General features: G+C 49.6%; 2 protein-coding genes across 5 annotated transcripts; both read right to left on the bottom strand.

Moving 5' to 3' along the window:
• Window positions 1-14,659: 14,659 nt before the first annotated feature.
• On the bottom strand, window positions 14,660-75,927 carry SMURF1 (SMAD specific E3 ubiquitin protein ligase 1). 4 transcript variants are annotated; one of them, XM_054180310.1, is made up of 18 exons: window positions 75,643-75,927; window positions 38,231-38,269; window positions 37,386-37,494; window positions 36,103-36,236; window positions 35,903-35,968; window positions 34,683-34,758; window positions 33,940-34,193; window positions 31,143-31,227; window positions 27,630-27,776; window positions 25,524-25,728; window positions 25,173-25,276; window positions 22,303-22,417; window positions 21,157-21,335; window positions 20,233-20,370; window positions 19,730-19,850; window positions 17,491-17,692; window positions 16,600-16,684; window positions 14,660-15,901 (listed from the first exon to the last, which is right to left on the bottom strand). In XM_054180310.1, the coding sequence occupies exons 1-18, from the start codon at window positions 75,695-75,697 to the stop codon at window positions 15,802-15,804; spliced, it is 2,214 nt and encodes a 737-aa protein (XP_054036285.1). In that variant the 5' UTR covers window positions 75,698-75,927; the 3' UTR covers window positions 14,660-15,801. The 4 variants fall into 4 exon arrangements, with proteins under 4 accessions (XP_054036285.1, XP_054036286.1, XP_054036287.1 ...); XM_054180311.1 differs by having other exon boundaries at window positions 16,600-16,675; XM_054180312.1 differs by having other exon boundaries at window positions 33,940-34,178.
• Window positions 75,928-79,519: 3,592 nt separating this feature from the next.
• KPNA7 (karyopherin subunit alpha 7) lies at window positions 79,520-87,369 on the bottom strand. Its single transcript, XM_009896902.2, has 10 exons — window positions 87,304-87,369; window positions 86,540-86,668; window positions 85,983-86,065; window positions 85,290-85,558; window positions 84,727-84,809; window positions 82,983-83,246; window positions 81,994-82,227; window positions 81,479-81,661; window positions 80,673-80,822; window positions 79,520-79,597 (listed from the first exon to the last, which is right to left on the bottom strand). Exons 1-10 carry the CDS (start codon window positions 87,367-87,369, stop codon window positions 79,520-79,522), a joined length of 1,539 nt encoding a protein of 512 aa, XP_009895204.1.
• Window positions 87,370-135,753: the final 48,384 nt, after the last annotated feature.

The following is a 135,753-nucleotide window of genomic DNA, read 5'->3' as shown; positions in this document are numbered from 1 at the left end:
CTGTGGCACTGACCCTCACACAGAGGAGCAACCAGCTCTGCTTACAGCCCCCTTTGCAGGGACCACTGGGAGCAGGAAGAGCAGCCAGGCTGCACTCAACCAGCACACTGCTATTAAAAGCAGCAGCAAGGGACTAACCAGACCAAAGACAGAGGGTTGGAAGCACAAAGACTCCTTTTCAGTTGCAGTAACAGCCAGAAGACTTTAAAACTCACACAGGATTGATAGGTTACAATGGCAGCCAAGATGTTAACACCACTGCCTAGCAGATCAGCTCTGGAAACAACCATCCAAGCTGCACTGGGGAAGTTGTGTTCCAGGGGAAAAGAACAGAAATCATACTACATCACCAGGAGCAAAAGTGGGGAGGGGATTTTAAACACTGTTTTATACAGAATCATTGAATCAATAAGGTTGGAAAAGACCTCAGAGATCATCAAGTCCAGCTGTGACAGTTTTAGGCAAAGGCTCCACACCACATCATCAACCTGTCACCCAACACCTCATGACTAACTAAACCACGGCTTCAAGAGCCACTTCCAATCCCTTTTAGAACACCTCCAGACACGGTGACTCCACCACCTCCCTGGGCAGCACATTCCAATGGCCAATTACTCTCTCTGGAAGAACTTTCTCCTCACCTCCAGCCTAAACTTCCCCTGGCACAGCTTGAGACTGTGTCCTCTTGTTCTGGTGCTGGTTGCCTGGGAGAAGAGACCAACCTCTGCCTGGCTACAACCTCCCTTCAGGGAGTTGGAGAGAGCAATAAGGTGTCCCCAGAGCCTCCTCTTCTCCAGGCTAAGGAACCCCAGCTCCCTCAGCATCTCCTCATAGGGCTTGTGCTTGAGCACACCTCACCACATTTCAGAGCTGCTGACAATACAAAAGTGAGGACTTGACCTTGAGGTGACACAGAAGGGGTGGGGGGAAACCAAACCCACCTTGGCTTGTGGCTGTAGCCCATCTTAGCCAAAAGGAAGCTTTCTGTGTCGATCTGCACTGAGTTAAAAGCTTGCTGCCAACCCCCCTAGGTGTGACACAGCCCAGAATCAGGGACCTCCAGGAAGAATGACTTCCTAGGTCACACACTCTGGCTATTCTGGCTGGACCCTTTGGGGTTTTTTAAGCCATAATTTTAAAGGTCAGAGGCCAGAAGCTGTGGCTTCAGGTTAAGAAGGGTTTCACTGCAACACCTGCTTCAGACAGGCTCCCACACCCCAGCTTGTCATCTCCCCTGCCATGGGGCTCCACCAGCTTTTGTTACAGCTCTGGAAAGAAATGCCCTGGAAAACTTCTGGCAGGCACTTTCCCTCCTCACACCATGGCATTAAGTGGGAGAACAGAAGGAAGATGCTAAAAGAAACTGCAAGAAGGGGAAAGACCTTCAACTGCAGCCTAACAGTTGACACTGTGCAGCCACAGCGGATACCCAACCAGCACTCAGAGTGTCTCTGCTCCTAGGCCAGGATCACACAATCACAGGCTGGGCTGGGTGGGCAAGTCTGTCCCCAGCTTTCTTGGAGGCCCCTTTAAGTACTAAAAGGTCTCCCTGGAGCCTTCTCCAGGCTGAACAACCCCAACTGGTTCAGAGTGTCCTTACAGCAGAGGCGCTTCAGGACTCTGATGAGTTCTGTGGCCTCCTCTGGACCCACTCCAACAGGTCCAGGCCAAAGATCAAGTGCTGCCTTTGCAAGGTGCTTTTACACACTCAACTGAAGGGCTTAAATAAGCTTAAGAGCCAGCTTAGAGGCATCTGGAGCCAACAGGGCAAGTTCACTCTGAGGCAAAATGAGCCTTAAAAGGCCTTATGTGCCAAGAGCAAAATACCGGTAGGCACCACGTAAGGCACATACAGTATCTGAGTACCCTTCCCATGCTCTGCATCCATTCCTGCTGGAAAAAGAACCAAAAGCTGCCCAGTGTACCCAAAGTCTGCTGCATCCACTACTTTCTTTACTAGGAGGGTGGTGAGACACTGGAATGGGTCACCCAGAGCAGCTGTGGAAGCCTCATCCCCGCAAGTTTTTAACACCAGGCTGGATGAGGCCTTGAGCAACCTGGTCCAGTGGGAGGTGTCCCTGTCCATAGCAGGTGGGCTTGGAACTAGATGATCTTTGGTGTCCCTTCCAGCTCAAGCCACCTATGAACTTGTGGTGGGTTGAAATTCCACCCCCCACACCCCTCCAAGCATTAACTTTGCCAGACCAGCCGAGTTGGGAGCAAATGGAAGCTGTATTTACAGGCAAAGGTACACTCCACAATGAAATGCAATGGATACATACAAAATATACAACATTTACAGGTATTTGCAATTAACAGACAGCACAAGAATCCCCCTGGTCAAAGACCAGGGGAAGCTACTACCTTCTCCTTCCCTGCCTCCCCTCTACCCCCCTGTACAAAAGGGAGAAGAGAAAGGAGCAGAGAAGTTCATACCAAAGCAACACAGCCAAGGTCAAGCAGAAGCAGGTTAGTATCCCTCCAGTGAAGAAGTGAGAAGAGAAATTGTTTTGGTACAACCACTCTAAGTTCCTTATCTCTCCCATGAGATTGTTTAGAATGATCTTGATTTTCCTTCTCACACCCAAGAGGGATTTATTTACATTTTACTACTTTCCTGGTCGAGATCTGGGGACAATTTTACAGGCACAGCCTAAAACTCCCACAGAACTCCCCCTGAAGATCAGTGCCATCCCCTCAGTTTAGGAGAGATGTTGAGTTGCTGGAAGGTGTCCTGAGAAGGGCAACAAAGCTGGGGAGGGGTCTGGAGCACAGCCCTGTGAGGAGAGGCTGAGGGAGCTGGGGTTGCTTAGCCTGGAGAAGAGGAGGCTCTGGGGAGACCTCATTGCTGTCTACAGCTACCTGAAGGGAGGTTGTAGCCAGGAGGGGGCTGGTCTCTTCTCCCAGGCAACCAGCACCAGAACAAGAGGACACAGTCTCAAGCTGTGCCAGGGGAGGTTTAGGCTGGATGTTAGGAAGAAGTCCTTCACAGAGAGATTGGCCATTGGAATGTGCTGCCCAGGGAGGTGGTGGAGTCACCATCACTGGAAGTGTGTAAGAGAAGACTGGATGAGGCCCTTGGTGCCATGGTTTAGTTGATCAGATGGTGCTGGGTGATAGGTTGGACTTGATGATCTCGAAGGTCTTTTCCAGCCTGGTTAACTCTATTCTATTCCCACTGCTGAGGGCCTGCAGATCACCAGCTGCTTCCAGATTCTCAAGGCAGCCATCGACTGCTTTTGTAAACCTGGACTTGGTTCCCTCTGCAGCCACGTGTTAGCCTTGTGCCCAACAGATCCCAGCCTGGAACCCAGGGCAGCCTTCCAGGCTCATGTCCAGTCTGACTTCATCCACACCACGTGGCAGGCTTTGAGCACAGTGTGTTAAAATAGCAGGAAAGCAAAGAGGTTGTATTTGAGGTAAGCACATCCCTGCATCAGAACTGAAACCAGTGAGATCACAGCCACCTTTAGAGGCCCTCCATATTCAGCCCTATTCTTTCCTCAGCCACAAATCAGTGAGCTATCAGCTGGCCAGCTAAAAAGCAGGGAAAGCAGAGCTGCATATTCACCCTCCAGGTCCACAGCCCTGTAGATTTAGGAAACCTCAAGGCACCTAACGCTTTCCCCCCCGAGGAACATAAATATTTGGCATCTGCAAGCCTCCAAAACCACTACAGGCCACAGCAAAGAGGTTACCCAGGCTGCAGGCAAGCCCTTTGCTGAGGCCATGGCTGTTTGCAGGCTGCAGAGCTGCATGCCTGCCCCTTCCTCACCGCAGTCCAACGCTGCTGAAGCCTTCCCGTGGCAGCATACAAATTCTTCTCCTGGGGGTTGCAACAGTGCAACATTAAACAGATTATTTAACCACCTGGGATGGAGGGTCAGGAAAAGCAGCCACAAACTGCTAGACCAACACAAACCCAGGAAGCTGAGGAGCACTCCTGGGGCGGTGCTGGAGTCAGAGGTGCGCTCCAGCTAGCCCGTGCTCGTCGTGGCTGATCCAAGGGCACCTCCCAGTTTATACACAATGGAGCCTGCTCCACTACAATAGGATTCCGGTTCCACACTGTGGAGGGAGGACATGAACTCTTTACCCCAGCCAATGGATCTTGCCAGTCATCTTCATCTGCAGCTGGAGAGCCTAGCAGCAGGGGAGGTGTGGAACGCCCTGCGCCGCCGCTTCCTGCGAGGGAGAGAGAGCTTCTTTTCCTGCCTCCCCATTATGCTGCTGCTGTCATCTCCCTTAAATTGCATTACCACGCACCACAGCCAGAGCAGGGAGAGGAGGGAAGCCTTCCAGGCAGCTCTGCTGCAGGCAGCTGTCAACATCACTGCCCCTTTCACTCTGCCATCCCATTGTAACACCTTCAGCCGACCGCGTTTTGTACTTGCCGGGGGTATGTGGCTGTCTCTTTGCTACCAGCCTCCAGCTACCTCCAAGCAAAACTGATCTGCAAGCAGCAGAGGTTGGGAGAGGATGGGAGAGGTTTCCCATCCCCTCCCTCCCTCCAAGACAAAAATGCAGCACGTCTTTGGGATGATATTTGGAAGTCAGAGTGTAAATCTGCTCCCAACTCTGGTTTTCCAAAGGCTGCCAAAAAGCCAACTGCTCTCTGCCCTCCTCCACTTGAGAGCCAGCAACAACAGTGTCCCCAGCTGGGTAAGAGCGTGTCAGTATTGACAAGGCAGTGCAAGAGCCTTGTGCCAGACATGCTTTAGACAAAATGCATTGCTTGTAGCCATTTTCCATCCAAACAAAGCTTGCAGTTAGTACAAACCCTGATCACCTTATACTACAGAGCATGCTATCACATGATGCCTCTACAGATCTTGTCCAAATGTTTATCTAAATAATGCAAACAGTGGCCTGGCCTCTTTACAGAGGTGAGCAGACTCAATGTGAGCAACACAGCACTTGTCCTCAGAAGCCAACCGAACACATTTCAGGTCACCCTGACACCTACATACACTCCTAGATGTATTTCACCTCATCAACTTCGCTGCTTGTTACGAAGACAGCCTCCAAAAGACACCCTGTGGCCAGACCAGCACCACAGGCAGCAGCAAAGGAGGGCAGGCTCCCCCTAAAGCAGCGAGGAACCCACACCTCATGTAAATTTCCCCCAGCCTGGGTCAGACACACTACAGCACAGCACCACCACTCAGGGCAGCAGCTGCCCCACGCTGAAATCCTTCCCCAAAGCCCAATGTGTTTTCTACTTAATCAGGCTCTGACAGCTCTCCCCATGAACACAGGGAGGGAGCCACAGCAGTAGTGGTAATTAGGAGAAAGGTGTCATTCAGCAGGAATATGATCTCCAGCCCTGGGTAATTAAGCTTTCTCAAGGACTGGTACAAATTTAAAGCCCCTGCAAGCTCTGCAGCACTGACCCAGAGGAAAAAAACCATCACTGCTGAGATACTCCAAAATAAACCTGAAATTCTGTAAAAGCAACATGAAGGCTGCTGAGAGAGAGAGGGGCAGAGAGATTAACCCAGCTCAGTAACATTCCTTATCCCACATCTCGGTGCTGGGGCAGGGATAACTTACTGAAGCCACCAGGACAGTGCTCAGTGGCCGCCTTCTCTTTTTCCTGCCTCTCTCTCCCCCCAGTTTTCCTGTCCCAGTAACCTGATTAAAACCACTCTGCCCCTCACCAGGCTAGTGCTGATCAGCACCACTATCCAAGCTCCACTTCAAACACAGGAACTACCACATCAGCACACAGATAACCTTATCTCCTGTGCTGCCACTGGAAGGTAGCTAGCGTCCTGCAGCACCTGCATCCTCACACCTTCCCCTGCAGTAAAAATTAGGCACCTACTCCACCAGGGTTAGCACCTATTGAGAGCACCCAAGTCACACTTGGGAAGCCAACCCATCCACCGAGGCAAGCAACGCACAGCGCCGTTATTTTAGCGCACAGAGAGACTCCTGCACTATCAGCGTTTCTCCTTCGAGTAGCTGAGGAGATGCCTGAATTCCATCATTTAAAGGGAGACTTAAAATATCTCCAGACCCAACCCACATGCAAAAAAAAAGAACACCCCCCCCCACCCCGAGCCCCATCTCCCGACGAGCTGAATTAGCGGCACACTTCTGACTGTCCGCAGAAGAATGCCGGCAGCAGCCGGCGCCGACACCCCTGGCCGCGCCGCGCTGCCGGCGCTGTGACACACTAAACCGCTCACAATGACTTGAAAAAAGAACGAAATTAAACAGAAGACACCCATTCCAAATTAATGAATGGGAGCCTCTGCCAGCAGGCACTAAAATACGCCCGAAGGGCTCCTCCACGTCTCTGGCGCTGGGGTTCGTGTGACTCGCTAACCAGCTCCTGCCCCCCCCCGGGATACGCTTCCTGCCCCTCTCCTTCTCTCCAGCTGCGCTGGAGTTGTTGGAGTTTAGTGCTCGCTCCACCTATTTTTGCCACAGGACTTTAAAAGTGATTTGTGTCCGATTTCAAAGCACAGACCACGCTGCCAGCGCTCGGAGCTGGCCGGCGGCAGTAACGCCCACTGCATTCTCCGGCAGACAAAGCGTGGACTACCCAGGAATTTGGACTTCCGAAGCGGCTCCTGAAACACAAGCCTAGGGACAGGCTGCCAGCACCCTGCTGGAAATCAGAAAGTACCTTCTCGGTAAAGCCTGAGCCAACTACTCTTCCTCCTGCCCCGGCTGCCACAGCTACCTGCAGCCAGGCTGACAGGAAAACACCCTAGGAAGGAAGTAAAAGGAGATGGGAGAAGGCTCGACACCAACAAGCAGCACTACCAAGCAGGCTGATCTTCAGGAAGTGGGGCTGAGTCCTTTCCCAAGTCTTGATATTCCAGGCACAAATTCCTGTCAGGATGATGGTTTATTAACATCTAGTCACACCATGCAGACACCCAGCACATGAAAGCTATTAAGATGTTTACAATACCGAAAGGCCTGGTGGAAGGCAGGGGAGTTTCTGCACGGCATTTGTCCTAGAAATTAAAAGCTCTGATGAAAGCTGCAAATTCCATAGTTCTGTAATCAAAAGCTCTCCCTGCAATTCTACTAGCCCCAAAGAAAATGGGTTCCACACATGGTCTGTGCTGCAGGCTCCTGGGCCCTGCACATGGACGTGCCAGAATCTGCTCAAGATTCGGCCTTGCCAAATGATGGATCTCAAACTTTCTCCCTCACCTTCCAAACAGGTCACTGGAGGGAAAAAATAGCTCTTATGCCATCCCCTCTGAAGGCTGTTAGAGGCCTCCATGTAACTGAGAATGAAAAGTCCAATTAGCCAGCTGATCTCCTCCATTGCTACTCCAAACCTTCAAGAGCTCCAAAGTATGTTGATCAAAACAGTAGAAGTATGAAAGAGGAACCACCAGCAGCACAGAGGCAAAGAAGACAGAGGGCTCTGCTCATAGCTTTTAGCACCAGGGCTGCCTGCTCCTCTCAGCCACCAAGCCAATTAGCAATTGCTTTTAGGATCGCTGCCTGAAATGCAGCGAGGAGAGTCTGCTGTGCCGAGTGGTGCTCAGCAAGCTGGAACAGAGACACAAGGAGGAACGCTGTGAAAAGCACACACAGAGAAGAGTCAGAGTCCCTCAGCATTAGGCCTCAATAATGGAAATAAAAGCACACAGCAGCAGCATCTGCTTCTCTTTTCTAAAGCATCAGAAGCCTCAAACCAGCACCGAGCAACAATACTTCACATAAGAAAGTGAACCTTGCTTGACAAGCAGCAAGGAAGCCGAAAAGAAACACTGACAACAAAACTTCCATATGAAAGCTAAGTGTCTAGTACTCCAAAATGAGTTATTAGAAGACAACTGAAGATACTTCAGGTCATGAAGTAAAAGGCAAGATGAAAAGCAAAACCTCCCAAGGCAGACTGGCAGGAGCGAGCCAGCCGTTATCTGCCCAACAGCCAACGGCCAGTGCCAGCAGATCCTCCAGACAATGGGGACTTCTGAAGCCAACCAAGCTTTCACCTATCCCAAACCAGCGTGCAGGAGCTGCCTGGTGAGCTCACACTTCCCTCTTCACACACACTGGGCTTAGCTACAACTATGCAGCCTCAGAATACTTGGGAGAAAGCCTGACTTTCCCCCAGCCATCTGAAGGAATGAGTGCAGCTCCAGAGGCAGAACCACCCATCAGACACCTCCTCACACAAACACTGTGTACATTACTGCTTCCAGTGTTTGCTCTCTCCCACCAAGCTGAGCTAGCACTCAAATCAATACCGGGAGGGGGGGGAGGGGGGGGAGGAGAAGGAGTATCTCTTACACAGATCCCTCAGCTCCAAGGACAGCTGTGTTTTGGGTTTCTTTTCTCCGGCAGCTCCCACAGCAGATGCCTGAAATGTCAAGATGTCCCAGTGGCACCAAGTGTTTCCACAACAAAACAAGGGTCAGAAGAGCAAGCTTTATATCCGCCTTTCCCCACCAGCTCTGCAGCCAGCGTTATTTTTCTTCCTGAGTTACAAACGCACAGCCCAGGGTATGCCAAACAAGTCCGTGCTGACAGGCCACGGCCAGCAGCGACGGGAAACGCTGCCGGGGTGCTCCCCACCCAACTTCACCTCCCTGCTAGGGTGCCTCGGCAGGACCGGAGGGCCGGGAGGGAGACGAGGGCCTCACCAGCGCCAAGCTACTGACCCCAAGAGGCGAAAACGCAACGGAGCTGACCCCGGGGAGAAGAGACCGGCCCAACGAAAAGGACTCCGGGGCTAGAGGAGGGGGAGGAAGGTCACGGCCCAGCAAAGAGGACTCCGAGCCTGAGGTGGGCAAGGGCCCGGCCCAGAGAAGAGACCTCCGGACCCGAAGAAGGGGGATGGACCTGGTTCAGAGAAGAGGACTCCCTGCATGAGTGGGGGAAAGACCTGGCCCAGAAAGAGAGACCTTGGCCCCGAGAGGAATGGGAGGGAGGAGCTGGGCCTTAGGGAATGGGGAGGGAAGGGCCCGGCTCCGAGGGAATACACATGGGGCAGGACTCCAGTCGAGGACAGCAGCCGTTCCCCTCCCCCGTGGGGGCGGGCGAGGCCCAGGGGCCCCGAGCCCAGAGGCGAGCTCCGTCCTCCTCCCCCTCAACTCCGAGAGGGCCGAACCCGCCGCGGGCCCTCGACCGGCACTCACCGAATCCGTTCGCCTCCCGCCGGCCCCGCTTCATTTAACCGCCGCTGCCCGGCTCCTTCCGGCCGGCCCGCGCCACGTGACCGCTCCGCCCCGCACCATAGAGATGAGCGGCGAGGAGCGGCAAGCGGCGAGGGACAAACGGGCGGCCCGGGCGGTCCCGTCTGGGCAAACCTACCATAGAGGCGGGGGGGGGGGAAGGCCGGTCCGCCAGGCCGCCCCGCCCCCTTCCGGGCGGGAGTGGCTTACGGGGAGGGGGCGGGGTCTGAGGGGAAGGGGCGGGGCGAGGAGCGCACGTGTTTCCTAGCGGGGGGCGGGCAGGGGCTCTGCGAGGTGCCGGTGACCGGCGGTGGGGCTGTGACGTGGAGGGGACACACACACAGATGCCCTCTGGGAGTGCTTTGCCGTGGAGGTGGTCAGCTTCCCTGCGAGGTACAGGTGCCGTAGGGGGGGCTCTGCCATAGAAGGGATGGCAGCTCCCTGTGGGGGCCCTCTGCGTGGCAGGGGAAAGATCCTTATGGGGGTGTTCTGCTAGGGTGGGTCTGGTCCCCTCTGGGCTGAAGATCCCCTGTGAGGTGCAGGGCTGCAATCCCGCCGTGGTGGTTAAACTTCTGGAATGGAAACCCTAGGCACACGGCTCAGCCTGGCCCAGCAGCCCTTGGAGCCAGACCCCAGGGCCATCCTCCAGAAGGGCTCTGCCGTCTTTGGAGGCCTTAAATGATGGCTTTGGGCTGTCAAGCAGCTCTAAGAACAGGGCCGTGGGGCTCTCTGCATGCTCCCTGCCTGCAGACCAGGGTGGACTTGTTTCCTCCATCCCCAGCGTGGCTAATTCAGCCCCAGAGTGTGAGTGACACCAGGAATTTTCTATTTCCCACGTTGTTCTTAAGGACCCAAGCTGTTACCACAAATTCTCCTCACCTTCCTGGGACCCTAGAGCTGCCTTTTTCCCGACTCCAGATCAGTGGGGGCTGGATACCATCCCCAAAACACCTTAAAATATCCAACAACCCTTCCGTCATGCCCCCCCCAGCCTGGGGCCTGAGCAGCTTTGGGGAAATAATAAAAAGCATCACTGGGAAAAAAAAAAAAAACCACCACCAAAATATGTGGATTAAAGAATTAAACTGCTCCAAGGCACATCCTGATACTGAACAGGGGATGATCACTGTCAGCACTGGCCTCAGACTTGTAGCCATCTCTCTCCACTTGCAAAACATGACTAATCAGGGGAAAAAAACCTACCCAAACGGACAGCAGAGATTCATCAGCATTAATGAATCCTCTCTCTAGCTCTCATTAAAGGAAGGATTGTAATTTCACTCCTGAATACTGAGTTTTTGGGAAAGAACAAGGCAAGTAATAGGGTTAGAAGGGGGGGAAAAAAGATAGAGGTAATTAATTAGTTAAACACTGAATGAAGCAAAGTGTTCTACCTGGAAAGGAGGGGTTGCATCTGGGCAGTCCATGAAATGGAGTGGCATGTCTGTACCTTGTCCACTGAGCCAGCTGCCACAGCCCCACCACAGAGCCTCAGAAAGATGGAAGCCTGTTCTGTCAGCACCAGCTGATGCTCAACATTCAGGAGAGACTTTCACCAGGACACCTTCATCACATGGAGCTCTGGGCTGTCACACAAATCACTGTTTCAACCTTAGGCACTGTTTTGTGATGCTGCATCATTTGCAGTAGCAGGAATACAGAATCCCAGCATGGGGAGGGGTGGAAGGGACCTCAGGAGATCATCCAGTCCAACCACCCCTGCTAAAGCAGGGTCACCCACAGCAGCTTGCTCAGGATCACAACGTCCAGCTGGGTTTGGAATCCCTCCAGAGAAGGAGACTCCACAAACTCTGAGCAGCCTGCTCCAGGACTCCAGCACTTTCACAGCAAAATTTCTCCTGTTTAGGTGGAACCTCCTAGGTTCCAGTTTGTGCCTGGTGCCCTTTGTCCTGTCACTGGACACCACTGAGAAGAATCTGTCCCCATCCTCTTGCCCCCCCACCCTTCAGCTCTTGCTGAGCATTGACAATCATAGAATCATCAGGGTTGGAGGGGGCCTCAAGGATCATCTAATTCCAACCCCACTGCCATGGGCAGGGACACCTCACACTACAGCAGATTGCTCAGAGCCACATCCAGCCTGGCCTTAAACACCTCCAGGGATGAGGCTTCCACCACCTCCCTGGGCAACCTGTGCCAGTGTCTCTGCCCTAGTGAGCCTCATGGTAAAGAACTTCTTCCCAACATCCAATCTGAATCTCCCCACTTCTACTTTTGCTCCATTCCCCTTAGTCCCATCACTACCTCTGGGGCTGTTATAGAACAAAATAGAATTAACCAGGTTGGAAAAGACCTTCAAGATCATCAAGTCCATCGAGGATAAACAGCCCCAAGTCTCTCAGCGTTTCCTCCTCACAGAGATGCTTCAAGCCTCTCAGTAGCTTCTGCTGGCCTCTCTCCAGCAGTTCTGTGTCTCTCTGGAACTGGGGAGCCCAGCACTGCCCAGGAGAGTACTTGGGATGTGGTCTCCCTAGGGCAGAGCAGAGGGGCAGAGGAGAACACCCCTCGACCTGCTGGCTGTTGGTAGTGTCTTCAACACTGTGCTTTTATCCTCCACCCTCTTTCTCCATGCAAGCTGAGCACACCTCTGCCACGCTCCTTCATCACAGGTGTACCACTTCCCCCCACCTCCCAACTTCCCTAAACACTGTCACAAACCAAGAGTTTAAAGTTGTGAGGAGTTTATTGCATATGTAACAAAAATGAACATGACCTCCTGGGTCCAGCCTACTATACAATCACTGTTTTATTCCAGCTGGTTCCATAACCACATTAAATAGAACTAGTATTTCTTTAAATACTTTTTTTTGTCTGTTTGTTTGTTTTGTTTTGATTTAGACATAAAATGAAACATTAGTGTACACCTGTCACAAAATAAATCTGCAGTAAAAACGGTGGGGAGGATACCAAGGATAGCAGCAATACTTAAAACCATGACATTACAAAAGAATAAGTTAAAAAAAACCCAAACAAACCCCAAAACAACAACAAAAAACCACCCCAAAACAACAACAAAACAACAAAAAAAACCCCAAAACAACAAAACCCCCCAAAACAACAACAAAAAAACCCACCCCAAAACAACAACAAAAAAACCCCACACCCCCCAAAAACAATATTATAAAGTGGTTGAGGAACGAGGACGACAACAACAAACAGCAACAACAACAAGGACGAATGAAGACGAATTAAAACCAGATCCCTACTGTGGTGCTGGGAACTCGCCTGGGCCACGGCGGCCCTGAACCTGGGCACTGGCTCACAGAGGGGCAGCCCCCCACACACACCCCCACCCCCAGTGGCTGGAGCGACTGATTTACAAAAGGAAAGAATCTGTTGGATTTTCACAACCACCTCGACTTGAAGGATGTCCATGCTGCTGAGCAAAGGCTGGGTTCGCCACAGCTGGAGCTCCCAGCAGCCCTTCTGAATGGAGCAGGGTCTCTCGTCTGACGTAATGCCCGAGTTGACGCTAACGTCCGTTTCAAGCCAGCCTCGTTCCTTCCCCCCCCTCCCCCCCGTGTCAAACACGAGCCAAGTGGTGGTTTCCTACATCCCTGAGCATAGAGTATAGGCTGATGAGCAGTATCAGGGCGAGCACGGAAGGCCTGGGCCGATGGACCAGCTTTTAGGTTTGCCTTTAGGACAGCAACGGAAAGACACAACTGTACCTTGCGGTTTCCTTCGGGTCAGATCCAAGAGCGGACAAGGCGGAATGACGAAATGAACACCAGACTTGATGTTATTCTTTGGGCAAGTTCACAACCAGTTCGAGTGCTGGCAGACCGTGTGGGAATGAACAGACAGATTCAGCCAGCTGAGGTTATCCCAACAGCTCCTGAGAGCTTCGGAGAGTTCACAGCTCAAGCCGCGCAAGCTGTGGTTTGTGTTTCGTCCTTCCTCGGCCTCGAAACCGGCCAGAGGAAGAACAAGCCACCGCTGAAACCCTGTTCTGCCTCCCTTCTGTATCTCCCTCCATCCCCCTCAACCAGCTTTAAGGCCTGCCTCAAATGCATGTGCAGAACGACACAAAAAGAAGTCCTCATCGTCGCTAAAGTGGCACAAAGACAACACGATGGGAGAGGTGGAGGAACCAATCGAAGGAGAACTGAAAGAACTGAAAAGACAGGGCCCTACTCTTCTCACTGTCAGCATGGAGGAGGTACCTCGACAAGGGCTTCAAATACAGCACAAAACAGAGGGGACTTTTCCAAACAACAATCCTTGCCTACTCTTATTTTGTGCATTCAATAAAACACTGACCTAGCAAAGACATTAGAAACTACCAGATGTCAGCTGTGTGGCTGACAAAGCTACTTGACCTACAGATCTCCAAAGGGGGGGCGGGGAAGGGGGGAATCTTTTACCTTCACCTTGCTTGGTTTGTACTGAGCTGAGCCAGCAGTGCTGCCATGTAGAGTTTGTGTGGTAGGATTTCTGTTTGCAGTGGGCTTTAGTATCTGGGGGGTTCACTTTCAGTGAAAAGTCCACATGGGAATGCAAGCAAAGCTTTTGGGCAATAATCTGTTTTGCCTTTTTTGCCACTTTTTTCCCCCCCATCTGACTGGTTTATTGCACATTCAAAGGTACTGAAAGGATTAAGCACACTCTTACGAGCAGGTACAACTCCACAGCCATCCTGAAAAGCCAGGGCTGTGGGGATTCTGCTGCTCAGCCCAAGACCACACAGCTGCTTCTGTGCTGACAGTTGCATTTCCTCTCTTTTCTGCAAGAGTCACATCACTTAGGTCCCAACATCCAGTGCTGCAGAAAACTGGTCCCCAAGTGCCAAAAGGAGTCCTACTGAACGTGGGTCTGAACACACCCCTCCTGCACAGCCTTGCAGGACGAGCGTCTTTAGCCACCCTCTGCAACCCTCACGGCGTGGTACAGTTTTACACCTCCGATGCAATCCTCACTCCTGACAACAAACCACAAGGATTATGGTCAATGGGGACAAAAGAAAGAAAACCACAAACCAACCAGATGGAGGAAGATGCCAGGGTTCTGTCCTATCACAGTTTAAAGCCATTCTCAAATTCAACTAAAAAAGAAAGACAAAACAGAAGTATTCCACTGGACATCTCCTACAAGCGATCTCTTACCCACAGCTGAAGTTTTCAATGCACTATTCCATGAACATAACATCTGCTAAACGCTTCAGTAATGACTCTCTCTAGAAATCAGGCTTGCCAAAGGGAAAATAAGACACCAACCAAAACCAACCCAAAATCCTATAGAAGCAAGCCTGCTTCACTGAAGTGGAGACACGTTTGGTGGAGAGCTGGGTCCTTCTGAAGCCACGTGACTTGTTAAAACACTGCCTCATCTTGGTGTGCAAACTGGAAACCAACCCCCCCTCCCCAGCGTTAGTGATTCAGGTCTTTGATTTGCCTTTCTTTCCCCCTGGGAGGTTGTTTTAGCAATGTGTTAGAGCACAAACCTTTTTAATGTTAGTTTTAGGTATTTGGGGGGGAAAAAAAAAAGTATAATAAAGAGCCTGGTATGGCTCTCTGGAGACATTTTCATCCCTACAGAACTGAAGTCATAAATTCTTCCAATAGCTTTCCACAACATTTAAAAGGTACTCACTGTATAGTTACCCTTTTACCTCAAACTCCAAATAAACCTTTCCCAAGGTCAAAAAGTTCAGAACTGAAGTCTGCTCTGTTGCTCTCAGTGATTTCCATGCGAGTCTTAGCATCTGAAGTTGCACAACTGCATCTCGGGTAAAACCGCGGCACAGAAATCACAGCTTTGGGCTCAAACAGGGCTTTTTTCTGTCCTCTGTTCTCCTCCTTACAAGGCTTCCCTGCAAGATACTCAGAGCTAGCTGAACTATGGAAAGTAATTCTGCAGGATGAAATAACTGCTTTCATGTGCAAAACAATTAGATTTCAGCCAGGACAACCAAGAAGAGAAATCACACAACACCATTTGAGCTGTCCCAGAGTCTTTCGCTTTTCTCAAGGTGAGCCACAGCTTCCACTGGGAGCTTCCTGCTAAGGCAGAGCTTGGATTTCTTTGCCTTTCAATTACATGTTTGTTATGGAGGTATTTTTCTGCTAGAAGTTTGCTTTTTAAACAGGTGTTTAAAATGTGCAATGTAAATTCTAGTGCCAGTCAGACACTCTGAACCCGGACTCTACAAGGGCTCAAGCTTGATTTAAGACAAACTAACCAGGTACACCTACCAGTTGCAAGTCCTCAGCAAATTAAGCTCATTCTTAATTACACTTTGATCCTCTTGTTAAAAAAAAAACCCAAAACCACAACAAACCAACCCCAGGTCACTGACCCTATCACAATATGTGTTACAAACCTAGCAGAATATCCTGTGTAACCAAAGCCCAATGCTGAACTTGGCTGCATATTGTTTTATGGGGAATGGAAGAAGAGGGAAGGGGTTATTGTATCAAAGGGGAGAAAACAGAGGTGGAAACCACCAACCAAAGCCCCCACACCCCCACCCTCCTCCACCAGTGGTGGAAGGGAAACAGCCCTGTCTCTAAGTTGTCTAGAGTTCTGATGCTTCAGACAGCTTAGCAGGAAGTTCACAGCAAGCTTCTTCTAGCTTTTAATTTGGTGGTCCATGAGCTAGCATCTGTTTCCTTTGGTTGCTTTTTCACTCCACAGCAAACCCACATGTCTCTTCCACAGCTGTCAACAGCTTCTCATAAAGCTTCTCGTATGACTCGTAAGGCGGAATGTCGATCCGGTTAAAGCTAGAGGGGAAGCAACAATAAAATATTTACTGGGGGGGAAAAAAAAGTATTCCAGATCAGCTCCACAGAGAGAGAATTTGTACAAGCCAGAGAAAGCCTCAGCCACTTCAGTGGCCAAAGCAGAGAAGATAAAAGCCAAGTGTAGTTCTGCTGCGGACGAGCACAACTCAACAGGGCAGTGTTTGGGAGGAGGCAGGTGGCAGATGCAGGAGACCTGCAGACAAAGCAAGGCATCAGACAGGCTTAGCCCCTGCTCTGCCTGCAGACAATCTGTGCTGCTGCCCAAGTGATTTCCTGGCTCTGATAGAGTGAGACTTCCGACCCAGAGCTCAGTTCTGTGCCTGCACTGCCCTGCTCGTTACATCTGAAACCCATTCTCTGTTGTATGAGGACTCACTGCTGAGAGTCCGTCCTCAGTGAATGCTTTCGCGAAGTAGGGAGACAGAAACTTACAAGCCTCTCACTATCCAGAGTAATTCACTCTGGGGTAAGTGAAGACCAGAGAGAGTATAGAAGACAAATCAAGCTAGGAGGAGAGAAGTTGATTGTTTTGCTGGCTGCATAGCACAGATTTTTCCAAGCTAGTAGAGCACACATCTCCACGTAGCACATGGTTAATCCACACCCGGGAGAGCTGACTCCTTTAAGCCCAGACAAAGGGGAAGCAAGCACTGACACGCAGAACATTTCCAGCTTACCAAGTGTGGGCTTTGGGAAGGTTGTCTGTGTTTGCATCTATTAAATGGATGGTAAACAGTCTGGGTCCTGCAGCGCCTGTAGAACCTTAGACAGACATTCTAGTTAATGCACTTCAACAAAACATCATTCACACACAGCAATTCTGCTGCTCAGAAAAAGGCAAGAGGGAGGAGATTAGAGTTCCAGCTGCAAACACAAGTGTGTCACAGGCTAAATCAGTAGCTGATGAAAGGGTGGCAGAAGTGCCAGGGCTGCCCATGACAATTCATTCCCAAAGCAGTACTTTGGAAAGCTGCTAAATTTTGTATTAGCAAAGCTGCACCTTCAGAAATGAAAAGGTTTAAGTGCAAGGAGGTTTTCTTTGTAAAACAGAACTATGGATTTTCATTTTCAATGTCAGTTTACTGCCAGCCAACAGATGGAACGTGAGCAAGAGAATCCCAACAGTCTAGGACACACTGCCACTCTTTCTGCTAACAAAAACTGCAGCTTTCAGGAGCTCGGTTGAAAGTCCAGCCTCTCACTGCCAACTGCTGAAGGGAATACAACTCTCCTGTGAAAAAGTTGTTTGGTCAGCTCTGTAATCGTGTGTGTGCTTGCATGCAGTCACCATCAGCCCCCAGAGTGGTAGGAGACTGATAAGCTACTACTGACAGCAGTCAAAGCACTACACCATGACAGACTCCCCAGCTTCCCCCACTATCAGCAAGGGCTGAAGCGGTCACCACCAGCAGAGCTGCTGACAAATGTGAAACTGCTCTTGGCATCTGAAGTCTGCAAGTGCTTGAGTTATCCAGCAACAGGCTGGTACTTTACAAGGGGCCAGTAAACACCCACACCGTTTTTATCTTTCTCCCACCCAGGATTAACTTGGCCTCCACATCAGTCACCTTGTAAAGCCTTGAAACCTTGAAGTGGGACACGCGTCGAACCCGTCACAAACTGCAGCAGCCTTGCCCTTCTTTCTTCATCAAACGTTTCCACTGCTTGCCAGAACCACTTCACAATATTGCTATCTGCCATGCAGTGCTTTAGACGTGTGTTTGACTTCCAGTCGTTCAGGTCTATCTTATCCAGGCCTCCTATGATTAGCTGTTAAGGGATTAGGAAATGCTTTAGCACCGGGAGGCAGCTGAGGTTTGCAGCTCGGGAAACACACATTCACCCAGCATTCTGTACGTGCTGCAGCCACCTTTCTCCTGCAAGGTAATGCTCCAAACCAGGCAGTAAATCTCTCCAGTTTGACTGCAATAAAAGTGAGGCCAAGCAGTACACTCACCAGAACTTGAGTTTTCAGAAGGAACTAGTCAGAAGCCCCTTTGAGCCCTGCTTTGTTAAGTCTCTGCTACCCGACAAGCACAGCATGTCTTTATGAGGGTCTGGCACAGACTTGGAAGAAGACAAGCCAGCTACTGCCCTACACAACATCACTGTCCTCACACAGGACTGCTCTCAAGGTGCCAATACCAACTACAACAAAGCCCTGCTCTATTTGTAGTGTCACAGAATGGCTTGGAAGAGATCATCTTGTTCCAACCCCCTTCCACGGGCAAGGTCACCTCCCACTGGACAGGTTGCTCAAGGCCCTGTCCAATCTGGCTTTGACCACCTCCAGCCAAGGGGCATCCACAACCTCCCTGGACAACCTGTTCACAGTCTCAAGATGAACCAGGGGAGGTTTAGGCTGGATGTTAGGAAGAAGTTCTTCATAGAAAGAGAGATTGGCCGTTGGAATGTGCTGCCCAGGGAGGCGGTGGAGTCACCATCAGTGGAGGTGTTTAGGAAGAGACTTGATGGGGTGCTTGGTGCCATGGTTTAGTTGATTAGATGGTGCTGGGTGATAGGTTGGACTTGATGATCTCAAAGGTCTCTTCCAACCTGGTCTGGTCTGCTCTATTCTGTTCTATTTTAGTGTCTCACTACCCTCACCATAAAGAGCTTCTTCCTAATCTCCAGTCTAAACCTTCCCTCTTCTAGCTTCAATCCATTGCCCTTTGTGCCATCACTACAAGCCCTTCTAAAATGTCCTTCCCCAAGAGAGACTTTTACACTCTAGTTGGGTTGTTCCACAACAAACTAGAGAAACTTCTCATCTGTTTCCTGATGTCCTTTGTGAGAGGCTCTGACACAGACCTGACACATTCCTTCAATCTCTTTCCCAGATGACTCTGGGCTGCAGGACACTGTAAAAGGAAGCCACCGCTGACCACGAATCTCACCACTGCCCCCAGCAACTACAAATCAATGGCAGAGAGAAAAGCTTCATCCCTAAAAATGGGTGTCACATTCTAAACTTCCAACAGTTTCCCAGATTGAGGATCACATTTCTGAGAGCCACCATTTGGCAGCTGCCTGTTCTGTGCCACCAAGGCAGCACCCACTTCCAGTCATCGCCGTTCCTAGGGCAGTTGTGTCTGCTCTGACGCAGACGGCACCGAAACACTGAATGGATTTTTTCCTCTGCCTTTTCAGGCAGCTAGCAAATGGAATGCAGTAACTTGATGGGATTAATCAGCATGCACAGAAGGGCTAGCACAAAGCTAGTGCTTCCAGCATCACACATGATGTTCCACAGGTTGCCTTCCTTTATTTAAAAGAAAAAAAAAGGCAAAAACAAGAGGGAAAATTGCTCCAATAGGAATCATTTGAAGAGGCAGCATTCTCCACCTCAGGACTGAATGAGAAGGCAGGCAAAGTTCTCTTCTCTGTGCACTACACTTCTATTTTAGTCCCTGTAAACCAAACTCTGTGTGCATATAGAAACAGCCATGTATGAAAACAAGCTCTGAGGTAGACAACACGTTAGGTCTTGCCAACAATTCCTCAGCCCTGCAGCACTCCTCCCTCCCTGCTCGGACCACCTGCTTTGAGCATTAGTTCTTGGTTAGGCAATGTGGTGTATTTGCCTTTCTCTGGTTAAATAGCCCTCTTCAATCATCTTAACCCAAAGAATGTCTAGATCAACTGAAAAAGGGTTTGGTTAAACAAATCCACAGCTTTCTGGGATGTAAGCTGGAACAAGATGTGTGAGGTTTGGTTTACGTTTTGGTTTGGTTTTGAGAAGATCAGCGCTGGATCACGGATCAAACACAGGACAAAACAATAACTCCACGTGGATAAAACACGTACCTCAAGTTCCTTCTGGTCAAAAGGCTTAAGGAGATGTTGAGGAATGAGTTCATTAAAGCCTTTCTGCAGAGCCAGGAACTGTGCCTCTATTCCTCTCATAAACCGCCAGTTTACGTACAACCTGGGGGGAAAGAACAGCGCCGGGGATGATGAGCTGACAGGGGTGGGCTTCTACAGCCCAGCTGGAAAATGCTCACTCCTACAGAGGAGCTTGCTTTAAAGCACACATTCTGTATTATGAAAGCAGTGCTTAGCAGCATCTTTTCTCATCAGCAATTAAACATTGCACCATCACCAGAAGAACCAAAGTACAATTCACAGCTTCGTCTTCCCGGCTCTTACAATAGTGCATTGTGTGAAAACACTCCTGGCATCCCCAGCTCCAGCATTTCCTCCCCAAATACTTACTCCCTTAGTCTCACCATTAAAAATAAAATAAAACTCATCTGTTTGCTACCTCCTTTCCCCTACCTTTGCAGGAAATCATTTTTATTCTGCAATACCTGACGTATTCTTTCTTGTTCTCTTCTGTCACTGGAATATTCCTGCCGTTTGGTTTGAGCTCGTGCTGCAGAATCCTCCCAAAAGCATTGTGCTCCACACAGAATGTATGGTCCAGAACTGGGGTGATATCGTTCTCTCTGGCAATGGAAAGACAGAGGGCAAATCCAGCACTGTTGATTTCTGGGTGGCTCTCAGCTGTGAGGTTGGCAGTTTGAGCGCTTAGAAAGCTCTCAGTAACCACTCAGCTGCGTTCCGCTAGAGGAATATTGCCACAGCCACCAACTCCACACGCATTTAGCTACACAGGAAGAGCCTGACCAGATGTGGATCATCCATCTAATTCTACAGGTTCTCAGGATAATGGCTAAAACTCTCTGTATACAGCAATATCTGATGTGGATGTACAGCAGTTATCTGATCTGCTGTCATGGATGGCAGTGAAAATGGAAGGGATTCACATGCAGTGAACTTCAACGCCACCAGTGAACTGAAATGCAAAACACCACGTGGGAGAAATGGAGACAATGCAAAGCTGAAGAGTTCCAAAGTTGCACTGAATGTTGGATTTGTGTTCTAAGCTGTAAGCATGCAGAAGCCCAAATTATTTCCATTTTAGTCCAAGTTGGTTTTCTTTTGAACAAGGCTGCATTTCCCCTCAGAACAGTTCTGGCTCTGGATTTTGCCAGTGAGATATTCTACCATAACCCATGCAAGGTTTCATGATCTAATTGCTGCAAGAAGGGTTTGCAATGAGACCTTTTCCTCAGTTATCTGCATCTTTCTGACACAAACCCAGTAGTTTAACAGCTTGCACAGATCTCCACCACTGCAAGGTTTTTGAAGACATTTTCTGTAAAGCTTCCTCTCACCCCTGCCAGCAAGCTCGACCCCATCTTCTCTGCAGTCAGAACATTGGTACTTACAAGATCCAGACTAAACTTTTGTGTAATTCTGGGTCAACAGATTCCAGATCAGAGAGCTGAATGGGCTTCCCCAGAAGCTGTTTGTAAAAGGGAACTGTGAAGCCCCCATTGATATAGTGTCCATGGAACACAGCCAAACCCATTATCCGACCAACAAAATGGAAATAAGACAAATGGTCCTGCAGGGAGAGAGGATTGAAAGTCAGGCAGTGGGAAGACACTGACATCTTGTGGTTCTGTCTGCACCATCAGGGTGTCTGCAGTGCAAATCCACAACCCTCTGGGCACGAGGAGCCACCATTTGTCCTCATAACCTCACCGAGACCAGAAGCTTTTAAGGATTAAATGCCTCCAACAAGTCTCTGTGCGTTACCTGACTAATAAACTGGACACAAGGCCTCTAGGCCTCTCAAAGGGCAAAGTTTGGAAACAGAAAATCCCCACAAACACCCCAGAATCCAAGAAGGTAAACCAGCTTCAAACAAATGAGTTGATTATCTGTTTAATCATCCAAATCTCTTCTGCTCCTGAGCAATCAGGCCACGCACGTGACTCCTTCATGGCTTTCATGTTGCTTATAAACTGACTTGAAAACTGAGGCTGGTTGAGATTCCACCAGTCTCCCTCCCCCCCATCTCACAGAGCAAATGTCAGGCAATGCCATGTCAGGAAAACATTCCCCTGCACTAATACAGAACTGCTGCTCCTCCAGGGTCTGCATCGACACAAATCCTCCAGTAAGAAGGGGGAAAAAAAGGCAAGCACAGCAGCTCACTGAGCAAGGGCAAGCAAAGGCACACCAGCCCTACAGCCACGGGGTGACACTGCTTGGAACACTGTTCACACAGCCACCTGCATCCACCCTGAAGATGAATCTCACCTATGTGTACCTGCTCAGAATCACCCTGCATCCCAATCAGCACTGAGGAGCCTCAAAGAAATCAGATGGTGCTCGAAGGTTATCTCCTCTGTCATGTTTTTAATTTCCTCACAAAACTCCCTCTGCTTCACAGGAAGAGACTCATCATAACATCATTCTTCTGCTTTACCCTTCAGTTTACACACTTGCCATGAAGAGCAGCTGCAACAAAAGACTGCAGGGGCCATCTACTAAAGTAGGTAAGTCCCTCAGAAGTTAATACTCACAGGATTGATAGAAGAGTCTGGATTGATTTGCAGCATGTAAATATTATCTGTGGAGTACTGGAAGAGCCCATAATAGGGATTCAACATTTCATGGCACAGCAAATACAACCATTCTCTGTCCAAAGAGAACAAAAAACAAATAGAACATCAATCATATTTCAGTGCAACTTCCACTGAAGTTTCAGGCAAGACAATCCCTCTGAAGCAGCAGTTATGAAGTGCTCATTTGAAAATCAGACCACCTTGTATCAGCCTCCAGTTCAGACCAAAAGGAATGCTTAAAAAAACCCCATCCACACAGTGTCTTACTCCACTCACAGACAGATTTGGCTTAGTTTGGAAGTACTTAAGGGATTCACATCCCAATGCCATCAACAAACTAAGCCTGAACAAGCCAGGGGAGGTTCAGGCTGGATGTTAGAAAAAAGTTCTATACAGAAAGAGTGATTGCACATTGGAATGGGCTGCCTGGGGAGGTGGTGGAGTCGCCATCACTGGAGGTTTTTAGGAGAAGACTTGACAGGGTGCTTGGTGCTGTGGGTTAGTTGCTTGGGCGGTGTTGGATTGGTGATGGGTTGGACGCGATGATCTTGAAGGTCTCTTCCAACCTGGTTTATTCTATGTATTCTATGTATTCTAAGATCCACTTCCAAATTAATCTGGAGCACTGTGTCCAGTTCTGGAGCCCCTACAACAGGAAGGATCTGGAGGTGCTGGAGCATGTCTAGAGGAGGGCCATGAGGATGAGCAGAGGGCTGGAGCTGCTCTGCTATGAGGACAGACTGAGGGAGTTGGGGCTGTTCAGTCTGGAGAAGAGAAGGCTCTGAGGAGACCTAATTGTGGCCTTGCAGTTTCTTAAGGGGGCTACAAGAAAGCCGGGGAGGGACTTTTGAGGGTGTCAGGGAGTGATAGGACTGGGGGGGATGGAAAAAACCTAGAAATGGGTAGCTTCAGATTGGATGTGAGGAAGAAATTCTTCCTCATGAGGGTGGTGAGAGACTGGCACAGGTTGCCCAGGGAGGTGGTGGAAGCCTCATCCCTGGAGGTGTTTGCAGCCAGGCTGGATGTGGCTGTGAGCAACCTGCTGTAGTGTGAGGTGTCCCCTGCCCATGGCAGGGAACTAGATGATCCTCCCAACCCTGGCAATTCCATGATTCTATGGCTTTGTAGAGAGTTCAGGTTTTTGGAGACTCAGGGCCCTGCTCCTCTGCAATCTGTGCAGCATAAAGAGATATTTTTTATAAGTCTGTGGTCTAACATCAGCTCAGTCACTGGAGCAAAGCTGATTTTTCTACAAGTGCTGGGTGACTAAAGAATCTCTGTGCCTTCAGAGACTAGGAGGTGTTAGGTAAATTCTCTTACCTCAGTAACATACCAGGACCTGAATGGAACTAAAGCTATTTCTGACCTCCCAACTCACCACTGACAAATAGCTCTTTATTATTAAATTTGGCCTCATCCCAAGCCCAAAATATTCTGAGAGAACAATCAACCTCAGTGCTCAGAAGTGGAGTCTTCCTGATCTGAAAGAGTCCGTTGAAGCAAATGGGCAATTACAAAAGCCATCAGGGCAACAGGATGTCAACAGTAGGGACACTCAGGGTTGCCTCGGGTAAGGCAGCTCAGAATGTTCCAGCTTCTTTCCTTTGTCCAGTGATGGGTTGCTGAAAGACACCCAAGTGGGTGACGCAGCCTTTGTGGATTTGAGAGGTTTCTCAGCGAATTTACACAAAGCATCTGAGCCACTGCAAACACTGAGCACGATGCTGCAGTCGGCTCCAGAACTTCAGATCCAGTGCCACCCACAGGGCATCATTAAGACAGAGGCAAGTCTTCTCTAAAATTTTAGGCTTTAGTGAGGATTAATTAATCTCCACTCCTGCTCCAGCAGATAAAGGGACTCTCCTGAAGGTGTCTGAGATGCAGCAAGAGGGAACACCTATTGTCTTGCAAGCCACTCACTGGGAAGCAGACAGATAGATTTAGCAAAGTGTTCACTGCCATCTGGATTTTACTTCACAGCCTATATCCCTCTTGAAAGATCTCTTTGACCTGATCACACTTTCACTTATGCAACTGGAGCCTGTTGCTGGGATCAGCACTTTCTCCAGTATCAGCAGCCAACCCTGAACAAGTCTTTTACACTCACTGGGTAACGCTGATAAGAACAGAGTACATATGGAGAGGAGGGGAAACAAACACCTCAGTCAGGTGTTAATTCCAAATGCTCCTAAACACAAATTGTACTCTCTCCTATGATGAAAGGCTGGGAGCCCTGGGGCTGAGAAGAGAAGGCTGAGAGGGGATCTGATCAACATCTAGAAATCCCTGAGGGATGCACGTCAGGATGAAGGTGCCAGTCGCTCCTCAGCGGTGCCCAGTGATAGCACAAGAACAACGGTGCAAGCTAGAACACAAGGAGACTTTTCTTTACAGTGAGGCTGGTGGAGAACTGGAGCAGGCTGCCCAGAGAGGCTGTGGAGTCTCCTTCTCTGGAGACTTTCAAAACCCACCCAGATGCGTTCCTGTGTGGCCCTGCTGTAAGCGATCCTGTGCAGCCCTGCCGTAAGCCATCCTGCTTGGGCAGGGGGGCTTGGGCTCAATGATCTCTGGAGGTCCCTTCCAACCCCTAACATTGTGTGAGTCTCTCATTCTGTGATTTAGTATGAGAGAAGGCTGTGGGACAGCTGTAAATCACATGCTTCCACTTTCCAATCTACCATGACATGAAGAGTAAAGCTACAACTGCTACCCATAAACCAGATCACAGCTTACCTAGACCATTAACTGGGAATCTGAAAGGCAATGGGACCAGCCACAGGTCACTGTAAGGATGGTGTCACAGTTCAGAAGTGTCAGACAAACCTTACCTTGCTACTCCTCCATAATCCAGGCCTTCCTCCCCTCGAAATTTCACCATCAGCCTCTTTTTCAGGTCCTTTGGTCTCATCTTCATGATCTGGCGGTAGGATTCCTATGGGGGGAGGGATTTTGTACCATTAGCTGTTTTATTCCCTTCCTACAGCTGTCTACTCAGGTGCCTTTATGGAACCCAGATTATCACTCAGCTGCAGAAAGCACTGCTCTGTTGAAAGGCTGATCTGAGGCAAACTGCAGTGACAAGTCTGCAACGCTGGGTGGCATTCACCGCCTCTCTCCGCAGCAACGCCAAAGCCCCGAGTAAACAAAGCTGATGGGAGCAGGAAAAGCCAACCAAGTACCTCAAATATTTCCTCCCTGGATACTTCAATGCGACAGTGGCCAGCCTGTGGTTGCTGAAGAGAGAGCTCATGTCTAAGAACTTTCAACTTTTGTACCAAGTCTCTTTCATATCTCTGTGCAGGCAACTCCTCACCATCCTCTAGTGATCCCTCGTTTGGAGCTGGCAGAGGCTGCTGGCTGGGCTCTTTTAGCTGGCATTGATGGCTTTGAAAACAAACAAACAAAAGGAAGATATTTATTCTAGAGGGACAGGGAGTTGGGACTATTCAGTCTGGAGAAGAGAAGGCTCCAAGGAGCCCTAATTGTGGCCTTCCAGTATCTGAAGTGGGCTACAAGAAAGCTGGGGAGGGACTTTTGAGGGTGTCAGGGAGCGATAGGACTGGGGGGATGGAAAAAAAACTAGAATTGGGTAGATTCAGATCAGATGTTAGGAAGAAGTTCTTCCCCATGAGGGTGGTGAGACACTGGAACAGGTTGCCCACCACAGGAGGTGGTGGAAGCCTCATCCCTGGGGGTTTTTAAGGCCAGGCTGGATGTGGCTCTACACAACCTGCTCTAGTGTGAGGGGTCTCTGCCCATGGCAGGGGGAATGGAACTGGATGATCCTTGAGGTCCCTTCCAACCCTCACAATTCTATGATTCTATTTAAAAACAATGATAAAAGGACTGACTAAGCTTCTCTAAGAGGAACCTGAAAACATACTCAGGTGGATAACTTCTCCAGCATCATTTCCCAGTGCTCAGGGATATAACAAGAGGACACAGTCTCAAGCTGCACCAGGGGAAGTTTAGGCTGGAGGTGAGGAGAAAGTTCTTCACTGGGAGAGTCGTTAGCCATTGGGATGTGCTGCCCAGGGAGGTGGTGGAGTCCCCATCCCTGGAGGTGTTCAAGAGGGGATTGGACGTGGCACTTGGTGCCATGGTTTAGTCATGAGGTCTGTGGTGACAGGTTGGACTTAAGTATCTTTGAGGTCTCTTCCAACCTTGGTGATTCTGTGATAAGGAGCACAGCTATTTACAATGAATAATGTCAGGATTTTTCAGCTCAGTTTTTATATGCATTGGGGCAGGCTGTGGAGCACCACCACTGAAAGCTGACTGAGCAGTGATGAAAAAGTTTGTGTGCTAATTCTTTCCATATGAAGACAACTTTAAAGAGTGCAACCCAAAGAGAGGTGTCTAAAGGAGCAACAGCTTTATAAATGGAATTATCTAACAACTGCAATGAACTTTACTCCAGCTTCATGCAATATATGGCTGGAGACTCTTGGCACAGTACAAAACTGCATGTATAGCTGTTAAAAGACCCCAGATGTACATGTGCCAAATAGTTGCAGCTTCACACATTCAACCATCCTTATCCATCAGGGCTTTATTTGGGTTGTGGAGCAAATATGTTTTAGATAGAGAGATTCTCCAGCTGGCTCCAAGCACACACAACTCAGATCAAGGGAAAAGTTTGATCTTGGGAACAAGCAGCACTGCCAGGCTGCTTCCAGGGTCACTTCTGTAGCAGTTCAGCTGCCTTTACACAATGCAGAGCTGGAGCTTATTAAAATCCTGCTAAACCCCAACTGGCTGTGCACAGCACCAGGCCACCAGACTCCAGCTGGCTTTATGTTTCTTTTATCTGGAGCTCAAGGGAGCATGAAGCAAGTTCAGGTCCAGTGTAGCTAGCAGAGAGCTAGAAATGCTAATCCAGGTAGGCATGGGCTGACTGCTGTGGGGCTGCCTGGCAGAGCCTCTGCCCCACACCCCAGCGTTTCCAGAACTGCCTATTTGCTCCGGCATGGCTCAGGGCAGTTTTATCAAACCAGCTTAGATGAGTGTTGTGCTGAAATAAGCAAGACCTCCTTTAAACTTGAGGCCTGCAAAGCATAGTAAAAACATTTTGGAAGGGTGTCTGCAAAAAGCTTTGCTAAAACTAGCACTGAGAATCAATGCTGAGACCTTGACTAGGGCACTGGTTCCATCCGTTCCCCAATATTGTGATCATGCAGCTCCCCAGCCCCTCACGACTCCCAGACTGGAGTTAACACTGGACAAAAATAAGAGGTTTAAGGCTCCCAAGTTGACATGAATTCTTTATCTGGCAAGGTTCTTACTTCATGATGTGATGTAGTCGTGGATCTGTGAATTGTGTGGTTCTGTTGTTGTGGTCTACAAAATAGATTCTTCCCGAAACTGTACTTCTGACCTCCCAGCCTGGAGGCAAAGGTCCCAGCTCATCACAATTCACACTGTTAAGGTCTCTAAGGAGAAAAGCAAACAACATGTTAAAGCACTTTGGAAGTGAAGATGAGACCAATTTACATTCAGGAGAGAGGGGGAATGAATTTGGTGCTGATTGATTCTGGGCTCTGAAAGCCTCGGGACGGACAGAAGAGCTATTTCAAAGCTGTCGCCTTGGAATCCTCAATCTAAGCACTGCAACTCCCTGTGCTTGCATGGGAGACAGGAAGGTAAATCAGCAAAACACCTTCTGGCTTTGAAAGGCTTTGAAAGTAATAAACCCATGGAACTTAACAAGAACTTTAGGACCATTTATCATTTAAGTGCTGACAGGGCTTCTGAGAGCTGGAAAAGGAGGATGAGACATTTTTTTCTCCTATCACAGACAGCTTCCCACTAACCCTAATGTGATCCATGTGCAGAAAGCCAAACAATTAACCAAAGGCCTCTGCACAAAGCATGGTCTCCAAGCAATCAATAAGAGGCTAAGGCAGACAAATGCTAAGATCTCACACAGAGAAAGTGTAAAATCCTGTCTTTAATTAGCCAAGGTTAGAATCCTGCCTGTTTGACTGATAAATCACTGAGAGGAAGGCTTTACTAACACATTCATTCCTTTCAGCCTAGATATTATTTAATACATATATATATATATATTTTCTATGATTCTCTGGAAGTTCAGGTGTCTTTCTAAGTGCTGCTAAAGGTAGTCACTCACTTTCAGGCAGTGTGAGAATTCACTCTGGAGAATGTATTTACACCTAGAAACCTCACAACACTTAAGGTCCCAGCCACCTCCTAGAGGAAAACACTACAAAGCTGCAAGAAAAGGAAGGAGGGAAACCTGCACATTCTTTTTAGACTGAAAAGCTGTTGTTGAGTATTCTCTAGGCAGCTGGTGTGGATTTACCCAGCATCCAGGGTTGAAGACATCACTCTCTGCCAAAAATCTAACCACCAGTACAAAGGAGTAGACTGAGAGGCTTTAGAAAGGTAGAAGCACTTTGTACACCAAAGGCTTCATTAGTGTCACCCTGAGTACAAGCCAGCAGGGGATACACAGGAAGACAGACAGACAGACGAGCCTTTGTTAGGCTCCTTAAAGGAGATTATGGTTGTAACCATTTGTTTCAATCAGCTGTGCATCTGAAAGTACCAGGCAGATCTGATTACAGCAAGTTCCAACCTACATCTGTGCTGAACACCAAGGTTAGGGTTTTGCACTGCAAGCTGGTGGCATGAAAGCCATCTTCAGCTGCCATTAAGAGTGACCTGTGACTCACAAGATACTGCTGTGTCCACTCACACTGCTGGTCCTGAAAACCCATCTCTTAGAGATTTTTTTTTTGAGAGAAGAAACAATATCAGTTCTTAGGCTTAATCAGCATCACTTGAAGAAGAGTCAAGGCTTTGGGCAGAGAAGCCTGACAGGAGTGACATGAAGAATGAGCACTGTCATTTCATCTTCCAATGATACCAGCTAATCTAACATCAGTTATTTTCCCCTCTCAACTTTATTTCTCATATCCTTCCAGATACTGTGCTTTTATCAACACTTCTGCCTACACCACATTATATCCCTTTTCTAATATCCTGTGTCACATTCATGCATTATCCAGCAGCTGATGGAGCTACAAACTTTGTGTTTCACTCTTGAATCTGGCGTGCAGGTGGTCCAGCCAAGCAGGCCAGAGAGCCTCAAGGAAGAGAGCCAGACCACAAAGACCTGGATTAACTGCAGGTTAAGGTTTAAAGAGGCTTTGCTAAATTAATCATGTGGAGGATTCAAGTTTTCTAGCTGCAAGTCATTGGTCTGAAGCATTAAAAAAACCCCCACCCAACACCACTTCAAGTTTAAAGACAACTAATCTCTGCGTCAGTTATAGATACATTGGTCTAAAGCACAAAAAGAACCCCAAAGCCACTTCAAGTTTAAAGACAACCAATCTCTGCTCCACTTACACCTGAGGGAGCATGATTACAGCCAAAGTTAGAAACTCAGTACTCAAGAAATGAGGGCTTTAAGAAAGTAGCCACTTCCCCCCCCTCCCCCTTCAGTCTGCAGTCCAAACAGTTTTAATGTTGTAACTAATTAAATATATTTAGGAGTCAGAAATTTGTAGCTTCACCAAAACCTAAAGTTAAATTGACATGTTTAGGAACAAATTTTCAACTGGGAATTCCTGAAGGGTCAGATTTTTATTCTCCCCCTTTCCCCCCCATGATTCACAAGCAGATAATTCTTTCTTTCCCACAGAGCCATTCTTAGAATAGAATAAACCAGGTTGGAAGAGACCTTCAAGATCATCATGTCCAACCCATCAACCAATCCAATTCACCTAAACAACTAACCCATGGCACCAAGCACCCTATCAAGTCTCCTCCTGAACACCTCCAGTGATGGTGACTCCACCACCTCCCTGGGCAGCACATTCCAATGGGCAATCACTCTCTCTGTATAGAACTTCTTCCTAACCTCCAGCCTAAACCTCCCCTGGCACAGCCTGAGACTGTGTCCTCTTGTTCTGGTACTGGCTGTCTGGGAGAAGAGACCAACCTCTGCCTGGCTACAACCTCCCTTCAGGGAGTTGGAGAGAGCAAGAAGGTCACCCCTGAGTCTCCTCCTCTCCAGGCTAAGCAACCCCAGCTCCCTCAGCCTCTCCTCACAGGGCTGTGTTCCAAACCCCTCCCCAGCTTTGTTGCCCTTCTCTGGGCTCGTTCCAGCAAGTCAACCTCCTTCCTAAACTGAGGGGCCCAGAACTGGACACAGGACTCAAGGTGTGGCCTAACCAGTGCAGTGTACAGGGGCAGAATGACCTCCCTGCTCCTGCTGGCCACACTGTTCCTGATGCAGGCCAGGAAGCCATTGGCCCTCCTGGCTGCCTGGGCACACTGCAGGCTCATGTTCAGCCTACCATCAACCAGTACCCCCAGGTCCCCCTCTGCCTGGCCACTCTCCAGCCACTCTGACCCCAGCCTGTAGCACTGCCTGGGGTTGCTGTGGCCAATGTGCAGAACCCAGCACTTAGATGTGTTCAATCTCATGCCCATCTGTCCAGCCTGTCGAGGTCCCTCTGCAGAGCCTCTCTACCCTCCAACAGATCAACTCCTGTCCCCAGGTTGGTGCTGTCTGCAAATTTATTGATGATGGACTCAATGCCCTCATCCATCAATAAAGATGTTAAAGAGCATGGGGCCTTCTGGTGAAAAGGTAACTAGAAAGATTCAAGTTATTCCTCTGCTTGGAGCTCTCCCTTTAAATTCAGACAGGTCATTTCCTATCATTTTTTTACTCTTAAAAGATTCTGCTTACTGCCAGAGAGACACAAACCCTTCCCACCCTCACCTCCCCCCCCAGAAAAATCTGCCTACAGCACTATACATACCTTGGTATCCTAGGGTCATGCCATGTGCTAACTCCAGTCTGTGTGTGCAAAAAATACACCTGGCCCTGTACCGTTGTCCTTTGCTCTGTGGAAAGGGAAGAAAGATTAATCTTCATTAAAAAGCTGGAGGGAAAAAAAAAAAAATGAACCCCCAGAATGATTCAGGTTGTTCCAGCCATTAGCAAATTAGCTTGCTGTCACAGCTAGGAGGAAGCACTTAAGCCTTCTCCCTCATTTCTTGCAGCATGGTCTCTTCTGACCTTTACTCCACTCTGCGGAGACCCCACCTGGAGCACTGTGTCCAGTTCTGGAGCCCCTAGGACAGGAAGGATCTGGAGGTGCTGGAAGGTGTCCAGAGAAGGGCCATGAGGATGAGCAGAGGGCTGGAGCACCTCTGCTATGAGGACAGACTGAGGGAGTTGGGGTTGTTCAGTCTGAAGAAGAAAAGGCTCTGAGGAGACCTAATTGTGGCCTTCCAGGATCTGAAGGGGGCTACAAGAAAGCTGGGGAGGGACTTTTGAGGGTGTCAGGGAGTGATAGGACTGGGGGGATGGAAAAAAAAACCAAACTAGAAATGAGGAGATTCAGATTGGATGTTAAGAAGTTGTTCTTCCCCATGAGGGTAGTGATACACTGGCACAGGTTGCCCAGGGAGGTGGTGGAAGCCTCATCCCTGGAGGTGTTTGCAGCCAGGCTGGATGTGGCTGAGAGCAACCTGCTGTAGTGTGAGGTGTCCCTGCCCATGGCAGGGGGGTTGCAAGTGGCTGATCCTTGAGGTCCCTTCCAACCCTAGCAATTCTATGGTTCTATGACCTTAGATACTGCCTTCAGAAGTTTATTTTGCCTACACACTCCAAGAGCCCTTTTTGAAACTCCCAAATCTCCAGCATGGTTTACTCTGCATTTTTATTTTTAGCTTTTTTGAGGCAACTCAAAGCCCCCAAGCTGCATTTCTTCCCTCCCAGATTTGCTGTGCTCTTTTCCTTTTTTCCCCTCTCTGAGTTTTAAATTCTCCTTAATCTTACCCTCCCTAATCTTCTGTACTACCAGCTTCTTTGTTGCTTTCCTATTTTTCCTGAGATCTTTTCTCACATGTGGGCTCAAACCTACACAACATGCCAAGGGGGAAGGAAAAAATAGCAGTACTGCTCCAGTTTGAAGAGCTCTTTACATTCCCTCTCCCTGGATACACAGCCAAGATTAGCAGTGGATTTTCTTCAGCAGCATCATGCCACAACCTCATGTTTAATTTACCAGCAACCCCTCAGTGTATCCTGGCATAGCCAACTGCTAATTAGCCCAGCTCCCATCTGCACTGCTCAGTTCCCTTTCCAAAAGGCAGCCCATGAAATGCACGTGGATGCTGCCTGTTCTGACAGGTAAACCACATCTAGGTGTTACAAGAGGGAACATTTTTCCCTCTGAAGTCTTTTGAAAATAACTTCCAATTGCACAGGGTCTGTGTGGCAGTTTTAGGCTGTGCCTAGAAATGTTTTCCACAGAGCAGAAAACTGGCAGAATGTAAATAAATTATCATTGGATGCAAAGGAAAAGTAATGATTAGGCTAGAATAGAATAGACCAGGCCAGGTTGGATAAGACCTCAGAGATCATCAAGTCCAACCTATCACCCAGCACCATCTAATCAACTAAACCATGGCACCAAGCACCCCATCCAGTCTCCTCTTATAATCCCATTGGTCTGATATCTAATATAAAGTTAGTTGTATAAACTTAATTCTTGCTCTTTTCAGCTTCTTTGCTCTAGCAGATGCTTGCTGGTGCCTCTGCTAGCTTGCTGACCTAGGATGTGTTTCTTTGTTGTGGCTAATTACTAACAAACTACACTCTGAATTCATCCTCTGTCTTTTCCCTTGTACACAGGGTGGTGGAAGCTGTTGGTAACCCCCTAGGATTTGTCCAGGGGGTGGTTCTTTTGATTATAAATTGGAAATACATGAAAATATTGCATATTTTGTACATATTCATTGTGTTCTGTATTTCTAGATTTTAGTGTGCTTGTAAATATAGAATCATAGAATTGTTAGGGTTGGAAGGGACCTCAAGGATCAGCCAGTTCCAACCCCCCTGCCATGGGCAGGGACACCTCACACTACAGCAGGTTGCTCACAGCTACATCCAGCCTGGCCTTAAAAACCCTCCAGGCATGAGGCTTCTACCTGTTTCAGTGTCTCACTACCCTCATGGGGAAGAACTTCTTCCTCACATCCAGTCTGAATCTACCCAATTCTATTTTTTTCCATTCCCCCCCAGTCCTATCACTCTCTGACACCCTCAAAAGTCCCTCCCCAACTTTCTTGTAGCCCCCTTCAGATCCTGGAAGGCCACAATTAGGTATCCTCAGAGCCTTTTCTTCTTCAGACTGAACAACCCCAACCCCCTCAGTCTGTTCTCATAGCAGAGCAGCTCCAGCCCTCTGCTCATCCTTGTGGCCCTTCTCTGGACACCTTCCAGCACCTCCAGATCCTTCCTGTCCTAGGGGCTCCAGAACTGGACACAGTACTCCAGGTGGGGTCTCACCAGAGCAGAGGGGAAGAATCACCTCCCTCGACCTGCTGGCTCTGCTTCTCTTGCTGCAGCCCAGGATGTGATTGGCTTTCTGGGCCGCAAGCGCTCACTGCTGGCTCACGTTGAGGAGCTCATCCAGAAGGGTTTTAGTTACACAATTCACATGGAACAATGCCTTAAAATGGCTTCATTTGCTTTCAGCTGAGCTGCTCTGGCAATCTTATTTTGGAGGGCAATTTCAACCCACCACATTCTGGGAAAACTCTTACCGTAGCCTTCTGGTAGGTCAGGCGACTGGTGGCCGTGTGGCCTGTTCTGAGGCGTCTGGACGTGGCCCCTGACTTCAGGAGTCCGCAGTCGCTGTGCCTGCAGCCTCTGATCTTGACTTGGAGACTCCACAAAGCGACAGTTTCCTCCCCCAGCAGCCCCTGTAGTGTCTGTGTACGGTGCTGGTTCTTCCATGAAGTAGCTCAGCGGCCTTCCCGGTCCGGAATCTTCATAAACCGTTCTGAGAATGGGGAAACTTCAAGAGTTTCCATCACAAGAGAAGGGAATGCAGAAATAACTCTTTCCTCCCTCCAGCCATTCCTTCAAGCAGTGCAACTTTTACCCCAAGACATGCCCCCTTTTTCTTCATGTTTTTACATTCCAAACTTCTCACGGTAGCAGAATCAATAAGGTTGGAAAAGACCTCAGAGATCATCAAGTCCAACCTGTCACCCAAGACCTCAGGACTACTAAACCATGGCATAGAATAGAATAGACCAGACCATACCATGTCAAATCCCCTCTTGAACACCTCCAGTGGTACCAAAACAGATCACCTCCTACCTAGTTCAGCTTATTTTCTTCAGGGAAGTATCCAGCTATGACCTCACTACCTGATACATACTCCCAGACAATGTATTAGTCATGCTGATATTAAATATGTCTAAGTGTTAGTTACATTCCCCTCCCCCTCCCACCCCCCAAATCATTTTTGCTAAGTAAGTGTAAAGAAAGCAATCCTTACCCTTCATTCTCCAAAAGCCCTCTACAGTCTACTACAGAACCTCCTGTGCCTATTCTGTCCCTTGTCTGTAAACTGACTGAAATAAAAGCAAAACAACAAACACAAGTTAATGGTGGAAAGAACAACTGTTCCCCTGAGAAACACCACAAAAGCCAAACCACCCCCCCATATACACAGGGTAAAATAGTCAGGAGAGCAACAACCTGCACATGGGAGCCCACCACTTATCAGATGTCCTTCTGTAACCTTAAAATATTACTGATCTGGGGGGATTTTTCCTACAGAGAGAGGAGAAACCAGAGGCTTCACCCCCTCAAAAATTAAGCTGAGTTCATTTCTGCAAATATCAAACACAGACTAAAAAAAGCAACCAAAAAAACCCCCCAAATCCCCAACCAACAAACCAACAAACCCAAATCCCACAACCCAACCAAATTACTGAATGGTGAAGGCTGGAAGAGGCCTCTGGAGACATCTAGTCCAACCCTCCCTGCTTAAAGCAGAGTCACCCAGAGTGGGTTGCCCAGGATCCCATCCAGGTGGGTTTGGAATCTCTCCAGAGAAGGAGACTGTGTCTCAGGGCAGAGGTTGTGGGCACATGTCAGGTTCTACAGCTGTGTTCCATGAGGCTCCGGAGAGCTAAGCTGGAGAGAAACAGCTCACCGCTAGATGTCATCATTACAGCGAGAATCTGGGGGCTGCCAGCTCGGCTTGCATCCGCGAAAAGCTTGCGCCCGGCAAGCGGCAGGCAGCAAAGGGTGGCAAAATGGGGTAAATTAGGTGTAAATCTAGCACGGCCCTGGGGAAATCTGGAAACGACTCAAGGCTATTAGAAGCACAATCTGCAAAATTTCGTTGGACAACTCCAGATCTTCTTTTCCACAGAAGGTTCTTTGCCGGTCACCCTCGGCCCAAGCGCAGCAGTTGCACAGCAGAGCTGCATCAGAAGCCTTGCCAGATGCATTCCCTTGCTGAAGCCTTGCCAGATGCATTCCCTTGCTGAAATGTTGTTTCCCCACTATCAGCTGAGAGAAACCCAAACTCCTACACACAGCAGGGCAATCAAAAACGTTCAGGTCGAGTAATTTAATCCCATTAAAGCCAGATGAAACAAGGCAGAGAAGCAACAATGACTACAGGTTTCTTTTGTAACGCAGCATTTGTCCACCTGGTGCTGTTTCCCCCCAGAGGAGAAGAGTTGCAGCTGAGAGCATTCTTACCCACGATTTGGCCTCGTACAGCATCGGTATCGGTGGGGTTTAGTTTGCATAGATCCAAACGCTGGTCTGGAAAAGGAGAACAAGGAGAAAAGATCAACAAACCACTGGGGTGGGGTGGGGTGGAGGGGAATTCTATTCACTACTCAGACAACACAAGGCACCAAAGGCTCTTGCTGGCCCCAGGTGGGATTTGCTCTTACATCCAGTATCTTTTAGCCTGCTGATGGCATTAGAGAGGAGTCGGACACACCCCAGGAAGCCAGCTCCCTGTTTCTTGTGGATTTTTTTATGGTTCCAGACACTGATGGTTATGGAATCTGTCTTCCCAACGTAGCTAGAAAAATACACACCAGAAGAATCGTTTTAGAAGGGGGGAGAGAAAAAATATGGAAGGGGAAAAAAAAAAAACCATTAAAAAAAAAATCCATTAAAATCTCTTCTGACTCCCCAGAATTAATGCTTTATTTGGCACAAATTCTGATACATTTTACTGCATTGGTCACGCTGCTTTATTGTAAACACAGCAGAGCTTAAGCCTGAAATGGTGTTATTAATGAATTACTGCACTGTGAGTTCACCCAGCATGGGGAAACTGATATTGCTGCCACATGAATTTCACTCCCGACAGCCTCGTTAAAAGCTATTAACAACAAGCTGATTAATGGAACAAAACTTTACCGTTTAGGTTTCTAACAGTCTGAAGAAAAAAAAAACAACAACCAACAAGAAGTCATTAAGGCAAGGACAAGCTCTTGCAAAAGCTGCGCTGCGCTGCTCCAGCAGAGCTTTGCTCTAAGCGGGAGCAGGGGACTGGAGCACATGCCTTATGAGGACAGGCTGAGGGACCTGGGGCTTTTCAGTCTGGCCAAGAGAAGTCTGAGAGGAGATTTCATAAATGTTTATAAATATCTGAGGGCTGGGGGGCAGGAGGGAGGGGACAGGCTCTGCTCACTTGCTCCCTGGGATAGGACAAGGAGCAATGGATGGGAGCTGCGGCACAGGAGGTTCCACCTCAACACAAGGGGGAACTTTACTGTAAGGGTCCCAGAGCACTGGAGCAGGTTGCCCAGAGAGGTTGTGGAGTCTCCTTCTCTGGAGTCTTTCCAGACCCATCTGGATGCATTCCTGTGTGACCTGTGCTGGATTCTATGGCCCTGCTCTGGCAGGGGGGCTGGACTCGATCTCCAGAGCTCCCTTCCAACCCCTAACACCCTGTGAGCCTGTAAGCAGCTGTGCTGTGTGGCTGACACTCAGATATTCCCAAATTCCAGCACCTCCCATCAAAGTACCACAGGCTCCTTTATTAACAGGTCATTTCTTCTTGCAAAAGAACCCCAGCACCCCAACCCAGTCCTCCTCAGCAGATGTGACTCTCCCTGCTGACACAAAATGAAGCTGCAGTGCCAACCCTTGCATTCCATTTCCAAGGTAAATCCCTGGAGTGGCTTTTTTTTTCCACTTACAACCTTAAGGACCAACTCACAGATCGTAATGCTGGTTCCATTTGGGGTCCAATGTGTTCTTCACAGTGTCAGTGGAATGGCACTGGCCTGACCCATCAACAACTATTTTTGCAAAGGGGTCAGGAAGTCCTGTGGAAGGCAAAAACTGCTGTTAAACACAGGGCTTCTTGTTTGCCTTCTTCCAAGAGAATGCTAGCGTGAGCTTCTGCTTCCTCCACCCTCCCCCAAGAAAGGAAAATGAGCCTAAATTTGTAAATAAAATTATCCATTATCCTAAACCCATTACCCTGAATTTATAAACAAAATTATCCATTATCCTAAAACTATTTTACTTAGGCCAAAGTAGAGAAGTCAGCTCCTCATGAGGTAACATACTTCTGTGGTGCAGATCAATAGCTGCCAGAAAGTGTGAAAGGTCTGAGCAAACAAAAGGTTAAACATGCTCAGTTCAAGAGTAGAAACACAGGTATGGTGATAAGTAAGCATTTTTCTTCTGTCTTTAACAATGAGACTGCAACCCTGAGGTACTTTACTCATACCCTTGGCACACTTTACAAACAGTTGTCTTTGAGATGGATTCTCTTGGTACCCCACACAGACTTGTAAGCAGCAACCTGCTTATGGGTTCATTAGCCAGACTTCAAGCTAGAATTTGAGAGTCCTTGGCCTTTCCAACTCCAGAGTGTACACTATCTAAATATAACTCTGAGTAAGGTGTACTCATGTAGTAAGGCAACGTTAAGGCCAGTATGGAGCCAAAGAACAAACAATGTACATAGCTGAGCCCTGACAGTAATGCACTATCATCTACAACTCAATCTGATTCACCAAGAGCAGAAAGTTATACAATCAGGGGTGTACTTACTGAAGAAATCTTTCTTTGCAAGGTTCTTGGCACATAATACTGCAAAACAAAACAGCAGACAAAGAAATCTTAAGACCAGAGGAAAAATCCTTTTCCAGCAATCAGAGGAGCTACAATACTACCTGCTCCTAATTCATAAAAGCCCCCCAAATATTAAATGTGAGCATTGTTTTCTCTAGATAAAGATTTACATGAAGAGGGGAAAAAAAAAGCCTTTGCTGCTTTTGTTCTATTGTTACAAAACACAGAAGGGTTTAATGAATGCTCCTTTGTGTTATAGCCTCCTCGTTCTCTACACTGCAAGCTTACACAAATGCTAAACCAGAGTTGTTGCGGTGGTGTTGTTTCAGAACCCACCCACTTTAGAATAAAGACTAAACAGGTCCTGAACCAAGAAAACTGGTCTGGGACCCCTGGAAGAGACTTCTACACTAAGTGCCATCAAGCACAGTGCGCACAAAAGGCACCACAATACTTCATAAAACACAACATGGGAGGTGGCAGTTTGCAGCTACAAAAAGGTTTTGCGGTAGGCAGGACAGGATCTCACTCTGGAATAAAAATATATACTGGGGGTGGCGGGGGGAAATCTGCATCAAGATGTTTCCCTTGGAAAGGGCCACAAATGAGACATTTCCCTCTCTGCAATTCTACTAAATAGCACAGCAGGTTAAGCAAAAACGAGATCAGGAAACCCGCATCAATCTCCACGTCTGCAGGTCTCTCACCGGCTCCAAGCCTCAGTTTGCTTTTCAGTAAGGACTGCTCGGTGCAAGCTCAGCAATCCACGCTGCTCAGTATCCATTAAACTCTTACAGCAGGTCAGGAAAAATAATTTACAGAGCTCAAAATGAAAATATTAGAGCTCTAACTTATCTCAAACTAGGATCCAAGAGAGGGAGGTAGCTATAAAGGACCTAACTGGTTTTGAGGTAGTCTGTTTCCCTCCCAATTCTTATCTGTCAGAAAGAGAATGAATGTTCAGAAAGATACTCAAATGGACATTTTCCCCTGGCACAGACCATTTCTCCTTCTCATCTCTATCTCACCTTCCTCCTGACTTACACTCAATCTCACTTTAACTCTATATTGAGGAAAGTGAAGGCATGGTCACACAAATAGGGGAGCAAATGTTTATTTATGGCACTCGTGCTAGAGTCAGCTCCAAAGCAACAGTTTCCCACCTGACACAGCTAGCAGAAGAAAAACTGCCTCACCTCGTATGTCAAACAAACAGACCTCAGCACTCCACTCCTTTCCCCAGATGCTGATGGAAAAAAGGACACAAATCCTCCACCTTAGCAGTCATTAAAGCAGCCACAGCAGGAAACAACTATTTTTAGAATGGATTAAAAATGACTTATTTCTTATGCTGACCAACTGTATCACCAGAGCAACTTCCTCTGGGGTTATTTTCTTTTAACAACTGACCAAAAAAATAAACCCCACCAAACCAGAGTGAAATCTGCAGGACTGTGGCAATTCAGTTTGAAACAAAACAGGATTACAGAATCCCCATCCAGTGTTCTATGGAAGCACGGCAGAGCAACCTTTAATTTCCTCTTCCTGTTGTGAGTGCTTCAGAGTGTGGGGGGGAAGCACCAACCAAAAAAACCCCAGGGAGTAAGTCCAGGTAAAACCAAAACTTGTGTGTTCTAGTACTAGCCAAAAGGAATGTTAAAGTTGCTGAGAGTGGTGGAGCTTTTAGTTGGTTTATTGTTATTTTAAACCCAAATAACTCATTTTACTTCCCCACCCCCGATTCTAAGAACACCTCACTGAGCTGGGAAAAAGGTGGCATCTGTAGCTATCTGTATATACAGCCTGGCTGTATAATCACTACCTTTATTCTGTACTTCAGGTGTGCTTTCCAGAGCTAAATAGCAGCACAAGCTTCCAAAGCTGTTATTGAAGAATTACATTTTGTTCATTTAACGCTGCTCCCTCTGCCACAGGCCCTCGCTCTGCAGCCCGTGAGGAGCACAGCTGCCAATTTTCCAGTTGCAAGCCTGTGAAACCCTCAATTTTAGGTTGCAGGGGAAAAAAAAAAATAAATAATAAAAATCATTACTCTTTCTTGTAAGAAAAATATTGGCACAACAGCTAATAGCTGAAATAAACCTTTATGGAGCAATCTCCAGAAACAGGCTGCCCGAGATGGACCATTGGCTCCGTTCCACTGTTTGCATATTAAACCCACTAGAGCAAAAAAAAATTTTTTTCTTTTGAGTGCTTTATCACTTAAAAGCCATAGATTTCTAAATTCCAGTAAAGAAACGGGTGACAAAGGTCAGCAACAGGAGACTGGGACGTGAAGCCGTGCCAGCAGTGGAGCAGACAGCCCCTCCCTGCCCGCTAAAGCTGGGCACAGGCCAGATTCGCTTCTTAAACGCATTGTCACCAATAGGGACTTTAGCAAGGCTGCCAGCGGGATCTGACTGCTGCTACTTCCAGCTCAAACCCTGTGAACTCGGGCAGATTTAGCTATAAAGGCTTCAGAAGTTATTAATTTTTATCCCTGCATCAGAGGTGGTGCAGGAGAAGGGGAGGGATATTCATCTGCAAAGCAGGCAGCCGAGCCCCGCTCTGCACAAAGCCCAGCTTTGCCCACTTCCCATCTTCCCAAAGTGCCTTTTCTTTCTTCTAAACGAGAAAGGTCGGCAGCAGGAGCAATCCGCCTGCATTTGTTGCAACGTTACAAAAAGGAACTTAATTCTCCTGACTCGGGCATTTACATTCTGCCTTCTCAAAGCCAACCGACTTGTTTCGGCTTGACACAGTATTTGTTTATCCTCCTCTCTGGATTGCCGCACAGCGCCGAAGAACTATTTCTTTGTAACAGAACAGACCCCAAACAACACTGAAACAATGTCTTTACATCTCGATTAGAATATTTATAAAGGGATGGGAATGTTTTTTTAAGTACCTGACATTATTGAGATCGTTTCAAAGGCCAAATTAGCCAGCTGGGTAAAGTACTGGTGTGAAAGCCTATTTGGCAGGAGGTGAAGAAAGGACGGGCCTCGTACAAAGTCAGTATTCACCCCGGGGATGTTCTTGAATGCAGATGTAACTTGAGCGAGTGGAGTGGTTCCTCTGCCAGCCCCCGGGGTTGTCCACCCTGCTTCCAAAGCAGAAGTGAATCATCTGCTGCGGTTCAGGAGGTGCCGCAGGAGCAGGCTGCAGACGGGTGTAGTAAGGAAAGCACAGAGCAGCACCGAGGTCTCAACAACCCAGCAGAGAATTGCATCAGAAAGCTGCTGCCTCGTCACCCAGACACCTATCTCTGCAGCAAGACCAGCGTTTTCAGAAGGGAAGCAGAGAGACAGCCTGGGCGAGGAACCATTTCAAACATCCCCACGTAAACAGACCCATCCTACAAGACCAAAGCCTCCGTGGGCAGGTTCCTCCTCCTGAGCTGTCAGCACTCAAAGGATGGCTGCGGGGCTGCAAGAGTCCTCACACTGCTGCCTCTGCCTCAGCACTGGAATTATCCACACCCCACATGCCCCATCCCATGGCACAGCGCTAAGATGCTACAACCGTTTTCAGCTGCAGGGTGTAAAACTGAGGTGGTTGTGTTTTGAGGTCTAGTGGGGAAAAATAAAAGGGGGGGAGGGGGGGAGGTAAATGATTAAAATATTCCATGGATGCCAGCCTGTGCCAGTGCAAAACAGCTGGCAACTCTGCACCTGGGACTGTATTTGTTCACACTTTGCGAGTTAAAGCTAAACCTCCCGGCTCAAACAAAGGACTCTGACGCGTGGACAGGAGCTGAGCTAACAACAGCCTTTGGTTAGTACCCAAGCTACTTCTGAAGACAAGGCAAACCAGCAGCATGCCCACATCTTCCATGGGAAGGGGAGAAGGTTGGACTGCAGGATGGTGGCAAGTACACCTTTCAGCCATCTTTGGCCTTCCCTTTGCCACTGCAGGTTAATCATTTGTGCTTGCACAAACAGGCAGCTGGATTCCAGGATGCATTCGTTTTGCTGTCTGACAGAAGATAAACACAGACCAGCAGGCTGATGATGTAGAAAGGACTTTATTTCATATTGACTTCTCTGTAGACCATCTTTAATCATAGAGATATGCAGCATAATGGCTACAAGCATCAGAGGTTGGTTGAAGATATAAGGATGGAGCAAAGAAGAACAATGAGGCTTTGGAGGAGAGAGGAATAAGGATCTCGTACACAAAACTAAACTGAAGTTACTGCCTACCACTGAGAAATGTAAAACCCTACAAAGCAGGACAGATTTGATGCATCCAAGTAAGGGAAATATCTCTGCTAATAGAATAGAGTAGAATTAACCAGGTTGGAAAAGACCTCAGAGATCAGAGTCCAACCAACCAGCACCATCTAATCAACTAAACCATGGCACCAAGCACCCCGTACAGTCGTTTCCTAAACACCTCCAGTGATGGTGACTCCACCACCTCCCTGGGCAGCACATTCCAATGGCCAATCTCTCTTTCTGGGAAGAACTTCTTCCTAGCATCCAGCCTAAACCTCCTCTGGCACAGCTTGAGGCTGTGTCTTCTTGTTCTAGAGCTGGCTGCCCGGGAGAAGAGATCAACCCCCACCGGGCTACAACCTCCCTTCAGGTAGTTGTAGACAGCAATAAGGTCTCCTCTGAGCCTCCTCTTCTCCAGGCTAAGCAACCCCAGCTCCCTCAGCCTGTCCTCATAGGGCTGTGCTCCAGACCCCACCCCAGCTTTGTTGCCCTTCTCTGGGCACCTTCCAGCAACTCAACATCTTTCCTAAACTGAGGAGCCCAGAACTGGACACAGGACTCAAGGTGTGGCCTAACCAGTGCTGAGTACAAGGGCAGAATGACTTCCCTGCTCCTGCTGGCCTCCTGCTTCAGACTCTTGGTAGTGTTAGGTTCATCTTGGTAGTGTTAGTGGTTGGACTCCATGATCTTCAAGATCTTTCCCAGCCTAAATAACTCTGCAATTCAAGGCCTGCCCAGCCTTTGCCTTGTGGGGTTGGTGCTGGAGATAAGGTGGCTCCAGCAAGACTGGGCACCAGCAGGACAGCCCCCTGTGCAGGCTGGCATGCAGGCTGGTCTCCACAGCAAAAATTCTGCCCTTCTGAAAAATGGTTTTCAGAAAGCTGCTTGGCAAAACCAATGTGAAGTGTGAGGAAAAAAACCCACACAAACCTCCCCAACAAACCACACTCCAAAGAAAGGCAAAAAGCAGACATCAGCTATTTAGCACATGCTGCTCTGATGCCCCAAAGCACTGTGGCCTGCAACTAAAATCCTTGCAGAGTTTGCTCTGCAAAATCAGCTCTCAGCCAAATGCTTTGGTGTACTTGGTGGGAAATGCTCTGAATCCCACAGGCCACCCATTCTGAGCTCTCTCTGAATGGCTCTGCTTACCCTTCCCATGCTCTGCACAGAACTTTACATGAGACCTCGCTGCAGACAAGAGGTCTGGGTTTTATTTCTACTACTAGGCAGCCCATGAAGATTTGAAGTGACCTGGGTTGGGTTGGTTTTTTTTCAGTTATTTAGATTTGGTAGGTTACAAGAGAAAAGGTTTAATGGGAAAGTAATGATGGCTGAAGGCCCCAAATGTGTAAAACTGGAGTTTCTTTGCAGCTAGCCACATCACTGAACTGAACTGTACAGCTTTATTCACAAATTGGGAGTTTACATTGTCACCACAAAAGCCAAGGTTTCTATTCCAGTCCTTTTTCTGTTTGTTTTGTGAATACTTTTGGTCTTTCTCTTTGTCTGCTTGAGACTGAAATGTACAAATCCAAGGACTGTTTTAACATCTCCATAACCAAATCTGAATCACCGCACTGTCTAGCACTCAGGAAAAGATAAACAAACCCAAAGTCTTCCCTTCCAGTTGCCAAATTATCCAATTAATTGTACAGAACTCACTTTATACAGAGGGGTTCACTGAGTGTGGCCCTCACTAAAGATCTTGCTAGCCCACACTTGCAACCTGACAGGCACACCAACCGAAAAAAGCCCCCCCCAGACCCTCCGGACTTCAGGACCAGCATGCATCAGGCCCTGACATTGAAAGGCTCTGCCTGAACTCATGCTAAAAACAGACCTTGACTACCAGATTAAAGCAATGCTTCAGTAAAAAACAAAACCAAAACAACAAACCAACTCAATTCTCAGAGTTCCTAAGATTTGATACACGAAGCCTTTTTGTGGCCCTTTTGTGTAGGCTGCAGTGAGAAATCAAAGCCTCTTTTCAAGGCATGCTTTCCTGGTGGGTTGGAACTTGGCTTGGTGCAGCCAGTTGCAAACACTAGACAACTTTGAAGAGATCTTCAAAAAACCACACACCCAGAAAAAGCCATTTTTTATTAGCCCATTAACATGTCATTAAAACATCTGCCTGAGCCAGGAAGCAAAATTCCATCCTACCTAAGCAGAAAGCCGGCACGAAGGAGGCGCAGTCTGCGCCGTGCAAACACCACCGAGTTGACAAAACAGAAGTGTTTCATCTTCAGCATTCCTAAGAATTACTCAAACTGGGGAAAAAAAAAATATCCTCCTGGGTGCTGACCAAGAGCAAGCCTTCACACACACAGCAAGGGGCTGCTTTAGCCCTCAGTAACACAAATCACTGGAAAAAACCCAGCACGGGTCTAGTGGAAGAGCAAGACCCACTAACGTCCCAGTTCACCGAGACTGTGTGCAATGCAAGGCCAGGCAAGCAAGCTTAAGACTGAAACTGACTGAGAGGTAAGATTTGGAGGAGCACAAAGAGTTGTGGAATTAGCTGAAGAACTTTGCAGGGATCTAAAAACGGAGCTCAAGAGGAAGCTGAATGAATGCTGATGTACAGCACCAGAGCAAGGCACATAAATCAGAGGAGTGGAAATAAGCATATCCAATTATCTCTCATACTAACTCCTCTTTCTCTCCTCCTGCTGCTCACCCATAACAAATGCCTGAGATAAAGGCCACCTCCCAGATTAAATCTTTCATTAAATCCTAGCTATTACATCAGTTTTCTTATGACTTTGCTATGTCTTCCTCTAATCCAGGCCAAGAACCTTCTCATGCTCTCTGCAGTCTGCTGTTTCCTCGACAGACACAAACACCAAGCACTGCTTGAGTCCTGCAGCCATGCCCTCAGCCCAGCCACAGCTCCAAACTCAGGAGCTCTTAAGGGATTTATTTGTGCTGTGCACCACAGGGCAAATTCCAGCTACATGAAGTTTCTATTTCTCACTGGGATGGTGCTTCCAGGGATATTTTTAAATGTTACTATTTTTTTCTTTCTTTCTTAGGACAAACCTTTAAGAAACTGCTGCTTCACCACCTCCAGGTAGCTTCTTTTTGGTGCTGCACTGTAAGAATCACAGAAAGTGATTCCACAGAGTGGAAAGGACCTTAAAGACCATCCAGTTCCAACACCCCTGCCAAGGGCAGGGACACCTCCTGCCAGGCCAGCTTGCTCAAGGCCTCAACCAGCCTGGCTCTGAACACTTCCAGGCTTGCAGCCTCCACAACTTCTCTGGGCAACCTGTTCTGGTGCCTCACCACCCTCCATGGGGAAGAATTTCTTCCTCATGTCTCATCTAGATCAACCTTCTTCCAGTTTGAAGCCATTACCCTTTATTTTGTTACTACATACCTTTCTAGAAAGTCCTTCTCCAGCCATCCTTTAGGCCCTCTGCAAATACTGGAAGGTTGCTAGAATGCTTCCCTGGAGCCCTCTCTTGTCCAGGCTTAACAGCTCCAAGAGAGCTGTGAAATACAGCTGGAGATGCTGGGGCAAGAGTGAGAGAGCGTAACTGGTGCTGCCTTCTCTGTCATCACCAAGATACCCCTTGAAGCACCATCCTTCCTCACATCTTTTCTTTGCAGAAGGTCTCCCAACAGGGTCAAAGCAAGGCCACTTGACAGCCATTCTCAAAAAGCACCCTATCAATGACAGAGTTTTACCAGAGCAAGTGTGAACAGAACACAGAAGTCCTCGATCCCCACCGCATTGTTTTTGAAGCTCAGGCCTCCAGCCCCACCAACACACCGGCCGGAAAGAACCACAACCAAGCACAGCAATCACTTCTTCAGAGAGATCTCCCAAATTCAGGCAAGTTTTGCCTTTGCCAAAGTGCCCACAAATGCCATTCCAGCTCTCTGGAAACAGAACACAGGCTCAGGCTTCAGCCACAGCATCAGCTGCTGGGGACTCCAGTAAGGAACAGCAACAGCTGGAAAGAACTCAAGGGCGCTGTTAAAACCACAGAGAATAATATCCCGTTCTCAGGGCAGACACAAGCTTCGAGCTGACAGCAAAACAAAACCATTTCAATGACAGAATCCTTACTGGGAATACAGAAGGGGATTTTACAGTTCCTCCCCACCTCACGGTGCAAGCTGTGGTCGGTGGGGTCAGCACAGTTGGGGATTTCTCCCCTTCCAGCCTTTGTATCTCCAACCACACACACTTGCATCGAATAATGCAGTTTCAAGCAAGTAGTGGCTATCAAGACAGGCTCACCTGCAGGGCTTGCACACACTTGATCTGTTGGAGGGTAGGAGAGCTCTGCAGAGGGACCTTGACAGGCTAGACAGATGGGCAGAGTCCAAGGGCATGAGACTGAACACATCCAAGTGCCAGGTTCTACACATTGGCCACAACCACCCCAGGCAGTGCTACAGGCTGGGGTCAGAGTGGCTGGAGAGTGGCTAGGCAGAGAGGGACCTGGAGCTAGTGGTTGATAGTAGGCCAATGGCATGCTGGCCAGCAGGAGCAGGGAAGTCATTCTGCCCTGAACTCAGCACTGGTTTAGCCACACCTTGAGTTCTGTGTCCAGTTCTGGGCCCCTCAGTTTAGGAAGGATGTTGACTTGCTGGAAGGTGTCCACTTGTGCTCACATTTGGAACAGACACTGGCCTGCGCTGTGCAACAGCACTGCCACAAGGAAGTTTACAACATGCCATGGAACTATGTGGTTTAATGCTCTTAAGAATCACATTAAACCTAAGGATTAAATTCATGCTGAAGTCTCAATACTTCACTTTCATAGTTACCCAAGCACTGAAAAAAGCATCTGGAAAAAAATTCCTAAAGCATGAAAAACATGTTCCTCCACCCACATGCACTCATAGCTCAGATTCCAAAGTGAATTTTACTAAGATTGCCAAATATATTTTGCACTTTTAACACTTGGGAGGGTTGGGGTTTATATATATATCTATAGATCTACAAATGTCACCACCTCAACAGGACCCGATACTGCTCACCGCAGGTCCCGCACAGAGATGTGGATCAAACTCAAGCCCAGCCCTGCTCCTATGCTCCTCATGAACCAAAGAGCCTTTCTAGAAACACTCTTCAGATGTATAGAGTTGTTTCTCTGCAAAATGCTAGGTGAACAACAGGGAATCAAATACAGATCATAATCAAACAGAGAAAAAAAGAACCTGAACACTCTAGATCTTACAAGGCAGGAATTCCGCATTAAATAGCTGTTAGCTCTGTAACAGAGAATCTTAGAATGATTGGGGCTGGAAGGGACCTCCAAAGGCCATCTAGTCCAAACCCCGTGCAGTCGGCAGGGACATCCTCTATTATATCAGGTTGCCCACAGCCTTGACCAGCCTGACCTTGAATACCTTCGGGGAAGGGGCCTCAGTCACCTCCCGGGGCAACCTGTTCCAGTGCTCTTCCACTCTCATGGTGCAGAACTTGTTCCTAACATTCAATGCAAATTTCCTCTCATTTCAAACCACTGCCCTTCATCCTATCACTGCAGGCCTTTGGAAACAGTCCCTCTGCAGCCTTCCTCTAGGCCCCCTTCAGGTACTGGCAGGCTGCTATTAGGTCTCCCTGGAGCCCTCTCTTCTGCAGGCTGAACAACCTCAGCCTGTCCTCAAAGCAGAGGTGTTCCAGCCCCATGATCGTTTTTGTAGCCCTCCTCTGGAGTCACTCCATCAGGTCCATGCCCTTTCTGTGCTGAGGGCTCCAGAGCTGGATGCAGCACTCCAAGTGAGGCCTCCCCAGAGCAGAGGAGAGGAATCACCTCTCTCCATCTCTGGCCACACTGCTTTTGATGCAGCCCAGGCTGCAATTTGCTTTCTGGGCTGCAAGTGCATGCCATTGGCTTACACCCAGCTCCTCTCCCACCAGCACCCTCAAGTCCTTTCCTGCAGGGCTGCTCTCAATTTCCATCACCCCCTAGCCTGAACTGATATTGAGGATTGCCCCAGCCTAGGTGCAGGACCTAAAAGGAGAGCCTCAGCACAGGCTGCTGCTCCATCAGCACTTAATTTAGATGTATTTAACATGCCTCTGATCTCCACTTCAAGTTGAATGTATAAAGCTTTAAACACCTTATTTTCATTACCCAAAGAAGATGCTTGTAAGGACTCTCCTGTGCAGCTGATCATTTGCTTACTAATTCCACACATAAAAGGGCTCTCTAATAAATACTATGTTCACTACCAAACACAAACATTTAGATGCCCCTTCTTCCTAGTTATTCTCTATGGGGCTACCTACACCACTACTACAACTCTATGTGCTATAACCAGTTTGTGAGACTCCAGTTACAAGAACATTTCTGTGTTAACAGCAGCTTCCCACCACCCCCTCAAACACCATCCAATTAATAGGCCTAAGAGCTTTCATAAGATGGTAATTTCCAAAGTCCAGGAGGAAAAGCTGCACAGCTGCTCTCTGCTGCTTTATAAAGGAGGGGCTACAAGAAAGCCAGGAAGGGACTTTTAACAAGGGCTTGCAGTGATAGGACCAGGGGGAATGGCTTTGGGCTGGAAGAAGGGAGATTTAGACAGGAGGTTAGCAAGAAGTTAGTGAGGGTGGTGAGACACTGGAACAGGTTGCCCAGGGAAGTTGTGGATGTCTCATCCCTGGAGGTGTCAAGGACACCTGTTGGACAGGACCTTGAGCAACCAGGTCTAGTGGGAGGTGACCTTGCCTGTGGAATGGGAGTAGGAGTCTTTAAGGTCCCTTCCCAAAACCAGAAGTAACACATTTGTGGATGCCCACCACACACCTAGAATGCCCAAGTGGAACACACACAGTAGAAAGCCCAAGCAATCAGACCAACTGAGACAGATCTAACCTTGGGGCTCTGTCCATGGAGCAAAACATTTCTGAGGTGATATGAAGAGAACACAGCACCTTTTTTTACTTTCTAGCCCAGCATAATCTCCAGCCCTCTTCCTGTACACATTGTCTTGCCTCAGAGTCTTCACCTTCCACTGCAAAGTGTGTAAAAGCTGTGAAAGCAGAAACCTTGCTACAGAAAACCTTGGTCAGGTTCGAGTAGCCAAGCATCATTTCAACAGAAACACTCAACTGCAGTCAGACAGGAAAAGGTCTCAACCTTCCAAGCTAAGCTGAAGCAGATTTTGCAGTTCAAAACCTAAACCATGTGTGTTGAATGGCCAAAGAGTGGCTGATATTAGCAGCCCTTCACACATAGGTAATGTCAATATTTCAATGAAGCAATTTGAATGTTAAACAGTTTAAAAGGAGGAAAAGCAAAAGGCAATTTGACACAAGACTCAATGGCAACTGAAAGAGCTGAGATTTGCTTTTCCACCAAACCCAGTGTGTAGCTTCTTTGATATCTTACTGCAATTAAATAAGGTGTGTATATATATAAAATAATCAACTTTATAGCATCAAAATTTTCCAGTGGGGGTAGTTTAACAAAGCAGCACAAATTGAATGTCTGGCTTTCATCAAGCACTAAGTAGATTGCTTAAAAGTGAGGACATTTGTTATTTAAAAAATGAATGGCTGGCAGTTATGTGTAAGTTGTAAACTATGTAAACTATTAGCACATCCCATGAGGGCTTGAATGCATCACCAGAATCATAGAATCACAGAATTGTTAGGGTTGGAATGGACCTCAAGGATCAGCCAGTTCCACCCCCCCTGCCATGGGCAGGGACACCTCACACTACAGCAGGTTGCTCACAGCCACATCCAGCCTGGCTGCAAACACCTCCAGGCAGGAGGCTTCCACCACCTCCCTGGGCAACCTGTGCCAGTCTCTCACCACCCTCATGGGGAACAACTTCTTCCTAACATCCAATCTGAATCTACCCATTTTATGTATATTTTTTTCCATCCCCCCAGTCCTATCACTCCCTGACACCCTCAAAAGTCCCTCCCCAGCTTTCTTGTAGCCCCCTTAAGAAACTGGAAGGCCACAATAAGGTCTCCTCAGAGCCTTCTCTTCTCCAGACTGAACAGCCCCAACTCCCTCAGTCTGTCCTCACAGCAGAGCAGCTCCAGCCCTCTGCTCATCCTTGTGGCTCTTCTCTGGACACCTTCCAGCACCTCCAGATCCTTCCTGTCCTAGAGGCTCCAGAACTGGACACAGTGCTCCAGGTGGGGTCTCACCAGAGCCGAGTAGAGGGGGAGAATCACCTCCCTCGACCTGCTGGCTCTGCTTCTCTTGCTGCAGCCCAGAAAGCCAATCACATCCTGGGCTGCAAGTGCACACTGCTGGCTCACATTGAGCTTCTCATCCAGAAGGGTTTTAGTTAAACAATTCACATGGAACATTGCCTGAAAATGAAATATGCAGGTTTGGCCCTAGTCAAAGCAGGACTGCTCAGCTCAGTGTTAAACTAAAGCTGCACTGTGGAACAAGAAGCTGGCAAGAGAACTGCTTAGGTGACCCAAAATGCTGCTGCTGTTAAAATCAACTGCCAGTGAAATGAAAACAAGGAAAAGAATCCTCTTTAAAAACATCAAAAAGAAGAAATACCAACTTTTGCCACAGTGATTTTTAGAAGCTGCACTTCAACGTGTAAAACACTGCAGGTCACCATGGACACAATGCTTCAGGCTCCACCTTTCTTCCTTCATTCTGAAACATTCCAGTGAAGAATCTCCATAGGGAAAAAAGAAAGAAAGAAAGAAAGAAGGAGGAAGAATTAAAAGAAAGAAAGAAAGAAAGAAGGAGGAAGAATTAAAAGAAAGAAAGAAAGAAAGAAAGAAAGAGGAAGAATTAAAAGAAAGAAAGAAAGAAAGAAAGAAAGAGGAAGAATTAAAAGAAAGAAAGAAAGAAAGAAAGAAAGAGGAAGAATTAAAAGAAAGAAAGAAAGAAAGAAAGAAAGAGGAAGAATTAAAAGAAAGAAAGAAAGAAAGAAAGAGGAAGAATTAAAAGAAAGAAAGAAAGAAAGAAAGAAAGAAAGAGGAAGAATTAAAAGAAAGAAAGAAAGAAAGAAAGAGGAAGAATTAAAAGAAAGAAAGAAAGAAAGAAAGAAAGAGGAAGAATTAAAAGAAAGAAAGAAAGAAAGAAAGAAAGAGGAAGAATTAAAAGAAAGAAAGAAAGAAAGAAAGAAAGAGGAAGAATTAAAAGAAAGAAAGAAAGAAAGAAAGAAAGAAAGAAAGAGGAAGAATTAAAAGAAAGAAAGAAAGAAAGAAAGAGGAAGAATTAAAAAAAAGGAAAGAAGAAGAATTAAAAAAAAAAAAAAGAAATTGAGCCTATAGAATATGAGAGAGATAAAAAGAGCCAACCTCAGGACACAAGAGCACCCTGGGCTTAAGCTCTTTTAGTAGGACTCAGGCACGTTGTGCATTTCTTTAATCATTGGACAGACTTCAAGCAGTTGCTGGAGACCTGCTGCAGAGAATAACACTTTACCAAGCACCTCTCTTAGCATTACTAACAACTTCAGTAGCTGTGACCACAACAAATTCCAACAGGTACTGGCTGACTTTTCAAGAGGCACAGTCAACATCCCAATTTTTTTTTTTGCAGCTAAATGGAAAGCATTCTCTCTGTCAAGCAAGGCATCAGCACCAGAGCAGCAGATGGAGGGAGGCTCTCCTCCCTCTCTACTCTGCCCTGGTGAGACCTCACCTGGAATAATGCACCCAGTTTTAGGCTCCCCAGTTCAAGAAGGGCAGAGATCACAGCATCACAGTATCACCAAGATTGGAAGAGACCTCAAAGATCGAGTCCAGCCTGTCACCACAGACCTCATGACTAGACCACAGCGCCAAGTGCCACATCCAATCCCCTCTTGAACAGCTCCAGGGATGGGGATTCCACCACCTCCCTGGGCAGCCCAGTCCAATGGCGAACGACTCTCTCGGTGAAGAACTTTCTCCTCACCTCGAGGCTAAACTTCCCCTGGTGCAGCTTGAGACTGTGTCCTCCTGCTCCAGATCTACTCAAGAGACTCCAACAGAGGGATACAAGGATGAAGGGACTGGCACAGTGCCCGATGAGGAGAGGCTGAGAGCCCTGGGGGTGGTTAGTCTGGAGAAGAGAAAACTGAGAGGGGATTTTATCAATGTTTATAAATATCTGAGGGTCAGGAAGGAGGGGACAGGCTCTGCTCACTTGCACCCTGTGACAGGACAAGGGGCAAAGGATATAAACTACAGCACAGGAGGTTCCACCTCAACATGGGGAGAAAATTCTTCACTGTGAGGATCACAGAGTACTGGAACAGGCTGCCCAGAGAGGTTGTGGAGTCTCCGTCTCTGGAGTCTTTCCAGACCCATCTGGATGCATTCCTGTGTGACCTGTGCTGGATGCTATGGCCCTGCTTTGGCAGGGGGGGGGGTTGGACTCGATCTCCAGAGCTCCCTTCCAATCCCTAACACCCTGTGTTATCACTGCTTTAAACCCACAAACCACAGCTTAACTACCGACTTCCAAACCTTCCCTCATTTGCAGCGCACGGCTTTGCTTTCCAGGCTCCCGTTTGAAGCGAGGTGTGCCAAACGCTTTTTGGTGTGCCTGGATAGAAACGTAAAAAAGCCTCAAGTCTTGTCACATAAAGCTTTTCAAAGCCATGAGCCTCATCTGCCAAAGAAACTTTTGCATGCTGTTCCAGCTTTCTCCTGCCTGCTTCCCAGATCTGCTGTTCGTTCTGCGGCGAGCATGACAACAAGCAGATGAGGTGGAGCAGCGATCCCTGAACGAACCCAGGCCTGACTTAAAAATCAGGGCAGTGAAAAAAAAAAAATCAATCAATATTCAGTGAGCAGTTATCAGTGTACAAAAGCCTAGGCAAGTCAATACTCAGTGAAGAGTTAACAGCACACAAAAGCTGAGAGCAATGAGTTCATTCTGTCCTAGGCTGCTTAGCGAATGGACAGCCCAAAACTGAGCCAGCCAGGATTCATTCAGCAGTACTTCTTTCTTCCTGTAGCTCCCTGGGCTGCTGTTACTAACTTCAGGACAGCAACTGTACAGATCATCAGGATCTGGTGCTGCAACTAAGTGGCATGGACCCACAGCCCATAATAAATGAATGGCTGAAAGAACTGGGGCTGGTTAGTCTGGAGTAGAGAAAACTGAGAGGGCACCTTCATAATGCTTACAAATCTGAAAGGTAGGTGTCAAGAAGAGGAGATCAATCCCTTCTCAGTGGTGCCATAGGACAAGGGGCAATGGACACAAACTGGAACACAGGAATTTTCACCACATCTTTGCTGTGAGGGCACCAGACCACTGGAGCAGGTTGCCCAGAGAGGTTGGGAGTCTCCTTCTCCAGAGTCTTCCAAAACTCATCTGGACATGTTCCTGTGTGGCCTGCCCTGGATGATCCTGCTTTGACAGAGGGGTTAGACTCAGTCTCCAGAGGTCCCTTCCAACCCCTACCACTCTATGGTTCCAAGATTTGATTCCTAACTTGGATCTTTACTGAGGTAAAAATGCTTTCAGTGTCTTGTAGGGAAGAGAGCAGGATTTGCCCAGCCTAGATGGAATTCAAACACATTCTGCTGACTTCTCTTCTTTATAGCCACCTAGTTACCAGCTCTCATGCATGTCATGTTTAGTGAACAGGTTCAACCTCTATTCTTTTGGGTTTCAGCTGCCAGAAGAGACAATATAGATCACTGCAATGGGAAGGCTGTGTTTGCTTTCAAACACTCAGCAGAGTGAAGGTGTTGCTGCAAAAAAACCCCCACCACGACAGAGTTGTTCACAACCTCACCTGGACACCTGGCTGGAGCTGATCTGCCTTAAAAGGGAGGAGAGTAGTTTTATTTGTCACTCACAAGGGACACCCTGTGTTGAGTACAGAGCAGGGGTTCAAATAAAACACCATCCAGATTTTTTACCTGGTTCATTGAGCCAGGCTGAGCTGAACTTGGTTGTTGGTATGGACACAGCCACTTTACAAGGGGTAATGAGTGGAAGCTGAGGCATAGGAAGTTCCATGTGAACACGAGGAAGAATTTTTTCCACTGTGAGAGCTGAACAGGCTGCCCAGGGGGGTTGTGGAGCCTCCCTCGCTGGAGAGATCCAAGACCTGCCTGGATGCATTCCTGTGTGATCTGGTATAGGTGAATCTGCTCTGGCAGGGGGGTTGGACTGGATGATCTTTCAAGGTCCCTTCCAGCCCCTAACATTCTGTGACAAGTGGCATGGAGGAGAACACCATCAGACCAGTGCTGTGTAGGAACACTCACCACAAGCCTGTTAAAGCAACTCTGCTTGCTTACTGACACTGGGCAAAGCACAGCCACACATCTATTTGTCTTCATTACCATTTCATAGTCAACTTACACCCAGGTGATTGAAAAAAAAACCCAACCCACACACAGAAAAGTGGAAAAATGACACTTTGACTGTCTGCTGAGCTACAACAAGAGAAGAATTACTCTCATAATTCCCAAGCCACAAGCTAAAATAAAAGTGCCAAGTTTAAATGCAGGAAGAGGAGAGCAGAGCTGTGGCATCACTTCTGATTTTGAATGAAGTACATCAGCTGGTTTAGAATGTTGGTTTTAATTCCAGGAAATTTTCAGCTCTGAAGAGCTTCAGTAGGTTTGTTTTGTGCTTATTCAGTTTGTTATAATCCCTTTCAACAAGGGTCTGAGATGTTACAAGCTGCTCTGCACTTTCTTCCTGCAGTGTTTTTTTTATCTGTTCAGAGCTCAGCTTAGAGCCTCCTTGTTTACAAATGAAAAAGCAGGGGCAGCACCAAACACAGGACTGCATTTGTGAAGGGCACCGACGCTGAAAGGTGAGCAGGGGGGCTGGACAGCTGCCAGGCCGTAAGCTCCTCTCGGCTTATTAGCCTGGGCCCCGTGCCAGCAGCGCTGAGCCGGCAGGGGATGCGTGGGGAGCGGGGGGTGACAGCGGTGGCACCAGTTAATGGGGAAGGAGGGGGTAACCTTTATGTGTGTGTGTGTGCAGGGATAAGGAAGCTGTGGCGGAGGGGAAGGAGAAGAGGGAAGAAACGAGGCTTGTTCCCAAAAAAAAGACTGCAATTGCAGAGATATTAATAGCTTTTGGAAGCCAAATTTTTATCATTCATTCACCTACTTCTGTTCTTTCTATTAACTCCAGCACAGAACCACTACATCTTTCTAGGGGACAACAGTCAAGCTGCTGCTGGAAAAACATCCCCGTGCAACAAGTTCTCCTCAAAATTAGCATGAAAGCTTTTATGCAGAGACAAAAAATAATCTCATTTAATGACACAACCACCACGGTTGGAAGAGACCTCTAAGATCATCGAGTCCAACCAGCCCTATTTAAAAGCTACAATCAGGGAATGATGCCTAAGAGACTTTTGTTCCACCGTCGCTCTACAGGAAGTCTTGCCTGCAAGCACACACACACACAGCCTCTGCAATCCACCTAATCACCTATTAGTCACACCAGTGGTAAATCCCTGAAAGCACTTTGGCTTGGGTCATGCAAAGGCTGGATGAACCAAGTTCCATCAGTTCTCATCTGATTTCCAAGCACTGAGCCGCACGTGACTGCTGCCGTGCCCGGGGGAATGTGGGTCAATGCCTGCATCCTGCCCGCTCTCTAGGGACGCGCCGCAGCGTGAGCCAGGAGCTCCGGGCTGTCTGTGGGCACACTCTGCACAGCTATTAATGGGATTAGTGCTGCTCCTTGCTGGTGCCTTCACACTACACCCAGCTGCAAGGGATCTTCAAGGACTCCAGCACGCAGAGAGCGGAATGCTCCCCATCTTGCGGCCGTGTTCCGTCTAGAGGGCCGAGGAGCAGCAGCTGCCGCCGAAAGGAAACGCCTTGCTTCAGAAATAATTAATCACCCGTTGTGCTGGAGTACAAACATCCACACCTAACAGGCATGTGCTTCTCTCAGCTGAGCAGCAGCGAGATGGACAATCAAAAATTGCTGCTGCTTCGGAGCTGGCGGTGCTGCTGCTCGCTTGCCTGGAGTGATGCTCGTAGGATGTTGTTAGGAGTTGGATGGGATCTGGGTCGGGGCAATCCCAGGCACCGATACAGGCTGGGCAGTGACTGGCTTGAGAGCAGCCCTGGAGAAAAGAATCTAGGGGTGCTGGTGGATGAGAAGGCATGAGCCAGCAGTGTGCACTTGCAGCCCAGAAAGCCAACCACATCCTGGGCTGCAGCAAGAAAAGCAGAGCCAGCAGGTCGAGGGAGGTGATTCTCCCCCTCTACTCTGCTCTGCTGAGACCCCACCTGGAGCACTGTGTCCAGTTCTGGAGCCCCTAGGACAGGAAGGCTCTGGATACCTCCCAGCACCTCCAGATAAGAGCCACAAGGATGAGCAGAGGGCTGGAGCTGCTCTGAGGACAGACTGAGGGAGTTGGGGCTGTTCAGTCTGGAGAAGAGAAGGCTCTGAGGAGACCTTATTTGTGGCCTTCCAGGATCTGAAGGGGGCTACAAGAAAGCTGGGGAGGGACTTTTGAGGGTGTCAGGGAGTGACAGGACTAGGGGGGGATGGAAAAAGTATGAAATGGAGAGATTCAGATTGGATGTGAGGAAGAAGTTCTTCACCATAAGGGTGGTGAGAGACTGGCACAGGTTGCCCAGGGAGGTGGTGGAAGCCTCATGCCTGGAGGTTTTTGCAGCCAGCAGCAACCTGCTGTAGCATGAGGTGACCCTGCCCATGGCAGGGGGGTTGGAACTGGCTGATCCTCGAGGTCCCTTCCAACCCTAACAATTCTATGATTCTAAGAACATCAAGTCAACCCTGCTGCCAGAGCAGGACCATAGCTAGCACAGATCACACAGGATCCTCCCCAGGACCTGCTCTCGCTGCATGGTTAAGCAACAAGCTCAGGTAGCTCCTGCTTCGTCCAAACACCATCCCCAACTCGTATCAAAGTTCAGCAGATCCATGCTATATCAGTGTCAGGATTCTTACACAAACAGAGCCATCCTCTTCACTTTAGGTATTTTGATGAAAATATTTAATTCTGGTGTGACCTAGAGGAGGCACCACAGGGAGAGCTGAATGGCACCAAACAAGATGGCGTGAAAAGAAGGCTTTTATTCAGAATAGAGCTGTATCAGCCTATGTGTTACTCCCTTGTTCTAATTATATAGGACAGCATCTATTTAAACTGCCAAGTTAATGACTTCAAATTTGATCAATAGGCTCTGTTTATTCAGCCCAGTGCTACTGACAGTCACCAGGGATGAACAACAAAACAAACAGACTGGTCAGAGCCAAGCTATGGTTGAGCAAGAGAAGCCACCCTGCCACGGCAAACACCCTTCGATTGCGGGGGAAGGTGGGGAGGGAGAGCTGTTGCCTGTGGACACTGACACAGTCCACTTCCTTTGTGCCCACAAAACATTTAACCACATGATTCTGCTTACTACCAACTCATGAGCTGAGTGAGCTCAAGCAGAACTAACATCATGGATACAGAGTGACTCCAACCCTTATCTTGTACCATCTAGCCAGGTTAAAGCAAATGGAAGTATTTCAGATGAAGCACGGTAGGACACGACAACAGGAGGACATCACGAAGGCTGTGGACCACGAGCAGTCACTTCCCTCCTTGTCCCTGTACCTGCTTCACAAGGAAATTTCCTTTGGAGCAGCTTCAGGACAGCCTAGAGCCATCTTCCTGAAAGCAGGATGAAAAAAGTCCTTGACTGAATCTCCAGCCAAAAAGACGCTGAGAATGTTTTAGTTCCAGGCCGGCTTCGGAGACCAAAACAAAAGCCGAGTTTAGAATGAAAGCAGCTAACATCCAGCATGCATGGAGCATTCTAGCAAAGATTCCCTCTTCTCTTTAATTAAAAAAACAAGCTTTCATTGCAGAGACAGTTTCTCAGCAGTGGCTCAAAAGCAACATATGTGGAATTCCCACCCAGGGAATGATTTTTTTTTTCTTTCTTGGTTTTTTTAAAGAACAATTTGCAAGCTACTCAATAAAGGAAACTCCCTTCCTAATCTCAAGGGAATGCACAGTCACAACGGCTGGGATCTTGATGAAAACGTTTCAGTGCATTATCCTCACCAGGATGTTTGGCTGCAATGCTCTCAGCATTATGCATTCATCACTTTGCCTGCAAACAGCAACTGTTTGCTGTTTGTCTTGTACCAAAATGTCAGTGTCCATTACATCAATACATGGCAGTCCCACCACTGCTCCCAGATGTCTCAAAGGTATTGTGTTATCATACTACATAAATATATTGGAATCTGAAGGAGAAGACACCATGCCCCTTCCTATATGACCTTAATATATGTATTTCATGTTCAGACACAGGATTTATGCTAGTGCCACCACTTGACTGGGAGCTCGCCTGGAGTGCTGTGTCCAGGAAGGGCCTGGACCTGATGGAGCAGGTCCAGAGGAGGGCCATGGAAATGATCAGGGGGTTGGAACACCTCTGCTACGAGGACAGGCTGAGGAAACTGGGGTTGTTCAGCCTGCAGAAGAAAAGGCTCTGGGCAGACCTAATAGCAGCCTGCCAGTACCTGAAGGGGGCTATAAGAAGGCTGCAGAGGGACTGTTTCCAAAGGCCTGCAGTGATAGGATGAAGGGCAATGGTTTGAAATGAGAGAAGAGCAGATTTAGGTTGGATGTTAGGAACAAGTTCTGCATCATGAGGGTAGTATAGACTGGAATAGACTGCCCAGGGAGGGAGTTGAGGCCTGGAGATGTTAATTCAGGCTCAAAAGGCTCTGAGCAACCTTTTCTAGTTGAAGATGTCCCTGCTGACTGCAGGGGGGTTGGATTAGAAGACCTTTGGAGGTCCCCTCCAGCCCAAGCCATTTTATGATTCTATGCTGCAACAACAACCACCAAAAAGAAGGAAGTTCTCCTAAACAGAAAGCTCTTTATCAAACTATGAACACAGCCACAGTCCAAAATTTCCTACCTCAAGCCCTGCAGTGCATGAGGACAGCTGGCTCAGTCAAACCAAAGAGGTTTGCTTTCCATTTTGAATCGACTCCACAGATTCAATACATTGCTTTTCACATGGATGGTTAGCAGTGCTGATATTCCAGAGAAAATGGAATGCTGTAGGAGGAAAACTCTCACCAGGGCTGGCTCTCACAGGATGTATTACTGGTTCTCACAGTAGTTCAGTATAATGGAAGCCTAACAATGTCACTGAACAGGGTTACAAAACACATCTCTTCACAGCTCATGACACAGAGGCTCCCAGAAATATCTATTTCTTCACTACTTTCTCAACACATGGAATGCACTTGAACACAGGCTAACACTTGTGGGAACCATAAAGCAGCATTTTGTTTGTTTGGGTGTTATTTTGAAGATGGTGATTCCTGTGCACCAAACAGTTGAGCTATTAAAAGCATGCCTTTTGTCTGCACTCGGATCATGAGCACATCTCACGCTCCTGGCGATCGGATCCCGTCCAAGCATGGGAAGACAAAACTGAGACAGAACCAAAAGAGCAAAATGTAACCATTTCCATAAGAGAAAAACCCCTTTAAACACCATTTCAGTCCTTACCACAGTCAGCTGTGTGGCACTAATTTGAAGTGCTAGTGCTGTTCTTTTAATTAAAGCACACCAGCAGGAGGTTGATGCACTGGCTGGTGCTGCAAGCGACACGCTCGCAGGACACAGATGAATCTTTGTGTAAGGAATTAACACACATTTTCATCTGGGTTAAAAGGCAAAGCAAAACCCTCAAGTCAAAACAAACACACAGTGAGTGTTCTTACAGGTGCTTGATAAAGTCATCTGGATGTTTTCCTCAGAGAATGCTGTTCAGTTCTTGGGGATTGTTTGGGTTGGTTTTATCCCCCAAATACAACCCCCGGTTGTGCCATTAAGGCAAAGCTTGATTTATCTGTAGGTGTAGGGGGGGACTGAATAGATAAATGTCCCTCCCCTTCCTATCTCAGAGCTCCTTTCACACTCTCCCATGTTGCTGCTTCCATATCTCCTGTCCAGACAGCTGGGGCCAGGACCAGGCACCACTCCTTGCTCCTAGCAGCAGCTCCGGCGCACCACAGGAGGAGAGATTTATTCTGCCAAGCTACTCATCTCCGAGTCTTGTAGGCCAGTGATGCTTAACATCACTGCCCCTAGCAAATTTGACTGAAATCAGATGAAGAGCCAAAAATCAGTTTGAGAATGACAAGTGCAATCTCTTTTTCAGCCTGGTAATTTTTCAGTCTGGAAAGAAGATTAAGCTTGTCCCATAAGTTTATCCATCAGCCTGATGGTCAACTAAGGCAGCACTGCCTCCTGAAATCTGCAGACAGCTTCTCTGTGCCAGGGTTCACTGTTGATTGGGAAAGCACCAAAAGCCTAGAAAACTGATGAGTGTGAGCTTTCCAACCTAGATGAAATACCCACAAAAATATTTGCTGGATCCTTTCTCCTCTTGGTCTTGCAACATCTTAATTCCAGCACCCTAGAAGAGGCTGGCAGCCACCCCTGGGACCTCCTGCCCCAGTCTGTGGTTGCTGCTATCATACAAGAAACCCCAAAGGGAGAGCTTTACATCAGCACCTGGAAACATGAGCCTCCTCAAAACTGGCAGCTGCTCTGCCAGATACAGCCTCCCTGGTGAAGAAACATCACAGAAACAAGCAGGACGTTTTGCCTTTACTTGGGATACAGACTATCAAAGGGAAATCAGTTCATCCAACAGCTCCCAGTCTCTTTACTCCTCACCCCTCCCATGACTATTTCAATCATGTTTACAATACCAGCAGCAGCATCTCCAACATCACAGATTAATCTGTTTCCTTCTGGTGTTTCAAAGCCTGCTTTCTCTCTGCACACTTGTAGGATTTACATCCTAAGGCAATGATAAAAAAAAACCACCCTAAAAATCCCTGATACTACTTTCCAACTGGGCTTTAGTTTCTTTTTTCCTCTCTCCTCCTCCTATCAAAAATAGTTCTCATCTCTGCTCTAGTTCAGTTTGGAAGGAGTGCAGGCAGCCTTGATAAGCATCCTGCAAAGGAAATGCCTCGAATTGCAGACTACTTACAAGACATTTTCCCAAGCAACTTTTTATAAACCCCATTTGATGGCTGCTTTGCTAATTTCTACTGAAGTTTATCAAAACATTATTTTGTGGGCAAGTCAAGTTACTCCTGTGACTGGACAAAACATAAATGACAAGAAAATAAAGCCACTGCGGTTGCAAGTCCATGACGAGCTAACACCGACGTATTACTTATCCTGTTACCAGGCAGACCTTTAACTCTGAGGTGCTTAATTCATTCTAATCTGAAGGACACAACACAGAAAAACAGCCATGCACACGTTCCTTTTGTTCACCCAAGTCTTCTTCTAGACCAGCAGGTAAAAGCACTATTGCTAAGAGCTGGTGACAGCACAATTACTGGGCCTGATTGCATTACCCTAGGCAGGTCAAGGCGGGGGTTGCATGGTGGTGTCAGCCTGGCCAGCTGCCTCTCATACCTGTGCTCATATGTCATGCTGCAACAGACACAGCTAACTAGTATGCCTTGAAAAGTCAGGTTCAATTCCCTAAAAGCCTTGGGAAGAAAGCACAAGGATGCAGTGCTCCTGTGTGGCAGATCAGCTGTGCAGGGAGCCTGCTGCATTTTAGTTAATTATTGCACAATATGGCAAAGTCAGTTGGGCAAAGAGACTTTTTCTTTCCTACAGCCTGGGTTTACAGTTGGATTATTTTCCCCAGATCTCTGGGCTAAAGTGCAGGGGCAGAGATTTAAACCTGAGCATGGCTACATCACACAACTTGGCTACTTTGCACAACCACAGAGTCGAACAAAGTCACTGAAGCGTCAGCTCCCAGCTCAGAGCCCTGGGGTGACTCCAGCACACTGACAGACCACATCATGTTCCAAACAGCTGTGCCTCCCACTGGCACCTACTAGCTCCTTTCCTAGCTTCACTTAGGCCTTTTAACCTCATCTCACCTTGTCTCAGCACTCATCTGTGCAAGGGGGACCTCGGCAGAAGTATTTTCACTCTGGTTAAAGACATTTCCAGCAGAGGCCAAAGCACACCAGCAGATCACAGCTTAAAACTGCTGCATGTAAGCAGCAGCTGGGAGATGAAAAATTAAGATGTGTAGAACCTCTATGCAAATTCCAAAAGCTCCAACACTTCAGGCATTTTTTTTTTCCTCCACCAAACCATTTCTGCCCTCTCTGGTCTATTTGTAGGCTATTTACAGGCACATCTTCAACATGACCATGCCCACTGTAGTGGTCATGCACTTGCTGTGATGGTTACCTGCCTGCAGGTGTTGTTAAGAGAGATACAAGAGACACTGCCTGGAATTTCTACATATGACACTGAAGTAATATCAAGAGTCCAGGAACTTAACTGGGATTGTTTAGCCTGGAGAACAGGAGGCTGAGGGAAGACCTACATCTACCTGAAAGGAGGATGGTCTCTTCTCCCTAGTCTCAGGTGAAAGAATGAGAGGAAATGGCCTAAAATTGTGTATTGTGGGTATTAGGGAAAGTCTCTTTCCTGCAAGAGTGGTCAGATATTGGAACAGGCTGCCCAGGGAGGTGGAGGAGTTTAGTTGATTAGATGGTGTCAGATGATAGGTTGGACACGATGATCTCAAAGGTCTCTTCCAACCTGGTTTATTCTATTCATCATCCCTGGAGGTGTTCAAGAAATATGTGGACAGGGCACTTTGGGACATAGTTTAATGGTTAGGTTGGTGGTTGACAGTCTCAAGCTGCACCAGGGGAAGTTTAGGCTGGAGGTGAGGAGAAAGTTCTTCACAGAGAGAGTTGTCAGCCATTGGAATGTGCTGCCTAGGGAGGTGGTGGAGTCACCGTCCCTGGAGGTGTTCAAGAGGGGACTGGATGTGGCACTTGGTGCCATGGTTTAGTTGTTCATGAGGTCTGTGGTGACAGGTTGGACTTGATGATCTTTGAGGTCTCTTCCAACCTTGGTGATACTGCGGTTGGACTCGATGAACTTAAGAGATGTTTTCCAACCACAACAACTCTGATCAGACCTTTAGCTTACGTTCACCAACTCAACTCCAGATCCAGTTGACCAAATCTGAAGGATTCTCTTCCAATTAATGCTGAGGAAAGCCTTTTTTTCCCAACAACAAGGTATCTGCTAATTAGCCTTACAACAACATATCTGCTAATTAACCTTCCGCTTGTACAAGGCGCCACCTCTGCACTTCCATTCCGAGCTGAAGCTGAAGTTCCCACACGCTTATAAAAAGGGCTGCACATGTGCAACAACCCAAAGGCATCAGCTGCAAGGATAAAGCACAAGGCTTCCCTTGGAAGCATCTCAATCACTGCAAGTCTGAATCAAATTGAGATTCTTCACTCTCCTAAATTTGGCACTTGTGTCGTCAAAAAATATGTTAAAGCACCAGCATGATCCAGACACTCAGATCATTTTCATATGCAGTCTGGGCTTATTTGGCCTTTTTTCCTTCCTTTTTTTTTCTCCCCCTCCTTTTCCCTTTTGCTGTTCAGGAAAATGGAGCCCATGCATTTCAAAAGATGTTTCCTTCTCAATGAACCTTGTGGGGCCGTACACCCTACTAGAAGAGGTGAAAACGCTGCCCGGAGAGATGCAGCTTTCTGCTGTAACATCTGCTTTGCTTTGGGGGATGCCACACAGACCACAGCTGGGGTGTGAGGGGTAAGAGTCAGGAGAGTGGGAAAAAAAGAGAGACTAGACTAGACCAGACCTGACCTTCAGGATCATTGCATCCAACCTATCATCCAACACCACCTAATCACAGTATCACCAAGGTTGGAAGAGACCTCAAAGATCGTCGAGTCCAACCTGTCACCACAGACCTCATGACTAGACCATGGCACCAAGTGCCACGTCCAGTCCCCTCTTGGACACCTCCAGGGATGGGGACTCCACCACCTCCCTGGGCAGCCCAGTCCAATTCTGGACCCCAATGGCACATTAACATAGAGTCATAGAATTGTTAGGGCTGGAGGGGACCTCAAGGATTTAGTGTAGAGAGCAATTAGATCTCCCCTGAGCCTCCTCTTCTCCAGGCTAAACAACCCCAGCTCCCTCAGCCTCTCCTCACAGGGCTGTGCTCAAGGCCTCTCCCCAGCCTTATTGCCCTTCTCTGGACACCTTCAAGAGCCTCAATGTCCTTCTTAAACTGAGGGGCCCAGAACAGTACTCAAGGTGTGGCCTAACCATGCACAGTACAGGGGTACAATGACTTCCCTGCTCCTGCTGGCCACATTGTTCTTGATACAGACCAGGATGCCATTGGCTTTCTTGGCCACCTGGGCACACTGCTGGCTCATGTTTAGGCAGGTGTCAATCAGCACCCCCAGGTCCCTCTCTGTTTGGCAGCTCTCAGCCACTCTGACCCCAGCCTGTAGCTCTGCATGGGGTTGATGTGGCCAAAGTTGCAGCACCTGGCACTTGGATTTGTTGAACTCAACTAAATGGTGAGTTTAGTTGAACCATGAGTTTGTTGAACTCAACTAAACCATGCAACCAAGCACCCTACCAAGTCTCCTCCTGCACACCTCCAATGATGGTGACTCCACCACCTCCCTGAGTTCAGACTGATGTTAGTATTTGCCTTGAATTCAAAAGGCCAATAAAGAGGAAATGATCTTCAGTGAGGGGTTTGAACTTTTATTTTAAGGTTAAGCTTTGAATATAGTGTCCTGGACACCAGGGAGGTTCATTAGAGGACTAGATTTTAGCACACACCAATTTAATGTGCCATTTTGTGGGAGTAAACAAGAGATGGAAACTTCAAATTGACAGGAACATGCCTGTTCTATTTTGGGCTAACCAATTAGAGGAAATAAGCAGATTTTTGTGGCAGGCAAAACTGCAAACATACAAAAGGTGCATTCTGGGATGCATTAAGAGGAGGGTGTCCAGCAGATTGAGGGAGGTTCTCCTCCCCCTCTACTCTGCCCTGGTGAGACCTCACCTGGAATATTGTGTCCAGTTTGGGGCTTCCCGGTTCAAGAGGGACAGAGACCTACTCAAGAGACTGCACAGAGGGCTACAAGGATGATGAAGGTTCCAAAATGCAACTCTGTGTTCAGCACTGCTGAAGCCTATTTGTCTAAAGCCACGGAGAGTGACTCCAACTCTTAACATCCCTAACACGCAGTTACCCGAGAACAAGATAAGCATCACAGGAGAGCTTAGGTTGGAAGGCCCCTTAGAGAGCATCTAGTTCCACCTCCCCACCATGGGCAGGGACACTTCTCAACTCAACTCAGCTGCTTAAGACCTCATCCAACCTGGCCCCATGGAGGATATAGCCACAACTTCCCTGGGCAGCCTATTCCAGAGTCCCCACCACTCTCATACTGAAGTACTTCTCCCTAAGATCCCTTCTAACCCTACTCTCCCTCAGCTTCTCTATTCAACAAGCTCTTCTACCTAACCAGGGGGTCACCAGGCCTTTGTCCCTCACCACCACCCCACTTCATCTTCCCAAAGCAGCTCCAGCTCCCTCTACACCATCTTCCACCCTGCCTAAACAGCTCCTGCTTCCCCTGCCACCCCACCATTTTTGTACCCATTCCAGAGCCAGGGCCAAGCCCCTCAACCAGCCAAGATACCACCCAGAGGAGCTCAGCCCCAGGAAGGAAACCCAGCCAGCACCCGTGGATGGTATTGGAGCAGTCATCAATCATTGCCCTAACAACCAGGGGGCCACCAGGCCCCCCGGCCTTTGCTGTCACCACCACCACCCAGTGTGCACCAGGGGCACTCACCAGCGATGAGAGGAGGATCCTCCAGCCCAGATGGGCTCAGCTTGGGGCTGCTGCCTTTCCTGGGCTGGATTAAAAAGGGGAGTGGGTGGGCAGGGCCAAGTGGCCACACCTGGGGTGGGAGGAGACTCCAACAGAGCCCAGGTGCTCTGGGTTTGAGGGGAAACAGGGGCAAAATGGGGTGAAAAAGGGGCAGATCTGGTGGGAAAGGAGAGGCTTTTGAAATAACTTTATTTTCCATAGATCTTTCATAATGCACAACTGCAGTTCATGGTTTGCTTTGCCAACCCACCAATGCCTCATAGAACAAAGCACAATGGTGGCTACTAGAGTGAAACCTTTCCATCAGTATCATTTTGCTTGGTGGGAAGATCTGTGCTTTGCAGATCAAGAGAACAAGCTTCAACAACAAAAAAATACTCTGCAAGAGTGAATTTTTCCCCTGGATACTAACAGACACCACCAGGATGAAGCACTGCCCTGTGAGGAAGGGCTGAGAGCCCTGGGGCATTTTAGTTTGGAGAGGAGAAGACTGAGAAGGGATTTAATCAATGTTAATAACTATCTGAGGGCTGGGGGTCAGGAGGGAGGGGACAGGCTCTGCTCAGCTGCACCCTGTGATAGGACAAGGGGCAGTGGATATAAACTCCAGCACAGGAGGCTCTACCTCAACATGAGGAGGAACTTCTTCACTGTGAGGGTCACAGAGCACTGACTGGAACAGGCTGCCCAGAGAGACTGTGGTGTCCCCTTCTCTGGAGACTTTCCAGACCCATCTGTGCATCCTGTACTGGACTCTATGGCCCTGCTCTGGCAGGGGGGGGGCTGGACTCGATCTCCAAAGCTCCCTTCCAACCCCTAACATCCTGTGATCCTGTGAAAAGGTCAAAGAAAATGCTATTCCTCCTAATCCACTCAGAGAAAAAAAAAAATGGCATTTTACTCCACACAGTAAGATGTCTCCAGAAAGACCTCATCAACCTGAGGAGAATAGATTGCATCCTAGGGAAAATATTGCTTTGCCTTCTACTGGTGACCTGTGAAAGCAAAAACTGCTGGGAGAGAAAGACAATCCCAGGGTGCTTAGGAAAGCAAAGGAAACAAATTGTGTTTTCTTCAGCAGAGCTTCTTCATTGTTAGTTGGGCAAGAATCCCCCAGCACTCAAACAGCCAGCCGCGGCTCAGACTGCACATTAGTGAGGACATTCAGGGACACAGAATGTTCCTGGAGCATTCTAGTGGTCAATAATACTTGGGAGTTAATAGTGTGGTTTAGCACTGCCCTTTATTCCTAAATGGGCTGCTCGGTACTCTTACAAGAGAATGAGGAACCAAAGTGTAAACCAGAAAGCTATTACAAACACCAAATTCCACCGGCTCCTCCATCCTCTCTCATGGTCATAACAGCACCGTTCAGGACTGCTTTTGAACTGCTTCATCACCCAACAGCCAGCTTCAAGGGTTGGTGCTCGCCAGGATGGATGCTGGAGCCAGTCCTCTGGCAGTGACAAGTCCTCCAGCTGCGGTGAGGTGAGCGCAGCTGGAGCAGCCTCCAGCACCACCCGGTCACTGGGGAGATTGTGCATTATTGCTGCCTCCCTCCCACACAAGAATGGATTGTTTTCCCCACAAACAAACCTTCCCTTTAAATACTTGCTGTTAAATTGTATTAGTATGCAATACTGGTGTCCATATCCTCCCAAAAACCCAGGCAAGAGGATTTTTGATGGGGGAGGGGATGAAGAGTAAAAGAGTAAAGCAGGCTCTGCCAGCCTTATCTGCCTGTGCTGTGAATCGGGTAGCCTTGGGGATTTTTGCCTGCTGTGCTTAGTGTCCTTGACAACAAGCCAGTTTGAATTTTGGCCTTTAACTTGACAAAAATGACTTACTGAAGAGGAAGGCATCAAGCTATTACAGCCCTGTGGAGAGATTCTTTCTAAAAGCAGCATGCACACTTCTGCTGCCAATTCCACTAGAGCATCTTCAGATTTATTGTCCTCATACCCCCCCCCCCCCCCCCCCCCCAAATTCCCAACGTTGCTGCTTGTTCATAGGGGAGTATTTAAAAGGGAAACTTCCAACCTTCTTTCTTTGTCCTGCCAGTGCATTTTAAAGAGTTTCTCGAAGAGAGACAGAGATGGAAAACAGAGAAAAATATCCCCAGGCAGCCCCTCTCAGAAATGATTGAATCTCTCTTCCAAAAAGATGTGAAACAAAGTTTAAATACATGTAAGCACCTTAAGCTGGTCCAGACTCTCCTTTAAAACACACCCCCCCACACCCCCACACTCACAGAGGTTTCTTCTTCTATTACATTAGTACCATAACAAATATTTTGTAAACTGAGATACACTAATAATCACAGCAAAGATTGCCACCTGGCTTAATAAATCACCACTCACTCTCTCTCCTGGTTTTCCCTCCCCAGATCAACTCCCAACAGAAGGCAGCAGATGCATGCACCTCAGCTTTGCAAAGCCCAGCACCTCACGTTCGGTTCTTGAGCTAGACCACAGGTGGGGAAGCTGAGTTTGCACCGAAGCAGCTGAAGGGAGAGCAAAGGCTTTTCTTCTGCCAGTTTTCTCATGGTAGATGACAATTTTTTGGCAATGGGGGTCAGCAGACTAGCAAGGAGATAACATCTTGAGTTACTGCAGCAGGATCTGCAGGAGCTCATTTGTAAGCACCTGGAACATCCCAATCCGAGAGCAGCGCAGCTTTCTCACCACCAGCCATAGCACGAGGGCTCGCTGTCGATTCCCCCACGAGCTTCACTTCAGGCTTTCCAGCAAAGGTGCAAAAGAAGAGATGATATCAAGGGGGAAAAAAAAAAGCTGGAAGTCGATCAGCTGTAGGTCTGTGCTGAGCATCAAAAGAGGAGAAGGCATCCTGGTGCTAGCAAGGGCATCGAGGACTGTAAGTGAGACCTCGACGCAGACATACCCTAAAACCTGGACAGAATCCAACAGGAGAAATGATGCACTGGTTGTCAACAAGGATCTCCAGACTCAAGACCCCACTGACTCCTTTCCCTGCCCACATCTGCTGCTATGGGAAGAACAAACCATGTTCAGTAAGGGTTTGTTTCGCTCTGGCAGAATAAATCAGCACCAACTATCAACGAGAAGCTTCCAAGCAGTGAGACAGATGAAAGCTTTCAGTCATATTCCAGAATTTGGTCATTTCCACAGGAACATTTTGACCATTTCTAGAGGAATCATAAGGGGAAAATATAACAACAACCAATTAAATTCCTAACTTAGGGAAAAATATGGCAGATGGAAGGGTCTCCTCTAGCCTTTCCCCCCCCGCCCCCCCTTAATATTCTCCTCACTCAAGTCTTAAATGAGTTGCTGTGCTGAGTACACACCTAAACTTCACAAGGGCACTCCACTGACCTGTTTAACCACATCTGCCCCCAACCACTCTGTCTTATCACTCCACCTTAACCACAGAAGCCCAGACCAGCACAGCAGCCGAGTGAGTAAACTCCAGAACCATAACTAGCAGCAGGTCCTCTAAGCAGCCTGATCCAATTTTGAAGTATGCCCACTGGACTGGTTTCAAGTTGGGCAGCAATCCAGGTAAACCTCCAAAACACACACACACATGGAAGGTATTTCATAGAATCATAGCATCAATAAGGTTGGAAAAGACCTCAAAGATCATCAAGTCCAACCTGTCACCCAACACCTCCTGACTACTAAACCATGGCACCAAGTGCCACATCCAATCCTCTCTTGAACACCTCCAGGGATGGTGACTCCACTACCTACCTGGGCAGCATATTCCAAAGGCCAATCTCTCTTTCTGGGAAGAATTTCTTCCTAACATCCAGCCTAACCTCCCCTGGTGCAGCTTGAGACTGTGTCCTCTTGTTCTGGTGCTGATTGCCTGGGAGAAGAGACCAACCCCCAGCTGGCTACAACCTCCCTTCAGGTAGTTGTAGATAGCAATAAGGTCTCCCCTGAGCCTCCTCTTCTCCAGGCTAAACAATCCCAGCTTCCTCAGCCGCTCCTTGTAGGGCTTGTGCAGGACTCCTTCATGCTGTGACCTACCAAGCACATCTCCAGCAAGCACCAAGGGGTCTTGGCTATCTTTATTTACAGTGGCAGTTCCAGCAGTCTCTGAGCTGCTGTCAGTAAGAGGTCAACTACCCGGCACACCCTGGCACTGATGCTGCCTTTTGCAACACAAAGCATGATGCTACAGCATTTCAGGAGGGTGATAAAGTTGTTTTAAGGAAATGGATGAGAGAACTGAAATAAAAGAGAAAGAAGAAATCATTCAGGAAGTGCACAACCACATCCCAAATCGCAGCTCTTTACACGAAGACATTCAATTTGAGCAAAGAAAGTTTCGAGTTAGGAATAAAGTGCTTATTGTTTCTGCCTTCCCTGCCTGAGGGGGATAGTCAAACAAACTCCTTTTGGAGATTTAATTTACTTCCACCAGGACAATGGTGCTGGCACAGCTTGGACCTTCTGGGAGAAAGAAAAAAGGAGGCTTACTACCCATAGCCTGCCCAGAGGAAAAGGCTGCTCTCCGGATTCCCAAGGATGCCAGCTGGCTGTCTGCAAAGGCTGCGCTCTCCGCTTCCCCCCCACAAAAGCAAGGCCTTGGGGTTTTTGTTAATGTCCCCAGAGTTATATGCCCCAAGCCTCTTTGCCAGCCCTGTCCAAGAGGCTCTGAGCAGCCACAAATTTACCTTCACAAAACTGCTACTACTTCCTACAGAACCGGGGCAGAGCAGAGGGAGACTAAGCGCCTCGCTCAGCAGCGCACAGGAAATCTGCGGTGAAGCTCGGCGTCGAGCTCCAGCCCAGCGCTCCAACCACAACCAGGCAACCTGCTCCCTGAAGACCTGAAGTAGAGAAAATCCTTACAAGGAGAAAATAACAAGACATTGATTTCCACATACTCCCAGATCACCAAGCAGAATAAACATGGAACCACTCAGCTGCTGCTTCTCACCGAGTTCCCCGTTGCATGGAACCGCCTCGACATTCAGTTCCAAACGACGAGGAAGTGTGGCCAGTCTCTGCCCTCCTGCACCAGTGCTCTTGGCCCAAAGTCTTTCCAATGTATGACCATGCAGTATTTATGATGTCTGATACAGATCCCTACACAGACATTCATTGTTTCTGGAGATAAAACTGTCCAGGTCGCCGATATCAGTGCTGCTATCGATCAGTCAGTTACCGCTGCTCCATTGACTGATTGTGTTAGTCATGAAAGGGAAACAAAACACAGTGGCAATGGTGACACTTTAACCTGTGCCTTTGTAACACTCCTTTGTGAATGCTGCTCTTAAGGTAACCTCATTTTCTACTTGAAGTCATTGTAGTCTTTTAGGTATTCCTTAAAATTACAGCTGCATATCTGCAAGCAGACCTGAAGCCATCTATTTACCAGTTACTAACTGGGCAGGCTGTGGGGATGGGACTTCCTTAAACTCTGCTGACTACAGTGAACTGAAAGTGGCCTCCAGGACTCCTGTCTAGATCACCTCTTTCCTCTTTCTCTTTCTTTGCCACTGTTGAGCACCATCACCCCTCCAAATGGAATCAAAAGTTGTCTCCTACAGATCTCCAGCTCTTCCCTTCACCTCACAGAAATCTCCTGCTCCCCTGGCACCTTCTTCACTCCTCAAAGCTTACACCACCACACCTTCCTCCCCCTCACACCTGGGAGGCCTCTAACTTCCTTGCAAGCTGCAACACCACCACCACCAGCCAGCAGATCAGTACCTTCTCAGGCCAGGTCTGCCAAAGAGGAGCATATTTTTACACCTTTAAGTACTTTGAATCTCACAAGTGTGACACTTGGAGATGATTGCTTGTGTTCTCCTGTGAAAACCAGCCTGGGCTTTTCTGTTCAAGAAACTGGTTTTGCCATCAACTCCCAACACAGCCACTGGACCTTACTGTACAAGACACCCTCCCACCTTCCTGCTCCATCTATGAAGTGATCCATGAAGTCTAAACTTTTCCTTCCCCATCTTTTCTCATTTCCACAATGGCACTGGAAGCCAAGCAGCATCTAACACCTCAGCTGAGACCCTGCTGAAAAAGCCAGCACCAGTGAAGGCTGAACAGAGTTTCATGTCCTTCACAATCTTCCCAATTCCATCTGCAAGCTACCTGGAACAGGAAGATCTCTGATACCCAGCACCATGAGACTGCAGTTTTCATGAGTGCTTCTGGGTGATGGAACAGTATGAGCAAGACACGTGGCAAGCCTTGGAGATGATGAACCCTTTGGAACTTCCCCAGGGAGCAGTCACTGCAGCAGCAAACAAAGGTTTCAGGGAAGCACAACAGTCAAAAAGGGACATGTGCTCCATGAAGGTCCCCTGGGCTGTGGGTTGTGTCCTCCCTGACCCAGCAGATCTTGAGAAGACTTCTTGAGCAGCATGCACTCACAATCTCACTTTATTATTTCCATGCTTTGGTAATTCCAGCTTGGTAATTGTTGCACTGCCCTGATGACAGCACAGATGCAAAGAGACCATGGACTTCACAACAAGCTTGACTTGACTTTGCCTAGAACTGCTCCAAGTGGCAAGAGACAAGGCCATGAATATCTCTGGCTCCTACATCACCAGCAGTGGCAAAAGCTCGAACAGGAATACAAGGAACAGGCTTGTGGAGAAACTGAGAGTGGAGGAGAGATCAGGGTCAGCAAAGTCTATAGCATAAAAGTAAATCTTCAAAACAAGAGAAATGAGTCCTGGGAATAGCATCCTCAGGGAAGTGGTGGAGTGTCCAGCATTGGATACTTAAGATCTGGCTGGACAGCGCTAGGCCACCTTGTCTAGACCATGCTTTTGCCAAGAAAGATTGAGCCAGATGATCCTCAAGGTCCCTTCCAACCTGAGTGTCTATGATTTTAACCTGCCATCTAAATGATTCTTGATGATTTGTATCGTGATAGGGCTGACACCCATGGCTAGAAGCTAAAAGATCACTTCTGATAACCATCAGAGGATCCAAAGCTCTCAAGATATACCCACCTAAATAATCCCAACATGCTGCTAATACAAATGCCTTTCTAATACAATGTCTTTTTAAAAGCAAGAAAGGTTCTGCCTTCCCATTTACACAGTAATGCTCCCAGGCACCTGCAGACCAAGTGGTGTTTACCCAGTTATTTTCAGTAGTGCAAAGCATAAATGGTTCCTAATCACAGGAAACACAATGCAGGTAGTAAATCATAACAGAAGAGGTCCTCTGTCTTGCTTTAAATCTGATCAAATCTCCCAGCAGCCAAACAGGGGAGAAAACAAAAGCTGCTCTAGCTGCAGCTATCTAAAACAGGTAAGTCAGCACAGTCTCCAGCCAAGTCAAGAACACAGCATTGCCTAATGATTCTGGAGCTCAACCTCTCCCACAGCAATTTATTTTCTGATTAAATACAGCAATTTTTGTCACGCCACCCAGGCTTCCCGCTTGTAAAAACAGAAGATGTGTTTCAGCAAGCAGGAGACTTCTTCCATGCAGTCACTGGAGGAATAAGCCATGAAGTTGCTCAATAAGCTGAAACTTCAGTCCCTTCCAGAAAACCTCCTCAGCTAGGAGAGAAGATGAGTGCGTGCTGAAAGAGGATTGTTTGATGCAGCATTCACCCTTTCAAAGGAAGCCCAACGACCTCTCTCTGTTATTTAAACGCTCTCCTCCTCCATCGGGGAAGAAGGGCTCCGACCACGGCGGAAAGCACTTCCACTCACAGCATTTTCATTGACTGCCTTGCATGGAAATAAGCCACATCAATGCCTGCCTTGACATTTTGTGTACCTCACCACAAAACTAATTTCAGATCAAACATCATCCCCTACGAGCCTAAAAATACTTTCAGCCTTCTCACGTCCAAGAAAAGGATTTTCAGATTTGCATTATCCTCATCAACTTCGCTCTGCTCAAGCACAAGCAGTGCAGAATCAAGGAAAGGATTAAAAGCAAACCAGGGTGGTTTTGTTTTGGTGGTGGTGGTGGTGGTTGGGGTTTTTTTTTCCCTCCCTTTGCCGAAGAGCTGCTTCTGATTGATTGTGTGACATGCCAGAAGCAAGTTAACCTGTAACTGGAGTTTAACCAGCGCCGTTTGCTCGTTATTTGACAGCCTTTTCTGCACCCACAAACAGCTCTGTGTAGATCAGTGCCAGGGACTCAGAGCTGCACCGTGGCTCCTTCAGCCCAAGGTATCTCCAAGCATCCACCTGTTGCCTTTGAAAGGCTGGGTTGGACCTCACTTATTAATAATTCACACGGCAGCCTCCAGAAGCAGAAACCGTGTCTCTCCCCATTAAAGCAGCAGCCTCCTCATCGACTGGAGCAGCTTCCAGAAGATGTACTCCAGATCTCTCAGGGTGCAGCATAAGTTGGGTTTATCCATGTGTGCACCTTGGAAGGAGGCACACCGCTACCGGTGTCGCCTCCCGCGCCGGGAGGGAGCTTCCGAAGTTCAATGCATGATTTGCCAGGAGAGAGCAGGTTGCAGAGGAGGGAAATAAAAACCCCAAAGCCACCAAATTAAAAAAAAAAAATTTGAAAAAAAAAAAAAAAAAAAAGGAAAAGAAAATACCAACAAAGCAGCTAAAAGCAACTGAATGCATGTTTTCTCTTCAGCAAGGGAGTTATCCTCCTCGACACAGAGGAGAGGCTGAGGCTGGCGGGGGTTCAGTAACTAAAGCAAAGCAAGGCAAGTTATGAAAGGGTTTGCTAAAAGGCAATCTGGGGAAGGAGCAGAGGAGACCCCAGAAAGGAACAGGGTGGTCTGGCCTGCTGGAACAGGGCAAGACACCAGGATTCCCCCATGGGAAAGGAAAGAGAAAGGTGCTCTGGCTCAATGGAAGTGGGGCGACACAAAGGCTCTCCCATGAGGAAGACGCAGAAAAAACCCCAGGAAGGACAAGGTACCTTGGCCTGCTAGGGAGGTGTCACAGGGACTGCCCCAACACATTAAGAAGGTGCAGAAAAGGCCCTAAGAAGGGGCAGTGTGACGAATAGGGACACACAGAGATCCTCCCAAAGAGGAAGGTGCAGAAAAGACCCCAGGAAGAGGCAGGAAGCCAGGGGAGGAATACCACAAGGAAGCCCATGGAGGGGCTCCCCGGAAGGAGCAGGGTGCCCTGGCCTGCCGCAAGGAGACGGGGAGACAGAGACAGCCCTGCAAAAGCCTCCCCACCCCAATTTCTGTCAGCCCAGGAAGTCGGTAGAGCCCACAGCGGGAGCGAGAGGAAAACATTATCAATAAATAAGAATTGGGAGAGGCTCCGCCGGGCCACGACAGCGGGAGCGGGACTAGAAAACGGCGGATAAAAGTTAAGTAACGATCAGAGCTCGTTCGCCTTGCCGCCCACCCACCACCAACCACCACCCTGGGCCCGGCCTCCCCTCCCGCTGCCAGGCCGGGGAGGGGGCAGCCGCCCCCTCCCCGGCCTGGCAGCGAGAGGGGAAGGGAGATCGGGCCCCAGATACCGGAGAGGACACACACACAGAGAGCATCTCCACCGCCCCGTTACCTGTGAGGCGGATCTTGATGCTGGAGCCGTTCCGGCGGGTACCGGGATTCGACATCGCGCCGGGAGGTGGTGGAGTAGGAGGAGAAGGAGGAGGAGGAGGCGGCAGTAAGCAGCAACGCCAAGATCAACCGGCAGCCCTACGCACCCCCGCCATGCGGGCCCGCCCGCTCGTCTCGATGCCCCTTGATCTCCGGCCTCCTCGCTCTGCCGTTCACCACAGGACCCAAACCACAGCCGCCAGACCGCCGCGTCCGCCCGGCCCCGGCCCGGCCGCGGAGAGCGCGCCTTGGCCACGCCCACGCCCCCCCTCCCACGCACGTCGGAGGGTGGTGACGTCAGCGCGCGGCGCTCGGTCGTCCCCAGGCGCCATTTTGGGAAGGTCGAAGGAGGGCTGCGGGGAGGGCGAGGAGCGGGGAACGCATGCGCCGTGATCGAGAGGCGGCGCCCCCTGGCGGACGGGTGGAGGTGGGAGGAGGGTGGCATAGGGGTGATACAGGCTGCAGAGGCAGGGCACGGATTGTATAGGGGTGCATAGGAATGGCGTAGTGTGTACAGGGGTGGTATAGATCCTATAAGGATGCCTGGGGGTTGTGTAGGGATGCATGGAGATGGAAAAGGATGTATAGAGATGCACCAGGGTGCCTGGAGGTCCCTTGAGGTGGCACACAGTATGTATAGGGGTGCACAGGGGTACATAGGGGTGGAATAGAGGCTACACTGGGTGACATGGAGGGTAAATAGGGGTTCTAGGGAATGGCATGGGGGTGGCATGCAGAGTGCATAGGGGAAGAGCATGGCAGGTGGTATAGGGGCCCATGGAGGTGACATACAGGGTACCTGGGGGCAGGATGGAAGGTGGCATAGGTGTGCATGGGCTTAGATTGCAGACTGCAAGAGGTGGCACAGAGGGTGTATGGGAGTGACATGAAGGACAGCATAGGAGTAACATAGCTATGCCAGCCTCTCCCTGCTCTGGGGCAAGACCCTCTCTCCCTCCCTGCACCAAGACACCACCCACCCCAGGCAGACCCCTGCCTCCTGCCCAGCCCAGCTTGCCCAAACCCGTTTCTCCCACCTCCTCATCCTTCCCACCAACCCTTGGGTTTCAGTTTGTGGAGCTCCCCAGACCAGCCCCCAGGGGCTCCAGGTTTGCATCCTCAGAGACTGCCACCAAACCCCCTTCCACCTGCTCCAGCACAGCCAGACCTGGGTGATGAGTGCAGTGGCTGCTGGGGAGGCTGCAGGGTGCACCCATGGCAGAAGGAAATGAACAATTAGGCAGAAAGGGACTTTAGAATAGACTTTGCTTCATATGTGTATATTATTTGGATGCTAACTCAGCTCAAACAAGGCACCACAGGCACCCTCAGTCCTTTTCCAGCTCTCCAGCAACATAGGGACCAAGCAGCCTCCATGGTGCTCCTCTGGGGCTGGGACACAAGATGATTTAATTAGGGAAAAGACTTTCTTTGTGCATCTCTAGAGGGAGGCTGAGCTGCTCTGGGGAAGCAGCACAGCAGCACCTCACCCTCGCTGCTCCCTACAGCTGCCCTATCTCATCCCATGGGGAGAGCTCCCTGAAGAAGAGCACCAAAGCCAAGTTTGCCACAGCAGCTGCTGGCTGTGCCCCGGGCAGGAGAGACAAGGCTGGCAGCAATCAGAGGAGAGCAGCTCCAATTAACTAGGCAAGCAGATGCCTGGAGGTCATTCACACACCCACAGCACAGCCTCATCCTTCCAGCACACACCATAGAATCATTGAGGGTCCCTTCCACCCTGACACCTTCCAAAGTCATCTTGTCCAACCCCCTTCAAGTAAGCAGGGTTGCCTCCAACTAGATGAGGCTGTTCAGGGCCCCAGCCCTGAAATGTCCCAGCTCTCCAGGGTCCTGGTTCTCTGACCACTGTGGGGCAACAGCACTGGTGCCACTCCAAACACCTCTGCTTGCCCTGCAGCACTGGACAGCAGGCACATCACTGCTCTCAGAGCAAAGGACATGTTTTTGTGTCCATCACATTCAGGGCTACAGGGACACTTTCACTGCAGCTTAGGGACATGACAGTGGGAGCAAGCAGCTTGGGGCCCAGGGCTCTGCTTAATACCTACCACAGCTTCATCTCCAGCACATGCAGGAAAGAAAGAAGAGCTCTTTGTCTTTTCTCTTTCTAGCTTGCTTCAAGGCAGCATCAGCAAACAGCCACCCTGCTGCCCAAGCATAAAGGAGAACCCTGCACCACTGTGGGAAGAGCCAGAGAGGAGGCACTGGACCACAACCCAAAGTCAGGGCAGTTGCACAGCTCCCAGCTCCGGTCTGTGTCTCCATTTACACTGAGGAAGCATCTGCCTCAGATTCATTTTACCTAGTGAAATGTGACCCTTTCCAGATGCCACATCAGCCTGGTCAGCAACAGGAAGGTGCAACACAGCCTAGCCAGAGCCTTTGTGTTAACCCATGGGCAAAGGAGGGATTTCTGCAGCTGCTTGTTCCAGTCTTGTTCAGACATTGCTCCAGTGCAGTCTGGAGTGCAGGGGTTTGGATCCAAGAAATAAAACTTAAGGAGCATTTTGCCATTCATCAGTTGCACCCTTTCACCACAGAGTGAAACCCAGCTCTGGCACACAAACCCAGGGCTGCCCAGCCCCTCACAGGACATGGAGCACAACCCAACCTCTAACTAGTAACTCCCTTTTCCTCCTGGGTGGCCTGAAGGAGAAAAAAGTTCTGATGAACAGATCCAGGGTGGAGGAAGAGGTTCTGCCTCCTGGTGAGATTTTCCCTTCAGATTCAGTTACCCAGCACCTCACCTCCCACTGCCTCCAAGGAAGTAAAGCCCTGAACCTAAGCAGGGTTGTCTTGAAGAGTCAACCCCCCCAGAGCAGGGAACAGAAAGGTGCCACCTCGATCTTGCACAGAAAGCCCCCCAGACAGCCTCAGGCCCTAGTGACAGAAGGCTTCTAGCAGAAGTCTCCACCACAAGGCTGTAGCAGGATCCAGCAGCTGGTGAACCTGCAGCAGTTGGTGCCACACATCTGCTAGCAGAACACTACACAAAGCTTCAGGGATGGACACACAGCACCAGAGCTTGATGTAAGCTGAGCCTGAGAGCCACAGCCACTCCATCCTCACTCAGAGCCTGCACCCAGAGACCAAAGTTGGAGGGCTTAGAGATAAGGATTCAAGAGCAAGGGGCAGCAACATGCACTGGAAACCTGAAATACAGGTCCTCAATATTAAAGGGCAGCTCCAGATCCAGGGGCTCCAGGCTAGTGGATAGCATCTGTAAAGCTGCAGTGGGAGGTGAATTGCTGTCACTCCAATAGCTGCCTGACAGCCTTCCTGCCTGTGTCCAGGCTCTGACACTTCCACATGTAGTACACAGAAGGGTGACCATGACCCACCTTCCCCTGACCCATGTCCTTGTGCTAAAGCATCTCCCCTCATACAGAGGTGGCTTCACCTGGAGAGCAAAACACTTCAAGTAGCTTTTCAGAGCTGTTTCAGCCAATCCAAGTCAAGCCAAGCAGCTTCAGCACAAGCAGCAAGATCCAGCTGGACTTGGGGGGGGTAACATCCTTCTCTCCAGCAGCTTAATGCAGTCAGCAGAAATATTTCTGGCTGTGCTTTCAACCCAGAAGAGCCCAGGAGCTCAGACACAGCTCTGTGGGGCCTTAAGATGCTATGGAAGAATCTACACCGTTTGCAACATCAGCTTGAGGGAAAACACAGGCAAAGAAAGTCAGAAGGCAAGAAGTACAAAGACAGAAGTGCAATTTATTGACAAGCTTCAAAATGATCTTTGCTCCTCTTGGTTTGGATGGCTGAGCTCTACAAAGATCCCTCCACCCACCAGCTCAGAGCTGTGCAGTGCTTCACCTTCAGAAGTCAAAGTCTTCCTTGTCCACAGAGAAATCATAGAGTCCATCCTTAATCCCAGGCTGCAGCTCTGCACATTCCTGGGAGGAAGATGAGAGCTGGTTAAGGTTCTGCATTGTAATAAGCCCAAGCTTTTTGCACCAGAGTTTGCCTGAAGGTTTTTTCACTGCTTTCTTTGTTTGGAACAATTCTGCTGTAACAAGCTGTTAGGAGCAGCTTGACTAACAGGACCCTCCAAGACCAGACCAAGTCCTCCTGCTCTTCACAGCACACTGAAGCTGCAGTGTCCCTGCAGCTCCCAAAAAGCAGCCAAGCCTACAGGCTGAGGCTTTGGAAGCAGAGGAAGGGCTGGAGTGGCAGACCTCACAAATTAAATAGCCTGCTTGGAACAGCAGCAAGCCAGGACTGCTTGGGAGAGATGTTCCTTCTGGCATCCAGCCCCTCAGAAAGGTACTGGTGTGTAGGAGAGCTTCCTCCACCCCTTCACAGGGCCATCTCACAGCCCCCATGCCCTGGGCAAAGAACTAAGCCAGACATTTGCTCCCTGCTGCTGCAGTTCACATCTACACTGAGCCTCACCTCAGAGATCTGCCAAGCCACTAAGCCTCTTCCCTGATGCTTCCCCACCCAAAAAGCTAAGACCAGGACCAATCATGGCATCTGTGACAGTCATGCTAGCTGGTGTCCCATCCTCTTTTTCCACAAGTTCATTAGCATGAGAAGGGTCAAGTAAGCCAAATGCAACCTGAGCACACTCATCAGCTGAGTAGGAGGCTTCCATTCCTAGTGACAAGCCAGCTCAGCTCCTAAGGAGGAAGCTTCCCCACATTTGGTATTCATATCAGCAACTGCAGTGACTCCAGCTGATGCCAGTTTAAATTCCAGCAGCAAGATGCTATCAAGGCATCTCTTGTGCAACTCATCAGCTGACAACTCAGGGCTCTTACAGACCTTTAAAAACAGCTGGAACAAGCTGCAAGGACTACTCATGGAGAGGTCCCCTCCTAAAAAAGAGGCAGCCACCAACAAAACAAACCCCAAATAAAAACTGCAACAGAACAACAAACCCTGTTCCAGCATCCTTGAAGTCTCTGCTTCATTCCCATCTGTAACAGCTTCTTATTTTCAGGTGAGGAACAGCAACAGCTCACATACCTCTGTGGAAAAGTATTTCTCTATGATATTCAGGGCAGCTCTGTAGACCATGTTGTTGTCATGGGTTTGCAGGGCTTCAATTTTCTCCAGACCACCCAACTCTTCCACCAGCAGACAAAACCTCTCTCTCTCCCCCAGCTTCTCAGCTACCTGGAACATCAGATAGGCAAGCAAGAAGAATAGAACCTTGTATCTGCAGCAGGTCTGAGATAGTCTTTACTCTAAGGACCCTGATCTGCAAGTCAGGGAAGCACAATTCTTGCATCTATGGTCCCTACTCAATCCTAGGGGTAGATCTGTGTCTATAGAGCATCAGTCCCTGCTGGGACTTACTGCACAGTGGCTTGACTGCCAACCAGACAAGCTGCCAAGCTCTCCTCAGTCACAGCCACACACCAAGCAGCAGCAGGTGTGACCTGCCAGCCACTGTTTGCCAAAGCCATTTCACTGGTTCAGAGGTGTGACAGGAAACAGGCTTTCAAAGGGAGGCAGAGACCCAAACTGAAGCACTCCCAGGACCACCTCAGCAGCTGCATTTCTGCAAGACCTCCACCTCTGTCCAGCTCAGAGGACCACCACAAATTCTTTCCCCCTCCAGAAGGGCTGAAGGGACAGGAAGCAAAGAGAAATACTTTGGAAACAGCCTTGTCTCTGGACAACCCAGGAGGCTGCAAGAACAAGTCAGACAGCATGAGAACCTCTCAGCTCCTACAAGGTCAGCAGCTGCTGTTCTAACCCTGCAGTGGGAGCACTCAGCTCACACCATGCTGCTCTTTTGGAGAGGGAATGCAAGAGACAGATCTTACCAGAAAGAAATTTGAAATGGTGTCCAGGATGATCAAGACAATTTTGCTGTCTTTAGCCAAGAGCAGGTTGAGCAAAGGTTTGAGGATCCCAGCCTGGATAAGTTTCACCACCTGCTCCACAGTGCCTCCCGTTGTGAAGTTGGCCACTGCCCACACTCCTTCTTTCTGAGCTTTGAAGTCCCCCTGGAACAGCAGCACAATGAAGGCACCCCCAGACTTCAGCATCCCTCTGAGATCAGTGTGAGGTGAGGACAGCCATTTCCCTTGGTCCAGCCCACCTTCCCCAGCACCTAGAGATGGGTGAGCACCTGGCAGAGCTGCTAAGAGCAGCTTCAAGCCAAGCTTTCATGGAGGTGTACTGCAAGTCCAGGAGCCCAGGCTGCTCCAAGGACCTCAGCACTGAAGCAAACTGCTTGGGTGGGTACAAGTGGTTCCCAGATGAGGCACCTTGGACCTCATGAACCTCAGCACTGCTTCTGCAGAGCTGTAAGAGCAGCACCACAGCCATCCCTTACCTTATCAAGCACCTCCATGAGAGATGACAATAACCCAGAGGTGATGAGTTGCTGGATCTGATGGCAAGGCCCTGCAGCAACATTACTGAGTGCCCATGCAGCTTCCTTCTGGATAGTTGGCTTTGGGTGTTGCAGGAGCCGGGGCAGGACACCCAGGAGGCCAGCATCAAGGGCTGCCTGTGTCTGCTCATCAGTCCCAGTGACTACATTCCCAACAGCACGGAGAGCTGGGGTCTAGAGAGATGGAAGATGAGGAAAACCTTTACCTCAAGAGAGACACACCAGAAAGTCCAACAGGATCTAAGTGCCTGATCCTTCAAGCAAGGAAAAACAGCTCATGGACAGTTGCTGTTGTATTTGCAGACCCATCCTCCTAGTCTGCTCTAAGTACTGCTCTGGGCTGGCCAGTAAGATGAAAGAGCAGCAGCTTGACCAACAACCAAGACTTACTGCAGTCTGAGAAGACAGCAAAACACATGAGCTACAAAGCAAGACATGCCTTCCCCCTCCTCAGGTATTCCTACAGTAAGGACCAGAGGTTGGAGATTTGTGATTGTTTCTGTGATGCTGTGAAACATTCAGATTGGAAAAAGCCCTCAGGATCGCCAAGCCCAAGCCAGAACCCCACTCTGCATGGGTCACCCCTAAACCATATCCCCAAGCACCACATCCGAACTACCTTCAAACACAGCCAGGCTTGGGGACTCCACCACCTCCCTGGGCAGCTCATTCCAGTGCCTGACCACTCTTGCTGGGAAAATTTTCTCCCTAATGTCCAGTCTAAACCTCCCCACTGGCAGCTTGAGGCCATTCCCTCTTGTTCTATCACTAATTACCTGGGAGAAGAGACCAGCAGCAGCCTCTCTACACCACCCTTTCAGGTAGTTGTAGACAGCAATGAGGTCAGCCCTCAGCCTCCTCTTCTCCAAACTAATGATCCCCAGCTCCTTTAGTCACTCTTCATATGATTTATCCTCCAATTTTCCTACCATAACAACCAAGTCTGGGCTGCCCATCAGCTCCACCAGCCTGGGGAGAATCCCTGTGTCCACCACGATTTGGATGCGGTCGTTGGAGCTGTCAGTCAGATAGGAGATGGCCCAGCAGGCATCAGAGACAATCTCCTTGTCCTCATGCACTAGGAGGCAGCTGAGGACTGGCAGCATTGTTTTCACTGCCTCCAGGGCAGGGTAGGGGTTCTTGTTCCTGCAGAGGTTTGACAGCGTCCATGTGATGTTCCTCAGGAACCCAACCTGAAACAAGGGAGGGGTAAGATCCTCACTGTTTAACCACCAAGAAAGAGGTGGCATCTGGGTCCCTGTTACCCAGAAGCAGCCTTCCTAAATATTGAGGTTTATTTGAAGGAGGAAGATGTTACCCAGGGAAGGGACTGGAACAGTAGATTCACCTCCTCCTTCCCCCACTAGTCCTAATACCTTCAGCTCCAGTGGTGTGACAAGCCACAAACCAAAAGGTGCCAAACAGCTGACTTCCTTGGTCAAAAATCAGAGCATTCTTAGAATCAAGAAGGTTGAAGAGACCTCAAAGATCATAAAGTCCAATCTGTCACCCAACACCTTCTGACTACTAAACCATGACACCAAGTGCCACATCCAATCCCCTCTTGAACACCTCCAGGGATGGTGACTCCACCACCTCCCTGGGCAGCACATTCCAATGGCTAACAACTCTGTTAAGAACTTTCTTCTTCTCCTCACCTCAAGCCTGAACTTCCCCTGGTGCAGCTTGAGACTGTGTCCTCTTGTGCTGGGTGCCTGGGAGTAGAGGCCAACCCTCACCTGTCTACAACCTCCCTTCAGGTAGTTGTAGAGAACAGTAAAGTCTGCCCTGAGCCTCCTCTTCTCCAGGCTAAACAACCCCAGACAAGCAGGATTCTTCCCTCCCTGCCCCCAATATTAGCAGCTCATTGTCCTAGAGTAGAGCATCTTGAGGATTTGATTAGGTTTCATCAGACACTTCATCCCAGCAAGGATGCTCCCAGGAAAGCAGTGGAGCTGTGCTCAAAGCCTTGCAGCTCCCCAGCTGTGTGTACATCAGCTGGTGTTTTATTATCATGTTTCTTCCACACAGCTCCCTAAGAGACAAGGGTCAACTGGGCAAGGAACACAGCAGCCAGAAGTGTTGTGTTTGGGGTTTATGTTTGTTTCTTCAAACACACAAGGCCTAGAGGATGTTTTGTTAACCTACACAAACCATGCAGCTTCCACCACACCCAGGGATGGGAAATCTGGAGGCTTCAGTACCACTGCTGCACCCTCAAGAGCTTCTCAGTTCATCTTATGCTTCTGAGATTGTCCTTCCCCAGAAACAAGGCAAGCAGTGAGGCAGGCACCATTGCAGACAGTCAGAGAAGCCACAGACCCAAGTCCAGAGCTACCCAGCAAAGCAGCAGGAGGAAGCTTGAAGGGCAAGTTCAGCCCTAGCAAGCTTGCATATGCAAGTCTGCCTTGCTCCAGTTTCATCTTACTCCCAGCTTGGGATGGTCAAAGCTGGAGAGGGAAGCCAAGAACAGAAGACACTACCTTGCCTTGAAGGCTGCTTGGCATCCCCAGCTTTGCACCTAGCCAAAGGCAGGGTCAGTGTAAGAGCAGTGTAGGACAGGGTCTCAGTCACTTATACCAACAGCTTTGTGGTCCCTGAGGCAGATGATAGAGCACCACTGACCCATCACCCAAGTGATTTAGAGCTGTTAAGAACATCAAGGTTATTTACTGGAGTTACAGGTGACACCAGAGCCAGCAAGGGAGGAAGGACCTTGCACTTGATAAGAACATCTCTGTACAGAGGACCATCACCTGCACAGAGGAAGAAAAGGGCTGTTGGTTGCATCTGCCCAAGTCACAAAGCAGTCAGCATCAAATTGCAATCAGACCTGCAGGCACAAGCCAGGCCTGGGTGACTGAGCTTGGCTTACTCATGCTCAGGTGGGGGAGGCTTTACCAGGTAGGCAGATGTGTCATCATGGCTAGCCTGTGGCAGGCTAACCAGGCACATCCCATCCTCTTCTCCCCACAGACAACACTGGTGGGTTAGACCACCCCAGCAGCATGGAGGCTTGCAGCTGGCTTTGGTCAAGGCTCTCACAGAACCAACACAGGGGCTCAAAGCCAGGCCATGTGAAGAGACTGAAGGGTTAAAGGGGCTCAAGAGGCAGCAGCTTGGAGACAAAGCTGCAGGGAGATGAGGCAGTCCTGAGGAGCATCAATACTTAGCTCAGCACTGGCCTGGGCAGTGACCCCCTCCATGTGCCTCCAAGCCTGGAGACCTCTGCTTACCTGCAATATTGCCCAGTGCCCACACAGACTGCTCACTAACATGCATGTGTGGGGAGGACAGGAGGGAGATGAAGGGTGGGACGGCACCGCCCTCCACCACCGCCCTGGTGTGCTCCGAGGTGCCAGAGGCGATGTTGGTCAGTGCCCAGGCTGCTTCAAACTGCAGAGGAGCATTGTCCTCATAGGTGAGGAATTCAACCAGCCTGGGGATGATCCCCAGCTTGATGACCTCATTGACAGGGGGGTTCTTCTGCCTAGACAACAGTTTCCTGCAAGAACAAAGACAGCACAGCCTGCCCTGAGAAACCCTGCCTGGTGCTCTGGTAGAGCACAACCCTGGCACAGGCACCAACACAGGATCAGGTTGGGAAAGACCTCAGAGATCATCACATCCAACCTACTACCTAACACCTTATGACAACTAAGCCATGGCTCTAAGTGCCACATCTGATCCTTTTTTGGACACCTCCAGGGACAGTGACTCCACCACCTCCCTGGGCAGCCCACGTGCAGCCAAGCAAGGCACACAGGGCACAAACCGGGCACCAGCCAAGGGTTGTTTGGGCCAGCAAGGCTCCTTTCCCCTTCAGCTCTTCAAAGAGCTCCTCAAAAAGGAAAGTTCCTTCTGCTAGCAGGACCCAGCACAGCTCCATCAGCCACCTCCTCCCAGCACAGAGCAGCCAGGCAGCATACCTGGTGGCCTGCGTGGCCAGCAGCTGCAGCTCAGGGTTGCTCCCATTCACACACTCAACGATTTTCTCCAAGGACAGCTGAATCTGTCAGAGGGAATGATTGAGTCAGACACAAAGCCAGGATTCCCTCTGGTTTAATCTTCAATCAGCTGTCTAGACCCAAGTCAGTCACCACTTCATATCTAAGCAATGTCTGCTCTTGATGCGATGCAGTTTCGAGATGAGGCAGAGGAAAAGAATCCACAAAAGCCTTTGAGGCAACCAGTCCTTGTAATCAAGCACAGAAAGTCACTGACACCATAATGGCCCTGTCAGCTCACTAATTACCCCCCACACTGCACAGGGAGCCAGACAGGAGCTTCACCAGCTCCCAGCAGGCTGGAGAACCAGCCTGTTCGACCTGCCATCAAGGGAAGCCACACAGGACATCATCTCCATGCAAAATCACCACCCTGCAAAAGGCCAGGGAGGCTAAAACACTGCCCAGCACTGGCCATTCCACTCAGGTCCCTGCAGCTGGTCCCACAATACCTGCATCACTGCTCCTGCCCCACTCACCTCATTTGCTTCATCTTCAGCTGGAGTGAGGCTCTTGTCCATGGAGATGTTCCTGCGCTTCTGGATCTGCTCATCCTTCTTGGCCTTCCGCAGCTCAATGCTCACCTCCATCCTCTGCCTCCTCAAGGCCTGCAGGGGGAAAGGCACCACCTCATTCTACAAGGAGCTGAGCTACACAACCCTCTGCCCCAGGTTTCCTAGACAAGGCATCCAGAGAAATCAGCATCTGCTCTTGGGCAGCTCCCTGCTATGGCCAGGAGGGTTATGGGGGAGATGGGACAGAATAAAGCCTCTCACTTGGTGCCTCCCAAGGCTGTGGGCTGCTGGATGAACCAGCAACCAGGGCACATTTCTCAAGTGAATTTGCTGAGCCTGAAAAGCAAACCCTCATCTCCTGTATTGGCTTAAAGCAAGCTGACAGATCCCATGGTCTGACATCTCATATCAGCAGATAACTGCTGAGAGCTCACCATGCCAGGGTTAAACCTCCTCTCTTCCCCAGCTCAGCATCACCCACCCAAACCTCACATTCCCCTTGCCTGTGCCCCCACACTCCTTGCAGCCCAGCCAGCTCCACACCACACCTCAAAAGCTAACTGAGCGTCCCTGCTGGCACAGCCATCCCCACCCCCCCTCATTACTCCATACAGGTAGGCTGGGGGGCAGTCACCTGTGAGAAACCTTCACCCACATGGGCTCTTGCCAGCAGGCAAACCTCCAGTGGGGGCCACTGCCCAAAGTGGGTGGCAGAGATTGGTACTTACAGCTATGTCCTTGCCCTTGTTCTTGAACTTCTTCATCCTCTCGCTGTGCTCATTCGTGACTGACATCTTGACAGGTTTGAGAGAGACAGCAGCTGAAAGCCTTCACCCTTCTGGGGTTCAGGACAGAGCAGGGTCAGCTCAGGACTGCACCAGCAACATCCACCTCCACCTAGAGAGGGCTGGGACCCCCACCACCAGCCTGGGCCACACATTTTCCTTCCCCACCTCTCCAGTACAGGGAATGCTGGAGGCTCCCTGCTCTAAGCAGAGCTCAGTGTGATCCTCACAGGCTGCAGCCAAGTCACTGAACTAGATGTCAGCACCAACCACCACTTAACAGCAGGCTACAGAAATTACAGCTGCTGCTGGAATCCCAGGGGGAAGCTGGGCACACCACTCCATGGCTACAGGAACACCACCTCCCTCCCAGTTCTGATCCCAGGGCTTTCAGACTTACCTGGTTGCAAAGCTCAAGCCTAGCAAGTCCCCCTGCCTGTTAAAGGATCAGCTTAAGGTCCAGGAAGGACAAACAGCCACATCCAAGCACACACTCTCACCTTACAGCCCAGCTTGGGTTGTGAGCTTGGTCACTTCATGCCACTGCACAGCTAAGCCAAGAGTTCTCCTGGAATCCCAGTCACCAGTAAGGAGTGCCAGGGGGAAAACATTGGATGGGGACTACTGAAAGTGATTTAAGCCTCTCCTAGTCAGGCAGCTATCAGCATAAAGACAAGTAAGAGCAAGAGCAGGTCTCCAGACAGTTTGTCTGGGGGAAAAAACCACCAGGCTTGCACCTAGCAGAAGCAGTTTCCAGACCACCAGGGCTAAAAGCAGGCTGTGCAAAAGCATACTCAGGGCTTCACCTTCCCTCTAGGCTCACAGCAATTACCTGTGGCTCAGATCAGCCTCCAAGAGCCCATCTTGTTTCATCTCTAAGTTGAATGGTTTGGGCTTTTTCAGTCCCCACTCTCTCCCTCCCTGTCTCTCACCCCAGCAGTCAAGGCTGGACACCAGCAGCAGCAGGTCTTCATCCAGCAGAGCTGCCAAGCCTCAGCCCTTTCCCGCCTCAGACTGGGACCCAGTCTGCCCCAGACTGAGGCACCTCTTAGATCAGGTCAGTTACACCCCATAGCCTTAAGCCCTGCACTCAAACCTCTGCTTCTGCCTCCCCTCCTCCCAACAGAGAGGAACAGCAGCACCTCAAGAGTCCTCTCCTTCTGGGGGAGCTGCCTCCACCTCAGCAGAGGTTCACCACACTTACACCAGCCAAGCAGGAGACACCACACAGCCCTCACCAGCCAGGAGTCTCTAACCAGCAGCTCCACACTCCCCACAGAGCAGGAGCAAACAGCCAGTACCCCAGCAGAGGAAACCCACTCACCTCAATTCCCTCTCATGCCCCACCACCCTCAGACTGCCTCTTTTATGGCCCACATGGAGCCACATCTCCTCTGGTTCCCCACCATGATTGGCTCTTCCCAGGACAGCCTCCCCATGATCTGCAGCTGCTCCTCTGCCATGACCACCTGGCAGCAATCATCACCTGGTTTAGGTTGGAAAAGCCCTTCAAGACCATTCACCCAGCACTGCTGACTCCACCTCCTGCAGATGTGGAGAGCAGGATGCACCTGGAGGAGGATGGGTGGTGATGCCTCCTCTCCTGGGCTGCTGTCCTGTCTGGGTGACCCTGATAACCTCCCCACCTCCTCTCCACACCTACACTTTTGCCCTGTTTGTGGTCAGAGCCCTCTCAGGAGATGGCAGCCTGCATCCATACAATGTGCTGTGCCCTGGGGGATGGTCTGTTCATGTCGTTGGAAGGGCAGGGGACAGACAATATGGGGATGCCCCTTTTTTGTCTGGGTGGCTGGAAGGTCCCCCTGGGTGGTGATGGAGCCCCAGAGAGCAGCCACCTCTTGTCAGTGGGGACCAGGACCATGCAGTCAGGCAGTAGCTGAGGGGAATTAGCCAAGCAGAGGTTGCCAGCAGGATGAGAAAGGATTAAGAAATGTGGAGCAGCAGCAGTTGCTGACACAGGTAGGGACCAGGCCAGGCTGTGGCAGGAGGTAGCAGGAACCCAGCAGGAACCTCTTATCTCCATGAGTCCTTCAGATTTTGGCCAGGAGGTGCTGAGCTGTGTTCTGTGCCTGTCACAACCTCCACCAGCTTTAGTCAAGAGATGGTTTGCATTTCTGGTGCCCTAGCATCAGCTGCACACTGATGGGCTGCTTGCACAGCTTGTCCTCCTGCCCATGCCACTGCTCTGACCAACAGAGACCACAGCATCCCAGGTCTCAAAGCAACCTCTTGCAGCAGGGCTTGGCTCCAGCACTGCAGGCAGTGTGGGGAAGTGCTGAAGGCTTTGCAAGCCCTCCAAACCATCATCCCTTCTAGCACAGCCCCTTAACACCCACTCCACGTGTGCAGAGCTGCCAGCCTGGTCCTGCTGATGTGGAGAGGAGAATCATGGAACTGTCAGGGTTGGAAGGGACCTCAGGGATCAGCCAGTTCCAAGTCCCCTGCCATGGCCAGGGACACCTCACACTACAGCAGGTTGCTCACAGCCACATCCAGCCTGGCTGCAAACACCTCCAGGCATGAGGCTTCCACCACCTCCCTGGGCAACCTGTGCCAGTCTCTCACCACCCTCATGAGGAAGAACTTCTTCCTAACATCCAATCTGTATCTACCCATTTCTAGTTTTGTTCCATCCCCCCCAGTCCTATCACTCCCTGACACCCTCAAAAGTCCCTCCCCAGCTTTCTTGTAGCCCCCTTAAGAAACTGGAAGGCCACAATTAGGTCTCCTCAGAGCCTTTTCTTCTTCAGACTGAACAGCCCCAACTCCCTCAGTCTGTCCTCACAGCAGAGCAGCTCCAGCCCTCTGCTCATCCTCATGGCCCTTCTCTGGACACCTTCCAGCACCTCCAGATCCTTCCTGTCCTAGGGGCTCCAGAACTGGACACAGTGCTCCAGGTGGGGTCTCAGCAGAGGAGAGCAGAGGGGGAGAATCACCTCCCTTGCCCTGCTGGCTCTGCTTCTCTTGCTGCAGCCCAGGATGTGATTGGCTTTCTGGGCTGCAAGTGCTCACTGCTGGCTCAAGCAGTGCTTGCCCAAAGGGCAGGCAAAGCAGCTAGCCAATACTTAATTAAAACCTGATTTTAAATCACTTGACATATTTTTGGGGGGTTGGTTTTGGGCTGTTGGGGGTTTCTGGTGTTGTGCTTTGGTTTGGTTTGGTTTGGTTTGCTTTGCTTTGCTTTGCTTTGCTTTGCTTTGCTTTGCTTTGTTTGTTTGTCCTGAGGGAAAGGGAGAGCACAGTAATCCAGAGCAGGCTCCTGGGCTGGCTGGTGGAAGGTGGGAGTGAGGTGGTGGTGGGATAGGGGTGGGAGCATAACCCACTGCTGAAGTCTTCATCCTCTGCCCCCCAGGAGCACAGCTTGGGCCCTCTCACCCTTCCAGCTCAGTACACAGGAGCCATCTCAGCCTGAATTATATGAGCTGTGAGGAGCAGCTAGTTAGTTGTGTGCCTGAAAGCAGCTTATAGCAAGGTGGGAGTTCAGTCTCTTCTCCCTAGTGACTAAGTGATAGGATGAGAGGACATGGCCTCAAGTTGTACCAGTGGAGGTTTAGATTGGATGTTAGGAATCATTTCATTGCTGCAAGAGTGGTCAGGCTTTGGAACAGGCTGCCCAGGGGGGTGATGGAGTTACCATCCCTGGAGGTGTTAAAAAACCCATGTAGAAGTGGCTCTTCAGGGCATGGTTTAGTGGGCAGGGTGGTGTTGGCTTGACAGTTGAACTTCATGGTCTTGGAGGTCTTTTTCCAGACTTAGTGATTCCAGACTTAATGATTTCCAGCATGGACACCTATGGAAATATGCTGTGCAATACCCAGGCTGCTCTAAGTCGTGGATTCAAAGCCCAAGGCTGTATCAGTTCTCCCTGTCAGGGCAAAGGAAATGAGCTGCACAAAGCTTTGTGTGGAAGGCAGTGGGGGGAGGGGAGGTTTGAAAGGGGACCTTCAGATCAACCTGGTGTCTGTGGGCACTAAAAAGCCAATTGTGCTAATCCTAGGTGCTGTATTTTTAAGCTTCAAGTGCCACTGGTTGCATTATCTTGTTCTTTGGCTGAGACAAGGAAAAAAAAAATCACATTTCAATTGCTTTTTAATTCAGCTTAATCTGGTGAAAAAGTTGGTGTGCAGCCTCTAATTGTGTTTGCTGAGCAGTTTGCTGCTGCTAATTCCCAATCAGTCAATGCTAAAGCAAAACAGGCCTGGCTCAAGCTGAAAGAGATGAGGCCTCACCACCTTGCCAAGCAGTATAATTAAATTGGCTTAAAAATCATGCCCTTAGTAAAGTGGGGACAGCCTCCTGCAGAGCCCAGAGCCTGGCTGCTGCCTCTCTGCTTGGAGGACCCAAGGTGCTGCAGGAGATGGATGCTCAACAAGGCTGAGAGAAGTTTATCTTTGTCTGGGGCTGCTCTGTGTCTCCCCTTCCCTTTGCAGCTTTCATTTGCTTCCAACTGAGCTGCTCTGGCAAATTTAATGTTGGGGGGAAATTTCAACCCCCTTTCCCTTCCCTTTCCCTTCCCTTTCCCTTCCCTTTCCCTTCCCTTTCCCTTCCCTTCCCTTCCCTTCCCTGTGCAATCAGACCCATCCTACTCAGTCACTCTGTCACTGCCAGCACAGGGAGGGAGAGGGTGGGGGGAGAAGAGCACAGATTGGTGAGCAACCCTCCCTCCCCTCCCCTCCCCTCCCCTCCCCTCCCCTCCCCTCCCTTCAGTCCCTGCTGGCATGAGAGGTGGCACCACCGAGCGCTCAGCCCCACGAGCAGGCTGAGCTGGGCTGGTTTCAACCCCGTGCTGAGGACACAGGCAGATCAATATTTGCCCAGTGGGAAGGGGAACAACCACTGGTGGCAAAATAATGCCCAAACAAACCACAAAACCCCACCAGCATTTCAGTGCTCAGTACAATAAAAGGGTATCAGAGCTAAGGGAGAGGAGAGGAGATAACCCCCTAAATCTACATGACAGCGTCCCCTGAGCTCAGCCTTGTGTGCTCAAGCTGAAAATCCACATCGTGACAGGGATGAAAAGCTGCAGTTCCAGATTAGAGGTTTGCTTTGTGGCTGCTCTCTGCCACCCTTCTGCCCTTCACCCCCCCTGCTCAGGGCACTGCAGGTCAGCTGGGCTGGCACTGGCGGCAGGATTGAAAGCAGCAGGCTGAAGCCCCGGGGGGAAAGCACTGGTTTCATTTTGTGCCTTCCTCTGTGTTCTCATGTTGCTTCTAACAGGTTTGCCCTCACTGCAGCAGGAGAAAAGTTCTGGTGAGGAAAGTTGTCAGTGTGTGGCATCACATCATAGATGCCCTGAAAGTGTTGCAAAGCCTCAGTGTGCTTGGTGGTGTTAGGCTGAGGCTTGGACTTGATGATCATCCAGGAGAGACCACAGGAAGTATCTGAGGGCTGGAACCCCTCTGCTGTGAGGTCAGGCTGAGAGAGTTGGGGTTGTTCAGCCTGAAGGAGAGGGAGAGGAGAGGAGAGGGAGAGGAGAGGAGAGGGAGAGAAAAGGGAGAGGAGAGAAAAGGGAGAGGAGAGGAGAGGAGAGGAGAGAAAAGGGAGAGGAGAGGAGAGGAGAGAAAAGGGAGAGGAGAGGAGAGGAGAGAAAAGGGATAGGAGAGGAGAGGAGAGGAGAGGAGAGACAAGGGAGAGGAGAGGAGAGGAGAGAAAAGGGAGAGGAGAGGAGAGCATAGTGAGGGGAGAGGAGAGGAGAGGAGAGAAAAGGGAGAGGAGAGGAGAGGAGAGAAAAGGGAGAGGAGAGGAGAGAACAGGGAGAGGAGAGGAGAGGAGAGGAGAGGAGAGGAGAGGAGAGGAGAGGAGAGGAGAGGAGAGGAGAGGAGAGGAGAGGAGAGGAGAGGAGAGGAGAGGAGAGGAGAGGAGAGGAGAGGAGAGGAGAGGAGAGGAGAGGAGAGGAGAGGAGAGGAGAGGAGAGGAGAGGAGAGGAGAGGAGAGGAGAGGAGAGGAGAGGAGAGGAGAGGAGAGGAGAGGAGAGGAGAGGAGAGGAGAGGAGAGGAGAGGAGAGGAGAGGAGAGGAGAGGAGAGGAGAGGAGAGGAGAGGAGAGGAGAGGAGAGGGAGAGGAGAGGAGAGGAGAGAAAATGGATAGGAGAGTAGAGGAGAGAAAAGGGAGAGTCTAGGAGAGGAGAGAAAAGGTAGAGGAGAGGAGAGGAGAGGAGAGGAGAGAAAAGGGAGAGGAGAGGAGAGGAGAGGAGGAGAGGGAGATGTCTAGATGTTCCATCCCTGGAACCAAGTCTGGGCAGCCTGCTCTGGTGACAGCAGGGAGCTGGACCAGGTGACCCTTCCAGCCCAAACCAGACAATGATTCTCTGACCTTAAGGCTCTTTTCCAATCTAAACCAGTCTGTGATTCCACGTCCTCAGCAGTGTCAGGCAAGGCAGGAGCAGCCCACACTGGGTTGTGGGAGGTGGTACAGCCACAGCAGCTGGTCTGAGCAATCCTCCCGTGAAAGGAGAGCCTCACCTGGCAGAGAGCAAGCAAGAGCAGGGATCCCTGCCAGCCCCCCGCACGGCTGCTCCCAGACAGCATATTTTCCGTGTCAGCTCTAATGTAGCTCATCCAATTAACACCAACAAATTAATTTCACTTATTAGTTACAGTAACACCGAGGAACTATCCCTGTGTGCTCCTGATCCCGCTGCCACGGCAACCACTGACCGCCGGGCACTTCCCGGCGATGGCAGGGATGGAGCTTGGAAATGCCTCCTTTTGCAGTTGGAAGGCATCCTCCCAGCACGCAGCCCTGGAAGGAGGCAGCGTTAGCTCTGCAGCCTGCACCAGCTCCCTCCCGGGGAGCAGACATCAGGCAGCCGGCGACCTCCCGGCCACCAGCCATGAGATTCGTTTCAGTCCTATTGTTCCTGCCACAGCCGCGGGTCTGAGGCGAGATCAGAGCCACATGGTGCCAGGCACTAAACAGGCACATAATAAGTGACAGCCCCCGTCCCTTACAGTCTATCTAATCAGGACATGCAGGAGGTGGGAGAAGGGATTTATTGTTATCCCTGTCTTAGTGCTGAGCCGGAGGCAAAGCTGAGCTCTGCAGCTGGATTTCCCGAGGCTCAAGGTGCAGTTTGTTGTTTCCCCTAATTTAGTGCAGCAGCCTCCAAACCCATGGGCCTGCTTTTCTCTCCTTCTTCTGCTCCCCCCTGCTTTCTTCTGCTTTTTCCCCCCTTCTTCTGCTTTTTCCCCCCTTCTTCTGCTTTTCCCCCTCCTTCTTCTGCTTTTTCCCCCCCTTCTTCTGCTTTTTCCCCCTCTTCCTCTGCTTTTCTCCCCTCCTCTGCTTTCCCCCCACTTCCTCTGCTTCCCTCTTATTCCTCTGTTTTTCTCTCCTTCCCCTGCTTAGCCAGGGAGCCAAGGGGATGTGTCAGTTCAGACAGCTTGTTTGAAGGGAAAACAACCCCCAGAAATAAAGAGAGGAGTGTGGGATTCCATCAGTTCAGTTGAAACAGTTCCTGCTGCAGCCATGGGATCATTAGGGCTGGGAGGAGAGGTAACTCCTGAGGGCGTCTGGCAGTGCAGCATCACATCTTGCTTTGCCAGCAGATACAGAAGGTCAGGGTAAACTGGTCCCCACTCCAGTGCCTCACCCCTGTGGTCACACCAGGGCTCTGTGATGGGGGTGGCACCAAGAGGAGCAAAGCTTTGTTATAAAGGCAGCTTCATTTTCTCCCCAGTACAGAGGGGATTTGGCCCCTTGAAGTGGGTCTGATAAATAGCAACCCTGCAATGGTCTCCTGCAGCTCTGTGGGAAATCTCCATTCCCATGATCCTAGCTCCAGTTTGCTAGGAGTTTGCATTTGGTTGAGCAAATAAGACTGGTCACAAATCAGGGGGCTGGAACACCTCTGCTACGAGGACAGGTTGAGGGAGCTGGGGGTGTTCAGCCTGGAGAAGAGAAGGTTCCAGGGAGACCTAATAGCAGCCTGCCAGTACCTGAAGGGGGCTGCAAGAAGGCTGCAGAAGGACTGTTTCCAAAAGTCTGCAGTGACATGCCAAGGGACAATGGTTTGAAATGGGAGGAGAGGAGGTTTAGCTTGGATCTTAGGAACAAGTTCTGCACCATGAGAGTGGAAGAACACTGCAACAGGTTGCCCAGGGAGGTAGTTGAGGCCCCATCCTGAAGGTATTCAAAGTCAGGCTTGACAGGGCTCTGGACAGCCAGATCTAGTGGAGGATGTCCCTGCTGGCTGCAAGGGGGTTGGACTGGATGAGCTTTGGAGGCCTCTTCCATTCTATGGTTCTATGATTCTCTGCCAAGTACTTCTACATGGATCACAAAACATGTCCCTCTGGGTGGTGCTTCCCCAGGCACAGTGCTCTTCAGTGCCTTCTTCCAGCCAAGAAGCTTCCTCAGAAATGTGGGTGCTGGGGAAAAAAATGAGAAGAAAAGTAGTATCATAGAACCAAAGGATCAACCAGCTTGGAAAAGACCTCAGAGATCATCCAGTCCAACCTACTACCTGATGCCTAACACCTCCTGACAGCTAAACCGTGACTCCAAGTGCCACATCCAAGCCTTTTGTGAACACCTCCAGTGATGGTGACTCCATCACCTCCCTGGGCAGCACATTCCAGTGGCCAATCTCTCCTGGGAAGAACTTTCTCCTCACCTCCAACCTAAACTTCCCCTGGCACAGCTTGAGACTGTGTCCTCTTGTTCTGGTGCTGGTTGCCTGGGAGAAGAGACCAACTCCCTCCTGGCTGCAACCTCCCTTCAGGGAGTTGTAGACAGCAAGAAGGTCTCCCCTGAGCCTCCTCTTCTGCAGGCTAAGCAACCCCAGCTCCCTCAGCCTCTCCTCACAGGGCTGTGCTCCAGACCCCTCCCCAGCCTCGTTGCCCTTCTCTGGACACCTTCAAGTGTCTCAATGTCCATCTTAAACTGAGGAGCCCAGAAGTGGCCACAGCACTCAGGAAGAGCTCTCTATTGATAACAGAGGGCTTGGCAGAGCTGGGAATTCCCTGGGAATTTAGGAGAAGGGAATTGCTGTGCGGGAAGGCAGCTTGTGAAGAGGGTGACACCACGAAGTGCAACACCACTGGAAGACCAATCAGTGGGGCTGGAGCCAGTGGGACCTGCTGCTGGGCTAAGAGCCTTGGGAAGGGGAGCAGCTACAAGATGAGTGAAGGGAACCCTTCCTGATTGCCAGCCACAGCTGCTAGTGTCCATTAGGCAGAGGGTGTAAGTGGATGCCCCAGAAAACCAGCACAGCCCTGGAGCAGCTGTAACACCACACCAGGCTCAGGAACACTCAGCAACTAATTTTAACTTCTAAGCAGCAGCAGCAGCAGCAGCAGCATCCTTTCTGCCAGCCTCAGAGGGATTAGAGTAACAGGTTTTGGAATTACTTAAAAATAACATCAGACTTAATCATGGCTATTTATTAAATCCATTATCCTCTGGCAGTTATGGGACACTGATTTCTTCAGCTGTGGAAATGAGAATCACCTATGGCCAAAAATCTTCCCCTCCCCCCACCTTTTTTTTCCCTCTCCTAGTGGGACCTAGTAATAATTATTTGCCATGGGAATGGGATGCCCAGGGAGGTGGAGGAGTCACCATCACTGGAAGTGCTTAAAATAAGTCTGGATGAGGCCCTTGGTGCCATGGTTTAGCTGATGAGGTGGTGCTGGGTGGTAGGTTGGACTTGATGATCTCGAAGGTCTTTTCCAACCTGGTTGATTCTGTACTCTGTGTCCCTTTAGCCTCTGAATCTGTAACTGGAGAAACTGGAACAGAGAAACCTGCAGTGAATTTGGGGATGAGGCACAAGGGAGTGATGGAGATACCGTGGTTATTTTGTATAAATCACATGTGACCTTGCTCTGTGGCACCTAGTGGGAGAATAGAATGGAATGGAATGGAATAGAATGGAATGGAATAGAATAGAATAGAATAGAATAGAATAGAATAGAATAGAATAGAATAGAATAGAATAGAATGGAATAGAATAGACCAGGTTGGAAAAGACCTCAGAGATCATCAAGTCTAACCTGTCACCCAACACCATCTGATCAACCAAACCATGGCACCAAGTGCCTCATCCAGGCTCTTCCTAAACACCTCCAGGGATGGTGACTCCACCACCTCCCCAGGCAGCACATTCCAGTGGCCAATCTCTCTTTCTGGGAAGAATTTCTTCCTCACCTCCAGCCTAAACCTCCCCTGGCACAGCTTGAGACTGTGTCCTCTTGTTCTGGTGCTGGTTGCCTGGGAGAAGAGACTAACCTCCACCTGGCTACAACCTCCCTTCAGGTAGCTGTAGACAGCAATGAGGTCTCCCCTGAGCCTCCTCTTCTCCAGGCTAAGCAACCCCAGCTCCCTCAGCCTCTCCTCACAGGGCTGTGCCCCAGACCCCTCCCCAGCTTTGTTGCCCTTCTCTGGGCACCTTCCAGCAACTCAACATCTTAAAGGCTAAGGAGTGGAGTTCCTTGTGAGTCATGGCAGGGGAGAGAAATCCCAGGAAAACACCGGAAAACCCACATCAATCATGGGGTCTTGAGCCTCTGGATGCTGCTCTGCTGCCAGGGAGTCTGCCTGCAGCTTGATTAGGTGAGGAGAGGTTACACAGGAGTGTAACCATGCTGCTCCTGGGGTCTCCTCAGCAGGGAGGGCTGCCAGAAGCTGTTCACCTTTACTCCAGCACCTCTGATTATCGCAGCAGAGGGTGGCAGCTCAACAGCAATTAGTGCCTTTGTTTAAGAAACGGGTATTTAAGGGCTTTTGTTCAAAAGCCCAGCTTAGGAAATGCTAAAAAGAGGCTTCAACACCCCTATTCCACCTGAGCCGAGGAGCTGAGGGTAATTTGTGCCAAGTCTGGGGGTGATATTTTTCTGCTTGACACCTCATAAGCATGCTGACTCCGTAATGAGCTTCTAGGGGGGGCCCCAGTAACCACATCTCGTTCTGCCATCCCCTTCCCACCATTCCACTGCTCTGAAAGTCCGTGTTGGACACGGTGGTGGAAGCAGCTCACCCCACACCAGTGCAGCTCCTGGGCAGTGAGGTCCTCCCCCTGGGTTCGTTTGAACTGGGATAGCTGTATCTGGGGGTGGGAGATGTGTAAAGAGGGACTCAAATGCTGCACATCGCTTCAGGCAGGCAGGGAATCAGTGTGGGCTTCTTCCTGATGTTGAGGCACACAACTTATGTTGAGATCCTGGAAATCACAGCCCGTGGTGAGGACTAGGGCTGTGATTTTAGTGGTGTACTCACACAGGGCTGTGGATGGTAGTGCTGCTCAGAAATAGGGTGAAGAAAAGCTCCAGACCTGTGCTGGAAGGGGACTGAACCAGAGACAGTCCCAGGCTGGGGCTGGAATTGAGTTAAGGCTGGCCTAGTCCCACTGTTTGGGAGCTGGGAGATGTCCTTGTCCAGGTTAAGGTTGTGGCTCCTGACGGTCTCTGGCTAAGGTTAAGGATTCAGTTTGTGATGGTCCTTGGTCAGAACTAGGCATAAAGTCCTGTGGCTGATGGTTGGGGATAGGGATAGGGGAAGTGACACACCTGCTCCAGGTTTGGGGTGGGCTCTGAGGGTCTTGGCTACCCCTGACCCCTGTGTGAGACACATTTGGAGAGCTGAGTAGGACAGACAGGGGGGGATGGGCAGGTGCACTAGCTGTTGATCCCCACTGCCTTCCAGATCTGGGCAGAGACCTGGTTTCTATCTGTTAACACTCCTCTGCTGTTGGCAGACACATCTAAACCCTGGTGGAACAGTTGGCTTAGCCCTCTGCCCAGCTGGTCCACCTAGGGCAGAGACACTCAACAGAGCTCTGTGTCTCTCCATGAGCTCAAGTGGCCAAAGTCTGTGCTATGGATTAAGAACTCTCACTCTTGCCAGCAGCCTGGGTGGGCTCAACTTGCTGCCATGTACCAGAGGTTTCAGGGGCTACTTTTCCCCTTTCTTTTTTCCCTTTAAAGAAAACCTTCAGAAGTTTCATGGCTGTTTGCTTTGCCTCCATAATTCCTTGCATTAAGAGAGTGCTACAGCTCCAAAACTGAGCACTGAAAAGCTGGGCACCAGAGAGACTCCAACTTTGCTTCCACGTGGCTACGCTTCCCTGCAGAGCTTTTGATCATGGAACTTCCCAGACTGTCTTCTGCAGGACCCACGACTCACTGAGCACCTACTGGGATTTGAATGCTCTTGGCATTGTCCCCATCAGGCCCTCTGTGCCTCCCACTCAGTGGCCTGTCCTTGTTTGGTGAGATTGGTTGTGTGTCCATGCAGCCAATACCTCTCCAGACCTCACAGGAATACACTGATCCTCCCCAAGCAAGCATCAGACAACAGCTGGGAATGAGGATGCAGCTTTCCTTCCAGAACCAGAGGTATTATTTAGATGACTAATGCATGCAAAACCATTGGGCAGTCTCCAGGGCCAGATCTTTATATAACCTGTGATCCTTCTGCAGAGCTTTCTCCCCTGGGTCCTGCTCCTCCCCTAACCACCACAGATCAGTTTGCTGCTGCTGAAATGCAACCCCAAAAGGCAGCATCAAATGGAGCTCCTTGTTACTCCAAGGCTTGTCAGCACAACAAAAAAGGTTGAGGCTCCAGAGTGAGCCATCAGAAGCAGTTTTGTACTCCCTGTTCCTCATCCTGCCCTCCTCTATTTGCAGCCTCCTTCTCTGGGGCTGGGAGTGTCACCATACACACCTGAGACAATGGGTTTAGCCTGGGATCCCTGGTGGCACTAAGAGGGAGAGACTAAAACCTATGTTCTACCTAATCTGTACTCTATGGGATGATTTGTCCCTCACCTGAAGACCATTTTCCAATCTGGAACATACTTCTGCTCCCCATCCCTTCAGGCAAGCAGGCTGGACCCAGTCTCACTTTAACATGACCAAGACATTTGTGTCAGGGCAAGCGACTGAGCCCACAGCCGAGGCAAAACCTCCTGCTCAGCAGCCAGCTCCCTGCCCGTGATCCATGGGCTGCAGACCCGACTGTGCAGTGCTGTCAGGACACATCACTGCACAATGCCTCCCTCACAAACCTCCCCACCAGATAATACAACCCTTTGTGATGGGATGTGGCTGGACCAGCCAGCTGCAGCTCGACCCAGGCTGTCACGGTGGGACCCACAGCGTGCGGTGATGTGCTGGAGCGCAGCGCGGCCAAGGACAGTGCAGGAGGGGACCTGTGCTGTGGAAACTGCAGTGGCATTTCATTGAATGCAGCAAGAGGCTTTCTAGTTAGTGTGGCTGAGCTCTAGGCACTGCTGAGCTGTCCACGGGCTGAGGGAGCTGGGGGCTATTTAAGGTTTGCCATTTCGACCTGCGGCACTTCAGGGAGAGATCCAATTGCTCCCTTCGCAGCTCACTCCTCCCGGGCAGTCAGAACTCACGTAGCTCACGAGGGAGCAGGGCAGGAACCATGACTTATTTGATGCATTTCATGTCTTAGTCTCTAAGGTGTCTGCCTGAGGGCTTCACAGTCTTCATTCACAGACTCAAGGTTTGAAATAATTACCCCAAAAGAGCCCAGAAAACACAGCTTGCTCCCAATGCATTCCTGAGAGGCTAATCACCATTCCCAGCATTCGAGACAGAGGCTGCCCATGGTTTCTGTGGTATTATTCTGCTCCTGACAGGACATGCTGAGTCCTTGGAATCAGTTTTCCAGGGTGAAGAGTCAGTCACAAGTTCAAGAGGTGGGTGCAACACCAACTCTCTAATTTTCACCTCGAAGCAGCTGTTTACCTGAATCTTCCTGCTTGGAAACTCTGCCCCGAGAGTACTCAGCCAAACCTCCCACAATGGCAATCCTTGCAGAGTGACCACATCCCAGTGCTCCAGCTGAGGCACACACAGCAGAGAAACACTTAGAGCTGATGCAGGAGCAGTTGTCTTTTGGGGCAGTTCCCATCCCCTGAGCAACCCAAACCAGCGAGACTGTAACACAACAACAGCCTTTATCCTCTCCACTTGTGGCCAATGCAGAGAATTTGTTTACCAGAAACACTATGCCTGGAAATGGTTGTGAAAGGAAACTTCAATTCCATCAGCAGTGTGGCTGCTGCTGCCACGGATCCAGCCTGAGGTCTGTCTGTCTGCTAAGGGTCAGCTCCTCGCACTGCTGAAACCCCTCAGTCTGCCTTAGAATCATAGAATCATAGAATCAATAAGGTTGAAGAGACCTCAGAGATCACCAAGTCCAACCTGTCACCCAGCACCTCATGGCTACTAAACCATGGCACCAAGTGCCACGTCCAATCCCCTCTTGAACACCTCCAGGGACGGGGACTCCACCACCTCCCTGGGCAGCACATTCCAATGGCTAACAACTCTCTCTGGGAAGAACTTTCTCCTCCCCTCCAGCCTAAACTTCCCCTGGCACAGCTTGAGACTGTGTCCTCTTGTTCTGGTGCTGGTTGCCTGGGAGAAGAGACCAACCCCCTCCTGGCTACAGCCTCCCTTCAGGTAGTTGTAGACAGCAATGAAGTCTCCCCTGAGCCTCGGTAAGAAGGGCACAGCCAAAGATGGGACTTTGAATGAAGGCTTCATTAGATGGTCTTTGTAGTTCAGTGTCTGGTCCCTACACTCCAGCAGCTAAGTTCATGAAACTCCTTGTGAAGAAAGGAAGGCCAAGGAGAAATCCCTGTGGAGCAAAGCAGTATTTGATCTCTCCTGAGGCACCCAAGCTCTTCCAGTCAGGCTCCCAGTGCTACAGCCTGCTGAACTTACGGATAAGGAATGTGTCGTCTCCCTTGAACAGACATCTTCCAAGCTCATGGCCTTAGCCTGGGAGGTGCTTACTGTGTGTGATTGCTGGAAGGAAGGCTGGGTTGCAGAAAGAAGCCTGGATTTCAGATGTGCTCTCCCCTTTGACCCATGTGATCCTCTGGCTGCTCTCATCAGCCCTGCCTTTGCTCACACAGCTGGCTGGGCAGGTAGAGTTAACTAAATCTCCAGCCCAGGCTCACATTTAAAAGTCTGAGTTAGCCTTGTCCATTCAGCAGCAGGGCTGGCCAAGAGCCCCTCTGAAAGCCCAATGGATATTGTTTCCCTCAAGCATGAAATGGTTTCAACCAGCCATACTTTGAATAGGCCATTGTTCTTTTTCCTCATGGATGGCCCTTTGTGGGCTGATGCAAGAACAGTTAAAAGCTGATGAATTGGTATTGTGAGTGTAAAACAAACCAACCAACCAACCAACCAACCAACCAACCAACCAACCAACCAACCCCTAAATTCTGGAACTTCTCCTCCTTCGAGGAGCTGAATCTGTTGCAAGTTCTCTGCTCCTGTCCATCTTGTCCTCTGGAGGTCAGGGAGCTGCACCTGGAGCTTCAGGTGAAGCACCTCAGACAGTCATAGTCTCAGGAGAGCAGCTCTGAGCCTTGCATGGACCAGTGTCAGGAACTGTGATGAAATAAAACAAGCAGAGGGCGTTAGGGGGCAGAAGGGGTGGTTTGGTTGTGACCTGCAAGCCTGTGCATCAACAGATGTGACCTGCATGCATTTGTGTTTCTCATCACTGCTGCACAGCAGCTGGGTACTGGTAGGTCCTTGTGAGAACCAACACAGATCATGGCAACAGCACAGTCTGGCTTTGGTCACTTCAGCAATCTTGTGTGCAAAGAAACTCTCCTTTCTTTTTCAGGTCAACATCTCTTGCACAGTTCCCTCAGCCCCTACAGCACAGGTGCCAGAGCTGTGCCCAGGATTCAGCTGCCTGGCTTTATCTTTTTCCTCACAGAGCTGGATTCTTTCATATTCCAAGAGCAGGGTTTCCTGTTCCCAGCTCTGTCACCATGGCAGCTGATTGTTCCTTCTCTATGGCCAGAGCTGTGAGCTGGAAGGGTGCTGGTTTGAAGGCAGCCCTTAGGTTTCCCTTACACACTTCCCTCTCTTTTACTCCATTTCACCATCACAGGTTGAAGCTGAGCTAAACAAGGTTCGACCTGATCAGTTCCCTAAGACATACAGAAAACTTTGATGTGTGCTCAGTGGGTTCTACCATAGTCACAGCATCACAGGATGTTAGGGGTTGGAAGGGACCTCTGGAGATCATCAAGTCCAATCCCCCTCTGCCAGAGCAGGACCATAGAATCTACCAGAGGTTGCACAGGAACCCATCCAGAAGGATCTGGAAAGTCTCCAGAGAAGGAGACTCCACAATCTCTCTGAAGTTCAAGCCCCACTGGCTTTGGTAGGTCCTTTAGGTCTCCAGGGCTGCAGAGTGAGAAGATGCTTCAGCCCAGCATGTCTGCAGAAGGAGCCAGGAGGACCTGTGCAAGCTGCCCATGTGTGGCTGTGCTGGGCAGATGTAGGAGGCAGTGGGTGCTGAGCCCAAGGTAGCAGTCTGCAAGCATTGCCCTTGGGTTTGCAGTGAGGTGAGCAAGGCTGGGCTGGGCTTGCCATCACAGGAGCAGTCAGCCCTGCTGCAGTGCTGGGCCAGGCTTTGAACACTGGAACAAGCTCCCCAGAGTGGTGCTGGAGCCTCCATCTCTGGAGTCATTCAAAACATGCTCTAGATGAACCTGCTCTGGCAGGGGGGTTGGACTAGGTGATCTCCAGAGGCCCCTTCCGAGCCCTACCGTTCTGGGATTGTGTGTGTGACTGTGGGAAAACACACTGGTGGGTTTGGTGGGTGCTTAGTCTGCCCAAGTCTGGACTGACACTGGATGGGCAGCCCTGAAGGTTTAAGTTGCCATCCTGCTGTGGCTCAGTCTCCCCAGCTGTGAAAGTATGGTGAGGCAGGAAAACATTGAAGTTCCATGAAGGTCTGAGACCTGCACCTGGGAAAGGCTGATGCAAGTCTGCACTGTTTTCAGCCCCATGCATTTATCTGCTGTGGGTGTTTGGTCTGACATTTCATTGATCTGTTTCACAGGCTGTGTCAGGCCATGTGTCTCAGGGAGGTGACAGATAAAGTGCAGACCCGAGCCAAGTCTCAAGTACATGTTGCCCATCTGAGCATCTAAACCCAGCAAGGCTACAGATTTAACTGTGTAGACTGAGAGGGGAAGGGATCTCTGAGCTGTTCTCTGAGCTGTTCCAGTTCCTTACCTCTTCCTGTTCGAGGTGGAAATGGACAGGGAGAAGTTTCTCCCTCCTGCTTTATGGGTGGAATTCATCCCAGAGCAGAAGACTGCAATTGGCTGTGGTACACCAGGACCTTCTTGAGCCCTGGAACTAGTTTCCAAAGGTGCAGCGCTGCTGCCTTGGAGTCCTTGCAGACTCAGGAAGGACAGGGAACTGCTTGAAAGAGTCCAGTGCAGAGTCACAAAAATGCTGGAGGCAGTGGAACATCTTCCTTATGAGGAGAGGATGAGGGAGCTGAGGGCTCTTCAGCTTGGAGAAAAGACCAAGAGGTGACCTCATTGATGTTTATGTGCAGGGTGAGTGCCCAGAGGCTGGAGCCAGGCTCTGCTGGGGGCTGCCCAATGCCAGCACAAGGGGCAATGGTGGAAGCTGAGGCAGAGGAAGGGCCATGGAAACAGAAGGAAATGGTTTTTTTCCCTGTGAGGATGACAGAACACTGGAACAGGCTGCCCAGGGGGGTTGTGGAGTCTCTCTCTCTCTGGAGATACTCAAAACCCACCTGGATGTGTTCCTGTGTGATCTGCTCTAGGTGACCCTGCTCTGGCAGGGGGGTTGGACTGGGTGAGCTTTGGAGGTCCCTTCCAGCCCCTAACACTCTGTGATTCTGCAATACTCTTAGACCACCAAGGTTTTCAGGAGGGTGGTAGGGAAAATGAGATCACCAGAAGGTCCAAACCCCTTGTTATCTCTAACCAGTGACAAGCTGACTTCAGCCCAAGCAGTAGGTTCTAAACCCAGCCCCTGCTGCCAGAGTCCCCCACCCACCCCGGGGGCTTCTCCCACTTACCCCAGACTGACTGGCTGGCTGTGACTCACCAGGCTGGCACGAAGCATTGCTTGGAGCTGTCAGCATGCAGACTGCAGAGGTGGAATGGAGAGCAGCCCGTGGCCTGGGCAGTGGGTCCACACCGGGAAATGAAACCACACCACAGCCTGTGCTGCCTTTAATCTAAGTCATGCAGAGCAGTGATGAAATCAGCGCTGCCTCTGCAGGGAGCAGCAAGTTGAGCAGGTATCGTAGGTCCCCAGGGGGCACATCCTCCGGTAGCTGGACACCAGCAGTTTGGCTGTTGCCTTGACAACATTGAAACTAGTTCAGAAGTGTGGGTGGGGGAAGGAAGATTTCATAGAGTGTGGGACACAGTCTGCTCCCAACAGGTCCCAGAGATGCAAAGCCTTGGGACCTGAGCCATGTCCTTGAACTCCCTCCTGTGGAATGGCTTTGGCCCAGCTGCGGTCACAGGTCGTGACAGTCACCGAGGAGCACGTGAAGTGGATGTCTTATGGACTCTCCTAGATGACCCTGGTGGGTTTTGATGGCTGAAGGCAGGAGCTGATGACCCAAATCCTCCTTTTCAGATTCCACTCAACCCCTTTTGCAGCTGTGCCTGCTTTTGAGCTATTTTGTGCACTGCTGTAATCTTTCATGCTACAAAGGTTTCTGCCCATACTGCACAGGAGGCACCTGCTCAGGGGCTGCTGACCTCAGGGAGGGAGGGAGAAGCTCTGGGATTGCTCTGACTTACAGCTACTTCATGGGTTTCTCTGGCAGCCACAGAAACCCACCAACACCCTCAGTAGTTCTGATATACCCCTGGCATCCCCACAGCCAAGAATGGGCCTGGGACTCTTACAGGGTTCAGGAACAAAAGCTGGGGAAAAGCCATAAACAGGTTCTGGCACTGGACAGCAAAGAAAGCTGAAGAGAGAGTGGGAATATTCTCCCTATTTGTCCTCACTTCCTCTCAGGTTTAGGATGTTGGCTTGCTCTTGAACTGGAAGGTATTGTTGGTGTGACAGCACCACAGGAAATTCCAGGCTGCTTCAATCTCTGCTTTGCAGGCAACATGAGAAGCACTGTTCCCCTTCTGCTGTTCTCCTGGCTTTACATTCTGCCTGGCAGAGAAGCCAAGATGAGAGTGTTTGGATGATGCAGACCCCATGCAGTTCCTCCTGAGAAAGAGAAGGCTAAGGTCATGAGCAAGCCCTCTGAGACATCCTGCTGGGTGAAGGCTGAGAAAGAAGGCTTCCTTGCTGGGGAAACCCACTCTGCAAAGGATGGCAAAGTCACGGTGAAGATGGCAATCAACCAGCTAAGATCTGCTTTATGTGTTCAACATGAAAGCAGGAGCCTGCTGCCCCAGGGGAAGTGCAACCACAGCTGAGTCCAAGCTTACTTTGCTCTGTGTGTCAGCCCCTCTGTGGGACCCCTTCCCTGAGGGCACCAGCCAGGGGCAGTGACAGCTAGAACAAGATTTGAAGCGAAGAGTATCTTCTCATGTGGTGCATGGAGATCCCTATCTGGCACAGCAGCACCTGCTTCCTGTTCCCAGCACTGCAGACCATCACCATGGGGATGGGTGCCCAGCAGCTGCCCAAGTCCAGGCAGGGGGATGATATGGCAAACAGGACCCTTCTGAATGAAGCCAGTGCCCTGGCCAGCCTCTGGCAGCACTGCACCCACGTGAGGATCTCCCATTTGAAAGGGCAGAGGGGAATGGCAAAGCAGCATGGGGTGAGGGCAGGGCAGAGGTCCTGACTCCCAGGCCCAGCCTGTGCTGCTGCAACTTTTGTGTGTGACATCCATCCTCCAGTGGCAGCTCATCTCCAAGCCTCTTTTCCCTGCCTGGCTGTCACTTGTTAAAAACATAGCAAGGCACCAGGACATTGAGCTCTCTGCTTTGCTCTGCTCTGTCTTCAAATTAATTCCCTGCATTTCTTTCTTATTTTTATCCCCCCAGTCATAAACCAGAGGTGATATTGATCTGTGGCTGCAATGAATCTACCCTTATACAGAGCTCTGGGGGCTTGCAGGTGGTCTGGAAACTGAAACAAATAGCAGTGGGAGGAATAATCACGGTGTTTGCAGAGAGGAGAGTGCTGCAGAGCAGCCTCAGGGATCCTCGGCCAGCTGGGATTCCCCAACACTTTATTTCCTGCCACCTGCAAAACTAAAACATGGTAAAAAGTGCTTTAGCTGGGTAAAACATTGTGAAGAGCAAGCTCTCCCGACAGCAACAGAGACATAAGCATCAAAAGCCAGGGAGGGAAACCTGATCTTTTTGTCTCATGAGAGCAATGATGTTGTTTGGTATCAAAGAGAAAGAAGCCCTCCATGCTATGGCTGCTTCAGCATGCAGGGGCATCACAGCTTCTAAGGCTAAGAGCAGTGGTCCTTCCTTTCCCTTTCCCTTTCCCTTTCCCTTTCCCTTTCCCTTTCCCTTTCCCTTTCCCTTTCCCTTTCCCTTTCCCTTTCCCTTTCCCTTTCCCTTCCCCTTTCCCTTCCCCTTCCCCTTTCCCTTCCCCTTCCCCTTTCCCTTCCCCTTTCCCTTTCCCTTCCCCTTCCCCTTCCCCTTCCCCTTCCCCTTTCCCTTTTTCCTTTCTTTTCTTTCTTTTTTTCTTTCTTCTTTTTCTTTTCTTTTTTAAAAAACTTTATTGCTTTTATTTTCATTTCAATTTCTTGCTATAGTTCTTTTTCTTCCTCTTTTTCATCCTCTTTATCTTTCTTTCTTTCTTTCTTTCTTTCTTTCTTTCTTTCTTTCTTTCTTTCTTTCTTTCTTTCTTTCTTTCTCTCTTTCTTTCTTTCTCTCTTTCTTCCTTTCTTTCATTTATTTTCTCCTTTCCTTTTTCTTTCCCTTTCCCTTTCTGCTCTCCCCTCCAGACCTGCTCTGGGGGGCAGTGACCCAGTTCAGAGTGTGAAGGCATCCCCAGCAGCCAGGCTCAGCCCTGCAGCACAAATCCTGTTATTCTAGCCTCGTGGGATTCCTTCGGTGGCTTCCTATTCCTCCTTCCAGCTTCCTCACCGCCAGAGCTCTGCCTTGTCATGTCCCAGCTGGTTCTTCTGCGCCTTTTCCCTCCTCCACAACTTCTCCCCCGCGGTGTCACTACCCTACACCCATTCCTAGCCTGGCTTATGCTGCCCTCTATCCTTGGAATAACCTTCCTCTTCCTATACACAATAAACCTCACTGCTCCTTCTGGGCTTGCAGATCCCAGCCTTGCATTACCACTTCCCTGGGAGCCTCTCAATCCGAAAGCACCTTTCTGGAAAGCTGGGGTACTAAGCACTGAAAAGTCCATGGCACTTTGCCTTGGAACTGAGGAGATCAGCCAGAATCCTGCCTGCCCCAAATCCACAGGGCTTGGACCTCCGTGGAGAGACTTCAGCAGGGTTGAACCTGAGGAGGAATTAATGCTCACCACAGTAATGCAGCCTGCTGAGCTGACTGACAGAAACTGTGTTTACTGGGTTGTTCTCTGCCTGCCTTCTATTGGCAGCACATTCCAGTGGCCAATCTCTCTTTCTGGGAAGAACTTTCTCCTTACCTCCAGCCTAAACTTCCCCTGGCACAGCTTGAGACTGTGTCCTCTTGTTCTGGTGCTGGTTGCCTGGGAGAAGAGATCAACCCCCTCCTGGCTACAACCTCCCTTCAGGTAATTGTAGAGAGCAAGAAGGTCTCCCCTGAGCCTCCTCTTCAATCAATTGGTTGATGGGTTGGACGCGGTGATCTTGAAGGTCTCTTCCAACCTGGTTTATTCTATTCTAATCATAGCATGCTTTGGACTGGAAGGGACCTTAAAGATTGTCTAGTTCCAATCCCCCTACCACGGGCAGGGACACCTTCCACTAGCCCAGGTTGCTCAAGGCCTCATCCAGCCTGGCTTTGAATACCTCCAGGGCAGGGGCAGAGCGACAACACCCAGCTCTAGGAATCCTGGAGATCAAAGCTGCTGCAAGTGGCAGTTTGTCCTCTTGCTCTTCTCTAGACCCTGCTTTAAGGGCCCGGGGGGAAAGCACAAATGCCATCCCCTCAGCATCAGAAACTGCATTGCCCACGTTGCCCCAAATATTGGCCAAGAAACACAATCCCACAGCACCCAGAGTGAGTCCCACGCTGGAGAAAGCCCCTTCCTGGTGGCAGCACCCCCAAGAGAGCCAGCCAGCTCTGCTCGACCCCGGAGCCGATGCCCTCTCGCTTCTGCAAAGGCTCCAAATGCTTTCCTTTTCTTGGGCTTTGTTTTTCTTTTCCCTTTTTTTCTTTTCCCTTTTTTTCCCATCCCCCCCCCCCCCCCCCCCCCCCCCCGGATTATTTTTAATGTTGGAATTGTGACTGAAGAAATGTAAAACGTTTTTGGGCTTTGCAAGTGAAGTCTCCTTCCTCTGCTTCCCTGTGCTACATGCCTCTGCCATATGCTGCAGAGAAAGGAGGATTTCTCTGAGCTCTAATACAGAATCCAGGGGGGATGGGGGGGAGAGGGGGGGTTGGGTGTGTGTGGTTTGGGTTTTTTTTTTATATAGATCTGATCTTTGAAAAGATTAAATTTCCTCTCACTGACTTGCAAATTCGCCCCTCCAGGCAGCGCTGCCTGTCCCTGCTGAACGCTCAGAGCCTCCCAGCTCCTTTCTGTTTTCCTACAGATATTGCAATCTTGATTAACAGACTCATCTTTTATTTTCTCATCCAGGGCAAATTTAGCTGAATTCACTCTGGTCCCACAGGCAAGCTCACTGGGGCCTGGCACTGAGAGGTGTAAGCAGGCACATCCTTCAGTTTGCTGCTTTATTGCCCTGAATGGACTCTGCCCTGATGAGGCAGGTGGGAGTCTGAAATGAATCTTGTTAACCTGAGGGATCTGCACTGCTCTAAATGAACCCCAAACCTGCCCCTACCTCCACAGTGAAGGTAGGTGCTTCAGATGATGACAAATTTCTTTCTTCTCTGCTTACTTTCCTTGGAGGTTCTGTGAAGGCACAAGCAGCACAATGCCTCCCCTCCACCCCCCAAAGCTCTACACTTCTCATTCTATTACCACAATGCCTCCCCTCCACCCCCCAAAGCTCTACACTTCTCATTCTATTACCTTGCAACCATTAGTCACATTCATCAGTGCACCACTGTAATTGTCTTGCTACCAAGACCCTAAAAATAGTTGTCCAGGGAAGGTGCATTGTTCTTTGTCCACACACATGCATCCAAGGCTAAATTGAGAGCCAACAATCCCAGCTCTCAAGGCACAAGAAAAGCCCCCACCATGCTTCCTGACTAAAGCCCTTCAGCATGCAGAAAAAAAGGAGAGAGGAAACATATGGACTGGTTACTCTTTAATGTGGGATTGTCTGCAGCCCTCCTACTTTCAACTCATCCCAGATTTGCATCACACACCCAGAAACCATATGCTGGATTTGCCTCTCTGGACAGAGGGCCAAGGCAAGTTTCAGGTGGTTTACTGGCAGGCTGCATCTGCCTCCAGCCTGGCCTGGGGTGCAAGGGCATGGACAGACCTTCACTGTGCAAGCAGCAGCACTGGCTCAGCATCTTTCTGCACCCTGAGTGGAGCTCTGAGGGCAAGTAGGGTTGTGTGAGTGCTCCCTGAAGTCACCTAGGTGAATTCCAATTGACAATGAAGTCAACCCAAATTTGGCTGAAGAGCTCCACATGATGCTGTTCACCACCAGCTATATGGACAGAGGGCTTCAGCTTGAAAAATGCACAGCCAAGACTCCCAGCAAGGGCTGGTGTGGTCTGGTACAGCCAAATGAACCGATACAGTGAGTAGGTCTAGAAGAGGATGGGGTTTTGCTTTGTTTCTTTGTGGAGCCCAAAAGCCAAGCTAAGCTTATTAGTGCCTGACAGAAGGCATGGACAGGGTGATTACAGGGTACAAAACATCTCTTCTGGGAAAGAAAGGGCAATATAAGGACAGGTTTCACAGGCCCATCTCACCAACCATGCACTTGCAATTCAGAGGATGCTTGAAAGTAGGATGAGTCAGTCTGGATCCGTTCCTGAAGCCATAAGTGATGGCTTCTTTCACCTCTCAAAACAGCTGGACTGGAGCTTGTGCCAGTGGGAATTCTGTGAAGCTTAAAAGCCTGCTCTGAGAGCATTGCTGCAGGATGCTGTGATGCTTGCTGCACTCACAGAACTTCCATGGGACACTGGTGAAATATTGGCTTCACTGACATCAAAATTCTCACTGACATCCACAGAGATGTGATTTCCCCCCCACCCCCCAATCTCTAGCTGCCACCTGCCCCTGGGTGTGTTCCCTTTGCTGTTCCAGGTTCCTAGGAAGCAGCAGAGAGGGGAGGTTCAGGCTGGATGTTAGGAAGAAATTCTTCATAGAGAGAGTGATTGCCCATTGCAATGTGCTGCCCAGGGAGGTGGTGGAGTCACCATCCCTGGAAGTGTTGAGGAGGAGACTTGATGGGGTGCTTGGTGCCATGGTTTAGTTGATTAGGTGGTGTTGGATGATGGGTTGGACTCGATGATCTTGAAGGTCTCTTCCAACCTGGTCTATTCTATTCTATTCTAGTCTAGTCTAGTCTAGTCTAGTCTAGTCTAGTCTAGTCTATTCTTCCAGAGAGAGATGATCTTCCATCAGATTCTCCTCAAGAATGACACTCTGTGTGCCTTATTCACTGCCTTTAATCTGCATGTCCCTGCTCCAGCCTCTGCTTCTAGAATAAGAATCCTACTCACCAGAACTCTACTTGGCTGGAGACTGAAGCAGGTTCTCTGCAGCAGGGGGGTTGGTACTAATTACCCAGGAAGAAGAGGATTGCAAGTGACTTTTCCCCAGGCAGGCCAGGGTGTGAAAAGAAAAGCTGTCTTCCCTTATCTTGATCAATGCACAGTGAGAGGTCCTGCTTGATCTGGCAGGGCTGCCACTAAGGTAAAAATGATCATTTTCATCCTGAAGCGCTGAGCTGCTTTGTGCCAATGGCTTACATCTCCTCAGGACAGGCAAGACAGCCAGGACAAGTTTCTCAATACTGTTGAAAAGGTTTGGGTGTCCAATCCCACTTGCTTTGACATGGCTGCTAGGGGAATATCTCCCAGGTAGCCTGAGCAACTCATCCCACAAAAGGCTTTTCCCTTAAATGATACACTCGAAACACACTCAGGAATGGAAGCCTAAAAGAACTCTCAGCCTCCAGACCAAAAGCTCCTCTGATGCCTTGACTGCTATGCTAGCCTGGAGAAGAGGAGGCTCAGGAGACCTTGTTGCCATCTACAGCTACCTGAAGGGAGGTTGCAGCCAGGTGGGGGTTGCTCTCTTCTCCCAATCTATAACACAACAAGAGGACACAGTCTCAAGCTGTGCCAGGGGAGGTTTAGGCTGGATGTTAGGAAGAAGTTCTTCCCAGCAAGAGAGATTGGCCACTGGAATGTGCTGCCCAGGGAGGTGGTGGAGTCACCATCACTGGAGGTGTTTAAAAAGAGATTGGATGAGGCCCTTAGTGCCATGGTTTAGTTGATGAGATGGTGTTGGGTGATAGGTTGGACTCAATTATCTCGAAGGTCTTTTCCAAGCTGGTTAATTCTGTATTCTGTACTGATGGCAGCTGATGTAATCTCCTCTTGGCCTATCTTGTACTGCAGAAACTGCTCCTGGTGCCCAGTCCTAATGATTACCACTGAGTGCCTCAAGATGTGATCACAGCAGGCAGCAGGGGTATTGGGCAAGAGCCACTTCTCACTGATGTAAGTCAGTCTGGAGAGACATGGATGACATTGGAAATACAGCAAAGAGGATGCTCTCCACCTCCCCCCTCCTCCCATTCTTCAGGATTGAGGATAACTAAGCTACTGGAAGAGCAGCTGGGGATAGCCTAAAGATTTGTTCAATTGTCTGTGAGCTGAAGCCTGGATGTAAAAGATCTGCTCCAGAGCCGAGAAGCTTGACGTAGGAGTTCCTGGCTAGCATTCAGTGGCCTGGGGTTTGCAGGACTTCAAACGAGCCAGGTACAAGGTTTGTTTGAAGCCTGGAAACTGACAGATCTGAAAGCTGTGGCAAGGAGCATGGGTTAAACCTGCTCATCTCGCATGCGTTTGTAATCTGGAGGAGCAGCTTTTGTAAGAGGAAGGCTTGACCCTTTGTCTGCTTTTGACACAGCTTTTCCTTTTTACTCTCATTCTGAAAAGAATCTGTAACTGAAAAGAGCTTATTGGGAATATCTGCTGGCTCCTGTGACTGGTGGTATATGCAGGACTTGAGCTAGAGAGATCAAACAGCCTCCAGCTGCTGAACTCACAGTGCCCTTTCCAGCAGCTGTTGGTATTTTACAGCTCCCAGGATCTGTCCGCTGCAAACTCGCCTGTGGTACAAAGCAAATGTGATTTTCATAGCCACTGAGACAAGCAGACACCAAATCATGGCTCAGGAGGAAGGTGGTGATGAGATTCTCTGGTGGTTTTGAAGTTGGTGTGGTGGTTTGAAAGTTGGGCACTCTCCCTTGTCGGGGAGAAGGCTGTGAGAGCCAAGCAAGCACAGCGCTCCCGGTGCAGCCACACTTCCTCCGAGCTGGGCTTGCCGAGGTGTGGGATAATTGCTGCCAGGGGATGTTGCTGCTCACATCCTGCTGGTTTGAAAAAGCTTGGTGAAGAAGTGGAGTGAGCTGCTCCCCCAGAGACACCTTGTGTTTTGCTCCTGGTATCGGAGGCACTCGGCACAACTGCTGCCAGAGCTCACAGTTCTCGGCTGGCATCGATCAGCTCACCGGAGAAAAGCAGAGTGCAGCTTTCCAGCAGCATTAAGCTGCTCCGTCCTCTGCTAGTCTGAAGGCCTCTGGCTGGTCAGGTTTCAGTGGGCTGAAAACTGATTTTAAATGTTCAGCACTATGGGCTGGTTTCCAGCTGCTGGTACAGATTAAGAATTCCCTTGTGTGGGTCTGTGTCTCTTCTGCCAGGTGGCCTTTGATGTCCTGGGCTCTAGTCCAGAGGAGAGGATCTGTGTTTACAAGCTGACAAGGGTTATCGTGCACTTGGGCACTGTGAAGTTCAAACAGAAGCCAAGAGAGGAGCAGAGAGAGAAGGAAAATCACAGAATCACTCAGACCCTTGGTATCACCAAGCCCAACCACTAATCCTACTCTACCAAGTTCACATGGAGGTAGCTTGAGATCTTACAACTTGATGACAGCAAACCAGGATCAAACCAGGATGCTAAGGGCTCAGCCAGTTTGGTAGGATTGAAGAGGCTGCTAAACCCAGAGCCTTGTTTCCAAGGAATATAAAATGACCTTAAACAACACTCACATTTATTTATTTCTCTTTTTTTTTTTAAAGGAACAGATGTGCTACTGAGAGGCAGAGCTGGCAATCACAGCTGCCACAGGGCAGCAGGCCTGGCCAGATGGCTGAGCTGACAGCTAACGACTTGATCCTTCTTTGTTGAGCAGCCCTGCTTTGCAGGTGGGTTTGGAGCCGTGCTGGAGCAAACAGGCACACACCTCCCAGAGCATGTGGGAGCCCAGGCACCTCGTTTGAGGTGTGCACCTCTGCCTCTGCTCCATCCAGCGAGCTCTGCTGAAGGGGGGGTGTGTGAGCAGGGACAGAGCTGAGACCTGCTTCCCTTCTGTCCTTCCCAGTGAGCTCCCAGCAGGGCTGGGGAGTTTGCCTTCCCCTGGGAGCAGAGCCTGCAGCCGTTTCCCTGAGTGTGCAGCAAGCAGGCAGGGACAAAGAGCAACTGTCCTCCTGTTACTCAGATGAACATGTTAACCTTCCCTCCAGTGGGGGCCAACTCAGCTCATGAGTCTGACGTTTGGAATGCTGGGGAGCACCATCAGGCTCAAAGTGAAAGCAAGGAGCAAGCTGGAGCAGAAGGTGCCCTCTTGGCACTGGAGTGACAGAACTAAGGATTTGGCCAGCATGCACATGTTGCCCAAGCCCATGGATGGCCACTGAAGGCTGACATTAGAACAACCATCTGGGCAGCTTCATTGAATCCTCAAGGTTGGAAACGACCTCTAGGATCATCCAGTTCAGCTGTTAATCCAACACTGTCCTGACCACTGAACCATGCCCTCAAATGCCACATCTACATGGGGTTTAGGGATGGGGACTCCACCACTTTCCTGGGCAACTTGTTTCAATGCCTGACCACTCTTTCAGTACAGACATTGTTCCTAATATCCAATCTAAACCTCCCCTGGTGAAACCTGAGGCTATCACCTCTCATTCTATCATTGCCTGGGGGAAGAGACTGACCCTACCTTGCTTCCTTTCAGGTAGCCTCCTCTTCTCCAGACTAAACAACTCCAGTTCCCTCAGCCACTCTGCATGAGGCTTGTTCTCTAGACCCTTCACCAGCCTCATTGCCCTTCCCTGGACATGCTTCAACAGCTCAGCATCTTTCTGGTCTTCCTGAAGCCCAAGGGAGGCAATGGCAAAGGGGCAGAAGCCCCCTTTGAGCACCATGGGACATGGCATCAGCACTGTAAGTGCAGACCAGTGCTGTTTCTGCCAGACCTCTGTCTCTAACCCTGAGTCAGCTGGAACACGATCTCAGTGAGGTCAGACCAGAGGGCAGGATGCAGAGGCCAAGCCCTCACGTGTGAACACACAACATCAAACTTCCACAGGTTTTAATGTGCAGCAGCAGGGAGAAAAGTACTTTGCTGGTGCAAATGAGTGTATCTGTGCCACCTGCAGCCAGGGGGTGGCTCTGCCACCAACAAATGTGCACCTCAGAAACCCTCTCCACTAACAACTCGTTAAAAACACTGATTGTGCAAATGCCTGAGCAGTGGTGCAGCAGCTGAGTGCTTTAACGTGCAAACAACAGTTAGGCTCTGCCCTGACTCTTCCACGTGGTGCCACCAGCTCTGATTAAATGTGCAATCCCTAGAGACATTCTGGAAAGCAATAAACCCCCAAGAACTTAAGCCAAGGCTTGCTTCTGGTAACGCAAGGCTGCAGGAAAGCAACCCAAAAGGCACATCAGCCAAAGGATTCAATTCCTTCTGTGGCTGAGGTGCTGCTGGCAGAGCCAGAGTCCTGCGGCTCGCTGCAGCCTGTCCAGCCTCTCCTGGGGGCTGTGCCTGGCCTCTCTGCTGTGCTGTCAAGCAGCCATGCTAATGCTTAGCAGCAGGAGCAGTATTTAAGCACATTATCAAACTCCACCAGCTATTCACATACTCCAGTGCACACACACACACAGCCAGGCCACGATCAGAGCACGAATCACAGGCCCTTTGCTCTACCTTTTTTCACACTCAGCAGCCACTGCCTTGCTTTGCTCCCAGGCAGGATTTTGAGAGTGGCATTTGGCTGTGCCAAAATACATTCTAATTGTGGTGGGTTGCACCAGACTCTAAGCCACATTGTCCCCTCTGACAGCATAGCAAAGTATGAGCCTAAAAGGTACAAATGTAATCTCTCCCCAGCATCCTTTCCTTTGGCAGGATCCTTTATTCAGAGCAAATGTGCTTTCCATGGTGAGGGCCTCCCCTGAGTCTCCAGACTCCAGGGACTGCATTAATGCTCTTCCCACTCCAGCATTAACTCTCTTCCTCTCCCTATTCCCTTTCTCCCTCTCTCTACACAGGTTAACACTCAAAACTCTGCTTTCTCATGCTGCTGGGATATTTTCACTGTGTCTGAGCTGGTCATGCCTCTTCTCCCTTGTTCCTTCTGGGGTTGTGACAGGGTGGCTGCAAAATAACAAAGATCCCCTGGTGGGCTTGCTCTAGTAAATCCAGTTTGTCCCTTCTCTGGGTCCTCTTTGAAGATGAGGAGGCTGCAGGTAGAGTGAACATGTCAACGGCACCGATTCGAGTGCCCAGCGCTTCCCCAGCCTTCTTTTGTGGGAAGGATTAAGCCTGGTGCTGTTGTTACACACTCTCCAGCCAGGTAACAGCCTGTGTCTGCCTCTGCCTACTTCCCTTCCCAGCTGAAAGACAATCTAAGCTCTGTCCTTGAACATTCAGCCCCTCCAGCCCTCAGAGAGCAGGCAGTGCACACCATGTGGGCTGTGCTCAGCGAAGGCACCACCAAGCGCTGCTGCAGGGAGATGCTTGCACAGATGGAAGCGTGAGTGCAGCCCCAGCTTAATGACAGCCTCTGTAATCCCCTCCTGGCACTCAGCAGCCTTCTGCTGCCCAGACAAATGTCAGCTTTCTATCAACCAGAGAAACTTAATGCCTGCAAGGATTGTCATCAGCCCAGCCCAGGACTCTGTAGTTGGATGGTGAATGGGGAAAGAGTTTAGGGAACTGCTCTTGGGATTAGGAGCTCTCAGATAGACAGGGCTGGATCTTATTCCTGCTTCCTGCATGTGCAGCTTCATCCCAGGCTGTGCTAAGCAGGCAAAGCAACAGCAGCAGGAGAGAGAGGAGGCTGACTGAGAGTGCAAAAAACTCTGTGTGCCAACATGCTGTGGATGCAGCTTCCCTGTGCTCCTTTTCCAAAGACTGTGATCACTTCAGGCTTGAGCATTTCTTTAGAGTAGTAAACAATGAAAGAGCAACCTCTAAGCCAAGGCAGAAAGCAGGTAAAATGATGCAGATTTTTGCTTGCTTACCCAGACATCACTGAGCTGCTGACTTCAGTCAGCTGAGACAGATTTGTGGTGGAGGCTACACTACAAGAGCATGTCTCACATATTTTGTGCAATAATATTGATTTTAGCTGGTGGCAGCAAAAGCCATGAAAGAGAGCCCTCTTCTGTGGCTGCCTCCAAACTCCACAGGGTGAGCAATCATCTGTGCCTTTGGACTTCAGCTGCCACCAGTGCCTTTGTATTCCAGCAGCAGCTCATTCTCCCTCATTTATCTTCACCCCTGCTCAAGGCTGGCTAATGCCATTACCCTGATTTTACCAACAAAGGGCTAAAAGAGAGAAGAGTGGTGTTGAGTAGCAGACACTTTGGTGTCTAGTGTCACTGGTGCCGTTTAAAATGCCCTGGGGAAGCTGGGGCATGCACCAGGGGCAAGAAGATGCAACACAAGGCTTAGGAGGAACCTGTGGCTGGTGAGGTGGGACTGCAGCTCAAAAGTCACCGTGCTTGGGGAGCTGAGAGCCCTCTAAGAGACCTGCAGGGTCATGCAGCAAGGGTATGGAAGAGCAGGGAATTGCATCCCAGGCTCCTGAGATACAGCCAACAGCTGGAGGATGTGGGATTCCTTCTCCAGGCTGGTGGCACCACGCTGAGATTAGCTGTCATGAGTGCTAGAAACAGGACAAGGAAGGTCTGAAGAAGCCTCTCAGGGTTTTGGCTTGAATGCCACAAATGAAGAGGGGGAATCCACCACAGGGAAAACCCTGTGTTGCTATTTCTGTGGTGTCCAAAGCTGAGTGCCAGCTGACAGGGGTAGGCACCAGCTCAATCCACTTCAGACTTCCTTGTTTGCCTTCTTACACAGCGAGCTGCCCTTTCACTCCCTCTCCACGTCTGAGACCCACCAAGGGGCTTTCACACAAGCCTAGAGGGGGTTGCTGTGCACTGCCTGTCCTCTGTAGCAAGCTTCTGTCTTCAGGAACCGGTCCACCCAGCTAATAAAAGCCACTTGCTGTTATCAGTTCCTGGAGCTACTCCTCTAGGCTGCTGAGGAGTGGAACTCTCATTGTTAACTCTTTCCCTGAAGGAATATTTAGGGGACACTGTAAGCCAGGATTACAAAACAACGTCCATCTCAAACTGTTTCTGGTTCACAATGCACTCAAGGTTGCTCCCACACCTGCAAGCTTGCTCTGCTGGGCCATGTGGGACCATGCTCCCTGCCTGCCTCGCTGAGTGGGGGCTGTGTTTGTTGCTCTTTGCTTGTTTCCAGCTGTGAGATGTAAACGACTTTCTAAACCAGGAGGTTTTCCCTCTCCAGCCTCGGTAACTCCTGGTAGTTTTTCACTCCATTCCTTTCACACAATCACAGAATGTTAGGGGCTGGAAGGGACCTCCAAAGCTCATCCAGTCCGACCCCCCTGCCAGAGCAGGGTCGCCTAGGGCAGGTCACACATCCAGGAACACATCCAGACAGCTCTTGAATATCTCCAGAGAGGCAGATTCCACAAACCCCTCTGGGCAGCCTGTTCCAGGGCTCTGTCACCCTCACAGGGAAAATATTTTCCTCATGTTTCCATAGAACTTCCAATGCCTCAACTTCCACCACTGCCCCTTGTGCTGGCATTGGGCAGCCCCCAGCAGAGCCTGGCTCCAGCCCCTGGGCACTCACCCTGCACATATTCATAAACAGGAATGAGGTCAACCCTTAAGTCTCCTTTCCTCCAAGCTAAAGAGCCCAAACTCCCTCAGCCTCTCCTCATAAGGGAGATTTTCCCTCTCCCCTAACCTGTGGCCTGTTCCAGCTGCAGCTGAACCAGCTGATGAGTGCTTTGCACAGCACATCCCTGCATTTCATCCACCTCCTTGCTCCCAGTCAGCTCAAACAGCCTGGTAGAGCACTGCTCAGGCAAAAAGTGCCTTCAACAAGAGCTGTGCCTGATCCTTACTCAGGAATGAGAGAAGCTGGGTCATCACTTCACAGACCACCTCGTACCCCTTCAAGGGAATTGTTAGGCTGAGAGCCGCTTCCAAGCAGCAGGGCTAGAGACAGGATGTCTAATAAACCTCTCACTTTGTGAGAGAAGGACAAAGAATTGGGAGACACACTACCTGGAACTAGACAAATTGGCACCGCTCTTTATTAAGGCTGCACTGCTTCCTCCAACACTGGCTTTTTTCAGCATCAGCCACAGAAATGGGTGCAGGGGGGAAGAGCAACAGAAGTTTTCACCTAGGATACAAAATAAAGTGGCAGGGCAAGGAATAGAAAGCAGTGAAGAGCAAACAAACCTGCTCTGAACAGGCAGTTTCTCATCTTTGAAGCCCACCACTGCTCCTGACTGCACATCTTCCACTTTCAGATGACAGAGGTTATGCATCCTGAGCAATGACCCTGGCCAGGAGAAATCATAGAATCATAGAATCAATAAGGTTGGAAGAGACCTCAAAGATCACCAAGTCCAATCTGTCACCCAAGACCTCATGACTACTAAACCATGGCACCAAGCGCCACTTCCAAACCCCTCTTGAACACCTCCAGGGATGGTGACTCCACCACCTCACTGGGCAGCACATTCCAATGGCTAACAACTCTCTCTGTAAAGAATTTTCTCCTCACCTCCAGCCTAAACTTCCCCTGGCACAGCTTGAGACTGTGTCCTCTTGTTCTGGTGCTGGTTGCCTGGGAGAAGAGACCAACCCCCACCTGGCTACAACCTCCCTTCAGGTAGTTGTAGACAGCAAGAAGGTCTCCCCTGAACCTCCTCTTCTCCAGGCTAAGCAACCCCAGCTCCCTCAGCCTCTCCTCACAGGGCTGTGCTCCAGACCCCTCCCCAGCTTTGTTGCCCTTCTCTGGACACCTTCAAGTGTCTCAATGTCCTTCTTAAATTGAGGGGCAAGAAGGGCAGTGGGTTTGCATGTCTACTTCTAATGCTTCTGCAGCCCTCTCCACGAGCTTCCCTGTGGCACAGATGGGTGAACCCATCCACAAACTCCCTCGTCTCCAGCACTTCAGTGCCACATCCATGGTGCTAGGAAGCTAAAGCAGAGAAGCCCACGAGCAGTGATCAGCCTTTCTGCACTGCCCCTAACTGCAGCTCTTCTGGCATTATTCCTGTCTTCCTCAACTTCAATACCAAAGCCTGACTCTCAGTGAATCCCTCCAGACATTTTGGACAGTAAGAAGGCATCAGAGTTGCTGCTTGGCTCAGCTGACCTGGGCTGGGGGGAAAGGAGTACAGAATTGGCTACAACGAGGCAATGTTTACTCCTACCAAAAGGAGCTAAATAAATTGCTGGCAGTTATGACTCAGCATGCCTTTGGTGTCGATGTAGCTGCAGAGTTAGAGTTTCTACAGCAACCCACATCCTCAAGCATATAATGTTCTGCCTTCCACATGCTCCCAGCCCTGCCTGCTAATCACACAGCACAGCTCAGTGCCTGGCAAAGGAAGGGCACCTCCAGCCTCAGGAGAAATCTCACTTGCTCTGAGAGTCATAGAATCATAGAATCAACAAGGTTGGAAAAGACCTCAGAGGTCATCAAGCCCAACCTATTACCTGACACCTCATGACTAACTAAACCATGGCTCCAAGTGCCTTTTGTGAACACCTCCAGGGATGGTGACTCCACCACCTCCCTGGGCAGCACATTCCAATGGCAAATTAATCTTGCTGGGAAGGACTTTTTCCTCACCTCCAGCCTAAGCCTCCCCTGGCACCGCTTGAGACTGTGTCCTCTTGTTCTGGTGCTGGATGCCTGGAAGAAGAGACCAACCCCCAGCTGGCTACAAACCTCCCTTCAGGTAGTTGTAGACAGCAAGAAGGTCTCCCCTGAGCCTCCTCTTCTCCAGGCTAAGCAACCCCAGCTCCCTCAGCCCTTCCTCACAGGGCTTGTGCCTATTCCTGAGTCAGGAAAAAAAAGATATGAAATAAATCCCACTAACCAACCATTTATCCAATTTAAGACTCGAAAAGAAAGTGGGGAGAGACTGCTGTAGCTGTCTAATATCAGCAGCCTGTGTCATTAATTTGGCACATATGGTTCTGTCACAACACAATGAAAGCAGCTCTCACAGCAGCCACGTGAAGAGCAGCCTTCTGTTCCCTGCATCAACCTCAGATCTGCATTTCCCAGCTTTCAGAAGAATTACATAATAGTCATCACTCCCCCAGCCTATTCTGCCCTTACTTTGCAGCTTATGAATGGAGGTGGAAGTGGGACAGAGGCTGCCCCCCCCTTTTTTAACGCCAGCAGCCACAAGATTGCTTTGCCATTGTCACTGAAACTGCTTGGTGCTGCCTGCCACAGGAGAGCACACTGTGTATTTGGGTAGCACTAAGGAAGAGGCTTCCACCCCTGCTTTACTCTGTGCCAGATCTTAGCTAGATCTTACAAGGAGCTCAGTGTTATTTTTCACATCTAGACACCTCAGGCACAGATAAAGGCCAAAGAACTCTGGGCAAATCCATCCAAAGGGTGAGCAGAATCCACTTCCTAAATATTAGTCTTCCATTCCCATAACCTCCCCAGACTTTATCCTCTTTGTAAATGCAAGCAGAGAACCAGACAAGATCACAATGGGATAAATGGAGGTATTTAAGGCCAGGCTGGATGTGGCTCTGAGCAACCTGCTGTAGTGTGAGGTGTCCCTGCCCATGGCAGGGGAGTTGGAACTGGATGATCCTTGAGGTCCCTTCCAACCCTGACAATTCCATGATTCTAAATCACCACACAAAGACCAAAGAAGTAAAATATCCTGATTTCTGTGTGCTACTACCTGGCACAAACCAGACTTTGAAGGTGACCCTTGAAGAGCTCCAGGTTCCAAGTGTCTCCTGTCTCTCAACATATATTTCTGCACTGGGATCCTGCCCACACTGCTTTCAGGAGAGATGAACTTCTAGCAAAGGTCATGACCATGCCACCACCTCCTTAGGAGGATTAAGTACAAAGAGGTGCTAGGAAAAAGGTATCCTTAGGGACAAAAAAACCAGGAACTATTCTGTGACTCTCAGGGGCATTGGAAACCAATCAGCAATGTGATTCATTTAGGATAGGATAGGATAGGATAGGATAGGATAGGATAGGATAGGATAGGATAGGATAGAATAGAATAGAATAGAATAGAATAGAATAGAATAGAATAGAATAGAATAGAATAGAATAGAATAGAATAGAATAGAATTAACCAGGTTGGAAAAGACCTTTGAGATCATCACACCCAACCTATCACCCAGCACCATCTAATCAACTAAACCATGGCACCAAGTGCCTCATCCAGTCTCTTCCTAAACACCTCCAGTGACGGTGACTCCACCACCTCCCTGGGCAGCACATCCCAATGGCCAATCTCTCTGTCTGGGAAGAATTTCTTCCTCACCTCCAGCCTAAACCTCCCCTGGCACAGTTTGAGACTGTGTCCTCTTGTTCTGGTGCTGGTCGCCTGGGAGAAGAGACCAACCCTCACCTGGCTACAACCTCCCTTCAGGTAGTTGAAGAGAGCAAGAAGGTCTCCCCTGAGCCTCCTCTTCTGCAGGCTAAGCAACCCCAGCTCCCTCAGCCTCTCCTCACAGGGCTGTGCCCCAAACCCCTCCCTAGCTTTGTTGCCCTTAGAATTGTTAGGGTTGGAAGGGATCTCAAGGATCTGGGGCTTCCAAGCTCTGCATCCCAGCACACAGCAGAGCAACAAAGCTCTCCTGCTTTTCCCACATGGCTCCATGCAGCAGAGCAATATCGCAGCTGGACAGCTTGGGTACCTCCAGGGATGTGCTGTGCCCCCACTCCAAAGACCAACAGCTGGAGGACCTCTGTGATTTGTCAGCCAGGGAGTCCTAACTCACGTGGGGATGCTGGGAGCCTCCTGGAACTCACCCACTCTACACACATCCATGAGTCACAGGATTTTGAAGAGAGGGAAGACAGGAGGCTAAAAAAACAACCCCCAACCCTTTCCATTAGCTTCCAGTTTGGTTGTGCATTTCCATGTGTGTATTTCCAGCAGTGCTTGTTCGGTTTGGTTGTTTTTTCCTAGCACATGAAAGCCTTCAATTTCTGCACCCACAGCTGCATGTTTTAAGCCCCTTCGATTCTGTTGTCGTTTTCCTGTGTCAGCAAACTGCCGGCGGCTCTTCTTGCACGCCGAAAAACCCAGCGAGGCAGCGAGGCTTGCCCCTTCTGCCCGCCGCTCCCCACAGCTGTGTGTTCCACCGCTCTGAGACACCCCCACCCCGCACACATCTGGCAGCAGAGTCGCTTTTTAAGCCCCACATGCTCCGGTTGCTACAGGCAAAGGCCCTGGGGGCAATTCAGAGGAGTGCCCCAAAAGTTTCTGCAGCTGCTTCTCAGGGGAGGGTGGAGATTGTGCGTCAGGGCGAGGAAAATGCTCCGAGGTTATCCTGCTCTGCAGAATTAGCCAGTGGCAATTACAGGCACTGAGAACCTTGGGAGGTCTGGGGAGGAAAGATAAGGGCTGGGAGGAAGAGAAAAATAACAGCCATGTTCACTTCAGTAAAGACACCGAGGAAGTTAGTGACTTCCCTGTTAATTATTGATAGGGCAAGGGGCCTGGCTGATTTCTTTCCAAATCAATGCCAGAAAAGTTGGTGAAGGGAGAAAGCCCTGAAATCAGAGCCTAAGCCTGCTGCCTCCAGAGAGTAGGGAGAGAGTGTCTTAGAAATCCAAAACCTGGACTTCCCACTTCTCAAGGCAGCAGAGAGGGAAGTGGGGAGGTCATGAGCATGGCAATACAAGACTTCACTATTCGTTAACATTTAAAAGCTGGAACCAAGCTGCTTGGTTCCCTGTTTTTAAGCATGAAGGGGCAGTTCCAGCTCAGGCTCTCTTCCCTTAGTCCCAGGATGGATAATTCAGTTGGTTTTCTGGTAAGAGAGGAAAGAAAGCATTGAGCAAGATACCAAAGCTTGAGTGAAATGAGTCTGTATTAAAGCTAATTTTCCAGGTACAGGTGAAACCAAATCTGCCTCTTTACCTGGGGACATTCCTTCCCAGCTCCAAATGCACTTCCACAGTCTTAGAAACAAAGAGATTCCAAAGGATTCTGCTCCCATTTGGGCTGGGAGGAATGCAGCTCATTTTAAGACTCATTCTGCATTTCTATCAGTGCAGAGTCTGGCATCCAGTCCTGATTTCTGTGCTGGCACACAGCTCTGCTCCTGCACACCATAACAACCTTTTCTAGGAGTTATATTGCTACACACCAGAGATATGAAGCCCTTTGCACTAAACAGGCATTTCAGGAAACACCAGGCCTCCCACTGCTATGCAAAAGAATACTAGGATCAGATAATAAAAGGACCTCCTCAGGGCTTCCAGGGACCATTAGAATAGAAATGGTTTGTGTGGGGAACCTCATTGCTTGAACTCCTTACTTCTGGGTGAAGCCTTGGCTGAGTGTGGCCCAACAAGGGAAGAAGATGTGATTGAAAGGAATTGGAGCCAAGAAGCATCATGTCAAAGACTCAGGAGCTGACAGAAGATGCAAAAGATCAGAGGGGCAGCCAGGTGCCCTCAGGCAGGAGAAGAGTGACCTCCCCATCCAGCTGCAGGCTGAGTGTTATCAACAGGGGCTGGTTAAAGGCTTCATATTCATGCAGGCAGGGCATTGGCTTTCTCAAATGACTCATAGAAGGCTCCCTTCCAGAACATGGAATGAATGAAGAGCATATGGGGATGATGCAGGAGATTCACAGACAGCCTGGCTGTATCTGAAATAAAGCTAACTCCTCAGGAAACTGAAGAGAGACTGAAAGGCCTCCTGGTGAAAGCAAAGGAGCTGTTGCCACAAGCCTGAAGTTCTCTTTCTGGTCAAGCACTGGTGCTCAGCATGAATTCCACACCAAGCCAAGGTGGCACCTTCTGAAAATGCCAACTTTCCTTCCAGCAGCTGCGTCCTGCACAAACCGATTTGCTGACACCTAACTGTGAGGAGCTGTGGCCTGAGCTGTGGAGATCCAGAGCCTGTTAAAGGGATGTTAAACTCTGCAGAGGAGGCAGCATCTTGCAGTTGTGGCAAATGAACTTTGCTGCTAGGAAAGGCAGGAGATGTAGCAGCCTTTCACAGGATCAGTGCTGGATTTCCACTCCTGCACTAAGGACTGAGACAACTTGTTTGTACGCTGAGGAGTTGTGGTGGCTTGACATTTCTGCCCCCCTTCCCCCAACATTATCTTTGCCAGCCCAGTTGGAAGCAAATGAAAGCTGGATTTACAGGCAAAACTACATGGCCCAAGTGGGGGAATCAAAGATCTGGATCTGCTGGATCTGCTGGATCTACTGCTGGATCTGCTGGATCGACTGAGCCAGCTCCTGGATGTGACTGCTGACATGAGTGCCAGCAGGTGGATGCTCAGTGATGTGAAACATGACCTGAAGGGCTGGAGACTACTTTGGCCAAAACTGAGAAGGATAAGCAGGCCCTGGAGGTGTTCAAGAGGGGATTGGATGTGGCACTTGGTGCCATGGTCTAGTCATGAGGTCTGTGGTGACAGGTTGGACTCGATGATCTTTGAGGTCTCTCCCAGCCTTGATGATTCTGTGAAGCATGACAGGGTTTTCTTCTGCTTTCAGGGAAATGAATCCCAACATCCACTACAGCTTCTTCAGTCAGGGCACCCTTTGGGATGCTCAGATTTGCTCAGCTGATCTCTCCCTCTCCTCCCCCCAGGTTTCTCAGCATCTTATGCAGCCTGGGATGGGTTTATTCTACATTTGCCCCTTCTAACCCCTAGAAAATAGTCATTCCACAGCAGTTGCTGGGGGGATCCCTCTACATAAAGACACCTGCACCTCCTCTACATTCTTTGTTAGTGATACCCACTTCCACATGGCCATGCTGGTAGGTCTCTGTTTACAAGATGCCCACCCCCACAGCCATGTACCTCTGTGGCACTAAAACTCCCACAACCTCCTTTCCCCCTAAGCCACAGGGAATATCTCTTCCTCTCTGCCACCTGAGCTGTTTCTTACTTCATGTAATTGGAGAAGTTTTAAATCTGCACTGTAGCAGCCATGTGGCTGTCTGCTGCTGCTTCTGAAGTCAGTGTTAACAGCCACAGGATGTTAAACTCACAGATGCCTCATATGCCTCAGAATTTATTAACTGAATCTCAGATTCCTTTCAAAGAAATACAAGCTTCCAGTGACATTTTGTCCTGATGCTGCTAACAGCTTGTGTGATCCACAAAACCTGTGTGATCTTTCCTTTCCTGTCTGCAGGCATCAGGCCATGGAGCTCGAACTCTGACTTCAGGTCTCTGCTCAAAACGACTCAGTCCTTAAATTCCAAAAGGAGAAGAGGGCATTGGAGGAGGTTCATCAGGCAGAATGAACTACTCCATCTTTCTTTACTCTCTCCTATTCTCATTCTCTGGGTAGATTCAGACTGGATGTTAGGAAGAAGTTCTTCCCCATGAGGATGGTGAGAGCCTGGCACAGGTTGCCCAGGGAGGTGGTGGAAGCCTCATGCCTGGAGGTGTTTGCAGCCAGGCTGGATGTGGCTGTGAGCAACCTGCTGTGGTGTGAGGTGTCCCTGCCCATGGCAGGGGGTTGAAGTGGCTGATCCTTGAGGTCCCTTCCAACCCTGACAATTCTATGATTCTAATTACCTTCCCAAGAATACAAACATCCAACTCTGTTACCCCAGCTACTAATTTGCCTGGTTAAAGAGCTCAGTAGCTAAGGCAATGTGTGCAGTCATTAATAAATATGGCAAGCTCTGCTCATTCCAGGTCTAACACAGTGCTCCACAGGGAATACAAGATGCTTGTGCTTTAGAGCAAGGCCACTGGGATGCTTAAGTGACAGAAGAAAAATTAAGTGCTGCTGTTAGTCCTTCAGAGCTGCAGACAACTCAGCTTCCCAGGCTTCTTGTGCCTCTGCTTTCAGACTAGTTAATTATGGGGTAAGAAAAAAGGGATTTCAGACATCTGCCAGGCCAAATAAGGAGACAAGACACTAGATGTCAACTCTCTTTTCAGACAAATTAACCTGTACAGAGGAGAAACTCTGATTTGACTTAGCTTGTGCTGGAGCCAGTGCAGAGGAGGGCAAGGAAGCTGGGGAAGGGCCTGGGGAATAAATCTTATGAAGAGCAACTGGAGGAGCTGGGGCTGGCTGGTTTGAAAAGGAGGAGGCTGAGAGGAGACTTCATTGCTGTCTACAGCTACCTGAAAGGAGGTTGTGGAGAGGCTGCTGCTGGTCTCTTCTCCCAGGTAATTAGCGACAGAACAAGAGGGAATGGCCTCAAGCTGCCACTGGGGAGGTTCAGACTGGACATTAGGAACAATTTTTTTCAGGGCAAGAGTGGTCAGGCACTGGAATGTGCTGCCCAGGGAGGTGGTGGAGTCCCCAAGCCTGGCTGTGTTTAAATGTGGTTTGGATGTGGTGCTTGGGGATATGGTTTAGGGGTGAACCTTGGAGAGCAGGGTTGTGGGTTGGACTTGGTGACCCTGAGGGTCTGTTCCAACCTGAATGTTTCTGTGATTCTCTTTGCCTTAACCTCCCACCTCTTCTTACCCCATAGTGACCTGCCTGTGCAGCTTTATCCTTTCTGCTAAGGCTGGGTTAGCATAAGAGATTAATACAGACCTGTTAAACCCACCCTGTTAAACCAGAATCTGGAGCCTATCACTTTTCCCCCCCTCAAATAACAGAACCAGCTGAGATCCAGGATTGCTTTTACCCAGGTAGATTTTTTGACTTCTTTTCTCCATCAGATTCTGACTGCTTCTCTCTGAGCTTTTCAAACTCCTTGGCTTGAAAACATTTGTGTTTCCAGCTTCCAGTGAATCAATAGTTCAGGCAGCTCTGAGATCCATCTTGTCTTGTCTATTACCCACTCACTCTAAATTCCACTTCTCTTTGATGTCTGGGGAACAGCATCTCCTGCCATGCTGCCTGCAGATCTCCTGCCATGCTGCCAAGGCCAGAAGAAAAGAGATCTGCTGCAGGGACCTCATCTTCTGCTTGCAGGCAGCCAGCAAAGACAGCTGATAGATCTTTTCATCCACCTTAATGCCAAAGGCTCCTGGAGGGCACTATCCCTCTCCCTGTGGAAGGAAAAGTGGTACATAAAGCCAGAAATGAAGCCACAACTTGCAGAATGCAAAGTGAGTTCTCAATTCAAGTGTTTCTTTCATCCAAGTGTCCAAATATCTAGCTGAAAGCTCAGCATTTCAACAGAAGCCTGACCCACAGACCTAGAGTGCAGCTAGCTCAATGAAGGAGCCTTTATTTCCCTCAAGCAAATATTCCTGAAGGTCAAATCCCAACAAGACCCAGGAAACTAACCATGCTGCAGATCACATCAGCTGTCTACTGACACACCTGGCCAGCTCCTTCCTGCTTGGCTCACTCAGTGTTCCCAGCTGTAGATCTCCCCCAGGAAAGAAACTCCAGGAGAGAAGATCACAGGATCACAGGATGTCAACGGCACTGGGGAGCACCACCAGCCTACAGAGGCTGCTGTTGTCATGGGACATGCAGTGCCTGCTCATTTGCACTCTGTCCACCTCAGAATAGCACATCTTTTGTGCTAGCTCTCACAAAGGGAAACTTTCTCATCCAAATGAAGCTCTGGGCTGGTTACCAGCTGATCTCGGAGGCATGAGCTTTGCATGGATATGAAAACAAGGTACAGACTCTCCCACGAGTCAGCAGTGAAGAGCAAGCAGAACCTCTTCATCCTCAGCCCACTGCCCACTCAGTGGATGCTACAGCAGGTTATTTGCACAGATCACACAAGTCTGGCTCACAAGGCACCAACACTTCAGGTCTCTGGTACACCTGTCTTGGGAATGTCTGCTTATCTCCCAAGTGCTGCACCTGTCTATCACAGCTCTGGCAAGAATGGGCTCTGTGTGCAGAACAATCACCAAATGGCTTTACTGTCACCATTCTTCTGAAATCCTGTTTGGGAGAAAACAGTGAGGATGAGAAGCCAAGTTCTATTTTCAGTTGTGTGTGCTCAATTCAACTCCCTGCAGTACAGCACACAAAAAACCCAAACCAACAAACACCAGGTACAGAGAATGGAAACCTGGCTCCTGACCAGAAGATATTTGTGAAGCCTGAGATGCTTCTGGCTGGCCCAGAGCTGAGCAGTTCAAGTGGAGCACTCCAGCTCTGGGGAGGAAGGTTGGTGCATTCAAACCTCTAATGGAACAGACACACAGCCATGGCTGTGCTACATCCAGTCCTGCACTGCTGCTGTACTGAGCCAGGCCAGCACCACACAGGTCTGTGTCCTGATGAAGAATAGAATAGAATAGAATAGAATAGAATAGAATAGAATAGAATAGAATAGAATAGAATAGAATAGAATAGAATAGAATAGAATAGACCAGACCAGGTTGGAAGAGACCTTTGAGATCATCCAGTCCAACCTATCATCCAACATCACCTAATCAACTAAACCATGGCACCAAGCACCCTATCGAGTCTCTTCCTAAACACCTCCAGGGATGGTGACTCCACCACCTCCCCAGGCAGCACATTCCCATGGCCAAGCTCTCTGTCTGGGAAGAACTTCTTCCTAACCTCCAGCCTAAACCTCCCCTGGTGCAGCCTGAGACTGTGTCCTCTTGTTCTGTTGCTGATTGCTTGGGAGAAGAGACCAACCCCCTCCTGGCTACAACCTACCTTCAGGGAGTTGGAGAGAGCAAGAAGGTCTCCCCTGAGCCTCCTCTTCTCCAGGCTAAGCAACCCCAGCTCCCTCAGCCTCTCCTCACAGGGCTGTGCTCCAGACCCCTCCCCAGCTTTGTTGCCCTTCTCTGGACACCTTTCAGCATCTCAGCATCTTTCCTAAACTGAGGAGCCCAGAACTGGACACAGGACTCAAGATGTGGCTTAACCAGTGCAGTGTACAGGGGCAGAATGACCTCCCTGCTCCTGCTGGCCACACTGTTCCTGATGTAGGCCAGGATGCCATTGGCCCTCTTGGCTGCCTGGGCACACTGCAGGCTCATGTTCAGCCTGCTATCCACCAGTAGCCCCAGGTCCCTCTCTGCCTGGCCGCTCTCCAGCCACTCTGACCCCAGCCTGTAGCACTGCCTGGGGTTGCTGTGGCCAATGTGCAGAACCCAGCACTTGAAAGAGTGGTTGGAGGAAGGAGAGAGCAAAGCCCAGTTGCAGTGCCTGGTTCCTCAATTCAGTACTTGAACTTACAGTCTGGAGGACTCAATACAGGACTGGTGCCACCACAAGAATCACAGAGCTGGTAGAAGTGAAGTGAGCACTTTGGGGAGTCTGGGATGGGACTTAGGGAGGTCTCATTATTTAGTTTGGCTGCTGAGTCACAGCTTATAGATGTGATCTGTTAGGACTCAATTTAGTAAGGCACAGACAAAGCAAAGGGCTCCAGCCAAGAGGAAGAAAATAATACTTGCAATAATAAACAGAGACTACTGAGACCTCACACTTGTACACTGGCAATGAAAAACCAACACTGACCCTTTCAGATAAAGGCCTGGATTGGGATAGCCTTTCTTTACTCCAACAAAGGCTTTACTCTTCCAGCAGCTCTACAAAGCCATTAGCATTTCCTAAGAATAAAGCAAGCTCTAAACCAGATTAAACCCTCCAGAATCTGGTCCTTGGGCTATGGTATTACAGGCTGGACACTGAGCCAGTCTCTGTAGCAGTGTCTCTCCCAGAGGTAACATAAAGGTGCTCTTATAATATATATGATATTTGTCCAGCTCTGGGCCCCTCAATTTAAGAAGGACATTGAGACTCTTGAAGGGCAGTGAGGCTGGGGAGAGGTCTGGAGCACAAGCCCTATGAGGAGAGGCTGAGGATGCTGAGAGGAGGCTCAGGGGAGACCTTATTGCTGTCTACAACTATCTGAAGGGAGGTTGTAGCCAGGAGGAGGTTGGTCTCTTCTCCCAGGCAAGCAGCACCAGAACAAGAGGACACAGTCTCAAGCTGTGCCAGGGGAAGTTTAGGCTGGAGGGGAGGAGAAAGTTCTTCACAGAGAGAGTTGTTAGCTGTTGGAATGTGCTGCCCAGGGAGGTGGTGGCATCTCTGTCCCTGAAGTGCTCAAGAGGGGATTGGATGTGGCACTTGAAGCCATGGTTTAGTAGTCATGAGGTGCTGGGTGATAGGTTGGACTTGATGATCTTTGAGGTCTCTTCCAAGCTTATTGATTCTCTGATTCTATAACAGCAGCAAAAGGGAAGGCATCTGGAGGGCTTCACTGTGTGCCTGAACAAGTTGAAAGAAATGGAGTAAGTTACTACCCCTCTGCATGGCTTTGTACTGAGACCTAGGGACTCTCACAAGGGAGGGAGGGTGCTTTGCTCTCAGACAGTGTCCCCACATGGAAGGCTGAAGTGTCTGCTAGGTAACAACCCAGCAGTAAAGACCTCAGCTGCAGACCATATCTACCCTTGGAAGGAAAGACCCAGCCAGGTCCTGCTAATGGTTTCACAGCCCCTTTTCTGAGACTGCTGCCAAGATTTCACCTTTTCACTGGTGAAAAGAGTGATGGTGCTCTAGGAGACAGGGGCTGCTGACTCCTAGCATTCCTCACTCCATGAACCACCCCCCAGGACATATCTGCCTTCCTTTCCTCAGCATAAAGTTGTGAGGCTTACAAGAAGCATGGGAAGCAGCTGAATTAGTCCAAGTCTGGGTTGCTAACATGGAGAAAACTAAGCAGAAGCTTCAGAAGGCAGTGGAGGACCTCACTGTTGACCTTGAAAAGGCAAGAAATCCATCCATTCAAGACTGCATCCAGCACAAGCCTGACCAGCAAGACAGAAGACCTGGTACTGGAAGTCTCTCTCTTAACTCAGGTCAGCTTCTGAATATTTGAAGATCTCTCTATTAAATGCCAAGTAATCTGCCTGGCCACGAGAAGCAAGGCTAAGGTTTATCACATCAAGAGCAAACCCAGATGAGAGCCACAGTTAATTCCTAGGAGCACACAGCATGCTTCTCCTAAGCTCATTAGCTGACTTCCAGAACCAAGAGTACAGCTCAAGCAAAGTCCTGCTTCACTGCAAGGGGAGGCATTCATCTTCTCTTTAAGGATAATGATATCCTGCTTTGAACTCCCCAGAGCTGCAGTACCAGTGGGCTGGCCACTGGTTGTTAGCTGCCACACTCAAAGCAGAGCCAAACAACGTGCAGCTTAAACACTGGCAGCCAGTGCCCCTTCGTGACATTAGGATTGCTGCTCTTGCTAGTGGTGGTGTAAGAGCACGAGCAGCAGTGCAACTGTGGGGCATTTGAATCCAGAATGTTACTTAAAATAGGCACAGAGGCTGCTCCAGATCCACTGAAGTCCTTGGGCACCTGCCAGCAGCTGCAGTCAGCTTTAGAACAGGTCTCAGGAGCTGAAAATCCCACACAGAGCACTGCATTACTGGGCTGGGGGGAAAAATACACACCATCAAACCTGCCTCAGCATCACTCCCTTTAATGAAGCTGTTCTTTATTCCATGGCTCCTGTGGTGTGCTTGTCACCATGGTATCTGAACACATGTTCAGATCATAAGGACATGTAGAATATTTGGGATTAAAAGCTCCTAGGGAAGAAAACCTTACCTTTATCCTTTCCCTTCATGACAAGCAGTTCAGACACAGAGTCTCAACCAGCCTTGAGCAGCATCTTGTTTGGAACTGACTCGTCTTTGAAACAGGAAGAGGCACACTAATCAACCCAGGCAAGTGCTAGCAGCACATCTGCACAGGGAGCATCTGAAGTGGGAAACAGTTGCTCCACAGCAGCATCCTGGTAACCACGGCAGCGAGGAAGGCGATGGCACTGATGGGAACTGGGTGATCTCTTTGCATTCCTAGTGGGGAGCAAAGAAAAAGCCTCCTAACCGTTTTAATCAGCCATTCAGAGTGACCAGGAGAGACTCTGCCAGTCATTAGAGTGGCTGCCAACTGACCTGTGCCTCGCTGGCAGGGCATGTGCAGAAGTGGAGTGCAAAGCAAACTTTGGTGAATGCTTGGCTCTGTCTTTCCAGGCCAGTGCTGCTTGTGCTGCCCTGGACACCATCACTGGAGGTGTTTCAAGAGGAGCCTGGATGGGGCACTTGGTGCCATGGCTGAGTTGATTAGATGGGGCTGGGTGATAGGTTGGACTTGATGATCTCAAAGGTCTTTTCCAACCTGGTCCTGACTGCCAGCCTTTTCTACAGCTCTGAGCAAGTCACTGTGGGGACTGTTGACAATGGCCAGCTTTACCCTGGGAAGATGCTGTTCCCTTGAACCTCAGTGGGGAGGATTAGACATCTCCAGGCATCAGTTCAGAGCAACTCAGTTCAATTCCTGCTCAGAGGCTCTCTCTTGGCATCCCTCCCCCCCCTCGCTGGCTGTACAGGGAGAGCAGCTGCCGTGGCTCCTTTTATTTTGTCTCTTTTGTGAACCAAACCAAACCAAACCAAAGGCACTTCTGTAAATTGCAAAAATCGATCTCTTGCAGGAGGCTGGAAGATGATGCTGTAAATATTTAGAAGATGCTACAATCTGCTGCCCTTGCAGCCAACAGAAAACAGTGATGGACTCGCTGGCACGGCCCCAGTGCTTTCTGGGCTATCTCCCCCAAGCCTGTGCTCTGGCAGAGAGCCCCACTCTGCTGCAGGGAGATGATGTGGTGTCCTGTTCTCACTTTTGGAGAGCCACCATCTGAAAAGGGGAGAGGAGAAGGCTGGCTAAAAACTGGAAACCCCTGCTCTTGATTTAATAGGGCTTCATTATTCCACCTCCATGAACACAGGCAGCGAGCAGGGCTCATTCAGAAATCCAGGAGCATATTTAGCAAGGAAAGAAAAGGGCAGCTGATCTAAAGTGACTGGAATCCTTTCATGCCATTTCCATTCACAGAATCTGCCTTGGTGCACTTGGTAAAGTTCATAGCCCTGAAATAAACCTATCACAAGAAATATCCATTTTCTCCCCTAGAGGAAATTAAGGATCTAATCAATCAGCTGGGGGAGGGAGGGAGGAGCGTGCATGAGCTGCAAAAGACAGAGACTGGAGATGGAGGAGGATGAACTGCAGGTGGCACTGGAGGAAGCAGCCTTCCCTGGAGGTAACCACTGCTGCAGATGTGAGAGCTGCTGGCCAGCCTAATGCCTGCTGCCCACATTCCTGCAGATGGATTTATTTGTATGACCTCACAAAGGGCATTCATTCACCCACCTGTGGCTCAGGGTAAAGCTGAGTTTGATGGGATTCAGTCCATCAGCAGTACATTTGCAGATGACACCAAGTTGGGAGTAGCTGTGGATCTATTAGAGGGTAGGAGGGCTCTGCAGAGGGACCTTGCCAGGCTGGGCAGATGGACAGAGTCCAAGGGCAGGAGATTGAACACATCCAAGTGCCAGGTTCTACACATTGGCCACAGCAACCCCAGGCAGTGCTACAGGCTGGGGTCAGAGTGGCTGAGAGCAGCCAGGCAGACAGGGACCTGAGGGTGTTGGTGGATAGCAGGCTGAACATGAGCCAGCAGTGTGCCCAGCTGGCCAAGAAGGCCAATGGCATCCTGGTCTGCATCAGGAACAGTGTGGCCAGCAAGAGCAGGGAAGTCATTGTGCCCCTGTACTCAGCACTGGTTAAGCCACACCTTGAGTCCTGTGTCCAGTTCTGGGCTCCTCAGTTTAGGAAAGATGTTGAGATGCTGGAAGGTGTCCAGAGAAGGGCAACAAAGCTGGGGAGGGGTCTGGAGCACAGCCCTGTGAGGAGAGGCTGAGGGACCTGAGGTTGTTTAGCCTGGGTGGTGGAGTCACCATCACTGGAGGTGTTTAGGAAGAGACTGGAGGAGGCACTTGGTGCCATGGTTTGTTTGACCAGATGGTGTTGGGTGATAGGTTGGACTTGATGATCTCAAAGGTCTTTTCCAACCTGGTTAATTCTGTAAGATGAGGAGAACAGCAGAAGGAAGAATTTGAAACACCCAGGTAGAGAGATGACAGGACAGTAAGCCACAGGCATAGGCTGCAGCATGGAGGGTTTCAGTTAGACACTAGGGAAGTTTTACAGTCATTAAGGGGAA

Source organism: Dryobates pubescens, chromosome 4, assembly GCF_014839835.1.
Source record: "Dryobates pubescens isolate bDryPub1 chromosome 4, bDryPub1.pri, whole genome shotgun sequence".
In the NCBI taxonomy this organism is placed as follows: Eukaryota; Metazoa; Chordata; class Aves; order Piciformes; family Picidae; genus Dryobates; species Dryobates pubescens.
Note: the sequence above shows the minus strand (reverse complement) of the source record. Positions and strands in the feature narration are given on the sequence as shown.

Coding starts and splice junctions, on each gene's coding strand:
- SMURF1 (XM_054180310.1), bottom strand. CDS start 75,697: ATGTCGAATCCCGGTACCCGCCGGAACGGCTCCAGCATCAAGATCCGC. Junction 37,495..38,230: donor TGCAAAGAAAGATTTCTTCA/GTAAGTACACCC, acceptor TGCCTTCCACAG/GACTTCCTGACCCCTTTGCA. Junction 17,693..19,729: donor TTGACCAGAAGGAACTTGAG/GTACGTGTTTTA, acceptor ATCCCTTAACAG/CTAATCATAGGAGGCCTGGA.
- KPNA7 (XM_009896902.2), bottom strand. CDS start 87,369: ATGTCAGTCACGAATGAGCACAGCGAGAGGATGAAGAAGTTCAAGAAC. Junction 82,228..82,982: donor GCCCAGACTTGGTTGTTATG/GTAGGAAAATTG, acceptor CCATCTCTCTAG/ACCCCAGCTCTCCGTGCTGT. Junction 80,823..81,478: donor CCATTTCAAATTTCTTTCTG/GTAAGATCTGTC, acceptor CTGATGTTCCAG/GTAGCTGAGAAGCTGGGGGA.